Source organism: Artibeus jamaicensis, unplaced genomic scaffold (assembly GCF_021234435.1).
Source record: "Artibeus jamaicensis isolate MK-2021 breed Jamaican fruit bat unplaced genomic scaffold, CSHL_Jam_final contig_452, whole genome shotgun sequence".
Lineage (NCBI taxonomy): Eukaryota > Metazoa > Chordata > Mammalia > Chiroptera > Phyllostomidae > Artibeus > Artibeus jamaicensis.
The window spans coordinates 14,697,728-14,819,623 of record NW_026521837.1 but is presented as its reverse complement, the minus strand read 5'-3'; the positions used below and the strand labels follow the sequence as shown (position 1 = coordinate 14,819,623).

Sequence of the window (121,896 nt, the reverse complement as noted above, 5' to 3'; positions counted from 1 at the left end):
GCCATTTAACATATTTATAACCTTTAACTGGTTTCATAGATATGTTAAATAGCTGTGGCCAAGTTTTTGAGCCAGGGAGAAGGGAGTGGTTTCTACCCCAGGATGTAACTAGGGGCTGCGCCCTTGAGTGGGACTGGCTGCTTGAGAGCTTGGAAAAGATGGGCTCCAGGACATGAGGGGATAACTGCCCGGGTGAAAGGGAAAACCACGCAGCTTTGCCAGAATGGAGATCCCTGCAGCCAGGTGAAGAAGAAAACCACATGCTTTTGGTGGACTGAGAACCCCTGCAGCTTTGGTAGAAGAGGCCCACATGGCTTTGGGATGCTTCCTTTGGCCTCGTGGCCTGGAAAGCAGGAGAGATTTTGACTGGAACTGGGTACAAAGAACTCTTGCCAGTGGACCGTGAGAAAGTACCACAGTACTTTGGATTAACTAGAGAGAGATCCTGTCTGCACGGTGATACAGCTGACGGTGCCAGCGGCCTGAAACACAGACTTGTGCTCTTTTCCTGATTTACGCTACCCGGAGTTGGGACAGTGGGAGAAGGGAGCACTGTGTGGGTGTAGGTGTATACCCTAAAGGACTTTGATATTTTAGTAGAGGCGTTAGACCTGAATAGCATTAAATAAACATTTCGTTTCCTTTTCACAAATCTCTGGCATTGAGAGATGTCTTTCCAATTGGCAGCGGACGGAAGAGCCCAGTAGATATTAGTATTCTGTCCTTGGGAGGGGCCCCTTATTCTACGGCAGTTTTTGGCATCCCTAGGTGGGCCAAATATTGCCCCCTCTCAGACCTCTTATTCGGTAACAAAGTGAATAAAATGAAAATGTTCCTATGTATTTTATTTATTTTCCTGTGTATTGCTACCTCGGGCCTTAAGACAAATAGCAAAAACCTTAACACATTAAATCAGGTTCCCCTGAAGCAGATACTGAGATAAGAACCTACTTACAAGGGATTCTTAAGGAAGTACTTTAATGAGAAACTGACAAAGGATTGTTAGAAAGAACAATAGGCAGGGCTAGAAGTCCCTGAGGCAAGTTTCAAAGAAGGTAGTGCAGCTTCAGCTTGACCTCACAGTGGATCCCTGCACTGTAAACTATACCTGAAAGTTGTTCTATATCAAAGGAAAAATGCTGAAGCTTTCTTACTCATATATTTATGATTGATTAAGGACTTCTCTGGGGGCACATAAATTCCCATACATATCTGAATCTCTGTGCTTATAGGCAAATTGAGCTCCCAGCAGCATTTCTCCAAAAAAGGAACTGTAGGTGCTGACTGTTGGAAAGAAAAACCACACGATAGCTGGAGGCGTGCAAAACGGATAAAGAAATTCAAGAAATCTGGGTTCAGCAATGAAATCATCAACTAAATTTAAAGTTAGGATTCAACAAAAATATCGTCCTACTCTGGCCATCCGCTGTGCAGGATATAATCATTTTGTAAACATAAAAGGAAACTCAGTTTAATCAAATATTTGTAAAATGGGTCAATCAATAATTTCTTCTAAGGATTTTCAAAAGTGTATGTTAAAAAGTCTTAAATTAATAACAAGAATAGTGACTACTAGAATAATTCATTGACAAAATTAAGGACTCATAACTGGAAAGATTCACATTTTTAGTTCTAATTACTTAATGTGATTCATTCATTAATGTATTCACTTATTCATTCATTCAGCAAATATAATAAGCAGCTAATTTGTACCAGGAAGTACCTAATTTCTGAAAGTAAATAGAAAAACGAGATAGTTTCTGCATTAATGAAGTTTAAAATAAATATTTAAAAAGTGAACATGGGATTTTGTTTTCTGTATAATATTTTACAGTTTTGTAAATTTAAATTTTACTTACCATCAGTTTTGAAATTCTTGGGCTACTTTTTTTCTATTCATTAAAATATAAGTAAAATATTTTCTGAAAATATCTTAATATTAACTAAAAATACACAGTGGTACTTACCATAAAAGATAAAATATATTGGTTAAAAACATCAATAATGTTTTGTTTTCCAGAGGGGCTACTACATCCTGTTTTTGATTTGTGGTCTCATATTTGACATTTAATTGTGTAAGTATATGGAGTTCTTTATCAAGCACATTACTTTTTATTGAAAGCAACTTGATTACTGGGATAAAGATGGACTCTGGATTCCAAAAGAATGTGTTCAAATGGGCTTATTTATGAACTATATTATCCTAAACACATATCCTATTTTCTAGAGCCATAGTTTCCAAACCCATAAAAGGAAATAATTGATGTCTATTTCATAAAGATGTAAACTTTATATTAAAATGTATTTAAAGCCCCTAGTAGACTGTCTGTAACACAGTATATGCTCAATAAATGTCAATTTTTTTCTCTTCAACTCTTTTGTACTGTTTTTACTTTGCACAGTTATACAGTGTTTATTCAAGAAAAGTAGCTGTTGATAGGATACAGGGGGTTTAACTGAACGGTGGGAGGCAGAGAGGAAGTTAGTGCAGGAAAGATAGGATGGTAGCTTAGAAAAAGGAGGTAGTGACGAAAGGATTAAGAGAGGGATGTATTTGAAGGTAGAGGTAACGGAATTGATAACAGATTATATATGAAGACAAGGGAAAGATGACTCCACAGTTTTTGACTTGAGTAAACATTGGGGAGGATTTGTTAGGGATAACGTGGAATCGGGAATACAATCTGTTTTGGACATGTGACATGTAACAGTCTATTTGAATTTTAACTTGAAATTTTGATATATGGATTACAAACTTTAGATAATAATCAAGTATAGATGACACTAAATCCATGAGACTATAGGAGATCTAGGAAATCTGCAGGACTGAGCTCTTGAGCATCACAACTTTCAGTGGTTCCTATCAGGAGGAAGGGTTAATAAAGACTAGATGTATAATTTGTTGTATAGTTTTCCTTTTAAAGCTTTTTTCAAACTGTCAAAATCAAATCAATTAATGTTTTAGTGAACTGGAAAATGCACGTAGTCCATCATGTTCAGCTTACTTATTCCAAATCATTGCACAAAATAAATATGAGAAACCACTTAGACACACTGAGTTAAAATTACTTTTGTGATTTTCAATTTTACAAATAATAGTAGAACAGACTATACACATGATTTAACTTATCAAAAAATATTTCTAGTTATTTGAAGGAAATATTTAGGGAATAGTTTTAAGTCTGTCTAGAAACTAGTATGAAATATTCAAGTTAGTAATAAAAGACTTGAAATTATGACAGAATGTAACAGATCATCAGTAATTCTTTGAATTTAGGTCATATGAAAGATGATTTAAGATTTTTTTGCATTCTTAATAATTGCCACTGTGTTATGGTTAAAAAGATTAATTAGCATCTTTTATTTATCTTTTAACAGTGTAAGTATTTAGGAATGTGGTATTTGCTGGCATTGTCTTTTTTCAACCTTGATTAATTTTTCAGTTTATTTATATTTACATTTTGTTGGTTCCTAAAAAGAAAATGTCATAAGAAGAGAAAAAATCAATATATAAGTTGATATTGTTATAACACTTGTGTTTAGGAAAAACCAAGATTTTTACACTACTTTTTAATATAGTTTTTGAAATATACTGGTGATTCATAGGTGTTGTTTAATGATTTTTAAATACTTGTTTTTTTCTTTTTTTTTTCTGGCCGTAAAACTGCTTTCTTTTCCTGTAATAATTTTTATAAAGACCAGTTTTCTGGAATATTTTACATAAATGTAGAATAATGGCATAATATTCAAATTATGGCATTTATCACCGTGTATTGTCATTATGGGATGCGTGTCTGCTTTCCTGTTACACTTTGTTTAGAATTCATTAGTTAACATTTGTTGTGCCAGGTACTGTGCGCAGCTTGAAGGCAAGTCTATATCTGTTCACCTTTGTATCCAGGAGTCTGACACATAGGAAGACGTCGGGAAATATCAGGTGGGTGTACAAGCACATATTCAGATCATTTTTTCCTTCCTATTTCTTTAATAGGAGGATTGTTCTTTTTCTTAATGTAGCCAGTGTAGTACTTACATATGAGCAATAACAAGAGCATCTTTGGATAATTCACAAACTATGACAGACTCTTGTTTAAAAAGTTGTTTACTTATTTAAAAATTGTGTATTTATTCTTTAAAAAAATGACTGTTCAAGTACAGTTATCTCCATTTTCCCCTCCCCCATCTTCACCTCCCACCCTGGGTCCTACCCTGCTTTGGCTTTGTCCATGTGTCCTTTATACATGTTCCTTCCCCTTTCTCCCCCCATAATTCCCTTCTCCCCTTCCCTCTAATTACTGTCAGTTTGTTCTTTATTTCAATGTCTCTGATTATATTTTGCATGGTTGTTTGTTTTGTTGATTAGTTTTTTTTAGTCTTTAGGCTGAACATACAAATAGTTTTTTAAGATATATAATTGTTCATGACATCTTTTGGGTCTAAACATCATAACACCATACTTACTGGTGTATTTGTTTTTTATTTCCAGAAACTCAGGGACTTAAACCAACACCCATGTATTAGCTCACAATTCTGCAGGTCAGATTTGGGCACCTCTGTGAGTTTGTCTGCTCAGATTCTCAAAAGGTTGAAATCAAGGTGCTGATGAATCTGTATTTCTATCTCAAGATTCTAGGGAATAATCTGTTTTCAAGTTCATTGAGGTTGTTGACTGATTTAAATTATTTATGGTTTTAGGGTTGGGGTCCCTGTTTCCTAGCTGGCTCTCAACTGGTGGGCTCCTCTGAGCTCCTAAAGGATTCCTTGGTATATGGTTTCCTCATTCTCAAGCTAGCAGATGTGTATCAAAATTCTCTCATACTTGAAATCTCTGACTCGCTCATGTGTAACCAAAGAAAACTCTTCACTTCGGGTGAAGCCTTTAAAGGATTCACCCCACTGTGTCAGCTTCATCCAAATGATCTCCGTATTTTGAAGATTAGTTGACTGGGACTACTATTACTGAAATCTACAAAAATCCCTTCATCGTAGTAGCTACATTACTGGTTGGTTGGACAGCCAGGAGATGGAAATCTTGGGGCAGCATCTTTAGAATTTTGTTTATCACAATTAGTTTACTCAATTATAGTGAATATATGCTATCATCTGTTACCAAAATTTACTTCTATAGTGGCTTCTTTCTTCTTTCAATTTTATTTACATTTAATAATTTTATTGATGTAATTGAGTTTAAATCTGCTACTTTCTAAGTGTTTTCTATTTCATTCTGCCCACTCAAGTTTTATCTTTTTCTGCCTTTGAGTATTTTTAATATTAAAAAATATTAAGTTATTTCTTTTAATTTGGAAATTATGCTCATTTGTATTATTCTGGGAGCATAGTATCAATTGATATTTTTACTTTATTCCTGCATAATGCAATACTGGAAGATTCTAATTTAATTTATCTTTTTCCTCATTTTTTGCCATTATTTTCATGTATTTTGATTCATTACTACCTTAAACTCAAAGACATTGTTGTTTTAGGTGGGTGATCACTTGTCAAATACTTTAACCCATTTACATATTTATGATTTCATTGCTGTTTTTTTAATTAAAAATGCCATCTATAAGCATTTACTATATGCTTGACATATGCCCTTTTAATTAATATTGCTTTGAGAGTGGATTTGCTGGTGGAGAATTCTCCTTGTTCTTTTTGTGTGCATTTATAATATTTAACATGTCTTTTTAGATTAAAATTTTATGTTGTTCAGCAAAACATAACTGTATTTTGGCTTTCATTAGTTTTGCATAGATTTCAGAAGCATCTAAATATTGTTTTTTGAAGATAATATATATTGTTTTCAATTTACCTTATTTTTGGTTTTTAGTGATTTTACTGTGCTGTACCTAGGTGTGATCATCTGTGTATTCATCCTAGTAGGTTTACATAGTGCTCCTTGAGTTCATGCCTTGATGGCCTTTTTTCCCCCCTGTTTTGGAAAGTTCTCTTATTATATATTCAAACAGTGCCTCTTTTTTACTTTCTTTATTCCCTCTCCTTTTTCTCCTCTTACTTTTTTTCTTCAACTCCATTTAAACATATCCTTTTTTTCCTCTTACAACCTCTTCTTTATTTTCCATCCTTTTATTTCTCCATGAATCTGGTAGGTATTTTATTTAGCATTCTTTGCCGTTTCACTAACCCTTGTATATATAATCTGCTGTTTGAACAATCTAATAAATTAAGTTGGTTATTACATTTTTACTTTTGCTATTTGCAGTATATCTCTAAATGATCAACATATTGAGTCAGATAATTGGGATTATTGCCTACTCATAATGCTTGTCATGTCTAAAAGACTTAAGAATTATATTCCAGATAGGGTTTTGATACACAAAGGAGTAAAACAAATATATTTTTTGCTCCCAAAAGTTTAACAGCTAATGTGGAAAACAGGCAGAGAAAATATTGAAAAGGTATAAGCAAATTTATATATTAATTTTCAAATGAGTCAATAAATATATTAAACAAATTAATGTGATTTGGGAACGAACGTCCAAGATTGGTAAAAATTTGAAATATATATTTTTCCTCAAATTAAACCAATGGTAGAAAATAAAAGCTAAGTAGAGTTTTATCTATATTTTAGAAAGGCATTGGATAAATACATTTTTTATATTATAGACTGTCTAGTAATGATAAAATATATGTGTACATGGATAGAATATATATGTGAATATATACATATATAATGTTTCCCATCTAAGTACTAACCAGGCCCGACCAGGGTTAGCTTCCGAGATCAGATGAGATCGGGCATGTTCAGGGTGGTATGGCCATAGACTATACATATATAATGTTTTTAGTAGCTCACCAGTTTATTTTATAAGGATATAACTCAGGGACAGCAAGAGGGAAGAGACCCACAGAACCAGGGTGTGGGGAAAGGGTGCAGAGCTTCCTTGCCCTCTCCCACTGGGCCCCTCTCCCTGAATCTCTAAATGTTCATCAACCCAGAAGCTCTCCAAACTTTGTTCTTTTGGGTTTTCAAGGTTTCATTACTTAGCTTTGATTGATTATACCATTGCCATTGATGATTGCCCAATCTCTAGCTTCTCTTAGCCCTTCTCATCACTTGCTTGGCCCCACTGGCAAGGACAACCCCTCTCCCACTCCTGTTCCTTAAGTGTGGTCCAAAAGTCACCTCATTAACATAAAGACACCTTTGTTGCTCTTATAGAACATTAGTCATTATACAGAGAAGTAAGTCAATAGAATATTATTTTGATAATGAAAATATATAATTTATTATACTCCAGGGCATTTATCTTTAATGTATTTCATACATTATTTAAGAATAAGACAAAGAAGTCAATGAAAGTCAGATGTGGTCTTGATTCCTATGCAATTGTTTGGATGCAATCCACAGCAAGCTTTCTTATGATAAAACATAGAGACTTAGCAATCCTATGATCTTAGAAAAATATGCTAAAAATGCACAGTTGCACCTTCTTGGTGCTCATGGTCACTGACCTGCTACACTTTTCAACATGTTAAGATTTTGAGGAAGTTAAGATAACAGACAAAGATGTTGTAGACATTTCTCTTTAGAACACCCCTCCCGCACAAAAAATCCTTAATCCATAGTCTTTACCTCAGATCAGATTTTTATTATTGATGAAACTTGTTTGTATTGGGCATGAATGTCCTCAACAATTTAGTGCTTGAGAAATAAAGAAGCATAATTGCTAGAGTTAAAGGCTGCAAAGAATGAGATGATGCCAAGTAGTGATTTCACTGTATGTTTTTAATAGATTGGAAGAGTAACTGTTAGTGCACTGGCTACTAAATTAATTTTTTAATTTTTTAAAATTGTGGTAAAATACACACAACATAAAGTCAATCATCTTAACCATTTTAAGTGTATAACTTGGTGGTATAAAATACATTCATAATCTTCAACCATCACCATTCTTCAGAACTCTTTTCATCTTGTTAAACTAAAACTCTGTCCTCATTCAATAATAATTCCCATTGCTTCTCCTCCGGTCCCTGCAAACAGGAGCATGAAAGGAGGGCCCACCATGCTGTGGAAAAAGTAAAAAGAATGTGAGACAATCTCCATGTTGCCCTCTCCAGTTGATACTAAGGGAAAGTGAAACTATTTTTTTTAGCATCTTCATTTTTATTTATTTTTTCCCATGGATTTTTAAAAAATATATTTTATTAATTATGCCATTACAGTTGTTCTATTTCCCCCCTTCATTCCCCTCCACCCTGAACACCCCTCCCCCACCATTCCCCTCTTTAGTTTATGACCACGTGTCTCAAGTTCTTTAGATTCTATGTTCCCCTACTATTCTTGCCCTCCCCCTATCTATTTTCTACCTACCATCTATGCTACTTATTTTCTGTACCTTCTCCCCCCTTCTCCTCCTCCCACTCCCCTGTTGCTAACCCTCCATGTGATCTTCATTTCTATGGTTCTGCTCTAGATCTAGCGGTCCTCTTAGTTTGCTTTTGTTTTAAGTGTGGTTCTTAATAACTGTGAGTTTTCTGTCTTTTCACTGTTCATCTTTTTTTATCTTCTTTTTCTTAGATAAGTCCCCTTAACATTTCATATAATAAGGACTTGGCGATGATGAACTCCTTGAATTTGTTCTTATCTGGGAAGCACTTTATCTGCCCTTCCATTCTAAATGAAAGCTTTGCTGGATAGATCAGTCTTGGCTGTAGGTCTTTGTATTTCATGACTTGGAATACTTCTTTCCAGCCCCTTCTTGCCTGTAATGTCTCTTTTGAGAAATCTCCTGACAGTCTGATGGGAACTCCTTTGTAGGTGACTGTCCCCTTATCTCTTGCTGCTTCTAGAATTCTCTCCTTCATTTTAATCTTGGCTAATATAATGATGATGTGCCTTGGTGTGTTCCTTCTTGGGTCCAACTTCTTTGGGACTCTCTGAGCTTCCTGGATTTCCTGGAAGTCTATTGCCTTTGCCAGATTGGGGAAGTTCTCCTTTATTATTTGTTCAAATAAGCATTCCACTCGTGACCACTCCTCTTCTCCTTCTGGTACCCCTATAATTTGGATGTTGGAATGTTTAAAGATGTCCTGGAGGTTCCTAAGCCTCTCCTCATTTTTTTGAATTGTTGTTTCTTCATTCTTTTCTGTTTGGTCATTTTTTTCCTCCTTCTGGCCCACTCCTTTGATTTGAGTCCCAGTTTCCTTTCCATCACTATTGGTTTCCTGCGTATTTCCCTTCATTTCAATTAGTTTAGCCTTCATATGTTTCTCTAATTTGTGACTAAAATCAACCAGTTCTGTGAGCATCCTGATCCCCAGGGTTTTGAACTGTGCCTCTGAAAGTTTGGCCATTTCTTCATCACTTAGATTTATCGGCTCGGGGGCTCTGAGTTGTTCTTGAGCCATGTTTTGATCTGTTTGTGCCTCTTACGTATGAGGAGGAGAGCCTCAGTTGTTCACCAGGGCGGGGCCACCGAGGTCGCTGATTTGTGATGCTGTATGTGGGGGTGGGGTCAGAGAGGGACAATGGCGGCTCTCCCTGCCACTTCTCGCTGCTAGGGCCTGCACGGTCGTCTCACCACCGCTAGTTACTTCACTGGTTTATCTGTGCTCAAATGTGTGACCACAGACCGCCCTCTATGGGTTCGCTGCCTTGCACCCTCAGTAGGTCTGCCCACTTCTCCACACCTGGGATCTGCCCGTGGCTGCTGGTACACCTGGGTCATGTGCCCAGGTCGGTCTGGTGGATCTTTCCTGCCTGACCCCACTCTGCTGCTGGCTCTGCCCCTCTTACCAGTTTGGCTGAAGGGTTTGTTGTTGTCAGACTTCCGTGTAGTTCAATTTTCTGTGGTTTGGCTGTGTTTTTGTTGCTAAAACTTTGTTGTTTTTAAACTTGGTTGTGTGAGAAGGCGAAGTGCTTCCACCTAAGCCTCCGTCTTGGTGGAAGTCCAGAAAGTGAAACTTAAAGGAGCAAGAAAGAGCTTCATTCTGTTGTAATTTACATTTTGAATAGCACTCAGCTGTTTCATTGGCCAAACTATTACCCTAGATCACTGGTGGCAAGCACAAGGCCCGCAGGACAAATCCAGCCCTCCACCTTGTTTTATCTGGCCTGACAATCTTTTTCTACCTGGCGTCAGCCCCGAGCTCCTTGCCCCAGTTGAGGAGTAGTTACATTTATACAGTCCTAAAATTACATTCCGCTGTTTGAAGGCAACCACAGGGCTGATGTGGCCCCTAATGAAAATGAGTTTGACACCCATGCCTTAGATTCATGCCTGGTTTAGATATTCATCATAGCCCCCATACTGTTTGTGGAGAGAAATCTAAATGTGCCATGCACAAGTTGTGTTAGTCCTTGCAATATTACTATAAAATACTATTCCAATATTTGTTGAGAATGATGTGATGTTAGCATTAGTGTTAGGGGAGAGGTGTAGAAAGAAGAAGGAAGGGAAAGAGGAAAATAGATGTTCTTGACATGGTTGAATGTTAGCAAAGTATAAAATGTGTGTTTGTGGCGGGAGAAGATATTCTCTCTGAGTCCAGGAAATATAATCATAGATTTAGAAGACTCTAAGGATGAAATGTCATTAATTAAATACCAAGAGGTTAAGGTTAAAAAATTGGGGGAGATACGAAAACTAAAGATTGTGATTATTTTTGAAGTGTTTTTTTCTTTTTCTGTGTAATTATTATAAGTTTTGTGGCCAGGAATTCTGATTTCACAACTCTTAACTTAATACACTAGCACTCTCTCTTTTTCTCTCTTTTTTCTTATGTTCCGAGGCCATGTGTGGGCACAGTAAAAAAAAAAACCCACCAGGAATTAGAAAAACTAGTTTTTAATTTAATCATTTCCATGTAGGATAGAGTTATAGCTGAATACATAAAAATATATTTTAGTCAGATACAGCATTCTTTTCAAGCAAGCCGTGTCTAATTTTTTAGATCAGATGCTCTTTGGAAATGCTACACTATTGTTCTAAAATTGAATTAAAAGTCAAACACTTGGAACTCTGAAAAAGAACTTTTATATTAGAAGATATAATAAAGGTTTAAAATAGTTTAGTGTAGGATAATTTTTCATAAAGTGTATTTAGACAATGCTGCAAATTTATTAAAACTCAGCACTGTATTTATAGTAGTTTTATATGGTAGCTTTACAGAAAGCGCAGGGTATGCAATTTGTTATACTTATTGGAACTGCATTTCAATTAACACACTTAGCAATTTCCTTATTCTTTTTGAAATATTTTGAAACCCATTAGTGTGTCAGTGACTTGGCATTGCTCTCTAATTGCAATAGATTTCAGGTGATAAAAATTGATTTTTTTGTAGCATACTTTGTGGAGTCAGCATTGGTTACCTGAATACATTACATTACAGGTTTCTTAAAACATTATTCTATGTTGTAAGAAGGTTTTATTGTTTGAACCTGAGATTATATATGTGCAGTGTATTCTTCTCTACAGAATGATTTGCATTTTGAGGAAATGTGATGAAATGTGGAATTCTAAGAAATGTTAGGACATTGGAGAATATATTTTAAAAGCATTTTTAAAACATAAAGCTTTGTTATACCAACAGGTTAAATGTATTCAGCTCTTAGCATTTTGGGAATCATATATGTAACTTTTTTATTATAAATTTATCACAATGCAATAATAGAAATACCAAATTTATATTTCCAGGAAACTGTGAAGCCTTGTGGATTTGCCTACTAATTATCATCAACGCTTTCAAAACCATACACTTTTTAAAATAAAAAAAACCAATTATTATCATGAAGAGGCTGGGGCATAGTAAAGAGTAAAGTGGGTCAAATATATGCTGATGGATGAAGATGTGACATTGGATGGTGGGCTCACCATGCAATATACAGATGATGTATCATCATATTGTACACTGGAAACCTATATAATTTTATTAACTAAAGTTGCTACAATTAATTTATTAAAAATAGTACAGAAAAGTACACAAATTTTTAGTTTGTATCTCAACTCATCTTTATAAAGTGAACTACCCATGTGACCATTGTTAAGTGAAGAAATAAAATGTTACAAACATCCTCAATCTCTCCTTTTATTCTCTCCTGGTAACTGGCAACTCCCCAAAGAACCCATATTTTAGGTTCTGTCACCACTGGTTTATTTTTATTGCTTCTCAACTTATGTATAAATTGAATAATACATGGTATGGACTGTTTAGTGTCTGTCTGCTTTCAATCAACCTTATAGTTTCTGGACTACAATCTGTGCTGGTGCAGGTAGCAATAGTTTGTTCCTTCTCAATAAAAAAATATATTACAATTTCTTTATGCATTTTACTATGATGAATTTTTTTCCAGTTTAGTGCTTTTATGAATACTGTTTCAGTGAACATTCCTGTAGCTATTTTTTTTGGTGCACATAAATATACATTTCTCTTGATTATAAATGTAAGAGTGGAATTTTTAGGTTGTAGGGTTGGTGAATGTTCAGTTTTAACAAATCTTGCCTAACAGTTTTTTCAAGTAGGTGTAGTAATTTATATTTCCACCAGGAATGTATGAGAGTTAGAATTGATCTGTCATCTCATCAACGCTTGGTATTGTCATTCTTTTTCATTTTAGCCATTTTGGTTTAGTAGTATTTCATGGAAGCTTTAATGTGCATATTCTTGAAAGTTTAATATTTTTCCATGTTTTTTGACCATTTGGATATCATCTTGTAAAATGCCTTTTTATGTTTCTTGCTTATTCAATTATCTAAGTTCCTAAATACTTTTTATAGAAATTTTACTGTTTTTGTTTTCACAATTAGATTGATAATATTATCTCAAATAATTTGGCACATACAAGGTTTGTCCAAAAAGCCCAGCCATTATTAATATAACAAGAACAGTTTGAGTGACAACAATGTAACCTGGCAACCAAGTAGAGCAGACTGAAATGTGCATGTATGAACAATGAGGACTTCACTGTCCTAATCAGTGGGGGTGGTAGACACTTGAGTGATCGTGTGTACTGTGTGGTTGTCCCATTCAAAATGACTCAGCAAGTGAGCAATAAATCTGCATCAAAGTTTGCATTAAGCTTGAACATTCCTTTGCGAACACTATTTAGTTGATTGAGAATGCTTTAGGGAACTTTGCATTGAGTGCAGCACAAATAAAAATGTGTCACAGATGCTTCAAAGACGGTTGAGAAACTGTTGAAAGTGATCCACATTCTGGAAAGCTTGTATCAAACACCTGAGAATGTTGAATGTGTTTGGGCTGCAATCAACAAAGATCAACACGTGACAGTGTGAGAACTAGAAGCTGATCTGGGGATTCCAAAAACTACTGTGTTCAAGATTCTGATACAGGATCATGGCATGAAATTTGTTTCACGGCTCCTACTGCCAGAGCAGAAGGCACATTGTGCTGCAGTTGCTAATGACTTGATTCAACTACTACCAACGAGCCAGATTTGATGACCTGTGACTTCTGGCTTTTCCAAAAACTAAAACCTTCTTTGAAAAGGTAGAGATTTCAGAGCACTGATGAGATTCTGGAAAATATGATGGGGCAGCTGATGTCAATTCCAGCAAAGGATTTTGCAGTGTTTTGAATAGTGGAAGACATGCTAGAAAAACTGTGTGAGGTCCCAAGGTCCCTACTTTGAAGGGGACTGAGGCATCATTGTCCTATGTACAATATTTTTTGAATCTTATACCTTCTTCAATAAATGTCTGTATTTTTCATAGCACATGGCTTGATACTTTCAGGACAAACCTCATATGTTTATGAATAAGGTTAGCCTGATCTACCTACTGCCTATTTTTTGAAATCTCTGAAGACTTGATTTATAGCCTAATGCTTAGTATTTTTGTAAATGGTCCATCTGTATTTGAAAATAATGTATATTTGCCAGTAGTTGGCAATGGTCTATAGGTGTTAGCTAGATTAAACTTATTAGTTGAATTTTTCATATCTTCTATATCTTGCTTATATATCACTTTGAGTGGGTTTCAAACACTCCCCCTACAATGATGCATTTTACAATTATTCCTCATGGTCTGTTTAATTTTTACTTAATAATTTTTGAATCAATAGTACTAGGTGATGACAAATTATAGCTTTCTGTTGAGAAAGCCCAGGGAGAGAGCCCAGAAATAAACCCAAGTCTCTATGGTCAATTAATATTCAACAAAGGGTACAGAAGCATAAAATGGAGTAAAAATATTCTCTTCAACAAATGATGGTGAGAGATCTGGACAGCTACATGCAAAAAAAATGAAACTGAAGCACCAACTTACACCATATACAAAAATGAATTCAAGGTGGATAAAAGACTTAAAATAGGTTGTGACACCATAAAAGTCCTAGAGGACAACATAAGCAGGAAAATCTCAGATATTTCATGAAACAATATTTTCACTGATATGTCCCCTTAAAGCAAGGGACAAAAAGGAAAGATAAACAAATGGGACCTAATCAAAATAAAAAGCTTCTGCATAGCTAAAGAAAATAACATTAAAATGAAAAGAGAACCAATTATATGGGAAAACATATTTGCAAATGATACCTCGGACAAGGGTTTGATCTCTACAATATATAAAGAACTCACAGGAATCCACTTCAGGAAGACGAACAACCAGATAAAAAAAAAATAGGCAAAGGATTTGAGCAAACACTACTCCAAGGAGGACATACAGAGGGCCCAGAAACATATGAAAAGATGCTCAGCATCACTAGCCATCAGAGAGATGCAAATGAAAACGACAATGAGATACCACTTTATGCCAGTCAGAATGGCTATCATAAACAAATCAACAAACAACAAGTGTTGGAGAGGATGTGCAGAAAAGGGAACCCTGGTGAACTGTTGGTGGGAATGCAGACTGGTGCAGCCACTGTGGAAAAGAGTATAGAATTTCCTCCGAAAAGTAAAAATGGAACTGCCTTTGATCTGGCAATTCCACTATGGAAATTATATCCTAAGAATCCTGAAACATCATTTCAAAAGAATCTATAATACCACAATGTTCATAGCAGCACAATTTACAATAGCCGAGAGCTGGAAGCAACCTAAGTGCCCATCGGTAAATGAGTGGATCAGAAAACTGTGGTACATATACATAATGGAATATTATGCAGCAGAAAGAAAGAAGAAGCTCCTACCCTTCACGACAGCATGGATGGAAGTGGAGAGCATTATGCCAAGTGAAATAAGCCAGGCTGTGAAAGACAAGTACCATATGATCTCACCTACACATGGAACATAATCGACAAAATGAAAAAGCAAGCAAAATACAACCAGAGACATTCAAATAAAGAACAAATGACAGTAACCACAGAGGAGGGAGGAGAGGGATAATGGGTGATAATAGGGGAAGGGCCATCAAGTAACATGTATAAAGGATATATGGACAAAGCCAAAGCGGGTAAGTTCAAGAGCGGGAGTTGGGGATGTGTGGGATGGGTGGGTGTGGTGGGGTAAAATGGAGAAAACTGTACTTGAACAACAATAAAAAAATTAAAAAACTTTATTTTTATTCATGCTTTTAGCTATATCAGCCTTTTTTGTGGCGGTGGTTCTGGTCAATCATTCTTTGTCCTTTTATTTTCAATTATACTCTGACTATATGCGTTTAGTGGGGCCCTTTTATTCCTAACACATTCAGAAAATAGGTTGATTTTGTTTTGATTACCAGGTTACAAGGTCTCTTTTTTCTGTTGTTTTCCACTCCTATTTCTTTGTTTTCTTTTTTTTCTTTTTGTGTCTTTTTGGGAAATGATTTAGTACCTTTCCAATGTCATTCACTCCTCCCCCTTTTCATCAGTTTACTTGCTTGGAATCTACTCTATTTTTGTCTTTTTAGTAAATATCATTGGTGTTGCTATGACGTGTGTACTGGCCTGCAGTGCCGGTTGTGGTTTGGATGGAAAATCAAGACAAATTCACACAGACTACCAAGTCCTGTGGAGTAAAAGGACCAGCATGGCTACTCCCTCAAAGAGGAGTGCCTCAGAATGTCCTGGCCACCCTCTCAGGAGGAGAGCACCTCAACCCTTGCCTAGACAGGCTTTTATTGTTTTTTTTTTTTTTTTGCACAGGAGTTCAGATAGAACTTATTAATTATTGTCAGGCAGTATACAGTAGATAGCATACAAAGAACTATTAGGGCTTCTTCTAAGTCAGGGTCTATCAACTAAAAGGCTACAAAACTTTGGGAAAACAAACTCATTTTCTGCCCAGGCCTTTATCATTTAACTAAGAGCATCTTAGCAAAGCAGGCTTCACAGGATTTTACACATCCTTTCTCAGGCCTAATCACCCAGAGAACCCACCATTCCCAGCACAGGGCTGTACAACCCTTGGTCATTGTTTTCAGGCTTAAGTCAGGCAGAGGAGGCAGATAGCCAAGGAATTCTCGGAGACTTCTCACAGACAGACAAAGAGGACTCAGGCTTTGTCAAAGCTGGGGGGGGAGGGTCCATCACCCCCTTTCTCCATAGCCCCCCAAGTCCTTCCCTGGAGCCTTCAAGTGATCATGCCTGTCTTAGGTGGTTCCCCCCGTGGGGAATCTTACCCTTCATTGGCTAACTGATCAAGCATTGGAGGCCAGTTATGGAAAAAGGAGAAGTGGCTCTCCTGCCAGGGAGATAAGGTGTGTCTCCTTAGTGGTTTAAGGTCCGAAGGCCGCTCACTCAGCCTTAGCTATGGGGGGGGGGGGTTACATCTCCTAAAACCAGGCAGGGTGGTTCCCAACATTGCTACATACACACTTACTTAATAAGGCTTGTATTTTGTCAAGATCTTTGCTCTCCTGAACAATGCCTTAGGCTGTTTACTTTTTTCAACCTTATAAATTGTTGCAATCAATTGCTGTTTAGATTAAACTGTATTTATTAGTTTCTTTATTTCCTTCTTACATCTCCACATTCCTTATAGAATTGTTGTCCTTTGTGAAGTGTACCTTTTAGAAATCCCTTTAGTGACCGACTTTTAGTGATAAATGTTCTTTTTTATTCACTTATTCAAATTAGTGCATATCTTATGCTTTGCATAAGGGAATACATATAAAAATCTCTGGGACAAAGGAAGATGGCGATAGAGTAGGACGGAGCGGATTCTAGCTCCCGTACTCGTGGGTGAAAATCCTGGCAGATCTATAGAAAAGCAGTGCACTAATCCATCGGTTATCCAGCATTTGTGAAATTAAAAGAACAGAGATTGTGACGGACGCTGAGACACCAGAAAGTGGCAGGTCAGTGGGGTCTCGGGGACCGAAGTAAAGACAAAGCAGCCGTCGGGGCCGGCACCCCTGGCCAGGTGGCCCCGGTGCTGCCTCTATGGCCAGGGACCAGAGCCATTGGTCTGAGACCAACACCAGAGGCGTCTGCCACAGGAGCCTGGGTACCCAGCGGCCCCAGTGGCCACCAGCACGGGCCAGCAGCTCCTCCGCTCTCCATATAAGCAAAACTGGACAATGCCCGGCAGAGACCTGTCTGCTTGCCTGCTTGCATTATCCGGGAGGGTTACAAAGAAAGACACAGGGCCTTGTTCAACTGCAGACTCTGTGATCGCAAGCCTGGGAGGGTTGAGAGACACATTGGCCTCACTGGTCTGGTTGGTGACTGAGCTGTACTGAGAGGCAGGCTATCTGGAGAGTTTTTTTTTTTTTTTAAGTGGACTGAGGTTTTCTCCTGCCAGGGCAGCTTGGCTTGCTTCCCACCCGGCCTTGCAGCGAGCCAGGGGGAAAGTGGAGGCATTTAGGGCTCCACCACAGGACTGGGAATCGTCCCGGAAGGTCAGGCAGGCCGGCATGGGTGCGGAGGCTTCTGGGTCCCTGCCACAGGGCTCGGAGGTACCTTGCTGGTTTCTCGGATCCCAGACAGCTTGGCGGGTGCACATAGGCGCAGAAGCCTCTGAGTCCCCGACACAGGACTGGAAGCACCTTGCCAGTTTCACCTGGCCGGTATGCATTGGCGCAGAAATGGTTGAGTCCCTCCACAGGACTAGGAAGGACCCTACCAGAACCCGTGGGTCCCAAGAAGCTTGGCGAGTGTGTGGGCGCCCACACCCCAGTATGGTAGCCTGGCTGGTACGCGCACTTGCGTGGGCATCCCAGCCCACAGAGAGATCCTGCTGCAACCAGAAAAACCAGTCTGGAGAGTTTGAAACCAACAAGAAACCAAAAAGGGTTTCTCTGTTGTTGTTGTTATTGTTTTTTGTTGTTTGTTTATTTTGGGGGTTCCCCCCTTTTTTTAGTAACTTTTTTGTGCATTTGTTTAGTAATCTTATATATTTTTAAATTTTATTACTGCTTTATCTTTCTATACTTTGTTCCTCTCCTCTCTTTTTCCCTGTTTTAGTCCTTCTTCCTTTCCTCTTAAACTCATCGCTTTCGCCTCCCTTCTCCTGCCTTTTTGTTTGTTTGTTTGCTTGTTGCTTCATTTTCTTTTACCCACAAGAGACACAAACAACAAGGAACTGTGAAAGGACCAGAATGGGACCCATAGAGGGGGCATCTCAACAGTAGAGACAGAGAGACAAATTTCATCTTCCTATAGCAGAGAAGCCACGAGGTGTTGCATATTTTTTTCATTATTCTCACTTTTATATTTTAATAGTATCTCTGTATTCCTCCTCTTTCTGTATATGCTTCTCAGGCTTGAGTAGTTATATTGTATTATTAGACAGGCTCACCCTGTTCTTTCCTCCACAATGCTTTGCTAATCCTCTATACCCCATGACACTTGTTTTCCTTTAGCACACTACCTAAAGCTCTATACCCCCCACTCAAATAGATCACATAGGAGTGCTGCTCTAATATTAGTGTAAATAATAGCTGATCTATACAATAGTAAATACTTCACAACACATCTCCTGGATCTTAGCCCATTGTACAGGTCCCTGAATTATATTACTGTAGTGATTAACTCTATTTACTCACACACTACACCTGTTTACTGTTACTTACACCCACCTTACCTCAAAATCTGACCATCTGCAACCTCACTGCTTTCTAGTTCCAACTAACAAGCCTTCCCTCCCCAACAAGAGGCTTATCTTTTGTCCATCCTTTCGTAAAAGTGGCAAGTTGAGCTGAAGAATACAGTTAACACTATATATAGCCTAAAGATCGTCTATCTCCTCTCTACCAGCTGTGACTGTAAATATCATAAAAACTCTTCTGCTGTCATAAACCGTTTTGCCTCCCCCTCCAACTGATTGCACGTACATGATAAAAAGAGTAGGTGGAAATGGAGAACATCAAGATATCTGAAGGAGTCTGCACCACTGAAATTCACAGGTATTATACCACAGAGGTTCATAACATAAACCCAGGGAGTCAGAACAGATCAATTTTAGAAGCTGAGGCTAACAAGAAGAGTCTCACAAACAATGGGAAGACAAAGAAACAATCCCCAAATGAAAGAAAAAGCAGAAATTTCAGAAAGAATGTTAGATGAAATAGAGGCTAATCAACTATCAGATAGTGAATTCAAAGTACTGGTTATCACGTAGTTCAAAGAGCTCACAATGAGCTACCAGAAACTACAGGGGAGCTACAATGATCTCACCGAAAACTATATCAACATGAAAAAGGAAATAGAAATTATCAGCAAGGGGCAAGAGGAAATGAAGAATACAATTTCCGAATTGAGGAACATGGTAGAAAGTTTCAAAAGTAGCATTGATGAGGTCGAGGATCGGATTAGCGAGTTGGAGGACAAAGTAGAAAGCATCTCACGGAAAGAGCAGGAAAAGGAAAAGAAACTCAGAAAGAATGAAGAGGGATTAAGAGAAATACAAGACAATATGAAACGTAATAATATCCAAATAATAGGGATACCAGAAGGAGAAGAAAAACAAGGGATAGAAAACATATTTGAAAGAGTAATGAGAGAAAATTTCCCTAATTTCATGAGAGAAAGTCACACAAATCCAGGAATCACAGAGAGTGCCAACCAAGAGGAACCCAAGGAGGCCCACTTCAAGACACATCATCATCAAAATGGCAAAATTCCTAGACAAAGAAAGAATCTTAAAGGCAGCAAGGGAGAAAAAAGAAGTAACATAGAAGGGAGCCCCAATAAGGTTATCCACTGACTTCTCAATGGAAACACTCCAAGCAAGAAGAGAATGGCAAGAAATATTCCAAGTAATGAGGAACGGAGGCCTACAACCAAGGCTATTTTACCCAGCAAGGCTCTCAATCAAGATAGAAGGCCAAATAAAGAGCTTCCAAGACAAAAGAAGTCTAAAAGAATAGGCCCCCACCAAACCAGTCCTACAAGAAATACTACAAGGATTGCTTTAAGGAAAGGAAGGAAAAGTGAGAGTCAGAGAAGAACACAGGTACAATAATGGCAATGAATAAGTACCTATCAATAATAACCTTAAATGTAAATGGATTAAATGCTCCAATCAAAAGACACAGAATAGCTGAACGGATAAGAAAGCATGACCCTCACATATGCTGCCTACAAGAGACCCACCTCAGGACAAAAGACGATCACAGACTAAAAGTGAAAGGCTAGAAACAAATTTACCAAGCAAACGGACAAGAAAAAAAAGCTGGGGTAGCAATTCTCATATCAGACAAAATAGACTTCAAAAACAGGGCCATAGAGAGAGACCCGGAAGGTCACTTCATTATACTCAAGGGAAGAATCCACCAAGAAGACATTGTAAATATATATGCACCCAAAATAGAAGCACCCAAATATATCAAGAAAATCTTAGAGGATTTCAAGAAAGATATTGACAGCAACACAATTATAGTAGGGGATTTTAACACCCCACTATCAAAAACGGACAGATCTTCCAGACAAAATATCAACAAAGATATTGCGGCATTAAACAACACCCTTGATGAAATGGACTTAACTGATATATACAGACCCCTTCATCCCAAAGAAGCTAAATACACATTCTTTTCAAATGCACATGGAACATTTTCAAAGACAGACCACATGATAGGGCACAAAACAAGCCTCAACAAATTCAAGAAAATTGAAATCATACCAAGAATTTTCTCTGACCACAAGGGACTGAAATTGGAAATCAACCCCAGAGGAAAAAACCCAAAGCGCCCAAAATCATGGAGACTGAATGGTATGCTATTAAACAATGAATGGGTCAAGAATGAAATTAGGGAAGAAATCAAAAAGTTTCTGGAAACAAATGAAAACAAACTCACAAAAACCCAAAACTTATGGGACACAGCGAAGGCAGTCCCAAGAGGGAAGTTTATAGCAATACAGGCCTACTTAAAGAAGATAGAAACATTTCAAACAAACAACCTAACCCTACACCTGCAAGAACTCAAGGAACAACAACAAAGACAGCCCAGAGCAAGCAGAAGGAAGGACATAACCAAGATTAGAGCAGAACTAAATGACATAGAGATTAAAAGCACAATCCTAAGGATCAATTAATCGAGGAGTTGGTTCTTTGAAAAGATAAACAAAATAGATAAGTTTTTAAGTAGGCTCATCAAGAAAAGAAGAGAGAGGACTCAAATAAACACAATCAGAAATGAAAGAGGAGAGATTACAACTGATACCACAGAAATAGAAGGGACTGTAAGAAATTACTATGAAGAACTGTACACCAAGAAATTTGAAAACCTAGGGGAAACATTTCTAGAAAAATACAATCTTCCAAAACTCAATGAAAAAGAAACAGAAAATCTGAACACACCAATAATAGCAAAAGAAATTGAAGCAGTAATCAAAAACCTCCATCACACAAAAGCCCTGGACCAGATGGTTTCACAGGAGAATTCTACAAAGCATTTAAGGAAGAGCTAACCCCTATTCTTCACAGACTATTCCAAAAAATCCAGAAGGATGGAAAACTCCCAAATTTTTTTTATGAAGCCAGCATCATCCTAATTCCAAAACCAGATAGAGACACAACAAAGAAAGAGAACTTCAGGCCAATATTGCTGATGAACATAGATGCTAAAATTCTCAATAAAATATTGGCAAATCGCATCCAACAATATATCCAAAAGATCATACACCATGACAAGTGGGATTCATCCCAGGGACGTAAGGATGGTTCAACATCCGCAAATCAGTAAATGTAATACATCACACAAACAAAAGCAAAGACAAAAACCACATGATCATATCAATAGACACGGAAAAAGCTTTTGATAAGGTACAACACCCATTTATGATAAAAACACTCAGCAAAGTGGGAATAGAGGGAGCATTCCTCAATACAATAAAGGCCATGTATGAGAGACCTACAGCCAACATCATACTCAATGGGCAAAAACTAAAAGCTTTTCCACTAAGATCAGGAACAAGACAAGCATGTCCACTTTCACCACTTCTATTCAATATAGTTTTGGAAGTTTTGGCCATAGCTGTCAGACAAGAAAAGGAAATAAAAGGCATCCAAATAGGAAAGGAGGAAGCAAAACTGTCACTGCTTGCAGATGACATGATAGTGTACATGGAAAATCCTATAGACTCTACCCAAAAACTGCTCGAACTAATTAATAAATTTGGCAAAACAGCAGGATAGGAAGTCAATATTCAGAAATTAAAGGCGTTTTTGTACACTAACAATGAATCAGCAAAAGTAGAAATCAAGAAAAAAATCCCATTCGATATAGCAAAAAGAAAAATAAAATATCTGGGAATAAACCTAACCAAGGATGTAAAAGACCTGTATGCAGAAAACTACACAGCACTGAAGACAGAAATCAGGGAAGACACAAACAAATGTAAATATATACCTTGTTCATGGATTGGAAGAATTAACATCATCGAAATGTCCATACTACCCAAAGTAATTTGCAGATTCAATGCAATATGTATTAAAGTACCAATGGCATATTTCACAGACATAGAACAAATACTTCAAAAATTTATGTGGAACCATAAGTGACCCCGAATAGCAGCTGCACTTTTGAGAAAGAAGAACAAAGTAGGAGGGACCACAATACCTGATATCAAATTGTATTACAAGGCCACTGTAATCAAAACACCGTGGTACTGGCATAAAAGCAGGCACATAGACCAATGGAACAGAACAGAGAGCCCAGAAATCAACTGAACTCTCTACAGTCAATTAATATTCGACAAAGGGGACAGTAACATAAAATGGAATAAAGATAGCCTCTTCAACAAATGGTGTTGGGAGAACTGGACAGCTACGTGCAAAAAAATGAAACTTGAGCACCAACTTACACCATACACAACAATAAATTCAAGGTGGATAAAAGACTTAAATATAAGCCATGACACCATTAAAGTCCTAGAGGAGAACACTGGCAAGAAAATCTCAGATATTTCACGCAGCAACATTTTTACCGATATGTCCCCTAGAGCAAGGAATGTAAAAGAAAAAATAAACAAATGGGATCTCATCAAAATTAAAACCTTGTGTGTGGCTAAAGAAAACAGTATTAAATTAATAAGACAGCCAACTGTATGGGAAAACATTTGCCAATGATACCTCAGACAAAGGTTTAATCTCCAAAATATACAAAGAACTTACATGACTCCACTCTAAGAAGACATCTAACACAATTAAAAAATGGGAAAAGAACCTGAACAGACAATTCTCCAAGGAGGACATACAGAATATCCAGAGACACATGGAGAGATGCTCAATATCGTTAGCTATCAGAGAGATGCAAATTAAAACCACAATGAGATACTACTTTACACCAGTCAGGATGGCTATCATAAACAAAACAACCAACAACAAATGTTGGAGAGGGTGTGGGGAAAAGGAGTCCTCAGTTCACTGTTGGTGGAATTGCAGACTGGTACAACCATTATGGAAAAAAGTATGAAATTTTCTCAGAAAAATAAAAATCGACCTGCCTTTTGACCCAGCAATTCCACTGCTAGGATTATAGTCCGAGAATCCTAAAACATCAATTTCAAAGAACCTATGCCCCACAATGTTCATAGCAGCACAATTTACAATAGCCAAGAGCTGGAAACAACCTAGGTGCCCATCAGTAAATGAATGGATCCAAAAATTGTGGTACATATACACAATGGAATTCTATGCAGCAGAGAGAAAGAAGGAGCTACTACCCTTTGCAACAACATGGATGGAACTGGAAAGCATTATGCTGAGTGAAATAGGCCAGGTGTTGAAAGACAAATACCATATGATCTCACCTTTAACAGGAAGCTAAACAACAAAACAAACAAGGAAGCAGAATAAAAACAAAGACACTGAATTAGAGAACAGGGGGACAGTGATCAGAGGGGAGAGGGAAGGGAATTTAAGGGGAAAATGGGGAGGGATTTTGAGGAACAAGTATGAAAGACACAGGGACGAGAACTAAGGGGGGTAGAAATGGGAGGGAGGTGGGGAGCATGTGGTGGGGGGCTGGGATGGGAGAAATAGACAAAAAAACTGTACTTGAAAAATAACTAAATAAAATAAAAAAAGAAAAAATATCTCTGCTCAATGGGTCTAAAATTATAGGCGTAAAGACGGGCAATAAATAAGATAAAATAAAATATATTAAGATATTACATTGTGTAGCAGAGAAAATGAAGCATAAATATATGGTATGAGATTTTTAGATAGGTTTGTCAAGGAAGACCTTACTGGGAAGGTGACTTTTGAATCAAGACCTGAAAGAACTGAGAGAATATGAAAGTATCTAATGAAAACACATTACAGATGAATGGAACAGATAAGGGACATGGCATGTTCAAGATATAGCAAGAAAGCCAGTAAGGTTATAGCAGAAAGAATTATTTGGAGACTTGTGGATGTGCCTGAACAGAGGTGTAATGTGTATCCAGAGGATACATGGCTTGCAAGGTCATGCCTTACCGAGAGATGGAAGGTATTACAAGGTTTTGAATCAAGAAGTGATCTGATCTGTCCTAGCAGGTTTACTCTGCACGTTATAGTTTGTAGAGGAGCACAAACAGAAGCTAGTAATAGGCTCTTGTCATATCTGTGAGAAATGATGGTGGCTTGGAGGAGAGTGTTCCGTGTGGGTGAAGAGATGTGTCACAGTCTAGGTATCCTTTGAAGACTTAGCTGATAGGATATGACAATGCTTCCAATATAGACTGTGAGGCAAAAGAGAAGCCAAGGATAACTTAGAGGTTTAAGTCCAAGCAACTATCAGGGGATATTTGCTATTAACTGAGATGGAGACAAATGTGAAAGGTAATGATTTTCGAGAGATTATCAGGGACTTCATTTTGAACAAATTAACTTTAAAAATATTAGAATGTCTTAGTTTTATACTTATGCTTGCTATAAAGATTTGCTGGCTGTATTATTTTATTTGTTATTTAACCTCTGTTAGTTCTTTAAAGAGTCATTCCATTGACTTCAAATTTTTATTGTCACTGATGATGATGCAGCCGTCAAGCTGTTATCCCTTTATATGCAAACTTTCTCTTCTACCTGTTTTTGTGATGCCTGTCTTTTACATTGATTAGTGATCTTGTATCTCACACTGGTATTGAGCATTCTTCTGTCAATGTGTTTTTTTCCTTTTGTTGCAATTATTCAGGAATTATTCTTTTCCCCTAATTTTCATTAATTTGAATAGATATGAGGGTTTTGTTTGTTTGCTCATTTTTTTGTTTTATTTGTTCCACTTGGCTGGGGTCGCATGCTCTCAGTCTGAATTCATATGCCTTTCTTTCATTCTCAAATATTCCCAGAAATTAATTTTTCTCATACTGCTTCCCCAGCTTCCTTTCTTTTCTACACTACTCTGCCCTACTTCTATTCTATTCTATTCTATTCTATTCTATTCTATTCTATTCTATTCTATTCTATTCTATTCTAATTATCTAATGTTGCAAATTCCAGCCTCTGGAACACTTGTTTCTCCAGCATTTTTTAAATTCTTTATGTCTTAAACCTGACAGTCACTAAATTTATTATTATTATTTAGGAGATACAGTATTTCTAGCTGTTTAGTAACTCCATCAGTTTTAGAGTTGATATCATATCTGTACTCATTTTGACAGTATTGCATGCTATCTTTTCATTATTGCTATAATATCTCTGGAGTAGTTGAATATTGTTATACATATTTTGCATAATTAGCAAAACAATCCTCTTTCTAAAATGTGGTATGTGATATGAATTTATTTTAATTAAAAATATATAATCTTTTTTATTTTTTAAGGATTTTATTTATTCATTTTTAGAGAGAAGAAAGGGAGGAAGAAAGAGAGGGAGAGAAACATCAATGTATGGTTGCATCTCACGTGGCCCCCACTGGGGACCTGGCCCACAACCCAGGCATGTACCCTGACTGGGAATCAAACAGGCAACCCCTTGGTTCCCAGCCCATGCTCAGCCCACTGAGCTACACCAGCCAGGGCTATATTCTTTTTTATATTTTTTCCATTGCCATTTAGTCCCCATGGACACCTCTCCCCAGCAACCAACACCTTGTTGTCTATGGCTATGAGTACTTTTTGCTCAATCCCTCCAACCCCTAACCTCCTGCACTCTCTGTAGCTGTCATCTGCTTTCCACCTATGAGTCTGTCTCTTTCTTGTTAGTTCCGTTACTTTGTTAGATTCCACATGTGAGTGAAACCACATGGTATTTGTCTTTCTCTGGCTTATTTCACTTAGTATAATGTCCTCCAGGGCCATCCACATTGTTGCAAAGGGTAAAATTTTCTTATTTTTTATGGCTGACTTGAAGTCCAATATGTAAATATCCCATAGTTGTTTTATCCATTTATCGGTTGATGAACTCTTGGGCTGAATCCATATCTTTTCTATTGTAAATAATGCTGCAATAAACACAAGGGTGCTTATATTCTTTTGAATTAGTGTTTTGGGTTCCTTCAGATATATTCCTAGAAGCGGGATTGCTGGATCAAAAGGCAGATGCATTTTTAATTTTTCAGGCATCTCCATGTTGTTTTCCACTGTGGCTGCACCAATCTGCATTCCCACTGGCAGTGCAAAAGGGTTTCCCTTTCTCCACATCTTTGGCAGCACTTGTTGTTCCCACTTCTCAGTTTGGCTTTGGGGGGATGTTAGTGTAGGTTTCACTTACTCCTCCACCATCTTGGATCCCATCTAGTTTTATTTTTAAAGGTTGTATCAATAACCAAAGCTGTAGCTTTTGTATATATGTGTGTGTGTGTATATATATATATATATATATATATATATATATATATATTTATTTGTATCTATGTATTTTAAAAATAAAATTCACACAATTATTTATAAGGTGCATCATAATATGTATATTTGTAGAGAAGAACAAGCTGCTATATATTCACATCACTATTTGCTAAAATAGTTTTTATATGATTGCTACCTTGATAATTTGATAACACTTCTAATTTGTAGCTTATAATCCTGATCATAGCACAATATTGAAGTTTGCCAAATTTTTCTTAATTGAATATAATAAAAAGTAAGATTACTATTTTTATAAAAGATTTGGACAAGAAACTAATAGCTTGAGACTTTGCTGTGTTAGAAACTATATTTTGTAGAGATTATTTGTATTGTAAAGTATTTTTGACTTTGACAACTTTAAAATTGCATTCAGTACTAGGCAGAAAAATGATGTTACTTAAAATCATAACTCCAGTGTAGTGTATGAAGTAGAGATACTAGCTGTACTCTGAACCATTTTATTTTGCTATAAATGAAAGTCATTGTTGAGCACAGCCTCATGAACTGTGTTTTACAGGCAAGTTATTTTGTAAAGATTAAATTAAATTCATTGCAAGGTACCTGCTTTCAGAGATTGTAACAATTCCTACATATTTGAAGTATACTGTGCATTACTTTAGTGTAAGAAAAAGTCAGAAAGACAGTTTTCCATCCCACTGAACCTTTTCAGAATAGGTCTCATATCTGAACTAAAAAGTTTTATTAAGTACAAATTGAAGTGAACTTATATCAGTATGAAATAATGAAAATACACTTTCAAAGGTCTGCTTTGCTTTTTCAGAGGAGGAATTGAAAGTATACTTCAAGATTACTTACAGAGTGTACAAAGGTTTTGTTGAATTTGAATAACTGCTGTATTTGGAGTATTATGAATGCTGAATAACTGTCATGAATCATAGGTTTTGCAGACAGAGTAATGCCTTCCCATCCCTTACTCTCACCCCTCCAAAATGCCTATATTTCAATCTTAGGGTCTATGAATTAATATCTGTTAATATTTTATGGGAAGGGGCTTTTACACTTGATATTAAAGATTGCTAGTCAGGTGACATTAAATTAGACTCTTAAATAATTTGGGGACGGATTTAATCACAAGGGCCCCTGGGAGAGGAAGGCAAAAGAGTCAGTGAAAGATGAAGTAGAAAGAAGAGGAAGAGGAAAATTAATGAAAGGTTTTCTATCTTTTTTATATTCATTGTATTTGTAACTCTTTTCTTCTTTGTCAGAACAGTGACTATGTGGGAAAAAGGTACACTGTCTAGGATGTACAATATACAGAACATGTATCATAGAAATGTACACTTGAAGCCTATATAATCTCATTAACCTATGTCACCCCAATACATTTAAATAAAAATAAAATAAATAAAAATTTCAAAAAAATTGAAGAAAAAACCATCTAGAAATAAGAAATTAAGAAATAAATCTTCTTTGTAATATCATCCAATAAATTCTTTAATAATTAATTTAACCAAAGAGGTAAATAATTTGTATACCAAAACTGTAAGACATTGGCCAAATATATTGAAGAAGACACAAGTAGAAAGATATGAGTTCTTTGATCAGAAGAATTAATAATATGAAAATGTCCATATTATTCAAAGTGATTTAAAATTCAATGCAATCCCTATCAAAATTTTAATGGCGTGGTCACAGAAGTAGAGAAAACAGTTCTAACATTTGTATGGAACCACAAAAGACCCTTAATAGCCTAAGCAATCTTGAGAAAGAACAAAACTGGAGGCCTCACATTTCTGATATCAAGCTCTTTTACAAAGCTATAGTTATCAAAACAGTGTGATACTAAATAAAGATAGACACATACACCAATGCAACAAAATGGAAAGCCTAGAAGTAAACCTACACATTACAGTTAGTTTATACATGACAAGGGTGCACAGTGGGCAAAGGACAGTCTCTTCAATAAATGGTGCTGGGGAACCAAGAATCACATGCAGGAGAATGAAACTGAACCACTATCATATACCATACACAAAAAACTAACTCAAAAATACATAAAAACTTGAACGTAAAACCTAAAACTATAAATCCTGGAAAAAAATGTAAAGAAAAGCTCCTTGACATTGATCTTGGCAATGATTTTTTTGGATGTGATATCAAAAGTACAAGCAACAATAACAAAAATAAATGGGAGCATATCACACTAAAATGCTTCTGCACAGCAAAAGAAATAGTCAACAAAATGGAAATACAACCTATGAAGTGGGAGGAAATATTTGCAAACCACATATCTGATAGGGGTTTAATATCTAAAATACAGAAGAAATTTCTACAAGTCAATAGCAAAAAACTAATAACCCAATTTAAAAATGGGCAAAAGACCTGAATGAATTTTTTTCTAAATAAAACATACAAAGGGCCAACAGGTACTGAAAAGAGATGTTTAACATCACTAATAATCGGGAAAATGCAAATCAAAACCATAGTGAGATATCACCCTATACCTGTTAGGATTGTTTTTAATAAAACATACAGCAGATAAATGTTGGCATGAGTGTGCGGAAAAAGGAACCCTTGTGCACTGTTGGCCATAATGTAAATTCGTGTAGCCACAGTATGAAGGTTGCTCAAAAAATTAAAAATGGATCTACAATACAATCCAGCAATCCCACTACTGGGTATATATTCAAAGGAAATGAAATCAGTGTCTTGAAGAAATATCTATACTCTAATGGTCATTGGGGGTATAATAGTATTATATTATTCATAATAGCTGGGATATAGAAACAACCTAAGTATCTGTTGACAGATGAATGGTTAAAGAAAATTATGATGATATATATATGTGTATATATATATATATATACACACACACTTATAATATTATTCAGCCATAAAAAGAATCATTATGTGGGCAACAATATAATGATGAGTCAACCTTGAGGATATTGTTCTAAGTGAGATAAGCCAGACAGTGAGAGACAAATACTATACAATGTCACTTACACATGAAATAAATAAAAGTTAAATTCATCAAACCAAATTATAGAATGGTGGTTGTCAGGAAGAGGAGAGAGGGTAGAGGTTGGGCAAAGGGTGAAAACTTTCAGTTAAAAGATGAATAAGTTCTGGGGATCTCATGCATGGCCTGGTGACAATATTTAATAATACTCTATTGTATTAAATAGTACTCTATTGTATGCTTGACTCTAATATCACATGTTCTCATTACACCAGAAGAAGAAAAAGATAACTGTGAGGTGATATATGTGCAAATTACCTGAAAAGATGTGATGGTTAGTGTTTAATGCATGTCTATGCCATTTAATCCAAGATTTTGTGGGGTTCTTAAACTTTTCAAAGAAAAGAATGAATATATTAATTTTAGAATATGTAAAATATGACTACTTTTGCTAACATGTTCTTAATTCCTTTAGAAGAAGATAGCAATTTTAAAATAATTATAATATGAAATATGATTTTTCACATTTAATACTTATAAATATTGTATGAAGTCATAAATTGAATAATACTGGTAATAAAATATATACATTAAAAGGTCTTTTGTGTTGCTATAAGAAAGACCTACATATAAAGGTTGTTTTACTTTCTGAGTAAACTGTGTTCAGTGATAAAATAATGAAATTTGTTTTGCTGTTTTTTGATGAATGTGAATGGAATGGTATGAAGAGTAAAGATTCTGCTTACTGTAGAATATCTTTATCTTTCAAGTTCCACATTCCTATATACTCAAACATTTTTTATAAAATTGAATTTAAATATTGCAATGTATGCTTATGAAAAGATCATTATTTCTATGTCAATGTTAGAAATAACATTAACTAATCTTACTGTTGAATCAAATAAATGCATGATCTGAATGATCTCAATCATAGTTTTGTACTGTGTTTTGTAAAAAGGCAAGTAGGAGACTTTCTTCTGAAAGGATTTTAAAAGTGAGCTTGAAACTAAGAAAGCATGAAACAGAAAAGGCATTTGAAAGATGTATGTTTGTTGAATTTATAAAAGAAGTGACCGTGATACAACCTCATTAACACACAAAACGTAGATTGTTGAATACAGGATCTGGCACAAATAATGCCCTTTTTTCATTACAAAATCATAAGCATGTAATTCCGTAACATAACAAAATGACACTCAACCACACCACATGACATTTTAGGTGAAATATTCAAATTGTTCATCTTGTGCGAGACAACCACACACAAGCAGGCGTTATTTCTGCCGGACTCTATTTTTTCCAAAGCCAATTTACAATTGTTGCTGTTAATGCATGCATCTGCCGCTTCACATAGTAACTTGGAAAAAATGTGTTCAGTCCCTCAACCCTTGGATATAAAAATGCAACAATGAAGCAGAATAATAGACTTCCAAAATAAATTATATATGAATTTTTACCTGTATCTCTAACATTTTATTCTTTTAAAAATACCATATGCTCTCACTTGTAAGTGGAATCTAATAAATCAAACAAACTAATGAACAAAATGGAATCAGAGGCATAGAAACATGGAGCAGATGTACAGCTCTAAGAAGGGAGGGAGAAGGTGGGGACTGGTTGAAAGAAGGTGAAGGGATTAGGCAAAGAACATATACCCACGCACCATGGACGTGGGCAAGGATGTGGGGATTGCCTGTGGGTGGGGGGGGCAGGCTGGAGGGAAAGGGGCAAAGGGGAAAAGTTGGGAGAACTGTAATAGCATAAACAATACAATTTTAAAAGAATAAAACAAAAATATTTTTATATTTCTAGTGATGTTTAGTAGAAAACAATTAACACTAGACATTATGAACCTTGGCCAGGTAACTCAGTTGGTTAGAGCATTGTCTCCATACAACAAGGTTTCAGGTTCGATCTCTGGTACATACAAGAATCAACCAATGAGTGCATAAATAAGTGGAACAACAAATCAATGTTTCTCTCCCTCTAAAATCAATCAATCAATAAAAAAAATAGATGTATTTTTGTTGGGAGATTTTCTTTTTGGTTAAATTTTGAGCTAGCAAAGTTGGTATTCTGTTTCTATTTTATCTTTATAATTTCCAAACAGAACTTTTCTTTTACATCTCATGACCCAATACAATTAAATGAGCACAAAATAAATATATGTTGAAAAATTATTTTATTTAATATTGTGGAGCTAGTACACCAATTTAAAAAATTATAATTATGATGTAAGCTAACACTGAATTTTTAAAATTTATTTTAGTTTCTATAAGCATTTATTGTCAAAAAGAAAGCATTTTTCCTAGTTACCCAGCTGAGCAACTCTCTGGTAAGAAGGGTGTTGACTGTCAGTCTGTCCACTATATATTTAAATAATTGAGAATTATTAATAATTGTTTTTATAACATTAAAAATTACATAGTCATTATTTTCTCTTGCGACAGTAAAAATGCAATTATATTTTTATGAATGATAAAATTTCAGCATATAATGCATGTAGGGAGTTTTACTTAAAGTTACTTCTGGAATGATTACCTATTTTTGAGATTGACTATTCTGATATGAATAGTAAAAATGGCATGTATACAGTTTACAAATTTATTGCCACTTGGCTTCAAATTTACCCTTTAACATATGTAGTGCAAATGAAAGGAATGGAATTCCTTTAAGCATTTCCCCTTCATAATGAGTATAATTCTCAACTTTCTCAGCACCCTCTACTGGGTGCTGAAGGGACATCAGAGGAAGAAAAGGCTCTCCCGCCATTTCTGGCTCCTGAATGGTGGATCGGCAGTGTGGGTAGACAGATGTCTAGTGGTATGCTGTCCACTCACAATGCACAGACCAACCTTTCAGTCCTTGTTGGTCCTGGTGATCTTTCCTGTAACCCTCTCAAGACAGATGCCACAGTCCTAAGCCTTTCTGTTCACACTGTGACCCTCATTCCTGCTTGCTTGTAATGCACCGCAGGTTTGTTTCTCACCATCTTCCTGCCATGGCCCTCCTGCCGAGGACACTGCTCCAGGCTTCCTGGCACACCAGGGCTCCGTGAGCCCAGCCCCTGGCTGTGGTTAGTCTGCACCCCTGCTTCCACTGCCTCTGCTTGCTGGCTATGTGTGGGCAGTGGCTCACCTCACAAACACCATGGGCTCCAAGTCCTCAGCTACACTGGAACCCCCATTCCCTCTTGTGCTCACATGCCTGGCTACGCTCACGTAGGTCCTGCTTGTACCTCCTCTTTTTCCTCATGCACTCAAGAAGGATGCTTGCTGCTTGCCCACCAACTACAGACCAGCTCTGGACTGGGAAAATCAGCACAATTCTTTGTTATCCAGGAGGCAGATTTACACCTTCCCCAAAATGGTTTGAAACCTAACTTTATGAGAGGGGTTCCTTTCCATGTTTGTCCTTTTTTTGTGAACTCTCTCTTAGCTCTAGGGCATGATACAGAGTTTTCTTACATCTTAGAGTTCCTCTTTTATCATCGCTGATAATTCTTTATTCAACTTTCCCTGTTTAAACCACGGTGTGCTTTCAGTCCCTGCTCAGTGGCCTGACCTTGACTCGGCACACTTTGTTTTGTTGTAGCTGTGATGATGGCAGGAACTGATGGTCACATCAGGGTCATATGAACCAGAAATAATGCCGACATTTAGCATATTCACTTTTCTAAAGTTGAAGAACAGGATTTACCTCAAAACCAAAGCTAAAACTGAACTTTATTTAGAGCATTCCTACAATTATTGTTCAACTTTCAAATTTATATATCCAGCCTACATTTCTCCCCTGTACTTCAGACATGTATACTCAAGTGCCTATTCAACATTTCCACTTAGATTGCTAATAGATCTCTCAAAAATAAATCATAACAACAATAAACCAAATTTATCCCACCCCTACCTTCTACATCCTGATCTTTAACTTTCCTCCCCATCCTAATAAATTCAGCTGCATTACTCATGTTTCTTAAACTAGAAACATGAAATGTGTCTAGAAACCATCCTTGATTCTTCTCAAGCTCTCAGTCCCAAATCCAATCCATTAGCAAATCCTGTAAGCTCCATCTTCAAAATATATCTAGATTCCAACAATTTGTGTCTCCTCTATGCTAATACTTGGGTACAAGCTGTTGTCTTAGTTGGGTCTTTGCAAGCATTTTCTAACCAGTCTTCTTGCTTTTTTTCTTGCCACACAGTTTGTTATGTTACTCCTCTGTTCAAAATGTCTAATAGCTTCCAGTCTTAACTAGAGTAGAAAACAAAGTCCTTATGATGACCTACCAGGAACTGCAGGATGTGGCTCCCCCACTGCCTCTCTGAACTCATTTCCTTCTCTCTCTTGTTCGCTGTGCTCTAGGCACACGACATTCCCTTGAATTCCTTGAACTCTTTCCTACAATGTTCTTTCAAACATCCACAGGACTCATTTCTCTACCTTTTTCAGGTTTCTGTTTAGACCTCAACGTACAATGAAGTCTTTTCTGATGATCAGCACTCACAGTCCCCTTTACCTCATTTTATTTTGTCTATGTACTTTTTCATGTCACTTGATACTTATGGGTTCATTTGTTTGCTCTCAGTCTGCTGCCTCTGGAATGCCACCTTCATAAGTCCAGCACCTTGTCTAGAGAGTTCACCGCCATATTCTACAGTGGTGCCTGGCAGGTTAGATGCTCAAGAAATATGTGTTGAATGAATGAATTAAACAATGAATGAATAAATTCATTCAGTCCTCAATATGAATCTTTTGGAATAAAATCAGATTCCAACTTGAAGACAGAAAATTGGAGCACAGAAAGTTTAAATTATTTTCCCACAGCAATGATAAACAGTTAACAATAAATAAATTGTAATAAATAGCAGACGGGATTTGAATTCAAGGCTATATTAAGCAAAGCCCCTGCATGTTTTTTTTTTAAATTTAATTATTGTTCAAGTACAGTTTTCTGTCTTTTACTCAGGTTAACCCATAAGTGTTTTTTAATTGGCAAAGGTGGAAGAGAGCAAGCCTCATTGTCTACATCCACCCATTTCAAGCCTGTGTTTCTATTTTCTCTTTAAAATTATCATTGACCTTCCAAGTCATTTGCCTGAGCCTTGAATCAAAGAATTGCTTCTATATTTTGTTTTCATTAATCGTGATTTTCTCTTCTCATGATTTGACTCTTTCTTAACCTTTTTTGAGTTTTAATCACTTTTTGTTTTCTCTGAAATGACAATCTTTTAGGAAAAGACTGAATTAAACAAACTCTTTTGTAGATGTCATAAGTATAATATGAAAAAATAAGTACAATTATTCAGATGCTCATTATGTAAAGATATCTCCTAACTTTGAAGGCAGAACAGATAACTAATTTTAGGGAAAATTACTTTAAAAATTTAAGTTTTACAAATGCTAAATAAGAATAAAAACTACATGGAAACATAAATTATGTAAGATATATTTCTTTATTTCTTTTTGTAGATGATACCAAATACTATAAAATTTAAATTCTAGTATAAGCTAGAAGTTTATTATTAAAACATGCTGACATGTTTAATTGCAAGAGATATTTAGAATTTTTAAAAACTTTTTCTGCCTTGGCTGTTGTGGCTTAATGGATTAAGTGCTGGCCTGCAAACCGACAGGTCAATGGTTCAATTCCCAGTCAGGGCACATGCCTGGGTTGTGGGCCAGGTCCCCTGTAGGGGTAGCACAAGAGGCAACCACACGTTATTGTTTCTCTCCCTCTCTTTCTTCCTCCCTTCTCCTCTGTCTAAAAATGAAATAAATAAAAAAAATTAAAGTCATTAAAATTTTTCCAACCAAACAAAATGAGAATCATTGAGAATAAATAGTAGAACCTTTAAAAAATTTAACTAGAAGAAAGGAAAAGAAAACCAAGCTTTTCCTGCCGTACTTATTACACTATTTGTGGGTATAAAATGAAAAAACTGATTAAAAGAAGGTATTATACTTGGTATTTAGTCAACATTTTAATAGAGGAAAAAGATAAACCTAGTTAGTAATAGAATAAAAAATTATAAAGCCTTTTTCTCAAATTGTCAACAGCTGAATTTTATTTGCCGTTTAGGTCATAAAATCACTGAGCTTTTAAATTTGAGGCCAAAAGAAAATTTATTATGAGTGTTAAAAAATGTGTTAGAGTTGCTAATGCTGAATATTTTGTGATTTCAAATGTGATAGTGAGAGGTTTTTAACACTTTTAAAACACTTATTTTTGTAGTTACCTTGTATTTATTATTGAAATTTAATAAATATTTACTTATTAAGTGACTGTGTACTAGCTACTTGAAGAAAGTTATAGTGTATGATAAAATTTAACGTTATGCTTAGTGGTGACTAAAATGAAACATAAAATAACAAATCAGAAGATATAAAAGAAACATGCTGGCAGCCACAATTTAACATATTAATTACTTTAGATGATATTGAATTTGCTTATTTGACAAAAACAAGTAGCAAAAGAAAACTTATTTGACAGTTATTTTTCTTGTAATAACAAGTGTGAACAGTTTTCTGAAGATGTACATAACTTATTAATTTTAAGTTAAAAAGTTGGTTTAGTATTTTAGAAATACATAATCTTTATTATATTTCTTTCCATTACCATTTAGTTCACAATGACCTCCTCCTCCCAGCAGAGTTCTTTAAGCAATTTGACAGTGTACGGAAAAATTAAAAATAACGAACTGTCCCTTCAGTTGTGCTAGTGCCGACAAATATGCAGACAAATATACCACGGATTCGCGAACAAAGTAGAATCATGTTCTGATATTCTACATAGGGACAATGGAGAATCATTTTCAAATTTCTGTGTACTCATTAGTACGAGTTTTAATTTTACAGGATATTTTGGAACAAAGAGATTTTTTATATTTAATTTATTGTTTCGATTTAAATTCCAGTTACTTTATTTTAAATATTTATCTTTGTGAGTGGTATTACTCTTCGTATTTGACAGCTACACCCAGTATTAGACTGTTAATTTGGGAAGCATATAAATTATTTAAAAGAAATTCTTCTCTTTACCAATTCATGTTCGTAATGATTGAAAAAGAACAGAGTGAAGAGAAGAAAGTCAACACGTAATAGACAATGAGTCTTTGGAGAAAGGTCTGTATGAGTTGCCTATATTTTGTTATAAATTTTGAATTTTGGTTTTAAAAGAGGCCACATAGTCTATTGAATCAACCAATATTGGGGTTCTTTTAAAAATAAATGTATTGAGCTATTTGAACTCCCCAATATTAGGAAACTTTCCAAGAATCCTAAAACTTCAACTTCATTTTTTACAGCCTCTGCAAGGTAGAAAATTCTAATATTCAGCTAAAATGGGTTATCCTAAAGCTTCCAGTTATTGGTCCTAATTTGACCTAGTAAGAATACAGAGAAAAGTTCTATTACTCAAATATTTGACTACTAATTAAATATTTAGAATTCTACAATATCCCTCTATATTTTCTTTAATAAATAGAACATCCCAGATTCTTCAACTCTTCCTACTATGCAATTGTCTTGAGGTTATTAATTATTCAGATTGTGTGACATTATTAGTCAGCTTTCCCCATGCTTTGCTGTGGTAACAGCTTCATAATTCCAGTGATTAAAACCATAAAGGTTTATTTCTCACAGAATAGGACAGCTGCATAGTTGCTGAAATTCTTCTCCATCTATCTTCCTTTTAGGAATCAGGCTGAAGGAGCAGCCCCTAAGTTATGCCAATCCTTTAGGAGAGGAAAAATTTTAAATTTGCTCAGAGTGGTGGCATATATCTTTTACTCATTTATTTTACTTTTACTGTTTATTTGTGATAGGTAAAGTAAGTGGCACTCAAGTATAATATTAATAGAGTAGAAAAACGTGCAACTTCCAGGGGGCCGCAGTCTAAGTCACATAGCAACGTGCAAGGATCAACAAGCCTCTTACAGGAAGCTCAGCAAACAATTAATAATAATAATACATTCTCAAAGATTCTCAAAATATATTCTGTCTTCATCAGTATATCACTTAAAATTCCCAAGAATAGACCCTACACCAGGAGTGTTCTGAGAAGTTCTGAATAAAATCTTATTATTGTTCTTGTTCTAGATTTTACTTTGTTAAGTCAGTTCAAGGTTGCAATATCTCTTAAGGAATAATATTGAATAGAACTCTATTATTGATCCTGTCTAGTCCTCAGGATCATTCTAAAAATTTCCTGGACTCTGTGCCATGAGAATACATGTTAGTTATATTTTCTTGCTTAGTCATTTGATTATAAATATAGGGAAAAAGCTATGACAGGGTCCTGCACAGTCTTACTATGTGGACAATAAGTGACATTTTAAATTTATCATTTACCACTTATCATCTAGCACCCTTTGGTCTGGATGCAGCTATGTCTATGAAGCAAAGAAAAAGAGAAAGTAAGATAGGTCCAAATATATCTCCAATGCCAGGGCCTTGTTCTTCAGTTAATGAGACTCAATGGAAATTAGATTCTGTCCATCATACCAATCAGCATACTATTTTATTCTCGTGGGAAAGAGCAAGAGAGACAGTAGAAAGAAAAACTAGATATAATTTTTTTACTATATTAGTAAAAATCCCATCATCATTTTTTTACATACATATACTTTTAATTACTCCTACTCTTTTCTTATATAATTGTTTCTTTGGTCCTAAGTACAAGATCTAACCTTTTTTCCTGTTACACTTCATTTGTGATGTAGCTTGCCTTTTTCCAGTCTTCCAAGATTATTTTTGGTACTAATTCTTTCAACTAACATATTTTCTATCTTTCCAACCTTGTATCCTTTAACCTCCAAAAGAACAATTATTTATGGTATATTAGCTTTGTATGAAGGCACTGTAATGAATATGGCAGATACAAGTGTGTGCCAAATTCATGCAGCTGGCCTGATATATTTTATAATCTAGGGGGATGTTATCAGCTATTATATAAATGTTTTATAATTACAAATGAAATACTATGAATAGAAGTAAAGGATACTATGAAAGTATATAAAAAGGAGATCTTTTCTAGTCTTTGGGTTAAGGAGAGCCATGCCTAAATAACTGGCAATTGAGTTGAGATTTACATCTGTGTATTTGTTTCCTTTATGTTTTATTTATTTTAATTTTTAAAGTGTATTTTATTGATTATGATATTACAATTGTCCTATTTTTCTCCTCTTTATTCCCCTCTGCCTTGTACCCCCTTGTACTCCCAGCATTCCTCCCCCTTAGCTCATGTCCATGGGTCGTATATATAAATTTTTTGGCTTCTCCATTTCCTATACTATTCTTAACCCCCTCCTGTTTATTTTGTACTTACCATTTATGCTTCTTGTTCCCTCTACCTTTTTCTCTCATTCTCCCTCCTCCCCATCCCCACTGATAACTCTTCATATGATCTTCATTTAGTGATTCTGTTCCTATTCTAGTAGTTTGCTTATTTTTCCTTTTTTTTGGTTCAGTTGATAATTGTGAGTTTATTGTCATTTTATTGTTCATATTTTTGATCATTTTATTTTTTTTTAGGTAAGTCCCTTTAACATTTCATATAATAAGGGCTGGATGATGATGCACTCCTTTAATCTGACCTCATCGGGGAAGCACTCTATCTGCCCTTCCATTCTAAATGATAGCTTTACTGGGTAGAGTAATCTTGGATGTAGGTCCTTACCTTTCCCAACTTCAAATACTTCTTTCCAGCCCCTTCTTGCCTGCAAGGTTTCTTTTGAGAAATAAGCTAATGGTCTAATGGGTACCATTTCCTAGGTAACTCTCTCCTTTCCTCTTGCTGCTTTTAAGATTTTCTGCTTGTCTTTAATCTTGGGTAACTTAATGATGATGTGCCTTGATGTGTTCCTCTTCAGGTCCAACTTCTTTGGGACTCTCTGGGCTTCCTAGGCTTCCTGAGAGTCTATTTCCTTCACCAGATTGGGGAAGTTCTTTTTTATTGTTTGTTCAAATAAGTTTTCAATTTCTTGCTGTTATTCTTCTTTGTGTGGTACCCCTACAATTCAGATGTTGGAATGTTTGAAGTTATGCTGGAGGTTGCTAAGCCTCTTCTTAATTTTTTGAATTCTTATTTCTTCATTTTGTGCCAGCTGAATGTTTCTTCCTTCTGCTGCAGATCATTGATTTGAGTCCTGGTTTCCTTCCCTTCATGGTTGGTTGCCTGTCGATTTGCCTTTATTTCCCTTTGGGGCCTTGCTTTTTCTTGTATTTTGCAATCATGCACAACCATTTCTATGAGTATCCTGATTACCAGTGTTTTGAACTCTGCATCTGATAGGTTGGCTATTTCTTCATCTCTTAGTTTTATTTTTGAAGCTTTGATCTGTTCTTTCATTAGGGCCATGTTTCTTTGACTTTGCACAACTGTTATGTTATAAGGGGCAGAGCCCTAGGTACTCACCAGGGTGGGGTAACCCACTTCACTGCATTGTGGTTCTGTATGTGGGGAAGGGTCCAAGTGGGAATAATACTCCTCGCTTGGCTTTCCACCAGCCTTTAGTCACTTCACTCACCACCCACAAGCAAATTGGGCCCTTCTGGTGCTGATTCCTAGGTGGGTGGATTTGTGCCTGTTCTAGGACCCTGTGGGTCTCTCCAACGAACTCTCCTGTGAGGCTGGGAGTCTCTCTTGCTGACGTAACCCCCACAGGTTTTTACAGCCTGAGGTTTTCTTTTCCCATGTTGGAACCCTGGTTTTCGAGGTTCGTCTCACTCCCCAGTGGTTCTTCCCATTTTATCTGCACACAATGTGGGACTGCTGGTCCTCCAGCTGCTGTCTTGCCACGGGTCATCTGCATCCCAGTTGACCATCTCTGCCCCTCTTACCAGTCTGGATGAATGTATCTTTTTAAATCCTAGTTGTCAGACTTCCATACAGTTCAATTTTCTGGCAGTTCTGGTTGTTTTTTCTTTTTAAATTTGTTATTGTCCTTCTTTTGGTTGTGTGAAGAAGAAAATTGTAGCTACCTATACCTCCATCTTGGCTGGAAGTTATATATCTGTGTGTTTGTTAATTCTGTTGTGAAGGTTGATTTTAGCAATGATATCTTTTCATAATCTGATGATGATAGCTAAGGAAATGAAAATATTTCACAAATAATTGAAGAGTTCTTGAATGACACATTTTATTTATTTATTTTTTTGTCTTGAGGCATTTTTTGTTTTGTTTTCAATTTGGAATACTGAAAGTACATATTTAGTCTTGGATCTAATGTAAAATATTTTTTAAATAGGAGAGAGGCAATAGTTTTGATTTGATTTTTCATTGCTGTTATAAATCTCTTCACACTTTTTCCCCTGAGGCATTTTAACTACATGCTTCTCATAATTGAAGTGGGTGCATGTTTGTTAATAGTGTGCACATTTATAAGGCAAACAAGATCTTTTTCCATAGAGAAAATGATTTTCATTAGGCCAGAGCTTCATAGTTTTAGGTGTTTCCATTCCCATTATCCAGTCCCTTTTCTTATCAGCTACTGGTTGTGTGGGCAGGAAAGGTCTGAACCTAATGCTGCTATAAAGATTGGTCACTAGAGAACAGCGTAGAATGTGCTGATCTCAAAAGAAAAATCTGTTAATCCTACTACTCTATTAAGAAGGGGAAAGATAAACCTGACAATAATGAGACGTGAAGAGTCATTTTATTTCTGTGGGATTAAAATATATCTGGAAATATACGTTTCTTTCCAAGCAAGAAAAAAGACAGAAATCCTGTTACTCCTAAAAGTATTGTTAGACACTCAGTCTGCTCTGAATACAGATTTAAATTTATCTGTAAAACATCCGAAGCTTCTGCACAGCAAAGAAACAGAATGAAAAGGCAACCTATAAAATGGGACAAAATATTTGTAGACCATATATCTGATAAGGGATTAATCTCCAAAATATATAAGGAACTCCAACAACTCAAAAGCAAAAGAACTAATAATTGGATTAAATGTGGGATAAGGACCTGAATAGACATTGCTTTACTATTCCTATAAAAAGAAGCCTTAGGAATTTAGAAAACTAAGAAATTAGAGTGAATTGGAGTTGTTGTAAAAGGCTTTGCAAAGGATACTCTGAAAGAATTTAACATTTGAGTATCTGAAAAAAGAGAAAATGAAATCTTGGTAAGGGAAAAAGTGACATAAGTCTTGGATTTGTGTGAGTAGCATATTCATTGCCCTATATTTCAGGGTGATAATACAGACTGAGTTTGGGCAGGTGATTGATGTGAAGTGGAATAGGATCAGGACATGTGAAATGGTGTAAAGAGAGCTTTTAAATGGTCTTGAATACTAGGGTGAAGAGTTTGGGTATTTCCCTCTATGCAGTCTGGAGTCAGTCAGTACTGTAAAACAGACGTAGTATGATATAATCATTCTTTTCAGAAGGTAAATGAGCAGCACTATTTGGGGTAGATTAAAGTGAAGTCAGAAAGTGCCAAGTAAGAAATTGGAAGAAATTATTTTTCTCATCTAAATCTAATGTGACTAGTTCTGTGACTTTGAGGATATCACTTAACCACTCTAAGTTTCAGACTTGTCACCTGTAAAATGAAGTGACTGAATGTTTCATTATGATGGAATACTAAAGCCTTTTAAGGACATACTTCTAAAGCACACTTAGGATCTGTTGATAAGATACCTTAAGGAAAATGTTAATTGAAGAAAAAGAGTATATACAAATTTCTTCAGAATATGATCCATCAAAAACTAAAACAAAACAGTGTTAACAATAAATATAATTCACTTTAAAAGGACTGGAAGTAAATGCAGCAAAATCATAGGGGTTTTATACAAGAAGTGATTTTTTTCATTATTTGTAATATTTTCATACTTTATAATCATAATAAGCATATACTACTTTTACTAAAAATGAATAGTAAAAGAGTTTTCGATTCCAGATTAGAACTTGGGTATCTTTGTTGTAGTATAGGGAACCCAGATGGGAAGATGGCAATTCGTATGTATGAAAAGAGATCTGAGAGAAAATCTGAGGGCGATTGGCAGGACTTAGTAATAGGGTGAGAATTAAAACATTCTTTACGATTTGCTTTTTTCCCGTTCAGTTTCTTTACCTAAAGAGGACCTCTGGTACCTGATACCTGACATACCTTCAACTGGTGATCATAAGAGCACACCTGACGTACCTTCAACTGGTGATCATAAGAGCAGTTAGGCCTCTATTACTCTTTAGAATATCAGTTATATTTATATCTGACTCAATTAATACTTTCACAGTAGCTGTTCCAAACTCTTGAGTCTCCTTTTAAAATATCTAATTCTCTGTTTTTACTTACAGTAGAAATTTCTTAATAGAAATGTGTTCAATTTGACCCTTACCCTCTCTCTGTGCTAGGTGTAACTATTAACAGTGCTTCATCTAACCCAGTAAGTATATGCACTTGGAAAATGAGTTGTGTGATTATAATAACTTTAGAAAACATATGAAACTATTTTGTAGTTGTGTTAGGGGTTCCCAAAATCACTCACAAGGTGCATGGCTCACTAGAAGAATTCCCAGGAATCAGAAAAAATGGTTACACTTACAATGACTATTTATTATGATAAGTAATACCAATTAAAATCAGCAATGGGAAAAGGTCCTTGAGACAGAGTCTAGGAGAAACTAGGTGCAAGGTTACAGGAATCCCCTTCCAGGGAAGTTACATGGATGCACCTGATTTCCCAGCAATCATGCACGATAGCATGTGAGAAATGTTGTCAAGCAATGAAGCTCAACTGAGCTACAGTATTCGGAGTTTTGGGAGCATTCTGTCACATAAGACAGGCCTTACTGGAAATTCGCAGTGTGAGCAACCCTTCTGAGTTAACCCTTTCCTAACAGTAGTTTATAACTGAGAATTCTACTTTCCGAAGCCCTTGACTTATAGCTTCTTATATTCTTTGCATTATTTTTGCAGGGAAGAAAAGAAGGGACTAGAGACAATAATTATGAATATTAAGAGTCTACAGAGCATCATGGTTAGGATTAATACGAATTATTTTATTTAATCTATACAGTGATCTCTTTAATGAAGTGTGTTATATCTTAAGAGACTCTCCTGTGTCTATATTTTCAACTAATTTCTTTAAATAAATAAGGTTTACATTTTTCAGGTGTCACCACCTGAAATACTGCTTTGAAATTACCTTCTTATGTTTCTAACAGTTTTTTTTTATATAAAGTGAGTTATTTTTCTCATAATGTATCTTTCTTATTGTTGCTCTATCAGTTGGTTGACTAGGTAGATTTTCTTAAACGATTTTATTTATTTATTTTTAGAGAGAGTGTAGGGGAGGGAGAAAGAGAGAGAGAGAGAGAAACATCAATATGTAGTTACTTTTCACATGCCCTCTACTGGGGACCTGGCCAAACTCCTTTGAAATACAGAGCTGAGTTTTTAAGAAATCAAGAGCTTTAAGAGGTATCATCTCCTGAGTAATGGGCAGTTGCTAATACTTTGTCTGCCTTCTGAAAGGTGGCAGATGGCATTGTGATTACCATCAAAATGTTAGTTTTGGATCTAGAGATACATAATACAGAAACTGATACCTACACACAAAGCCAGGATTTTCTAGGTGCTGTACTATATCCAATACACCAGCAAAAAGAAAACAAACAAACAAAAAACCTGCTAGAGGGCATTTTGTTTTTGCCCAAATTTTTAAAACAGTTTTTTTTCCTGAAAATTAATATTGGCAAATCTGTTTTCACGTAAGTTTCTCATTTGTATTACACTATCTTTGTATATTTGAAAGCCTTTAATGTATTGGCTGTTGAATAAGAAACCAAGACTACCCATCCCACTTCTAAATTCAGGTTTCTATTTCTGTAAATTTCCATGTGAAATGCATTCTTTGTCTTAAAGTAAAACTAGAGAGTTTATAAAGTAAGAAAATATAGGCTTCGTGAAATCCTAAAAGATAGAATACCTCATGAGGAAAGAGGTACTTTGAGAAAAATACAAGCATGAATTTCAAAGTGATCCCAATAAGAAGAGGAAAAGTCATTTGAACATGTCAGCATGGCCACAGAATTGGCAAAGGATGGTTCTCAAACTTACAAAGAGTTCAAGCATAAAGGATATACAGGAAGGCACACTAAGAAACTCAAACAGAATTAAGTTACATGCCTTGTGGTTTAGAGTGTATGGTTAGGAATCAGACAGCTTTGATTAAAACTCTAGCAGTGCCACTCTCAATGGTTGTGGGACCTTGAGCAAGTCACCTAAAAACCTTAACTTATGTTTTACTCACTTGATCAATGGATGTAATAAAAGTATCTACATTTGGTTTTGAAGCCTAGCTGGGAGATTACAGTGCATGGGGGAGTCTGTCAATGACCTAACGTAATGTTAGGCCCATTTCTCCGGCCCCCTTATCCCTTTCTCTGTCCACAGCAGAGGCAGGAAAAGCTGAACGTCCTTTTCTATCTTCTCTTCCAGCTAGGGTTGATTATGTAATCTTGTTTTGTCAGAAATCTTTTGGGGTATTTGTATAAAAGGTTTGGCTTTTTGTACAAAAAAACAGAGATGGTTCATGCTATCTTTCCCCCATTTTTCCTAACTTAAAAATAGATTTATGTATTTAACATGTATTTGTTAAGTGTCTGCCTATTAAGAGAAGAGACTGTTCTAGGCACAAAATACATAGTGAATAAAACAGACAAAAAGCCCTGATCTCATGGCGCTTGCTAGGAAGACATAAAATATAACCCCTGAGAAGGTGATAAATGTATGGAAAGTAAGAAAAGGCTAATGGCATTGAGAATGCTGGGAAGGGGTGGACACCAATGACAACTGTGTGATCAGGATAGGCTTTCCTGTAAGTCGCTTTGGGACAGAAGTCTGAGGGAAGTGAAGGTGTAATTATGTGAATAACTAGGGAAAGAGTATTCCCGCAGATGGGAGGCCAGTGCAAAGGCCCTGATATAGAACTATGGTGGGTAAAGAAGTCACTCTGACTGAGATAAGAGAGGGCAAAAGAAGTGAAGGGTGAAATTAGAGACAATGTGTGAGAACGAGGCTCTGGCAGCTATCTTGCCAACATGAGAGAACTGAGAATCACGTAGATACCTACGTTGTCAAGCAGTTGGACCATCACTAGAAGCCATCTAACTCAACATTTCTTGTTATTGAGAGAAATAATTACCCATTTGTTTAAGCCACTAGGTGAGTTTTCAGTTACTTGTGTATAAAATCATTTCTAATGGACAAAAGTGTTTAGTTTAATGGCTGACATAGGTAAGTGCTCAAAGCATGTAGGCAAAAAATGGTTATGTGTGCGTCTCCGGACTAAGCCATCCAGTATGGAGGACAACAGACCTTTAAAAAAAATAACAGTAAAAGTTCCAATAGCCATAGTAATCAGAAGATGAAATATGGTATTTAAGGAGTTTATGAGTTCCCTATTACTGTGATAATTTGTGAGATATCTTAAATGTTCACAGAGTTGAGTCTGCTGTGCCTTTTGCCATACTTGGTAAACAAAAGTTAATTAAAAGATGGCAACAATGCTGTCAGTATGATTTGTTTAAGCCCTTTCTATGTATGTATGTGTGTATGTGTGTATGTATATGTATGTATGTATTTATTGTTGTTGTTGTTGTATTACAGTTGTCCCAATTTTCCCCCATTATTCTTCTCTGCCCCTCACCATTCTCACAGTCAGTCCCCACTGTTGTCCAAGTCTGTGGGTTATTTATACTTGTTCTTTAACCAGGCCCTTATTGTCCTTTCCTCCCTTATCCTCCTTTCCCCTCCCCTCTTGTCCTTGTCAGTTTGTTCATTGTTTCCATGCCTCTGGTTCTATTTTGCTCATTTGTTTGTTGTGTTTATTATCCCTTTTAAAATCCTACTTTTTTTATCTCACTAATTGTCATTGATAGCTTTATCATCTAGATGACTAGATTTTGGATATGAAGTTATTTCACATCTAGTAAATCCTGACATAACTGTGACCAAGGACTTTGGTCTTTTGTGTGTGGTATATGGCTGAAATAAATCTATTTCTCGATATTTTTCTTTGTGGATAAATTTTTACCCCCACTGTTTCTGCCAATTAGAGAAGTTACTGGAGATGTTTAACTATTATGTTACACAATCACTTTGTAAGCATTTTGCTGAGGGGATCTAATTAGGTAAAGCCTAGAACATAGACTGGATATAGTTAAAATTTCATAGTAATTTTAGCTATAAAATCTATGGATTTATTTATGTATTTATTTCAGCCAAGTTGTTACACATAGTTTTGTTTTTTAAAAATGTTTATGGTGTCCTTTAATTTAGTATGATAAAGATACAAGTTGATACTGTTTGTATCAACTGATGTGTGACAATGTAAAAAATATATTAAAGGTACTGTATAATTTTGATGAGTATGTCCATTTCCTAATATTTTATTCAGTCACGCTTCACATATCATTATCTAATGACCATCTGTACAAAGAAAACTAAACATGTAAAGGTTATAATTTTGTAAAGGCTGTAATTTTACTAATGATGTAAAGGTTATAATTTTACATAGAAATGGCTAATTGGAACATCCAAGAACTTTTGGAGAAAAAGAATAGATTCTTAAGCTCACAAGATAAATCAGCTCAAATGACTATCATAGTTTTATAGTACATATTAGATTAGAAATCCAGATGAGAAGATTAACTCTTTATATTTTCAAACTAGTATTGAATTGTAATGTTATTTTGAGAATGTTCATTTTGTTACTCAACAGCTGTTTAATTGAGTCAGAGAAATATTTTGTAAAGATAAAATCACATGCACAGATAATATGAGCTTCCCCAAGTTTTCGTAACTGATTTTAATTTAGGTTAATTAAACAATACAGTCTCATATAAATTAGTATAAGGCTGACTTATTCATTCAAGATTTTATAAATTCTAAGAGAACACGTGTTTTCCATAGATATTAAGCTAACAGCTTTTCTGACATTTTATTATGACAATATTCATTTTACTAAAGATCTTTCATTAAAAATGTTTAACAAGATGTAACAAGCTATAATATTTTATAATTGGAGCATAATTTAACAGACTTTTGAATTTATGAGATGATTTCGTGAAATCAATAGAGTAAAAGGAAAAATGAAGAAGAAAAAATAGTTTCAGTGTTTAAAGATATTTTTTGTACAGAGATTAATACATACTTTTATGGATTGATTTAAAATGGAATACAATTAAATATGCCATAATTCCTTTTTGATTTTGAATTTGATTTATTTGACTAATTAAGGACATTCTTTCTGTACAATTTTACTATTTTCTGCAATGGGCTCTGAAAGAACAGCCGCAACTACTCCAGGAAGAGTGGCTGACCGAGCAGACCAAGGCAGCTCCTCTGCCGCCTGTTCCCGCAGGGTCGGCAGCCCGCGCGCCAGGGCGCCGCCCCACTGCAGCCTGCGGAAGTGGGACAGGACTTCGCTTCCACACTGCCAACAGCAAAGCGCCCCGCCACCCTCCGGCCAAGTGGGTGTTGGGTGAGGGGGCCCCTAGACGAGTTTCCCTTTCCCCCAGGCACCTGGCCTGGGTCAGTCAAGACAGTGCGCTCTTGTATTCCGACTCCAAGGATCCATCCACAGAGAGCTACTCTGGGGGCCTGCTCTGTGTGCCCTGGGCCCCTGACAGGGGCTACTTCTTGATGGGTGGTAAGGATGACCTGATCACAGTGTGGTCCTTCACCAAGGGCTGTAAAGTGGCCCGTGGCCATGACCCCTAGTCCTGGGTCAAAGCTATGGCCTTTGACCTCTACACCAAGGTGGCCGTGGAGGCCGCAGCAGCCTGGGTGAGGGGGCACGCAGTGTCAGGAGGAGGAGGAGGAAGAGGAGCCCGAGGCAGCTGGCCTAGGCTCGAACACCAGAACCCTGATCTTTGGGGTGCCCAAGGCTGGCTCCATTACCTATCGCTTCTGCTCCTCTTCCTTCAGGACACACAGTTCTGCTTGTGGGACCTCACTGAAGGTGTGCCTTTGCCCTTCTTGTTCCTGGCCCACAGTCCACGCTCCCTGGCAAGCCCAGCGTTGAGCCACCTGCCACCAGCAGCTCTCGGGGTGGCGAGCCAGGCCCTGGGCCCGAGCCCTGCTCGCTGTCCAACAGCCTCCCACACCGGGTGGGCAGTGGCAAAGCGCGGGGCCCGGGCATGGAGTTGGAGCCAGGCAGGCCATTTAGATTATGATTCAGATGCAGGGGGACAGGGAAGCATAGGGGCACAGGGCGCGGAGAAGGAGCACAAGTGCTACAGCAGCTTGGGCAACATCAGCCAGGATGAGGCAGGGACAAGCCCAGTGTCCCGTTCCCTGCAGCAGGCTGGACCTAGCCAAGGTGCGAGGGATAGTGCTGTGCCCACGCATCCACCACGTGCCGTTACTCAAGCCCTTGGTGTGCAAGGTTACCCAGGAAGCAGCTGACTGTCCTCTTCTTGGAGGGCCTCATTCGCACCTGGGCGCGGCTGCGCAAGGCGTTCACAGACGAGGAGGTGGAGGGCCAGGCGGGAGAAGGAAGCTAGCCCAGGTTACCTGGCCAGTCAGTGGTGGGAGGAATCTCCTCCCAACCAGGAAACTCCCCAAGGGACACAGTAAGGTGAAGACCTGGATGTCGGGCTCCCCACCCCCACGCTGCCTCCGGCCATCGCCCTCCCACCAACTTCACAGATCAACGAATTAACAAGCCTCACCACAGTTGGATGGACTGCTCTGGGCTTCTCACCCCTTGGACAAATTTGGGGGACAGGGGGTCCCTCCAGACTGACTCTGGAGGGAGGCAGTGGTTCACGGAGAAGAATGAATTCTTCTCCCCACTCACTGTCAAGTACAATAACCCCTTCTGCTGGAGCTTCCGTGTTAGTCTCATCCCTGTGTCCAACGCGTCCTCACCCCCACAAGCCCCAGTTAGGCCCAACGCTGCGGGATCTTCCTTCTGTTTCTGGCACGGCAGCTTGCTCCAAAATCAGACCGGCAGCGGTGCAGTCCCAGAGCAGGCAGGGCCTGAGCAGCAGCGGCAGCAGCAGCGGCTGGACACGCAGGCCACCCGCTCCCTCTGACCTGGGGCGGTGAAGCAGCACAGAATGCACAGATGATGCGTTTCAGAATGGAACACCTGAACGCTATATAACTTTATTAATGAATGTCAGCCCAAGATATTACATAAAAGAAGAAAAAACAAAACACAACGCAGCGCTCTGCCCTCGAGGACTCGAAATTCGAAGCCTTGGAGAACAGACCATTCAGCAGCAAGACAGGCCGTGTCACGTGCTGCCCAACGGAAGCTCCTCCCGCTCCCGCGCGCGCAGCCCAACGGAAGCTCCCGCGTTCCAGGCCGCGATCGGCGGTTGCTCCGGAAACCGTTGGCGGAGGTGCAAGTAGGCGGTCTCGTGCAGCTCGTTCCCTTCCTGCAGGGTCTTTGAGAACGTGGCGTTTCCGCAGGATTGAATCTCAGTCCCTCTGAGACAGCATCAGAGTTGGGGCCCAAGACCGCGGCGCAGATGGAGCCCGAGTCCCTGCGGGAGTTGGAGAAGCCGGCGGGGCCTGATGGGAATCTGGGGGCGGCTCTGAAGGGTGAGCGGGCCCCGGCCTCCGCAGAGAAGTTGTATCCGCTCATAGAGTCAAGTCAGGAGCGGGAAGCAGAGATAAGCTGGGATTCAGCGCAGCGTGCGGAGCCACTAGGAGCGGAGCAGGAGTCACTTTCCTCCTGGGTGTCCATGAAGCCAGATTCAGCTCCAACCACGGCACAGTTCGTAACTGAAGTGTCTCATAAGCGTCGCTGCAAAACCAACTGCCTGGAGGCTCCACTGTCCCGGGCCTTCCGATGGCTGGGAAGGAAGGTGGGCTTGCACCCCTGGGTCTTCCTGCTGGCGCCCATACTGCTGACAGCTCTTCTGGGCACTGGCTTTACTTACCTGCCCAAGGATGCACAAGAGGACCTTGAGGAGCAGTACACTCCAATCGGGAGCCCCGCAAAGGCTGAACGGCACTTTGTGCAAGAACATTTCACAACAGACGACTCAAATCATTTCTCCGTCTACAGGAAGAGCACCGAGGTCAATTTCGCTTCTATCCTAGTGGTCTCCAACACTGCGTCCCTGCTGGAACAAGAAATCTTATCAGAAATTAACAAACTGGACCATATGGTGCAGGCCCTGTATGCGACCCCGAAAAACGGAAACCAGATCCCGTACAGTGAGGTGTGTGCTAAGATCCAGGGCTCCTGTGTACCCTCCAACCCACTCCTGTCTGCCTGGCAAGTGAACAAGCACCTTGACCTGAGGAAAATCACCTTCCCCGTCTACAACCCAAATGGTCAGCCTTTGAGCCTGGCTGGCTCCCTTGGAGAAATCATCTTAGGCCAGAAGATAGGAGCCAACCAGAGACTCGTGGACGCCAAAGCCATGAGGCTGCAATATTACCTGAAGACTGGAGGAGAAGATAACGAGCACAGCAAGATGTGGTTGATCCATTTCCTGAAGCAAATCAGCAACATTGAAAACAGTCTGGCCTCGAAGATGATCCAGGTATGTGGTAGCTGGGGTTAATAGGAAGGCCCGGACAAAGTGGAAAAGATAAGGAGGTTTATCCTAAGGACCATCGATAGCAATAGAGCTCCCTGAGTATTCTGTGGTGTCCTGAGTTGAAGCTGGGTGTACACTAGTGTTTGGGGTACTTAATCCAACTTTCTTAAACTAATACTGTAGGATGCCAAAAGCTTTAGATCATTGGTAATGTTCTGGTGGAAAACACAAATCCTACAACCTCAAGATAGATTTGTTGGGTACAGACATTGAGCTTCAGGTTTAGTCTTAGGGATTGATTTTTCCAACCAAATTACTTGGAAATTCTTACTTTTAGTTAAAGTCTTTGATGTTATTGAAAAAGATAACTAGGTTAATATATTTCAAGTAAATTATAGCATAGTGCCAGGCACATGTTAATTGTTTAATGTTGTTGGGTCAACTAACCTAATACTTCTGAAAGATCTGGTGAAAGTGAGATACCCACTGGAAAAAGCCTTTGAATACCAGGCCTTTCTGAAGTGATATTAGTGCATTGAAAATAGTGAAAGGTAGCAACCTAAAAAAAATTAGGAAAAGCCACAATTTCTTTATTATTTCACAGTTTCATATAAAATTTAGGTTTTATATATTCAGAAGTTTTAAATGTTGGATTTTTTAAAAAACTTTGGACATCATGCCAGAGATTTGTGGGAAGAAGCATATCTATATTCTTTTTTTTCTAAAAACATAATTCATGTATTTTGATCTTTTAATGAATTTGGACAATATTTTCATCAATAAGCTACAGTGTTTCAATAGTGTTTATAATACAAATATTGATATTAAAGTTATTTGAGTGTATTTTTGTGGCAGGTGGTCTACTTTACATCACTTTCTAGACAATTGGAATTTGAGGCAACTTCTACAACAGTGATTCCTTTGTTTTATGTGGCGTACCTTCTAATCATATTATTTTCCATTTCATCATGCTACAGGTAAAACACTTTCATTAATTTTTTAAACTTTATTTTAAAAAATTATTGTGCTAAAACATATGATAACATGAAATGTCATTTTAACCATTTTAAGTGTATGATTCTGTAATGTTAATGACGTTCACACTATTATACAATTATCACAATTATGTTTCCAAATATTTTCATCACCCCACACAAATGCTATAACCATTAAGCACTAACACCCCAGTGCCTCCTCCCAGCCCTGGTAAACCTTTAATCTACTTTCTGTCTCTATTAACTTATCTATTCTAGAGATTTAATATAAGTGGTTTCATATAATATTTGTCCTTCTGTCTTGCTTCACTTAGCACAATGTCTTTAAGGTTCACCCATGTTGTAGCATGTATGATAACTTCATTCCTTTTTATGGCTGACTAATAATATTCCATTGTATGTCACACCATATTTTATGTATCCATTTATCTATTGATAGGCACTTGGAATGTTTCCACTTTTTGACTACTGTGAATAATGCTTCAATGAACATTAGTGTACAAATAATTGCTTGAGCCCATTTTCAGTTCTTTTTCAATACATACCTAGAAGTGGGATTGTTGGGTGGTTTAATAATTCTATGTTAGGTGTTGTAGAACTGCCCAGCTCTTTTCCACAGAAGGTTACACTATTTTGTATCCCACCAGCAGTGTCTTCACTTCCTCACCAATGCTTGTTATTTTCTGCTTTATTGATTATAGTCATTCAGGTAGGTGCAGAGTAGTATCTCACTGTGGTTTTGACTCACATTTCCCGATTTGCAAATGATAAGTAACTTTCGATATGTTTATTGACCATTTGTATATCTTCTTTGGAAAAATGTCTATTAAATCTTTGCACATATTTTATTGGGTTGTTCTTTAGTTGTTGAGTCTTGTTGACGAGCCCTTTATATATTATAGATGTTAATCCCCTAGCAGACAGATATATATGACTTGTAAATAATCTCCCACTCTGTGGATAATCTCTTCAGTTTCTTGATAATGTCCACTAATGCATAAAAGTTTTATTTTGATGAAATTCAATTTATCTATTTTTTCTTTTGCTAATTGTGCTTTTGGTGCTATAGCTAAGAATCCACTGACAAGTTCAAAGTAATGCACATTTACCTTATGTTTTCCTCTAAGAGTTTATGGTTTTAGCTCTTATATTTAGGTTGTTGATTAATTTTTAGTTATTTTTATTAATGGTGCATAGTAGTGATCCAGTTTCATTCTCGTATTGTACATGGAGAATCAGTGGCTCCATTTCCATAGTTGACTTTCCTAGTCTTCAATCCAAATGTAGTTTCTCTCTTCTACTAGAGATATCTAGAGGCAGGTATCATTTATTTGTCTTGAAGCAGTTAACAAGCAAGGAAAATATAAAACCAGAAGTTGTTGTCAATATATTAAAAGACACTGTTGTGGTTGTTGGGGAGATAAAGTATTTAACCCATACCTTAAAATACTGTATGTATTCCCATTTATGTTTGTCTGACAAAAACAGGTATAGGTTGTGTTATTCAAAATGGGCTATAGTTCAGTTTTGGTGTTTTTTTTTTGCATCTAATAGGAACTTTTCTAGAGCCCACTTTACCAGTAGAGGAGATATTTTTTAAAATGTTTTAGAAGGAGGCTTTCATACTTTTTTGTTAATCACAATACATATTGACCTAGCTTTGAAATACAGGAGATGTTTAGGATTTTATTTTTGGCTAGTTGGAGTTAGGGGTTCAGAGTCAGTACCTGTGTACAGGTAGTCTCTGTGCTGGAGCTCTCCCTCCACATCTGTTTTATTCCATTCACATCCTTTTGAAGATCCAAGTGAAGTTAACCATCTGCAGTGCTTTAATGAAACTTTCTCACTTTCTCCTTCTGAAGTGCCAGCCTGTGGATTAGTATTTGGCTAGTTATATATAAATCACCCAGGGAAGTTTGGTAAAAGTACAGATTCCTAATTTTTCTGTTTCCTCTTTTTTTGAATGGGGGGGCTTGCATATTTCCTGGGAATTAAAGCTCTCTAGCAATAAGGTATGGGAATCATTGCAGAAGAGGTTCCTGAATATGTATCCCAGTCAAGAATTTTATGCATTGATGGAATTTCAGTATGGAAGCCACCACCAAAAATTCCATAATTTTTCTCTTCAAATTTATAGGTGTGACTGTGTACGAAACAAAATGTGCGTTGCAACCTTTGGAGTAATTTCTGTTGCCTTGGCAGTGGTGAGCGGCTTTGGCTTCATGTTGTATACTGGGGTACCATTTGTGACCATAGTTAAAAATTCACCATTTCTTATTCTAGGTGAGTAAAACAAAATGTGAGGCTATGTACTGTGTATGTGGGTGTGTAGGATAGATAAGGGAAGGGGCTTGTGTTAGATTAAGCAAATTAACTATGTTTAGGTGGCTTTTAAACTTTTAAGATCAGCATTTCAGTTCCAAGTATTGACCATATCAGCACACACAGAAACAATGGTGTTCATGAGTGAAAGTAGTATCCGCTCTAAGCAGAAAGCCTGAGGAGATAAAATTTATCTGCAACATGCTCTTGCTGCTCTTGCTGTTGTCCTTCTTTCCCAGTGTTTAATGATAATTTCAAAGTCTGCTTTGTTCCAAACCAAGCATGAAATGCCATTATGGAAAAGAATTAACTACTTAGTAGGCGTTAATATGTAAAGGATCCTTGAGATTTACTTTAGTACACATTTCTGCTATCAAGAGTACTTTCATTTTAATGATATAAAGCCTTATATTGGACAAGTGAAGTTTGAATGATAACATTCTGGCTATCCAAAACATACCAGAGGAAAACTACATTTTGTGTGTGTGTGTGTGTGTTTATAAGCTATTAGTGTCTCTCAAATTATACCACATTGATAGCTACATGTTAAATACAGAACGTATAACTCCAGCTTATATTTTAAACAATAGAATGTTGACTCAATGTGTTTGTGCATTAGTATAAAATGACTTATGAGAGAAAATGGTCTCTGAAGTAATCTAGTAGAATCAAAGGTGCATGGTAATTTTGCTTTGACTAACAACCAGTCAATCAGATTTCCTGACGCATCATTGAAACACCCTAAATGAAGACTAGGAGTAGAATATACTGTGCTGTGTGCAAAGAACAGGAATTATGTACAAAGTGCAGAGTTATTACAGAAGAAGTGATGAACTATGTTGTGGATTCAGAGGCAACCAGAGAAAGAATGAGAGAAAGTAGTATCAAAGCACAGATTGGGAAAGGTAAATAAGACCTTAAGTGATGGAAAAAGAAAATGGTTTAAATTGATCTGTTTAATTTTATAATGGATATTAATACTTATGAAGATTCTGTTTCTTTTCTTAACAGGTGTTGGGGTTGATGACATGTTTATCATGATTTCTGCCTGGCAGAAGACCAACCTCACAGATAGCATAAAACACCGTATGGCCAATGTCTATTCAAAAGTGGCAGTGTCTATTACAATCACCACCATCACCAACATCCTGGCCTTCTATACAGGGATTATGACCTCTTTCAGGTCTGTACAGTATTTTTGCATTTATACAGGAACAACCCTGTTCTTTTGTTATTTTTACAACATCACCTGTTTTGGAGCATTTATGGCCCTGGATGGTAAAAGAGAAGGAGTCTGTTTACGTTGGTTAAAAAAGACAGATAGGCCTGACCAAAAATGTTCCTTCTTAAAACGATGCTGCTGTCTCCCATTTGGTTCTCTTCCAGATGAACAGGGAGCAGATATCCATCCAATGAATTTGTTCTTTAAAGACTATTTTGGACCTGTTCTCACAAGCAGTAAGACCAAGATTTTTGTAGTGCTTCTATACATTTTGTACCTCATAAGTAGTATATATGGGTGTTTCCAAGTGAAGGAAGGTTTAGACCTTCGAAATTTGGCGAGTGATGATTCTTACATTACACCATATTTTAATGTAGAGGAAAGGTATTTTTCACATTATGGTCCCAGAGTTATGGTTATTGTTACCGAACCTCTTGACTACTGGGATAAATATGCTAGGCAAAAATTGGAAAAATGTCTGAGAGATTTTGAAAACAATGGCTATATAGATGAAAGTCTTACAGAGTTTTGGTTACAAGAATATGTGCAATACATGGAAGATAACAAACGAGACATAAATGATAAGAATACTTTTATAAACAGTATTTCAAGTTTTGTTATGAAATTTCCACTTTTTATGTACGATATTAATATTTCATCATTACATGAAATCAGTTGTTCCCGGGCCTTCATTCAGACTACAGGTATTTCTTCTTCAACCAACAAGAAAAAGATGTTAATCCAGTTACGAGAGTTGGCTGAAGGGTGTGAAATTCCTTTAATGGTGTATAACCAGGCATTCATATATTTTGATCAGTATACTGCAATAATAGAAAACACTGTTCGAAATGTCATTGTTGCATCAACAATTATGTTTGTTGTTTCTCTATTGTTAATTCCTCATCCACTGTGTTCTTTGTGGGTAACGTTTGCTATTGCTTCTGTGATTGTAGGAGTAACAGGTTTCATGGCGTTCTGGAATGTCAATCTTGATTCCATATCCATGATTAATCTTGTCATTTGTATAGGGTTTTCTTTTGATTTTTCTGCACACATTACCTATGCATTTGTTTCCAGTTCTGAGCCCTCAGTAAACCAAAAAACAATTGAAGCATTGTATATGCTAGGCTACCCTGTGTTACAAAGTGCAATTTCAACAGTTATAGGGGTGTGTGTTTTAGCTGCAGCTAAAGCATACATCTTCAGGACATTTTTTAAGATTATGCTTCTTGTTATGTTATTTGGGGCTGCTCATGGTCTAATTTTTATTCCAGTATTCTTAACCTTTTTTTGAAGTCTTGTTTACAATATCCACTAGCAAATCGAAGGTCAGTTGTAGAATTCCTGATTGTCCCAACTCAAACTGATAAAAATGCACTATTAACAATAGTCATCGATAAACTAAAAATAAAGGCATGTTTCCTTGACTTGGAAATCCCATTTAAAATGTTATTGAGCATATCCTGAGAAAAATTAGTCTTATTTTAAAATATCTATATTACTCAGCCCATATCTTACCTTCTTTTAATAACTTAAGAATGAGTAAACCCACATTACAACTCCAGGACCTTTTTTCTATTGACTAACAAATTTTTAAAACAAATGTATCTCTTTACAACCCTTAAAAAAAATAAAAGATCTTTACTAAATTAGAATGTGTTGTCATCTTTATTAAGGTCTATATAATCAAGAATAAAGTATAAATTTCCAGTTATTTTTCTCTTATTTAATCACTAGAAGTTCATGCCTAGAATTCAAGTATTTAATATGTTATACCATAAGCGCAATCTTTTCAATGTACTTCCTGTATGTATTTTATAAAAGTTCACCTATTTTTTAAACATCCACAAGTGAGACTAAAAAACCTGGAATTGTGAAAACACCAGTTAAACCCAAAGAGGGGGCATCCCAACCGTAGAGACAGAGAGACAGATTTCACTTTGGTATTGGAGAGAAACTGCAACTTACTGCATGTTTGTATTATTATTTTTTTCATCGTTCTTACATTTTTTATTTTAATAGTATTTTTGTATTCCTCTTCTTTCTGTATAGTCTTCTTTGCTTGGCTGGTTATATTGTATCATGTAACAGGTTTACCCTGTTCTCTCTTTCATAGTATATTGCTATTTTACTGTCCTTCACTTCACCTGTGTTCCTTTAGCACACTGTTCAAGGTCCTATACCCCCTGTTCTTGTTATCCGGATCACATAGATTCTGTCATATGATTGTTGCTCTAATATTATTATTAAAAATAGCTGTTCCATACAATTGTAAATACTTCACAACACCCCTCCCAGATCTTAGCCCACTTCACAAATTCCTGAACTCTATTACTATAGTGGTTAACTCTGTTCTCTCACACACCACACCTATTTACTATCCTTTACTCTCAGCTTACCTCAGAATCTGACCTCCCACAACCTCACTGCTTTATAGATCTAACTCACGAGCCTTCCCTCCCCAACAGGAGTCTTATCTTCTTTCTATCCTTTTTTAAAAGTTGCTAGTTGGGTGGAAGATCATGGTTAACACTATACATAGCCAAAGGATCTCCTATTTCTTCTCAACTGGCTGTTACTGTAAATATCATAGAATACACTCCTGCTGTCTTAAACCATCTTGCCTCCCCCCCCAACTTATCACAAAAAAGAGTGGGTGGAAGCAGTGAACACCAGGATACCCACTGGAAGAGGCAGCCCAACAACAAAAGAACCACCAACAGATAACAACAGAAGAAGGTGAAGGAGGGAGTGCAAACCACATAAACCTCAATCCAGGACCTATCTGGAAATACAGCTAAACAGTGGAGAAACTACCCAGGACAAAAAACTGAACAAGAGCAAAAGAGAATCCTCAAAACCCTGTACACACGGAAAAACAAGCTTCAAAGCAACTTGCCCTCACCAGCACAACCAAATACAAGAGGTGGTGGACAGACTGACCCTCAGCCAGCTGGTGGGAAGGCCCAACAACAGTCAAAACCCAAAGAGAAACACAGAGCCAACTTAAACAGCCCAAGACCAGTGAGCTCAGGAGATCAAGGAGACTACACCACTGAATCTCACAGGTATTCTACCACAGAAGTTCACACCATAAACCCAGAGAGCCAGAACAGATCAATTTACGAAGCTGAGGCTAATAAGAAGAATCTCACAAACAATGGGAAGGCAAAGAAACAATCCCCAAGTGAAAGGAAAAGAGGAAGCCTGAAAAAAAAATGCTAAATGAAGTACAGGAAACTCAGCTATCAGATATTGAGTTCAACACAATGGTTATCAGGAAGCTCAATGAGTTAACAGAAAATTACCAGGAACTACAGGGAAACTGCAAACTATATCAACATGAAAAAGGAAATAGAGACTATCAACAAGGGCCAAGAGGAAATGAAGAATACAATTTCTGAACTGAAGAACACAGTAGAAGGAATCAAAAGCAGGATCGAAGAAGCAGAAGATTGGATCAGTGAGCTGGAGGACAAAGTAGAAAAATACACCCAGAAAGTACAAGACAAGGCAAAGAGGCTCAGAAAGGATGAAGAGGGATTAAGAGAAATGCAATACAATGAAACAATAATATCTGTATAATAGGCATACCAGAAGGAGAAGAACATGAGCAAGGGATAGAAAACCAATTTGAAAAAGTAATGATAGAAAACTTCCCTAATTTGATGAGAGGAAAAGTCACACAAACCAGGAAACACAGAGAGTTCCAAACTTCAAGACACATCATCATTAAAATGGCAAAATTCTAAGACAGAGAGAATCTTAAAGGCATCAGGGTAGAAACAGGAAGTAACATACAAGGGAGCACCAGTCAGGTTAGCTACTGACTTCCCAATGGAAACACTGCAAGCAAGAAGAGAATGGCAAGAAATATTCCAAGTAATGACAACCAGAGGCCTTCAACCAAGGCTACTTAACCCAGCAAGGCTCTCAATCAAGATAGAAAGCCAAATAAGGAGCTTCCAAGACAAAAGAAGTCTAAAAGAATATACCTGCACCAAACCAGCTTTGCAAGAGATGCTAAAGGTACCGCTTTAAGGAAAGGAAGAGAGAGAGAGAGAGAGAGGAACACAAGTATGAAAATGCCAATGAATAAGTACCTATCAATAATAACCTTAAATGTAAATGGATTAAATGCTCCAATCAAAAGACATAGAGTAGCTAAATGGATAAGAAAGTATGACCCACATGTATGCTGCCTATAAGAGACCCACCTCACAACAAAAGACCTGCACAGACTGAAAGTGAAGGGCTAGAAACAAATATTCCAAGCAAGTGGACAGGGAAAAAAAGCCATGGTAGCATTACTCATCTTAGGCAAAATAGACTTCAGAAAAAGAGCCATAAAAAGAGACCCAGAAGGTCACTTCATAATACTCAGGGGAAGAATCAATCAGGAAGACATAAATATTGTAAATATATATGCACCCGACAAAGGAGCACCCAAATATATAAAGAAAACCTTGGAGAATTTCAAGAAAGATATTGACAGCAATGCGATTATAGTAGGGGATTTTAACACCCCACTGTCAAAAATGGACAGATTTTTCAAACAAAATATCAACAAAGATATTATGGCATTGATCAAAGTCCTAGATGAAATGGATTTAACTGATATATATATAGAGCCCTTCATTCCAAAGAAGCTGGATACACATTCTTCTCAAATGCACATTGAACATTTTCAAAGATAGACCATATGATAGGACACAAAATGAACCTCAACAAATTCAAGAAAATTGAAATCATACCAAGCATTTTCTCTGAGCACAAGGGACTAAAACTAGAAACCAACCCCAAGGGGAAAAACACTCAAAATCATGGAGATCGAATAGCATGTTATTAAACAATGAATGAATGGGTCAAGAGTGAAATTAAGGAAGAAATCAAAAAAGTTTCTGGAAACAAATGAAAATGAACTCACAACATTCTAAAATTTATGGGACACAGCGAAGGCAGTTCAGAGAGGGAAGTGTATAGCAATACAGGCCCACCTAAAGAAGATAGAAACATTTCAAACAAACAACCTAACCCTACGCCTGCAAGAACTTGAAGAACAACAACAAAGACAGCCCAGAACAAGTAGAAGAAAGGAAATAACCAAGATCAGAGCAGAATTAAATGACATAGAGACTAAAAACACAATTCTGGGGGTCAGTGAATCCAGGAGCTGGTTCTTTGAAAAGATAAACAAAATAGACAAACCTTTAAGTAGGCTCATCAAGAAAAGAAGTGAGAGGACTCAAATGAACAGAATCAGAAATGAAAGAGGAGAGATTACAACTGATACCACAAAAATAGAAGGGATTGTAAGAAATTACTATGAAGAACTGTATGCCAAGAAATTTGGAAAACTAGATGAAATGGACAAATTTCTAGAAAAATATAATCTTCCAAAACTCAATGAAGAAACAGCAGAAAGCCTGAACAGACCAATAGCAGCTGATGTAATTGAAGCAGTAATCAAAAAACTCTTGACATACAAAAGCCCTGGACCAGAAGCTTTCACAGGAGAATTCTACAAAGCACTTACTGAAGAGCTAACCCCTATCCTTCACAGACTATTCCAAAAAATCCAAAATGATGGAAAATTCCCAAGCTCTCTTTATGAAGCCAGCATCACCCCAATCCCCAAACCACATAAAGATACAAGAAAGAAAGAAAATTTTAGGCCAATATCGCTGATGAACATGGATGATAAAATCCTCAACAAAATATTGGCAAATCGCACCCAACAATCTATCCAAAAGATCATACACCATGACCAAGTGGGATTCATCCCAGGGATGCAAGGATGGTTCAATATTCACAAATCAGTAAATGTAATACATCACATAAACAAAAGCAAAGACAAAAATCACATGATCATATCAATAGACATGGAAAAAGCTTTTGATAAGGTACAACACCCATTTATGATAAAAACACTCAGCAAAGTGGGAATAGAATGAGCATTCCTCAATATAATAAAGGCCATATATGAGAGACCTACAGCCAACATCATAATCAATGGGGAAAAACTAAAATATTTTCCACTAAGATCAGGAACAAGACAAGGTTGTCCACTTTCACCACTTCTATTCAATGTAGTATTGGAAGTTTTAGCCGCAGCAGTCAGACAAGAAAAGGAAATAAATGGAATCCAAATTGGAAAGGTGGAAACAAAACTGTCATTGTTTGCAGATTACATGATAGTATACACAGAAAGTCCTATAGACTTGGCCAAAAAACTGCTTGACCTAATAAATGAATTTGGCAAAACAGCGGAATACAAAGTCAATATCCATAAATCAAAGGCATTTTTGTATACCAATAATGAAACAGCAAAAGCAGAAATCAGGAAAAAAAACATTCAATGTAGCAGAAAGAAAAATAAAATACCTAAGAATAAACCTAACCAAGGAGGTCAAAGACCTGTATGCAGAAAACTACACAACACTGAAGAAAGAAATCAAGAAAGGCACAAACAAGTGGAAACATATATCGTGTTCATGGATTGGAAGAATTAACATCATCAAAATGTCCATACTACCCAAAGTAATTACAGATTCATTGCAATACCTATTAAAGTACTAATGGCATATTTCACAGATATAGAATAAATACTTCAAGAATTTATATGGAACCATAAGCTATGCCAAATAGCTGCTGCAATTTTGAGAAAGAAGAACAAAGTAGGAGCAATCACAATACCTGACACCAAACTGTATTAAAAGGCCACTGTAGTCAAAACAGCATGGTACTGGCATAGAAACAGGCACATGGACCAATGGAACAGAACAGAGAGCCCAGAAATAAACCCATGTCTCTATGGGCAATTAATATTCGACAAAGGGGGCAGTAACATAAAATGGACTAAAAATAGCCTCTTCAGCAAATGATGTTGGGAGAACTGGACAGCTACATGCAAAAAAATGAAACTCGACCATACACAAAAATAAATTTAAGGTGGATAAAAGATTTAAATATAAGTTCTGACACTATTAAAGTCCTAGAGGAGAACATAGGCAGGAAATTTTCAGATATTTCACACAGCAACATTTTCACCGGTATGTCCCCTAGAGCAGGGGACATAAAGGAAAAATAAACAAATGAGATCTCATCAAAATGAAAAGTTTCTGCACAGCCAAAGAAACAGTATTAAAATAAAAAGAGAATCAACTGTATGGGAAAACATGTTTGCCAATGATACCTCAGACAAGGGTTTAATTTCCAAAATATACATAGAACTTACATGACTCCACTCTAAGAAGACAAGCGGTGCAATTAAAAAGTGGGCAAAGGACTTGAACTGACACTTCTTCAAGGAGGACATACAGAGGATCCAGAGACACATGAAAAGATGCTGAATATTGCTAGCTATTAGACGGATGCAAATAAAACACAATGAGATATAACTTCACACCAGTCAGAATAACCATCAACAAAGCAACAAACAACAAGTGTTGGAGAGGTTGTGGAGAAAAGGGGACCCTAGTGCACTGTTGGTGTGACTACAGACTGGTACAACCACTATGGAAAACAGTATGGAATTTTCTCAGAAAACTAAAAATGGATGTGTCTTTTGACCCAACAAATTCCACTGCTAGGATTATATCCTAAGAACCCTGAAGCACCAATCCAAAAGAACCTATGCCCCAATGTTCACAGCAGCACAATTTACAGTAGCCAAGTGCTGGAAGCAACCTAGGTGCCCATCAGTAAATGAATGGATCCAAAAACTATGGTACATATACATTATGGAATTTTATGCAGCAGAAAGAAAGAAGGAACTCCTACCCTTTGCAACAGCATGGATGGAACTGGAAAGCATTATGCTAAGCAAAATAAGCCAGGTGGTAAAATACAAATGCCATATAATCTCACCTTTAACAGGAACCTAAATAGTAAAACAATCAAAGAAGCAAAATATAAACCAAAGACACTGAAATAGAGAACAGGCTGACAGTGACCAGAGGGGAGATGGGAGGGATTTTCAAGGGAAAGGGGGAATGGCTTACAGGGACAAGTATAAAGGACACATGGACAAAAACTAGCGCGGTGGAAATGGGAGGGAGCTGGGGAGGGCTGGTGGGGTGCTGGGATGGGTGTAAAAGACAGAAAACTGCACTTGAATAACAGTTAAAATAAATTTAAAAAAAGACTTTAAGAGACACTTCTCTAAGGAAGACATACAGAAGATCCAGAGCCACATGCAAGGATGCTAGGTATTGCTAGCTATCAGACAGATGGAAAGAAAATACAATGAGATACAACTTCACACTGGTCAGAATAGCCATCATAAACAAAGCAACAAGCAACTAGTGTTGGAGAGGTTGTGGAGAAAAGGAGACCCTAGTGCACTGTTGGTGAGTTTGCAGAGTGGTACAATCATTATGGAAAACAGTAAGGAATTTCCTCAAAAAATTAAAAACAGAACTGTCTTTTGACCCAGTAAGTCCACTCCTGGGATTATATCCTAAGACTACTGAAACACCAAAAGAACCTATGAACACTGAAAATCCAAAACATCAATTTCAAAGAACCTATGCATCTCAATGTTAATAGCAATACAATTTACAATATCTTAGTGCTGGAAGCAACCTAAATGCCCATCAGTAAATGAATGGATCAAAATCTGTGGTAGATTTATACAGTGGAATGCTACACAGCAGAGAGAAAGAAGGAGCTCCTACCCTTTGAGACAGCATGGATGAAACTAGAGAGCATTATGCTTAGTGAAATTAGCCAGGCATGAGGGACAAATATCATATAATCTCACCTTTAACTGGAACATAATCAACAAAAGAAAAAAGCGAACAAAATATAACCAGAGACATTGAAATTAAGAACAGTCTAACAATAGCCAGAGGGGAGTGGGGATGGGACAGTATGGGGAACAGTTTTCAGGAATTACTATAAGGGACACATGGACAAAACCAAGGAGGAGGGTGTAAGCAAGGGAGGGAGGTGAATTTGGCTGGTTTCAGGGGGAAGTGGTGGGAAGAAAATGCAGACGACTGTAGTTGAACAACAATAAAATAATTAAAAAAAATATATCATGGAAATGGAAATGAAGAAAAGGTGGGGTAGCAATATTTATATCAGACAAAATAAACAAAGGCTATAGGAAGAGAGAAAGAAGGATACTACATTGTAATAAAAGGAACAATTCATAAAGGTGATATACCCCTTTTAAAAACTTATGCTCCTAACATAGGAGGACATAAATATATAAAGCAAATCTGGATGGACATAAAGGGAGATATTGACAGTAATATAGTCATTAAGTAGGAGCTTTAACATCCCATTGACATCAATGTATAGATCTTCCAGACAGAAAATCAACAAGAGCAGCCTTAAATGACACACTGATCAGATGCATTTAATTGATATCTTCAGAACATTTCATCCCAAAGCAGCAGAATATTCATTCTTTTCAAGTGCACATGGAACTATTTCTAGGATAGGCCACATATTTGGACATAAGACAAATCTCAATAAATCTAAGAAGACTGAAATCATGTCAAGCATCTCTTCTGGTCATAATGGTATAAAACCAGAAATCAATCACAAGAAAAAACCTGAAAAACAAAGATATGAAAGCTAAATAACATGTTACTAAACAAGAATGGTTAACAATGACACCAAGGGGAAAAAAGTCAAATGATACTTTGAAACAAGTTAAAATGGGAACACAACACAAACTCTCTGGGACACAGTGAACGAAGTCTTAAGAGAGAAATTCATTGCAGTACAGGCCTATCTCAAGAAACAAGAAAAGTCTCAAATAAACAATCTAACTTTACACTGTAAGAAACCAGAAAAATAACAACAAAACAAAGCCCAAAGTGATTAGAAGAAAGGAAGTAATTAACACCAGAGCAGAAATAAACAAAATAGAGTATAAAAGTGATATAAAAGAATGAATCCAAGAGCTAGTTCTTCAATAAGATAAAAAGATTGACAAATCTTTAACCAGACTCATCAAGAAAAAGAGAGAACTCAAATAAATAAAATTGAAATGAAGGAGAAGTAACAAGTGACACCACAGAAATACAAAGAATTGTAAAAAAATATTATGAACAACTATATGCCAATAAATTGGACAATCTGGAAAAAATGGCTAAACTCCTAAAATATACAATCTTCCAAAACTAATCCAAGAAAAAACAGAAAATCTGAGTAGCTCAATTACAAAAAATAAAATTGAAGCTGTAATAAAATATGCTAAATAAAAGTCCTGGACTATATAGCTTTAGAAGTGAATTTTAGCAGGCATTCAAAGAAATAACATATATCCTTCTCAAAGTATTCAAAAAATTTAAAAGCAGGAAAGACTCCTCAGCTCATTTTTGAACACAGCAGTATTCTAATTCCAAAGCCAGATAAAGACACTACAAAGAAAGAAGATTATAAGTCAATATCCCTGATAATATTCCCAATGAACATAGATGTTAAAACTCTAAAAAATATATTAGCAAACTGAAACCATCGATATATTTAAAAGGTCATATGCCATGATCAGGTGGGATTTATTCTGAAGATGCAACTGATCCAATATCCACAAGTCAACAAATGCGGTTCACCACATAAACACAATGAAGGATAAAAATCACATGATCAGGCCCTGGCTGGTGTAGCTCAGTGGATTGAGCATGGGCCTGCGAACCAGACAATCGCGGTTCGATTCCCAGTCAGGGCACATACCAGGGTTGCAAGCTGGTTCCCTGCAGGCCAGTTCCCAGCAGGGGATGCATGAAAGGCAACCATACATTAATGTTTCTCTCCCTCTCTCCTTCCCTTCCCCTCTAAAGATAAATAAATAAAATCTTTAAAAAAAATCACATGATCATATCAATACAGGAAGAAAAACATGATAAAATCCAGTACCCATTTATGATAAAACACTCAGCAAAGTGGGAATAGAAAGACATACTTCAACATAATGACAACAAACACAGTCAACATCATATGCAATGGGGAAAAACTACAATCATTTTCCTTAAGATGAGGAACCAGACAGGGAAGTTTCCTTACATCGGCTCTTACTCAGTATAGTACTGAAAGTCCCAGCGATACTAATCAAGCAAGAGAAATAAAAGGTTTCTAAATTGGAGAGAAAGAAGTACAACTGTCATTATTCGCAGATGGCACGATACTGCATATAGAGAACCTAAATATCCCACAAAAATTACTAGAACTGATAAACAAATTCAGCAAAGTAGCAGGATAACAAATAAGTATTCAGAAACCAGTTGATTTTTTAATTCACCTATAATGAACTGTCACAAAGAAACTAAGAAAACAATCCCATTTCCTGCTGCAACAGTAAAAATAAGATACCTAGGAATAAATTTTAACAAGGAGATAAAAAAACCTGTACTTGGATAATTACAGAATACTGAAGAAAGAAATCAGGGAGATACAAATAAATGGAAACATATACCTTATTCATGGATAGGAAGAATTAACATTATTAAAATAGCTATACTACCTAAAGAAATCTATATAGCATCAATGCAATTCCTGTGAAAATACCAGTGGCATGTCTCACAAATTTAGAACAAATATTCCAACTATTTATATGGAACAACAACAGACCCAGAATAGCTAGAGAAATATTGAGAAAGAACAAATTTGGAGGTATCATACTAACAGATATCAAATTATACTACAGGGACATAGGAATCAAAATAGCAAAGTACTGGCATAAAAACAGACATGTAGACCAATGGAACAGAATAGAGAGCCCAGACCTTTACCCACACCTTTATGATTAATCAATATGACAAAGGAGGCAAGAGTGTGTAATGAGGTAAAGATGTCCATTCAATACCTACAGTGTTGGGAGAATTGGACAGATATGTGCAAAACAATTAAACTAGACCAACTCCTTACACCACACACAAAAATAAACTCAAAATGGATTGAAGACTTAAATGTAATACTCAAAACCATAAACATCCTAAAAGCATAAGAGGTATAATCTCAAGCATTTTTCTTAGTAATACTTTTTCTGATATATCTTCTCAGGCAAGTTAAACAAAAGATAAAATAAACAAATGATACTACATCGAACTAAAAAGCTTTTGCACAAAAAAGAAATCATTAACAAAATGAAAACAATCCAGTCAATGGGAGAACATATTCAGCAATGATACGTCTGATAAGGGGTTAATTCCAAAATATATAAAAATGAATATAACTCAACACTAAGAAAACAATCTGCCCTGGCTGGTGTGACTCAGTGGACTGAGTGTCAGCTGGTGAACCAAAGGGTTGCCAGTTCAATTCGCAGTCTAGGCCACTTGCCCGTGTTGTGGGCCAGGTCCCCAGTGTGGGGCTCATGAGAGACAACCACACACTGATGTTTCTCTCCCCCTCTTTCTCCCTCCCTTCCCCTCTCTCTAAAAATAAATAAATGAAATCTTTTAAAAAGAAAAAGAAACAATCCATTTAAAAAAATGGTCAAATGACCTGAATAGACACCTGTCCAAAGATGTCATACAACAGCCAAGACATATGAAAAGATGTTCATTGTTACCAGCTTTCATAGAGAGGCAAATTTAAACTACAATGAGGTATCAACCTCACACCTGTCAGAATAGCTACCACAAATAAGTCAACTAACAAGGGTTCATGAGAATGTGGAGAAAAGGCAACCCTTGTGCACTGTTGGTGCAGTGAGCTGTGTAAAACAGTATGGAGCTTCCTCAAAAAAATTAAACATGAAATTGCTTTATGACCTAGAGGTTCCACTTCTGGGACTATATCAAAAAAAAACCCCAAGATACTAATTTTAAAGAATATATGCACCTTATGTTCCTTGTAGCATGATTATAAGAGCCAAGATTTGGAAGCAGCCTAAATGCCCATCATTAGATGAGTAGACACAAGATCTGTGGTACGTTTACACAATGGAGTACTACTTGGCGGTAAAAAAGATGCAAATCTTAACTTTTGCGACAGCACTGATGGACGTAGAGAGTATTATCCTAAGTTTAATTATCCAGTCAGAGAAAGACAAATACTATATGATTTTGCTTAAATATGAAAGCTAATGAACAAAATAAACTAATAAACAAAGTATGAACAGACTGATAGTTATATGGAATAGACTGGCAGCTCTCTGGTGGGGAGGGGGATTTGGGAGCTGGGTGAAAAATGTGAAAGGCTTAAGCAAAAAAAAAAGTTATAGACACAGACTGCATGTGGTGATTCCCCCAGGGAAAGGGGCATTGAGGGAGGTGGAAGAGAGTACATGGGACATAAATGGTGATGGAAGGAGACTTCACTTTGTGTGGTGATGACACAATACAGCATACAGACAATGTGTTGTAGCATTGAACACTTGTAACCTATATAATTTTATTGACCACTGTCACCTCAATAAACTCAATAAAGATTACAACAAAATAATTATACCTATCTATTCAACAGTTCCATTGTCAGCTGTGGATCAGGCTGGTTTGGTTCACGTGCAATGGCAAAAAACAGTATGTAAAGACTGGGTACCAGTATTAAAATATAAATCCAAGGTTAGCAAACTCAAATTTTATAAATATTTATACTAACAAACATGAAAAATAATTTTTTGTAAGTATGACTCCATTTCCATTCTCCCCAACAATTGCCTTTAGTATTGAATTCAGTCTAAGTTGTCTTTTAAAAACTTTAAAGAAATACATTTAATAACAATGATTCTTTTTGGCAGGCAAGATGATATTTTTAGTATTTTGTTCAGTTCTAAATATTCTGAAGTGATTATATATTTTAAAAATTTAAGTAAAACAAGTCTATAGCAAATTAACCAATTATAAAACTATTTTTTGCTCATCCTTTACTTAACATAAAATATTCCAAAGTTATTTAATACAAATTTTTTCACCTATAGAACATTACATATATCAATATCTGGTTCATTAAAAGTACAATTTAATATTTATGTAAATACATTTTTAAAACTTTTACCCTTACCAAGTTTAGCCTTATTTCCATCCACTGAAATTGTTTTAATTTTCAAGTCAATACCTTTAAAAAAATGAAAATTTTAGTAAGAATCCTAGTAAAATATATATTTAAAATAAATCACCAGTAAAACCAGAAAACAGAAAAGCCACCTTTCTAAATGCCCAAATTCATATTCCAAATTTGTAGTTATGAATATGAAGAAAAAAGAAAAAGTGTTATTAAAGTTTAGCATGTTAGTGTGTAGTCAGGATAAATGAAAAACAGATGCTTGTAGAATTCAAATACTCTCCTACCTACACTTCTTGAAAAACTAAAATTCAGTGTAAGGTGGGGATTGAATATAAACATTAAAAGCCTAGAGTTAGAGTTCACTGTGCTAATGTAGAAAAAGACTGTTTATGGCTGTTTCTGGATTCAAGCAATTTTCAAGGGCTCCCTAAGAATCTACACCCCATGTGTGTGTTGCTCACAGATGACCAACTACTTAACTCGGATTTTGACTGTAGGCAACTTGGAAGACTGGTAAAAATATAAAAGATCCACTCACTCCTCATCTTGCAAATTTTTTTGTTTTTATCTTATAAAACAGTATCAGCTTTATATGATGTTATCAATGATCACTTGCTACTGCACCATTTCAAAAAGAGAATTTGCACACAAACACATTTGTGGCCAACCCTCCAAGAATATTTGTATGTGAAAGAAGGGTGCTCAAAGTTCTGTAAAAATATATATTTTAAAGATTTTATTTATTTACTTTTTAGAAAGAGGGGCAGAGAGGGAGAAGAAGAAAAACATCGATGTGCAAGAGGTACATCAATTGTTTGCTTCTCAGTTGCCTCTGGCGCACCCCCAGCTGAGGACCTGGCCCGAAACCCAGGCTCGTGCCCTGAATTTGAATGGAACCAGCTACCTTTCAGTTCTCAGGCCACACTCAGTCCACTAAGCCACAACTTACAGGGCTGTAAATATCTTTTATTATTGCTAATTTATCTAAAGAGAGGAAGGGCTTCATAAAAAAATCACATGTGTTTTTACAACAGCCCCCCCAAACCTCTCCCTTTCCAGGAAAAGGTGTTTACATATGCCATCTAGTGGAAATGAACAGTAACTGCTCACAGGTCTTTGAAATGTGTCAGAAATAATGTGCAGTCTACACCATTGGCCAGAGGGAAAACATTAGCTCAAGAAGATAAGAAAGAAACTTTCAAAAGATCTTATTAGCTTGTCACAATTCAGAAAAGCCACAACTAAGATGAACAACACCTTCATATACTAAATGCTTAATAGGACATCTGTCACTAATAAGGAAATATGTTAGTAATTTTTGGATGATTTCTGATAATCCATTATATATCAACTCAGGTAATAAAAATGCATTTCAAATGTGCATAATGCCAGATATTTCTGTGTGCAAAAGATTAAGGAAAACAAGTTTGGTGTTTGGGTCTAGAGTGATAAAGTCATTCCCAGAATAATGTACAACTGTTGGTTAAAGGATAATGCCAATTGCGTAAGACAAGGAAAACCTAAGTGTAAAATTTCTTTGCAGCCAAACACACATGCACACACACACACACAATCCCATTATCTTGTATTCATCACGTTTAGATAAGAAAGATATGTAACACCATCTACATAAAAAATATGAAGTCACTTACATTATATCCATATCATTTCAAAAAATAAAGGAAAACCTAAGAAACACCAGGTAAGGGAAATGGTTCTGATTTGGTGCAGGTACTAAATGAAGGCCATTGGTAACACTGCAGAGAGAGAGAGCCTGTCATGCATGTGGTACAGTTAAATTCCCAAGCTTTTTCAGAGAGGGAAGTACTTTATTTTTTCCCTTAGCAACCCCCGATAATATGATCTGGGGCAAGCTGGCATTTTTTGCTAGTTACCAGCTAACTAGCTTATCTAAGAAACAAAACTCACTGTTCCCAGAATGTTTGTTTTCCTCCCATCTCCCAATCTCCTTTTTCTTTTATAATTTCCACTTTTTTCCAAGTTTGTGGACAGCCTCATGACTGTCTCTGTCATGTGTAATTTGTGTGTTGGTAATTGTCTCCATCTTCTTCTAACTTATTAGACGTGAAAGTTATGGAGAATAACCTCAGGAATCACTGCTCACTTGAGTCTTACTGTCAAAGTCAACAGACAGGGTCAGCCTGACGGGGCTCCTCATGTGGATCGAGACCCCACAGTTCCCCCATTCATCTCCCATGTCTCTGGTAATTCCCACACGCTGACACGAGGCTCTTTAGCTCTCATACGCTCATATTGTTCCTTCACGAAGCCTGGCTATGTTTCCAAGTGGCTATTAATTTGTCTTCACTGATGGCAACAGTGAAATATTTTTGGTAAATCTGATTTTGCCAACTTCTTATTAGATCTGATTAAACTATCTTTTTAACCTCCTCATGTGGATGACAAAGAGCTCACTAAAGAAGCAGAATGTCTAGGAAAAAACACTGCTGTGTTTCTCTTCCACTACAACACTGAACATTTCCTGTGATCAGATATATGGAGGGTTTTCCCATAAGAACCAATTCTCCAACTCTAGGGACACCAACTGGGTATTCTGCAATTCAGTCCAGCTCTGATACCACCTACCTGAAGTTAAATTACACAGAGTAAGGACTCAGTCCCACAAGATTGCTGCATCTGCCATTTCAGATGCCAATCGCAAATTCAAGGTTGTTAACTTGGGCTTCTGACCAACTTGCTATAAATTAGAGGTTCCCATGATCTTCTCTTTGGAAGTCATAAAATGCAAAATCAGCACACAAAAATTCATTGCATTGCTATATACTAGCAATGAATAATCCAAAAGAAACATTTTTAAAAGTTCATTTATAATAACATCAAAAGAATAAAATAGTAAGGAATAAATTTAACCAAGAGGTTTAAAATTTATTCACTGACAACTATAAACTGCTAAAAAATTAAAGAAGATATAAAAATAAATGGAAAGACATACTGTGTTCATGAGTTGAAAGACTTAACATTGTTAAGATGACAACACTACCCAAAGCAACCTACAGAGTCAACACAATCTCTCTAAAAACTCCAACAGCTTTTTTGCAGATGTTTATGAAGTGGCTTGTAGACTACACCTAAGGATGGGAGCTGGCTGCAGAAGACCCAAACTTGTAATGATAGGATTGGAACTTTCAGTCCCACCCCTGACCTTTGAGGAGAGAAGAGCTGGAGGTTGAATCAATCACCAGTGGCCAATGATTTAGCTGATCCTACCTATGTAATGAAGCCTCCATAAAAAATCCAAAAGGAGAGTGTTCAAAGGGCTTCCACATTGATGAACACACAGAGATTTGGGAAGAATGGTGCACGGAAGCTCTACACCCCTTCCACACATCTTGCCCTATGCATCTGTCCCTTCTGCCTGTGCCTTTTATACTATACCAGTAATCTAGCAAGTAAAATGTTTCTCTGAGTTCTGTGAGCTGCTTTAGCAAATTAATTGAACCTTCAGGAGAGACCTAAAAGAATCTGATTTGTAGCCAGTCAGTCATAAGTACAGGTAACAACTTGAACTGGTGACTGACATAGGAAGTCCAAGGAGGGGATTGTGGGAAACCCCACATATAGCTGGTCAGTCAGAAGCACAGGTGACAACCTGGGGTGTTGACTGGCATCTGAAGTGGGGATGGCAGAAGTGGGCAGTTCTGTAGGACTGAACCCTTAGCCTGTGAAATCTGCCACTACCTGTGGTTAGATAGTACCAGAATTGACCCTGGCATCTCAAGAACTGGTGGCATGGGAAATGCCCCCACCACGTGAATTAGAATTGAGCTTCGGGAACCCAGAGGAAGTGAATAAACAAAATGTGGTGCATCGTAGTCTGGAACATTATTGAGCCATTAAATGGAATGAAACTCTGACACATGCAACAGCATGAATGAATCTGGAGGAGATTATGGTAAGTGAAATAAGCCAGTGACAAAATGACAAATATTGCATGATTCTACTTACATGAGGTACCTAGATTAGGAAAATGAATAAAGACAGAAAATGGAATAATGGTTCCCAGAGGCAGAGGGGAAAGTGGAGTGGGACTTACTGTTTAACTGGTCGAGTTCCTGTTTGAGGCAACAAAAAATCTGGGAAATGGAGAGTAGTGATGGTTGCAAAACTACGTGAGTGGACTTAATGCCACTGAATAGTACACTTAACAATGGCTGAAATGGTAAAGTTTATTATGTGTTCTTTACCACAATAGGAAATAAGTGGGTAACTGCAGAGTCCTCTGTCTGTTAAAGAAATTGAACCCACGGGTAAAAACCTTTTCATGAAAAAACCCTCCAGGCCCAGAGTGAATTGTACTAAATGTTTAAATAATAGTAATCCAATCTAAACAAACTCTTCCAAGAAATTTCAGATAGATGAACACTTCCTCAGTCATTGTTTGAGTTTTACATTACCCTGATACCAAAACCAATGACATTACAATTAAACTACAGACTAATAGTCTTCATGAACGTAGATGAAAACCCAATGCAAAATTTTATAACTTCGTATAAATTTGTATAAAATATTTATAAAAGAGCAGCACACCATAACCAAGGGGGGGTTATCCTGGAAATGAAAGGTTAACAACACAGCAAAAAATCAATGTGATTTTTACTGCTACATTGAGTCAGAAAGAAGCTTCATAAGGTCAACTTAACAGATGAAGAAACCACACTGCACAAAATTCAACATACATTCTTGATAAAATCTTTCAGCAAACTAGGAACAGAAGGGAGCTTCTTCAACTTGGTAAACAGTGCCAAAGAGGAACACACAGTGAACATAACATGTAATGGTAAAAACTGAATATTTTCCACTTAATATCAGGGACAAAAAGGATATCAGCTCTTATTAATTTTATTCAACGTTATCACATCTATTCAGTACTGAAGAATTTTACTGAGGACAATAAGACAAGAAATAAAAAAGCATCTAGATTGGAAAAAAGAATGTAGAATAATAGAAAAATCCAGTGGAATCTACAGAGAATAAAAACAAAAACTCCTAGCACTAATAAGCAAGGTTAGCAAGGTTGGAGATAATAAAATAAACATTTCTTAAAAAAAATCAGTTTTATTTCTATATATTAGCCATGAACAAAGTGAAATTGAAAAATTATTTCAATACCATTTTACATAAAAATCTATGAAATATTTAGGGATGAATTTAACAAAACGTGCAAAAGACCTCAGACAAAACACTTGGGCAAAATTTTAAAAGATGTAAATAAACATAGAAATATAACTTGTTTGGAGACCATAAGACTCGATATTGTTAAGAGGTCAATTCTCCACAAATTGATCTAAAGTTCATCTAAAATGAACCACAGACCTGCTGTAACAAATGAAAGTGTAAAATTTCTAGAAGAAAGCATAGAGGAAAATCATTGCAACCTTCTGTTGGGCAAAGGATACAATAGTGAGATTACTCATAAAAGAAAAAATTTATAAACTGGGTTTTTTCAAAATAAAATATTCTAATAATAATTTTCTACTGTTAAGAAAAAGACAAGAGGAGCCACATACTTGGAGGAAAATATTTGCAAAGCATAAATCACCTAATAAGGGATTTAAAGGCAAACTATATAAAGAACTCTCAGAATTCAACAATGAGAAAAGAAAAAAAACCCAGTGGAGATATGAACAAAAGATTTGAATGAACACTTCATACACACATGTGGGCATGTGGTTAATAATCACTTTAAAAGATGTTCATTAGCCATTAGAGAATGCAAATTAAACCATAAGATACTGATATATACCTATTAGAATGATAAAAATTTAAAAGACTCATCATACTAAGTATAGGGGTGAGGAAACTATTTACAGTTGCGAGTACCCAAAACAGTTTATTTTTTATCTATTAATTATTGTATTACTTTCTTTACAAAAAAGTGTTAACTTACTTTTGCCCACCCCTGTATGTAAAAATGTGAAAGAACAGAAACTTTCATATGATGTTAGTGGAAATAATATTAAATAATACTTTATTTAAAAATGCCCAAATTGTTTTCCAAAGTTAAACCTGCATTTACTATATAATCCAACACTCATACTACTATTTACTCTAAAGAAATAAAAATTAATATTCATATAAAATCCTGCACCTGAAAGTTTATAATTGGTCTGTTCATTATCACCTAAAACTGGAACAACCCAAATGTCCTACAAATTGAGAATGGATAAGCCAACTGTGAAACAACTGTACAATAAAATCAACTCTGCAACAAAAGAGAACAGATGATTGACATGCAACTGGATGTAGCTCAAAGGTATTTTGGAAAAACTCAGTCTGAACAGGTTATATACTATGTTATTCCATTTATGTGACATTCTTAGAAATATAAAACAATATCACTTAGAAGCAACTAGGGGTTGTCAAGGGTTACAACAGGGGAAAACTGTGACCCAAAAGGGACCACCAGGTAGGTTGGGGGATGATACAACTGTATTGCATCCCATTCGTGGTGGTAAAAATATGACCATATAGACTTGTTATGTTAAAATTCATTAGTTGTACACCTCAAATATCAGTTTTATTGTATGTTTTTAAAAATAGTGCTACCAACTCATATGCAGACATAATAGATTGAAAATATTTTCTGAAAGAATAAATTCTCAGATAACATGTATTATAAAATTGCTGCTCTCCAGTTTAAGATTTACTTTGTTGAGGAATCCAAACTTTCTTTGTAAAATTATTCCGTGAGCTTTTAAAGAGTTCTTTATTCAAAATATTTGTTGATTGTGTTATTTTATTCCCTAAGGCCTTGTGTCTTTTGGATCTATCTAATTAAGAAAGAGATATAACAAATGCACTAATATAACTATTTTAGTCAAATTCTTCTCTTATGTATGGACAGATTTTGCATGTATATGTGTGTGTGTATCTTGTATGTTTGGTGCCTAGTTTATGACTATTGTAGCTGCTTTGTTAATTAATTGGATCTTTATTACATAATTACATAATTATGTAATTACATATTACATAATATCTTATTTTATTCTGTCCAGTGCATTACCCTTAAATTCTATCTTATGTTATATTACCATCTCTGCTTTTGGATTGGTCGTATTTGCCTGGCTGATCCCTTTATTTTCAACCTTTCCAAATTTAAGTGCTCTCCAATTCTATCTGACATCAGAATTATTAGGGGAATTGGATTCATTCACATTTAATTAACTGATATGTTTAATTCTGTTGCTGCTTTCTTATATTTAGCATTTTTGACATTCTGTTCGAATCTATGCTTCATCTTTCTTGTTCAGTCTTACTGCTCTGATGTGGTTTTAAAAGAATACCAAGTTAGAAATGAAACAGGTGGGTTTAGTGTCAGCAACTTTACTAAGTTCTACATAGGTAAGAGTTTAACCCCTTTAAGTCAATTTCTCTCTTCTTACCAAGGAAGGTAAAAATTCCTGCTCTATCTTCTTTTTCACTGTGTTTTTGGTGGGGAAAGGGAGACAGAGAAGAGCAGGGAAGAGCATCATTAGAAATACTACAAAAGCTTTAAGGATCCAATGGAGAACAAGATTATGAGGACCTAGGTCCTGAAACCTGAGTTTACAATTTTTAAAGTATTAACAATTAAATGTGAAAAGTGCTCTGATACCCTCCAGGACAGGGTAAAGTATGTTTCAAGAATTGAGAAGGAGTGGGAGCTGGGAATGAGAAAAGATGTACAAAACCTTATAAACATTAGTTTGGGGGATGATGAATAACCTTGGACCCAGGGCTTTTTATGGTGGCTACCTAAACAGGGAAAAACTGTGTGATGCCTGACAGCCTTCTGGCATACAGCAACAGAAGGTGAAACATTCTGGAGAAAGAAGGTGTGGGAAAGGACTTGTCGGGCTGAACTAAGAGACTCCAAATTGACTCCTGATGAAGGATACGAGGCTAATAGACGGGTGGGTGGACTTACTCCAAATGGGAATTACTAGCTATCAGAGAGATGCAAATTAAAACCACAATGAGATACCACTTTACACCAGTCAGGATGTCTATCATAAACAAAGCAACAAACAACAAATGTTGGAGAGGGTGTGGGGAAAAGGGGACCTTAGTTCACTGTTGGTGGGATTCCAGACTGGTACAACCATTATGGAAAACAGTATGGAATTTTCTCAGAAAAATAAAAATCGAGCTGCCTTTTGACCCAGCAATTCCACTGCTAGGATTATATCCCAAGAATCCTAAAACATCAATTTCAAAGAACCTATGTGCCACAATGTTCATAGCAGCACAATTTACAATAGCCAAGAGTTGGAAGCAACCTAGGTGCCTGTCAGTAAATGAATGGATCAAAAAATGTGCTACATATACACAATGGAATTCTATGCAGCAGAGAGAAAGAAGGAGCTACTACCCTTTGCAACAATATGGATGGAACTGGAAAGCATTATGCTGAGTGAACTAGGCCAGGCATTGAAGGACAAATACCATATGATCTCACCTTTAACAGGAAGCTAAACAACAAAACAAACAAGCAAACAGAATAAAAACAAAGACACTGAAATAGAGAACAGGGGGACAGTGACCAGAGGGGAGAAGGAAGGGAATTTAAGGGGAAAAAGGGGAGGGGTTTGGAGGAACAAATAGGAAGGACACAGGGATAAGAACTGGGGGGGGGTAGAAATGGGAGGGAGGTGGGGAGCACGGGGCAGGGGGGGCTGGGACGGGAGAAATAGACAAAAAACTGTACTTAAAAATAACTAAATAAAATTAAAAAAGAAAGAAATAAGAATATTTCTTGCTATAAACAACAAATAAGAAGTAAAGCAACTACGTCAGGGCCTGGAAATTAAGAAACACATTCCTAAGTCCAAGGTTTCAAATGTTCAGGCTCAAAATTCAAAATATCCAAGGAACAATGAGAAAGAAACACATCCTACTACAACCTATGGGACACAGGAAAACTTGTTCTTAGTACACCTTTATTAAAAAGCAAGACTAAAAATAAAGGAAGTTAACACACATCTTAATACACTAACAAATAAGCCAAAAGAAAATTTGGAAGGAAAGGAATTCCTCAAAAATTAAAATAGATACGTTCCTTAGAAGAGGAAAACAAAAATATACCAAAATATACAAGTTTAGATATGAGAGAGGAACATAAGCACAAATAATAGGGAGCTTAAAAAAGTACAATGTGCAACTAACTAAAAAGGTAACTGGGCTTTCCCAGTTACACTCCCAAGACTATCTTAAGAAATACAAAACTTGAAGAGGTTGGATGGTAAAGAAAGGAGCAGGATCAGATAGACTTGCCGGTGAAATGCAACTTTTAAAGAACAGATTGATCTAATAGTATTTAAGTTAGTAAAGACAATTAAAAATATGGAAAGTGACTTCATTTCATAAATCAATGCAACCTTAACACCAAATCCTAATTTTTAAAAATAATACAAAAAAGAAAAGAACATCTCATGTACAAAAATAGATGTAAAAATTCTAAATTCAATATTAGTCAACAAAATAAAAAATATGTCAAACAATATGAGTGAAGATGTATTAAAAAAAACAAGGACATTCCAGTACAAAAGTCTATGAACCATTAGTGAATGCTGACAAGGCAAATGGAAAAACCACAGCCTTTCTTAATCAAGCCTCTAAGTGAATAGAAAAAAGAAACTACCTACATATCATGAAGTGTTTGCCTTTTGACATTATTCTAAATAAAGCAATGCTGGTGCCATTTTTATTGCTTTATTTCAATTAAAATGATTAATTGAATGAAATAATATAAAATAGAATGGCTATATTTTTCTTTGAATTATCTCACATTTCCAAACACTTCAGCAAACTTATGTTATGGCATCAAACAAGCATAAACTCACTACTTTTTAATTTAATTAAATCATCTTTTGTTAAGTAAACCCAAACTGTATGGTAACTTTTGCATTAGACAGCTTTGGTCTCTGCCTTTAGGAGAGACCTAACACAGGTAATAGGAGGGCATAATCCTGGGTATTTTTTTAAAAAGTTTACCAAGGGTATGACAAGAGTCAGTGACATAAGTCAACCAATAATAACCAAAATTTGCCTAACTTTAGTTAAAATGTATCAACCATCAGGAAACATTTGTACGTATCTTAAGAGTTACAAATCTTACAAACAGAGTAAGAACTAGGTTGTGAGCCTGTTTTAAGTAAATAACTGGTTTTAAATTTTGTAATATTTTAATTTGAAAAATGTTCACTTAAGGCATTCTTTTTATGTCCAAAGATGACCTAAAACAAGATAAATTAAAGAAAACTTAAACATGGAGCAAATGTTGCTAATTAACTCAGATTATATGAAATTAGTGCAAGTAATTTCTATAAGGATCTAATCTCCATGCTTAAATTTCCAACAGTTCTATTTATGCAGTTTTTAAGTACCATTCCATGATCTTGCCAGTCATCAAAGAAAATAAAATCTAATACATTTTCCCCAAACACTGCAATGTAACAAAAAAATGGTCAAAATATCCTTGCAAGTTTGTTTATGGTGTGTGTTTATTTTTATGTCAGAAATGTTATCCTGAATTATATCTTTAAATATTTGTTGTGCTTATTTATTTTTCTTCTTCTGAGTCTCAAACATGCATATGTTGGTTCTCTTTTTCTGATTTCTATGTCTATCATTTTTTCTTTAATTTTTTAAAACATTTTTTTCATTTTGGTACATTTTACCCACTTAGTCCATTTCTAGCTTCTATGTCCTTTATATATTTTCCAAGTATGTGTTTGCCTTTGTGACCCTGCCCTCATTTCAGTGAGAGTTTTCTTTTCTTATCTTACTTATTTCCTTTTTGCTAAATAAGCTTATGTTGCATTTGCTCATACAGTCACACTATCTGTTCCCTGGTCTCTTATGTCACTGTCTTGTCCCCTCAGCAATAAATACTTCCACAAAGTTTTAAAATTCATGAAAAAATATTTGGTCATAATATTCATCTATTTACGGCACTACTTTTTCTGGTGAGTATTCCCTATCTGCCCTTGTTTTCTTTCTTTTTTCTTCCTTTTTGACTCCTGAATGGTGGTGGTATCCTTCAGCTGGATTCCTTTTGATTTTTAATATTTGAAGGCAGTGAGGTTTTCTTGGACAAGCTATTTATAGGAGGGTCATGCAGAAAGCCAAAGTGGCTCAGGTTCTGGATCAGCTAGACTTTTCTGTGATTCAGTATTTTACATGGAATTGTTTAATTTTTCACTTTTTACCAGCCAATGAAACTGGTCAGCCTGAGGTTTTCCACAATGCACAGGCACCTCAAAATAGACAAATAAAAATAGCTTATTTGTGCAATTCTTCATTTGCCTTCATGTCTCCAAACTCTTAGAATCAAACCATGTGAAGTGAAACTCCTGTCATTAGCTCAAGAAATCCATTTTGTTTCTGCGAAGAAGAGATATGCTTATTATTATTATTCACTGAGTAGAATTATGTACCTCAGTGGTTTCACTCCTTCAAAAATTCTTTTATAATGCTTTTGCATTCTGTCATAGAGGTTCTTCCTGCTATAGATTCTTAAAATTCAAATGCATAGCTTGTTAATTCTATCTGATATTAAATATATAATTATCATTATGTTGTATTACATTAAGCCAATTTGCAGTCATAGATAATTGAATAATTTATAAATTCAAAAGCTTGAAAAAAAAGAGGTGTGGAGTTTGCATTTCAGGGTGGGACATTCCACTTTATGAAGCATCTCTCACTAGCAGTGAGTTGAGCTCTGTGGCTGAGGCATCTCTCTACTTCTTCCCACGTGACACCTGCTTAACCTCCTTTGCTTGTGACAGCCATCTGTCCTGTTTTGTGGCCTGGGATTTAAGCCATCTTGTACTTTAGTGAAACAGGAAGCTTGTGCTTTAGTTTTTCCCTTTGTTATTAGCAGTTAACTTGCAGAAAACAAATTTCAACTTTATGGTACCATCTTCAAATCCTAAAACCAACAATTATCTTAAAAGAGTATTTTCTACAAGACAGAAACTTAAGTGTCTCACCATATCACTGAAAGATAAAGGTGTGCTTTCTTTATTGTTTTACTGCGATATGAGGTAAAATACAAAATGTCCACAGAACATTAATGTTCACAAGGCCATTAACAATTGAGCTAACTGTTTATTTTACAAACTCACATGTATATTGGTTATAATAAAAGGCAGAAAATAATCTAAAGCTTAACTGTAAAACATACTTGTCAGATCCAGGTTTCATCTGGGGAACCAGTTTATGTATATTCTTATCAATATGCTACAATTTTGATATTTGTTTAAAGCAAAGCCTTTTTAATAATAAAGGCAACACATGATCTGTCATTCTGAAGGTCCCAAGATTCTGTTTCAGTTTGAAATGAAGGTGGGTAGCTTTCTATTATATATAACATCGTTCCCTTACTAAAATTTTAGCTCTAGGCAAGTTTATTTTCCTGCCAGTCATTATTCTTCTGTTTCTTGCTATCCATTATCAGGAATGTTCTGAGCAAAATGAAGTTTTACTACTGATTTTCTAAAAGAGTAAATAATACACCAAAGCCAGATTAAAATGGATTCTGAATTACAATTGTTTTAAATGATTTCCTTTCACACACATAAGAGTAAATGTATAAATGTTTACACGCCATACAAAGCTAAGTAATGCCTGACAATTTATTAAAACATTTAGAGATACTATGAGCTCTTGTCAATACAAACAAAGAAGAGCTCTTCCTCACAAAATTCTGAATAAGACATGTAAACAGAATAACGAATTTGAAAAACCACCACCTGACAACCACCATAGTTGGAATGCCAGGATGACACCCCATGGTAGAGAAACCTGGCATGTATCACCTTAAGTAACCAAAGTCCCATCCCCAGTGATGGTACAAACATTCACCATGGTCTAAGGGCATTTTTATACAATTTCTCCAGAAAATGCATAACCTAAATCTAACCAGGAGGATACAATGGACAGATGCAATTGAAGGATGTGCCACAGAATAAGTGACCTACGTGTACGCTTCAAAAATGTCAAGGCCATTGTAAATTGTGTTGCTATGAACATTGGGGTGCATAGCTTCTTTAACTGGTGTTTCAGGATTCTTAGGGTATAATTCCAGCAGTGGTATTGTTTGGTTAAAAGGCAGTTCCATTTTTAGTTTTCTGAGGAAATTCCATAGTGTTTTCTACAGTGGCTGTACCAGTCTGCATTCTCACCAAGAATGCACTAGGGTTCCCTTTTCTCTACAACCTCACCAGCACTTGTTTGTTGGGTTGTTTATGATGGCCATTCTGACTGGTGTGAAGTGGTATCTCATTGTGGTTTAATTTTCATCTCTCTGATGGTTAGTGATGCTGAGCATCTTTTCATATGACTTGGAACCCTCTGCCTGTCCTCCCTGGAGAAATGTCTGTTCAAATCCTTTGCCCATTCTTTACTTGGATTGTTCCTCTTCCTGGAGTGGAGTTGTGTGAGTTCTTTATATATTTTGGAGATCAAACCCTTATCAGAGGTAACATTGGCCAATGTATTTTCCCATACTACTAGTTGGTTCCTTATTCATTTCGCTCATGTTTTCTTTAGCTGTGCAGAAGCTTTTTATTCTGATGAAGTCCCACTTGTTTATTCTTTTCTTAATATACCTTGCTCTAGGGGACATATCTGTGAATATGATACTGCGTGGAATGTCTGAGATTTTTCTGCCAATGTTTTCCTCTAGGATTTTTATGGTGTTATGACTTATATTTAAGTCTTTTATCCACTTTGAATTTATTTTTCTGTATGGTATAAGTTGGTGATTGAGTTTCATTTTTTTTGCATGTATCTGTCCAGATCTCCTTACAGCGTTTGTTGAAGAGGCTATTTCTGCTTCATTTTATGCTTCCTCTCCCTTTGCCAAATATTAATTGATTGTAGAGACTTGGGTTTATTTCTAGGCTTTCTGTTCTGTTCCATAGGTCTATGTGCCCGTTTTTATGCCAATACCAGGCTGTTTTGATTACAGTGGCCTTGTAATACAATTTGAGATCAGGTACTGTGATTCCCTCCTGCTTTGTTCTTCTTTCTCAAAATTGCAGCTGCAATATAGGGTCATTTATGGTTCCATATAAATTTTTGAAATGTTTGTTCTCTATATATGAAATATGCTATTGGTATTTTAAAAGGGATTACATTGAATTTATAAATTGCTTTGGGTAGTATGGACATTTTGATGATGTTAATTCTTCTAATCCATGAACATGGCACATGTTTCCATTTGTTTGTGTCTTCCCTGATTTCTTTCTTCAGTGCTGTGTAGTTTTCTGAGTACAGGTCTTTTATTCCTAGGTACTTTATTTTTTTGTTGTTATATAAAATGGGATATTTTTCTTATTTGTGTTTCTGATATTTCATTGTTGGTATACAAAAATTCCTGTGATTTCTGAATATGGATTTTGTATCCTGCTGTTATGCCAAATTCACTTATTAAGTTAAGTAGTTTTTTGGTGGAGTCCATAGCATTTTCTATGTACACTATCATGTCATCTGCAAACAATGACAGCTTTGTTTCCTCCTTTCCAATTTGAATGACTTTTATTTATTTTTCTTATATGATTGCTGTGGCTAGGACTTCCAATACTATGTTGATAGAAGTGGTGAAAGCAGACATCCTTGTCTTGTTCCTGATCTTAGTGAGAAAGCTTTTAGTTTTTGCCAAGTGCTGGAAGCAACCTCAGTGCCCATCAGTAAATGAATGGATCAAAGAACTATGGTACATTTACACAATGGCATACTAGGCAGCAGAAAGAAAGAAGGAGCCCCTACCCTTTGTGACAGCATGGATGGATCTGGAGAGCACTATGCTAATAAGCTAGGCAGTGAGAGATAAATACCATTTTATCTCACCTATAAATGGAACCTAATCAACAAAACAGACATGCAAGCAAAATATAACCAGAGACATTAAAATTAAGAACAAACTGACAGTAACCAGAGGGGAGGTGGGAGGAGATAATGGGGGAAAAGGAGGAAAGGTTGTCAGGAAAATGGATAAAGGACTCATGGACAAAGCCAAAGGGGGTTAGAATTGAGGATACAAGATGGGGATGGCTGTGGTGGATGTGAGTGGAGTGGGGAAAAATGGAGACAACTGTACTTGGACAACAATAAAAAATAATAAAATAATGTAAAAAATAAAGTGAAACAGTTAAATATCAAAAAATGTTAAGATCATTTGGTTCATGCTGTGTTTTTTTCTAAAAATCTCTCAAAGGTCCACATCTCACATAAACAATATCTGGCATTGTAGTGCCATCATACCTCTTGCTAAGTGGCCCCAGACCTGGCCACAGTGGTTTGCAGCTTGGCCTCTTCTGGGAACTTGAAGCCCAGCACAAGCAACAGCCAGCTTCGGATCACTTTGTAGCTCATCCTGGGTGGCTCCAGGCCCAACACAGGCAGCAGCTGACATTGCCTGCACCTCCCAGAAGACCCAGAGCAAGCATACCCAGTGGACAACTTTAGACTATGTTAAAGAACCACCCAGCCACCTCTGTAAGTGACACACTCAAGGGATGGACTCAGCCTCAGGGTGCACCAGATCCTACTGAAGTAAGTCCTGATCTTGTACGGTGATTAGAGGTTGTTGACTGGTGGTCACAGTTAATACTTGGAGCTGTTTGGCCCAGGGGCAAATCCCTCCTACTGTTGTGGCAACAGCAATCAAGGGAAAACTACAACAGGAGGGTGTACACAGCCTGTGTGGGGAAAGCACACATAGCATGCACAGCTCAGGTGAACGGGGAGGCTGAGCCAGTGAACACTGCAGGACACCTTTTACATAAATCCACTCAACCAAGCTTTGGAGACAAAACAGCTCTAGCTAATACTTCCAAAATGAGGAGACAAAGAAAAATGTCCCAAATGAAAGAACAGAACAAAACTCCAGAAAAATAACAAAATGGAGACAAGCAATTTACTAGATGCAGAGTTCAAAACATTGATGCTCTCGAAACACTTTATGCTCATAACATTGAACATAAAGATGCTCAATGAACTGAGGGGAAGAGTACATGAACTTGGTGAGAACTTCAACAGCATAAAAAAGGACATAGAAACCATAAAAAAGAACTAGACAGAAATGAAGAATATGCTAACAGAAATGAAAAATAGTTTATATGGAATCAACCGTACGGTGGATGACATTGAAAATCAAATCAATGATTCGGAATATAAGAAAACAAAAAACACTCAATCAGAATAGCAAAAAGAAAAAAAGAATAAAAAAAATGAGGACAGCATAAGGAGTCTCTGGGACAACCTGAAGTGTACCAACATTCACTTCATGGGGGTTCCAGAAGGAGAAGAGAGAGAGGAAAAAAGCGAAAACCTATTTGAAAAAATAATGACAGAAAACTTCCCTAAACTGGTGAAGTAAATAGACATACAAGTCCAGAAAGAACAGAGTCCCAAACAAGATGAACCCAAAGAGGCCCACACTAAGACACATCATAATTAAAATGCAAATGGGTAAAGGCAAAGAGAGAAGCTTAAAAGGAGCAAGAGAAAGCAGTTGGTTACCTACAGGGGAGTTCCCATAAGACTATCGGATGATTTCTCAACAGAAACTTTGCAGGCCAGAGAGACTGACAAAAAAATATTCAAAGTGATAAAAAACAAGGACCTACAACCAAGATTACTCTACCCAGCAAAGTTATCATCTAGAATCAAAGTGCATATAAAGAGCTTCCCAGACCAGAAAAAACTAAAGAAGTTCATCACCATCAAACTGGTTTTACATGACATGTTAAAGATAGAGAAAAAGGAGACAGTGACCAGAGGGGAGAGGGAAGGGAATTTAAGGGGGAAGTGGGGAGGAATTTGGAGGAACAAATGTGAAGGACGCAAGGAGGAGGGGGGGGTGGAGATGGGAGGGAGGTGGGGAGCATGGGATGGGGGGGCTGGGATGGGAGAAATAGACAAAAAACTGTACTTGAAAAATAACTAAATAAAAAAGAAGAAAAAAGATAAAAATATGAACAATAAAATGGCAATAAATACATATATATGAGCAACAGAATCTAAAAAACAAAATAAATGAACAAGCAGAACAGAAACAGATTCATAGGTACAGAAAACATTTTGACAGTTGCTAGATAGGAGTGATGTAGGTGGGATGGGTAAAAAAATGAAGGGATTAAAAAGTATAAATTGGTCCTGGATGGTGTGGCTCAGTGGATTGAATGTTGGCCTGCAAACCAAAGAGTTGCTGGTTCGATTCCCAGTCTGTGCAGATGCCTGGGTTGCAGCGTAAGTCTTCAGTGTGGGGCATGTGAGAGGCAACCACACATTGATGTTTCTCTCCCCCTCTTTCTCCTTCCCTTCCTCTCTCTCAAAATAAATAAATAAATAAAATATTTAAAAAAGGTATAAATTGGTAGTTATGGAATAGCAATGGGATGTAAAGTATACTCAATAATATTCTAATAATTATGTATGGTATCAGATGGATATGAGACTTATCAGAATGATCACTTAGTAAGTTATATAATGTGTATTTCCTGGGATGTACACCTAAAGCTAATAAAATATTGTATGTCAACTGTAATTAAAAATAAAAAAAAATTTAAAAAGAACATGTAAAAATGTGTTAAGAAGGTAACTCTCATGTTAACAATTTTTATTACAAAAAGCAAACAACAGACAACAAGGGACAAAGAAATCTTTTGTAGGTGTCAAATATCTTTATTTCCTTGATTGTGGTGGTGATATAATGGGTATGGGCATGTGTCCAAACTCACCCATCTGTATACATTAAAATGTGAAAATCTTTGTATATTAAGTATACCTTAGTAAAGTTGAACAAAGAACACAGCTAAAAATACACGAGGTATTAGCTGATATTTGAATTAAAAACAGATCTTATCATCAAAACCCCCACTAACCACAGTGGATGAGATAGAAATGTATTTTAAAATAATCTGGAAAGAATGGATGATGACAATGCTAAAATTAGCTAAGTATTAACCAAAAAAAAGAAAAACAGAAAACATTCTAAGAAGAGCTGAGAAGAACAATTCCTTTTCAGAAAGCTTCCGAAAGGGGCCCAAGACAAGCCTATAAATTTTTCCTGTGATAATGTGCCTTTCTTTTTAACCCCTCCCCTTCATTTAGTTTCCACTTGAGAATATTCTTGATAAGAAAGAAGTAATTATTTACATGTTCCTATTAACCATGTAATGACTGAGATTACCCCTACTGAAGTACATTTTTAATTTAATTTCAGCACTTTAAAAGTTGTAGAAAGTCTCTTCATTTTATTGTTTATTTTAGACTTTTTACAGTTTTTTTAAAGTACAAGTGGCAAACAGTAAATTCCTGACACGAATGTCCTAGAGAATGTTTATAACAACATCCAGGGAGTCCACATGTTGGCCAGTACAGTTGAAAAAACTGTACAATCAGTTCATTTCAGTCATTCGGTTAGTGAATTATATTGGATAGAGTACAAAAAACCAACCCATTACCAGAGTTTTCTCTTTGTGAACATCCCTGTGAACTTCATTGGAACCAGAGATGCAATTTCCAAATGACCTTACTAATGACAATAGAGCATTTTAAAGTTTATTCCCTAGGAGAGACGATCAAAATTGAAATTCTGTCGGTGACCCCAGTAGAATGAGTTCATCCAGGTGGACACGCTGAGCTCTCCATTTCTTAGCTTGATGCTGACAGTAGGAAGGGTAGTCTGGCCATACTAGGAACATGAGGGCAACCCAGAAACACAACTGCCATCTAGAAAATAGGTGAGAGGTGGAGGTTTTACTTTTTCCAGCAAACATGGGTTGTATAGTCCTTTATGGTAACTTCAAGGGATGTTACTGCTGCTGATATCAGTTTAAAATGACAATGATATTTGGGACAGAAAACAGATTGAAATCTGTTTAATAAAATACTCGGGATTGATTTAGAAATAAATACAAACCACTTATGGATCATTTTAAATTTAGAAGTCTATAGGAAACAACAGAATACCCTGGATAGATTATTCAAATACATGTTTTGGTTATTCCAGGGAACACTGATTCTGAAGGCCAGGGTTACTGCCCAGCAGGATGCAGCATGAATTTTTATGGCATGAATTCTTTCGGTCTTGCAGCTTCTAACATTTACCTTATCTGTTTGTTTTTTTTAAAACCTCCTGCCTCTTACTCCCAGTCCCCAATAACTGCCACCAACGAAATAAACTTTGGATATGTATCTAGCCTCTTTTGGAAACTAATTTTTTTGTTTATTCTTTATTTCTATGAAGGTAATGTATGACCATGACAACCTAATAAAATAGTACAAAAATAAATACATATGATGAAAAGCAACAGTCTTTCTTTCCACTCCTTGGGATTATTAATTTTTTTTTAAATTTTTATTTTATTTTATTTTTAATTACTTTATTGTTGTTCAATTACAGTTGTCTGCTTTTTCTCCCCCCTTACCCCTCCCTCCCTCCCTTGCTTCCACCCTACCCCTTGGTTTTGTCCATGTGTCCTTTACAGTAGTTCCTGAAAACCCTTCTCTCCACTTTCCCTTCCCTGCTCCCCTCTGGCTATTGTTAGATTGTTCTTAGTTTCAATGCCTCTAGTTATATTTTGTTTGCATTTTCTTTTGTAGATTATATTCCAGTTAAAGGTGAAATTGTATTGCATTTGTTCCTCACTGCCTGGCTTATTTCACTTAGCATAATGCTCTCCAGTTCCATCCATGCTGTTGCAAAAGGTAGTAGCTCCTTCTTTCCTTCTGCTGAACAGAATTCCATTGTGTAAATGTACGATAGTTTTTTGATCCATTTATTTACTGATGGGCATTCAGGTTGCTTTCAGCACTTGGATTTCAATTGAAAAAAAAAACCCTAAAAACCTCAATAGAGATATGCGCTTCTGAAAAGCTCACAAGACTCTCTTCACTATAATTGACCAATTCAATTTAACATGTGTTAAAATTCACATATCCTTTCACAAAATTAAAGGCAGAGATTCTATGAAATAAGCCAGTCAGAGAAAGACAAATACCATATGCTCTCAGTTACATGTGGAACCTAATGAACAAAATAAACTGATAAACAAAATAGAAACAGAGGCATGGGTACATGGAACAGACTGACAGCTGTCAGAGGGGAGGGGTGTGGGGGGAACTGGATGAAAGAAGGTGAGGGGATTAGGCAAAGATCATATGTGCACGGCCCATGGACACAGAGAACAGTGTGGTGATGGCCAGAAGGCAGGAAGGGAAGGCAAAGGGAGGGAGAATGGGGGAATGGGGACATCTATAATAGTGTCAACAATCAAAATAATAAAACAGATGTCTACAAGAATATAGGAGGCAAAGATTCCATGGTTTTAAAAATAGTATAAATTTTATCAACATCTTTGTCTTTCTTTTTTCCCCACTAAAAGTTAAGGATGCAAAATATAGAAGGTAGGGTTTTAAATAAGAGAGCAAAGTTGCATTTGGCCTTTGGAGTTTTCGCTCTCTCTCCTGGGAATGGTGGGTTTGTAAATGTATGGAAAAACCAGGCACTACTGTGGCCTTGAGATAAATAAAAACTGAATGTTCATTTTATTGCCAAGGGTCAAAAGATATTCAGATATGTAGATATTTTGCTTAACTATGGCAGTGCCAAAAAGTGGAATTATGTATTCTCAAAGGAAAGAATTCAATTCATCTAATTAAGTCAAATTAAAAGTATATAATCCACTAAACAAGTAAAAGCAAAAAAAGGGAAAGGAAATGACCTGCATTACTCACATATAAAGGTATTTTTTAAATTGGTTTTTTATGTATAATAAATTGTTAGAGCAGTACTTACAATGATTTGTCACCCTTTTAAAATCTGGTTTTCTTTTTCCAATGTCGTTGCTGTTTCTGTGTCACAGAACGCAGACCTTGCAGCCGGAGGACCCAGCAGTTTTTATTGATGGGGTGTGTTCTGTTGTTGGCGAAGACATGCCCGTTGTTGTTACTAACAAGAGGATGAAGCAGAGTAACGTCAAATATTAACTTTTTATTATGTTAATTTCACACCTATATTCATAGTTTCTCAAGTGAATCAAGTATCATTTCAGTGTTTACTTTGTTATACTTTTGCAACTTCCTTTACTCACCAGTTATTTAGAGGCCATGCCAGGTTTTGTGCTGGATGCTAGGGATGCAATAACGAGTAAAATCAGACATTATTCCTGCCCCCACAGAGGTTACTATCTGGGGAGAGATGCAGGCATTGAGTGAATACTCAAAGCAGTACTAAGAAATCCTGGGAATGAAATACACTATGAAGGAAAAGGTATGTCAAGATGAAGCCATGAGAGTACAGGAGGCTCTTTCAGGGTGGCTGTATGCAGGTGTGTTATAGCCTCTGAACGATGGCTGATGGGGAGCTGGAATACAACCTGTACTCTGCTTAGTAGGAAAACCCGAATCCAGGGGCATCTGGCCAGAGAGGATGCCTTCCTCTGATTCTTATGAACGTGTTACACAGGCCAACTAATTTCGAAGCAGACAACCCTGAACTGAGATCTACAGATCCACACTCTGAGTAGAACATAACTAGGTGAAGAGAGTATCGTTCCAAATGCCCAGGAAGACAGGTGGTCCATGCCAACCCATCTAGCTAACCCCGCGTGCCTGGAAAAACAGCAACCACCACAGGTGGACATCACCTGTGTATTGGTGATAACTGAAGCTGTGGTGTAGACACGAAGCTTAGTGAGTGGTTACAGAGAATATAGACTGAATTTTGGCTATAAAAGTTAACATAAAGGTAGAATAGAATCCGACAGAGATGAATTATTGAGGGTTGCTTTTTTTATTAAAGAGACCTATCATGTTTAAAAACCAATGGGAAAATGCAGGAGAGATGAATTTATAATAATTTTTATATGAAGTTGCTATTAAGATTAATTTATAAATATACAACTATAAAAATCAAATAATTAACATTTCAGTCTTCAAAATAATTTTGCAAACTAAAACCAATAATAGTTTAAGTAGTAGATAGATATAAAGTTAAAATTATGTGTATAAAGATTGCCATCTAATTCATTTGATTAATTTCATATAATTCTTTTATTCCCTTAAATTAAAAATGCCTGATACATATGATTCTCTGAAAATTAGCCATATCAAGAAGATATAGAAGCATTTGTTTGAGATAGGTAATTTAAAATATTACTTAGTCTTAAGCTTATAATATTTATAGAATCGGCAACAGGAAACAAGCAAAGAAAGTGTACATGTGAGAGGAGGGAAGGGGGTCTTTAGCTTTAACCCAGAGAAAATTGGCAGGTTCTACAGACATTGTTCAGAAATTCATTTGTAGATACCATTGGCTTAATATAAGAACAGTCATTTCAGACACAGTCACTTAGATTAATTTATGGCCTAGTCTGACAGTTTTATTCTTTTTGAACTTCTAACAAGACTGTGGGAATATGTGTGAAGTCCCAAAGAATAACTTGGCTTAAGAACTAATATTAAATGTTAGTCTTTTTTATTTTTGTTTTTTAATTTTACAAAGAGGGGAAGGGAGGAAGAAATAGAAAGTGAGAAACATCAATGTGAGGGAAGCATCGATTGGTTATCTTCCATATGTGCTCTGGGTTACTGAACTGGCAATCCAGGCCTTGCTCTGATTGGGAATCAAACCGGTGACCTTTCAGCTCAGCTCCTGGGACAACACCCAACCAACTGAGCCACACTGGCCAGGGCAAATGTTAGTCTATTGAAAGCATTCCTCCATTTACCTCCCAAAGAGCATGAGATCACACTTTTTCCTTGGATGTCCATAATAGATATGGGAAGGCATAAAAACTGTAGTGTAAAATTGTTGGCCATCTTTTGGATTACTGTTCAACTCAATAAAAGCATATTTTAAGACATCCAATAGTGACTTTATGTAGGAGAAATTAACCAAAGTTCTGATCATATTGATGTTGGTGGCCATAGATTCCTTTTTTTTTTTGCTAAAATCCTGGGTCTCACTAACCTAGCTGTTTCCTACTTTCACAATATTAAGCTCTGTGCATACATTTTAGTGTAGAAGGTAAATGATTCAAAGATATTGTAATTTTTTCCTTTATGTAGCTATATTTTACAATCTTTTAAATGATTTATTTTACAACATCTTTATTCTGTAAGAACACAAAAGCCTAATATTTTTTAAAGATTTTATTTATTGTAGGCCAAGATTTGGAAACAGCCTGAGTGCCTGTCAGTAAATGAGTGGATAAAACAGCTCTGGTGCCCAGTGGAATATTATGCAGCAGTAAAAAAGAAGAAAATCTTACATTTGGCAACAGTGTGGTTGGACCTAGAAAAAATTTTGCCAAGTGAATTGAGCCAGTCAGTAAAAGAAAAATAGCACATGATCTCACTTATATGTGGAATCCGATGAACATAATAAACTAAGAACACAACAGTAACAGAAGCTTAGCTACATAAAACAGACTGGCAGCTGCTGAAGAGGAAGGGGCAGGAACAGGATGAAAGCTGGTGAGGGAATTCAGAAAACATTTATGCATAACCCATGGACATGGACAACAATATGGGGATTGGCTGGGGATGGGGAGAAAGTGCAGCTGGGTGGAGGTAGGGAAACGGAGAAAAAGCAGGAACAATTGTAACAACATAAACAATAAAAATAAAACTTAAAAAAAGGAAGAAAGATCTTAGGGGAGGGAGGGAGAAAGAGAAGGAGAGAAAGATTGATGTAAGACAGAAACACCGATATGCTGTCTCACGTACACCCCAATCAAACATACAACCCAGGCATGTGCCCTGACCAGGAATTGAACATGCAGCCCTTCACTTTGTGGGACCCAATCAACTGAGCCACATTGGTCAGGGCACAAAAATTCTACTTAGAATGCCAGAGGAGGCCTTTGTTGTAATGCCAAATATCCTAATAGCAAACCACAACATGACTTTAGAGAATGCACTTAAGCTTTTTGGGTCTCAGTTTCCCCACAAGTAAGAAGTTATAATTTGGCTATCTGGTACCAAAGCTAGATGATATTTCTCCTAAATAGAATGTTTCAGAGTAAAAATGTGATCATATCAATTTTGTCTACAGTGTGTTCACTCTTAGATATATTTACCATTTGCAGGTATAGGGACTTTGTACAGTGAGGGAAGACATAAAATATAAACGGGGACCCCAACAAAACCAAAATTATCTTCTGGAGGGGTGGGCCTTTGTAGTACAGGGTTTCCCTGCTAGGTGAGTATTCTAGGAACCCATCAGTGTACTAGCTGGCATTATAGTAAGAGGCTGCTTTGGATTCCAGTGAATTTTCCTTGAAGACTTTTTTCAACATGTTTGCCCATTTCATGAGGAGTGATTTACAAGTGCACCTGCCTACACTGTGCTGAGTGTTCAGCAGTTTTTGCCCATAAATGGCCTGACCCCTGTGCCCCACCCTCCTATTCACTGGATCTTTCCCCAAATACTTTTTTGTTTGTTTGTTTTTCCTCCAGTTAAAAAATGTCCTCAACGGGAAACATTTTGCCGATGTGGAAGAGGTGAGACACAGAACAGGGGAAGCACTAAAAGGCATCTAAATCAACAAATTCAAAAACTGGTTTGAAGAGTGGAAAAAAAATCTCAATAGGTGTGCTGCATCTAATGGAGATTACTTTGATAGTGGCTGAGGATTAAACATGTAAGAATAAGTAGACAATTTTTAATAAATAAGTATACTTTTATAAATAAATTTTTCAGTCCCCCCTCATATATAGTTAGTTTTGGCTCTTCTATCAGAGTGGAAAGCTCTCTCAGCTGTAACCAGTTTCAACTTGCAGTTCTAGTGGCAAGGAAAAAAATGAGTAACTGTTAAATACAAGCAATTCTATGAACATTTTTACAGGAGTATGTGTTGTTCAATTGTTCAGACTTTCATTCAATTAATATATTAATTTGTTTGAACACAGATCAGCTGGTCACTGCCAATATTGCAGACATCATTGCAAATTACTCATTCAAGGATATTCCAAGGAAACTGGCTTGAGAAAACAGATCAAAGTGGCTCCAGCTTCCTGTGATGATAGTCAGTTACCTTGGTGAGATCCATTGCTCAGGACCCTTTAGTTTCCTTAAAAGATGAACAAAGATGTGGACATATTTAAAAAAATATGACTCTTTATTCTCTTCCTTTAAAAATTTAAAAATATTTTAATTTATTTTTAGAAAGGAAGGGTAGGAGAAAAAAAGGGAAGGAAACATTTATGTATGGTTGCTTCTTGCATGCCCCCTACGGGGGCCCTGGCCTGCAACCCAGGCATGTGCCCTGACTGGGAATCAAATCAGCAATGCTTTGCTTCACGGTGTGGTGCTCAGTCCACTGAGCCATGCCAGTCAGGGACATATTTTATTTCTTATTTATTTGATATTATTTGACATCTAATGCAACTTTTCTTAGTAGGTTAGATGAGCTTTTTCTTTTCTTTTCTTTTGATTCATGATATATAACCTGTATGATCTGATGGCTATTTTAGAGGTCCCATAACAGCCTATTTCTTACACATAAATATTTTGCCGGTGGTGGATGCTATATATTAGTGGGGCTGCCCAGTCCTGCATTGTGGGCAACATGATAGTGGCCTTTCCAGTTTCTAGAGCAACAGCATGATACTTTCTAGATGCTAGAATGTTTACAAATTCATGTGCAAACCACACAACATCATTTAACCACTATTGTTTCCCACTTGTGGTATCCTAATTGGCATTCTGACTGACCATTTTCAAAAATAGCTTTGTTCTGTGATCTAGCCTCGCTTTAGAGCTAAGTGAAATTTGTGAAAGCCTCTATTAAATGAATTAGGAAGTAGGCCTTGTTGGTGATCAGAAACAGTGAAACCTGAGCATTAGAGACACCTTTCAGAGTATCCTGTCTGTTCATAATGAGTCAGTGACTAGAAAATGCAATGGCCATCATTTACACTTTAAGGCGGTTTATGAAGCATTATTGCTTTAAAAAGTGACCCGAGACTCTGTGTTGCCACACTCAAAAATATGCTGCCAGGATTGAGTACAAAAGGGTATTCATATGGATGGGATTAATTTTTCCTTTTATCGAAAGTTAAACTTTTGTGTTACAATATTTGTTGAAATTTCTGTACAAAGCAGTGCTATGGTAGTTCTTTCATGTCTCTAGATAAATAGCACATTTATTTGTAAAGCCTTGTTAATTCATTGTAGAACTTGTGACAAGCGCCACAGGTGACGAGTACCAGACGATGAAGCATTTCTCTTGTGGGGCAGTGTCGCTGTACAAGTTCTAGCAACTGCCCATGAGTCTGGAGCAAGTGCTGAGTGCTGAAACACTTTTCTCCATCAAAATGTGAAGAGTACAGGGTTTGACAAATTCTGAAGCCAATGAGTACTGAGTTATGACTGTAGGATTTTTTCCCCTTTAAAACAGTATATTCAGTTGCTGCTGGGGAATTCACAGAAGATACTAGGCAAGGTGAGAGATATTGTTGAATGTAAGTCATTTATAAAACATGGGAAAGGTCAAAATGACCTACAAAGACCTTTTATAAATATTATTTTTTTTGCTACACAAAATGTATATAAATGGAATGCTAAAATGCATATATTTTGTAGAAAAACAAAAAATACATTTTGAAACATTTTTAAGTCTCATAATTTCATATGAATGAATATCAATCTTTATGCAATCCAGTTAAACAGTAAAAAATTAGTACAGTACTCCTATGTTATGAATAACAAACTACAGATGATTAAATGACTTAGGTGGAAGTCATGCTATCACAGCACATCATATATGAGGAATTGAGATCTTTCATTTTAATTGCTGGGATCTCATATTAGACATATTCAAACAGAGTTCTCCACCCAACAACAACCCAACACACCCACATGATACCCTTTTTCTCTTTGGACATGGCCAAACCCAAAGTCACAGAACAAACTGATGCTTGTGTTCATGCAGCCCCTTCTGTCTTCTAGGTTTCAATCCTCAGATTCTTTGTGTAGCCTCATGTTCCAGTGGCCAAATGCTACTTTTTTTTTTAGGTCAATTCTAAATGTCATCTCCTCCACAAATCCTTTCTTAGCTTTCTTTTTTAAACTCCAATATTACCTCACTTTTCCTTCTACTAAGGCATTTACCATTTGCTCACTCATCAGATATTTTTGAGCATCTACTACATGCCAGACTAGTGTTAAGTCAGAGCACACAGTGGTGAATGAATGGTCCTTGGTCCCGAAGTTTACCACCTAGAGGGGCTGACAGACATTAAACAATGACACAAAATACCTGATTAAAAATTGTAGTTAAGTTCTAAACATAGAACTGATCCCATTCCTGTGGACTATTCTCATGACCCAATCACCTTCCAGAGTACATAATACCATCACATTGGGGGTTAGTTTTCAACATATGAATTTCAGGAGGACACAGAAATATCTATAGAAATATCTATATTATCCATAGAAATATCTATTGTATCATATACAAGACAATAAATGGTAGTGTTTATGTAACTGGTAATATTTATTGAATAACTCAATCATCAATCAATATTTACTATTTTCCATTTTGTTTCATCTGAACATTAAGTGCTTTTCACTAATGTGTTTTAACTAATTCACAAATAATTAAATGAACTAGGGCCATGTTTAAGAATCATCACAGCTATTTTAATAGTTTTATCTTGACAAGACATACAAAGTAGAATTCATGAAGAATGTTTTTGCTATTAGGTAGTGGTTGGAAAGTTATCTTTTTCTTTAAAAGAACATTTTTCTTTTGAATACAAGCTAACTATTAAAGACCCTCTCTTCCCATCATTTTTTCCTTCAAGACTTTAAAAGACAATCCATTGCGTTGGTTAAATGCATGGACTTGTAGACCACTTTGGTGTAAACCCTTACTTTGCCACTTACCAGCTCTAACCTAGTTACCTAACATCTCAGCCCCTGTATTTCTTCATTCCTACAATAGAGATGATGATGATGATAGCATCATCTACATCATAAGATTCTTGTGAAGATTAAAGGAGTTAATCTTACATATTCATAAAACACTATAATATCTGATACACAAAAATACCATTTAAGTATTAACTGTAATAAGAAATAACCCTTTGGTTATGAGCCATCAGAGATGCAGTGAAATAACTATCACTTTTATGAAGTCAGATCTTATAATCGTTTTGTGATTTAGCAAAGAAAACTGCAAAATATGCCAAATGATTTTAAAACATGGCATTAGGGCTCTATTGGAAAGCTCTCCAGAAGAGTATTGAGTTCTGACCAAGGAAATTAATGTTGATGTGTGGCAGCTTATCATAAAGATGACAAAAAATCTTAGCAGTTTTCCATGGGATCTCAGAAGTACCTAGAGAATGGAGCCAAGGTTTAAGTGATGTACCAGTACCTAAAGTAAAGGCATTATCAGAGATCATGAATCACTCATCAGACCATTCAAAATCCAAGGCTGTTCACTGTTTTCTTAATTAGATAAGAAATGGGAATTTTACAAAAAACAATTGTTCTATGGACAGATTCTTCATACTGTATCCTGGAACTCTAGGGGGTACAGGGAAGGACTTCATGGAATTTGAACCCCTAGAAATTACATGCAAAATTTTGTATGTATGTAAGTTTTTCTGGTGAGAAGATCCATAATTTTCAAATGTGTTTATGACTCAAAAAAGGTTAAGACCTTCCATTCTCATTTTAGAGTGAGATGAGGTGAGCCAACACCCCAGAAAGTGATCTGGTTTAACGCATCCTGGGACAGTCATATGATGGGATGGAAAGAATATTGACTTTGCTGCCAGTTCTCGAGTCCTACTACTCATCACCTGTGTTTGCTGACTGAACCTTTCTGAGCCTCAGTTTCCTGATATGCCAAAAGGGGATATGAATGACTACTTTTGAGAGGTTAAATGAAGAGAAATATTATTTAAAAATTCCACATTGCCTAGTGGGTAGAAGACTATCATTAAGTGGTAGCCTCCTTTCTGCTTCTTATTTAGTGGGGTTGACATCCATGTCATGTATTTTGAGGGCAGGGATCTAATTTTTTCTGTACATACTGTTGATATTAAGAGACCTCTGAAAGTTTTGCTAAATTATTCTAAGAATAGTCTTCTATTTTCCCTTCTCCCACTGAGTATTTTGGTAGTTGAGTGACAGTTCTCCTAATTTGCCTCAGATTCCAATTAATTCATTTATTTTTACTTCTCTATCGATTATGCTATTACAGTTGTCCCAATTTTCTGCTTTTGCTCCCCTCCACCCAGCCCCTTCCACTCCTTCAGGCAATCCCCACACACATTGTTCACGCGCATGGGTCATGTGTATAAGTTCTTTGGTTACTCCATTTCTTATACTGTACTTTACATACCCCTGCCTATTCTGTAACTACCTATTTGTACTTCTTTTTTGTTTTATTTTTTAAAATTCTTATTCATTTATTTTTAGAGAGGAAGAGAAGGAGAGGAGAGAAATATCAATGTGTGGTTGCCTCTTGTGCGTCCCCTGCTGGGAACTGGCCTGTAACCCAGGCATGTGCCCTGACTGGGAATTGAACCACAAGTACTCTGGTTCACAGGCCCGTGCTCAATCCACTGAGCTACACCAGCCAGGGCCTATTTGTACTTCTTAATTCCCTCTCCTCTTTACCCATTCCCCCACACACCCCTTGCAATCATTGAAATACTCTCCATACCCATAATTTTGTCTCTATTCCTCTTGTTTGCTTTGTTTTTTAGATTCAATTGTTGACACGTATATATATATTATTGTTCATAGTTTTTATCTCATTTTCTTTCTTTTTAAAATATATTTTATTGATTATGCCATTACAGTTGTCCCATTTGCCCCTTCTTTCCCCTCCAGCCTGCACACCCCTTCCCCCCACTCCCCCCTTTAGTTCAGGTCCATGTGTCACAAGTTCTTTAGTTTCTACATTTTCTATATTATTCTTGCCCTCCCACCTGTCTATTTTCTATCGATGCTATTTATGCTACCATCTATGCTACTTATTCTCTGTACCTTCTCCCCCTTCTCCTGCTCCCACTGCCCTGTTGTTAACCCTCCTTCTTAAATAAATCCTATTAAATTTTATATAATAATGGTTTGGTGATGATGACCTCCTTTAGTTTTTTCTTATCTGGGAAGCTCTTTATCTGCCCTTTGATTCTAAATGATAGCTTTGCTGGGTTGAACAATCTTGGCTGTAGATCCCTGATTTTCATGACTTTGAATATTTCTTGCCAGTCTCTTCTAGACCACAAAGTTTTTTTGAGAAATCAGCTGACAGCCTTATGGAAACTCTCCTGTAGATGACTGACTGCTTTTCTCTTGCTGCTTTTAAGATTCTCTCTCTTTCTTTAACCTTTGGCATTTTAGTTATGGTGTGTCTTGGTGTGATCTTCTTGCATGCATCTTATGCATGACTCTGGAAGGCAGGGGTTGGGTCAGTGGTCACAGTCCATCCTTGTAACTGACTGGCCTGGGTAAATTCCTCACATTGACCTGCCAACAGCAATGAGGCTCTGTTGCAGACTGCTCTGCCTAGTTTTAGGAATTGTATCTCCATCCCTTATGGCTAAGGGCGAGAGGGACAACCTCTGGAATGTGAGCCGCAGGGGACAAAGCCTGTCTCTGGTAGCAAACGCTGCCTCAGTTCCTCTCCCTGCCCCCAAAACTTGGTCGGAAGTCAATGACGGATAAGACCCCTCACAGCAGGAGGCAACCTAAGCCAGACTCAACTACTTGGGAGGCCTTCATGGAAGGACTTGGGGGGCTAAAACAAAGAGCAATGGACTTTCACCTCCCGGCTTTGACAAAGTCCAAATCCCCATGTTCTCTGGGAGAAGTGCTTCCTGGCTCTAATCCCCTTAAGCCTGAATACCTGTTGGGGAGAGGTGCAGCTCCTTACCTTGCTAGAGCATGTCCTGGTGGAAAATCTGGCATCACATAGACTTGCTGATAAACCTGTGACATCTGCTTTGCTAAGAGTGCTTTCATTCATATGATAAGGGTCCGAGAGGAAATGAGTATGTCTCCCAAAGTTTCTGCAACTCTCTTCCTGACAGACACTGACTCAGACTCTGAAGCCCTCAGATCTCTTTGTAATGTTATCTACTGTTGATCCTTGCCTCCCTGTATTCCTGTGTATTACAACCCAATAAAAGGCTATGGAAGAGGGCGCTCCGGGCCTTTTTCTCCTCAGAGAAACTGGCTGTTGCTGGCCTTTGTCTCCCCAGAGAAACTGGCCATAGCCCACTCCTCCTCCACTAAGCAGATTACATCATGTCTCTGTCATGTTCATTCTCATCTGTGGCACTTGGGGGAGCTTACGGAAGTCACCTCCACATATCTTAATAGGTATCTTAAAATAAACTTAAACTTAAACTTGGGCTGATAACCAAACTCCTGACTTTCTCCACTGACACATGCTCTACCCTCCATTATCTCCATTTCAGTGAGTGGCATTGCTAAGCACCTGGGTGCTCAAACCAAACACCATGAAGTCAGCCTTGCACTGTGTTCCTTTTCTCATACCTCATCCATATCTTACCCATGAACAAATCCTGCTAATTAATTAAACTCTCAAAATAAGGCCAGAATCTGACCACTTTCACCTCCTTAAAGCATCTACTCTCATCCAAGTCCCCACAGACATTATTGCAATAGCTTCCTAGCTTGCCCCTGTGTTTATTATTGTCCTCCTGTAGTCTACCTTGAACCCAGCAGACAAAGTGATTCTTTAGAAATAGAAATTAGATCGTATAATCTCTTTGCCCACAATGATATTCCAACTCATTCAGGCCAAAATCCAAATCTCGAGGACTCGGGGGGAGGAGGTCGGAGGGAGGTGGGGAGCATTGGTGGGGTGGGGTGCTGGGATGGGAGAAATAGACAGAAAACTGTACTTGAAAAATAACTAAATAAAAATTTAAAAATCCAAATCTCCACAATAATGTAAAAAATTCTATTCATGAAACCACTAATTGCTTTGATCTCACCTCTTACTCCTTTACCCTTCACTCCCTCTACTCCAACCACCATGGCCTGCTTGCTTTCCTTTGAATACTCTAGAAACACTTGTACCTCAGGACCTTTGACCTTCTTAGTCCACAATATTCACTTTCTTACTTTCTTCAGCCTTTGCTCAAGTGTCACCTTCTCTCTAAGTCATTCCCCGATGACCCTAAAACATCACAAGTCCTTCCTCATTCCAACTACAGCACTCTGTTCTTTGCACTGCTTAGTTTTCTCCGCTATACTTATCTGCTTCTGGCATCCATTTAATTAACTCTATTTTTTAATTGATAGTCTCTTTCAACTAGAGTATTAGATCCATGAAAGCAGGGAATTTTGTCTGTCTTGTTCACTGTGTATCCTGTGTGTGGCTATAAATATTTGTTGACTGAGTTAATTTACTAAATTAAAAGTCTAACATCTACTTTACTAAATTGAAAAATCTAACATCTAGGCCTGAAATAGTCTTCTCTGACTATGAATGCTAACAGCATGACCGCTCAATTTTGCTAATGCTCAGCACACCAGATAGAGCTAAAGCTGGAATTTGTGCCAGGGGCAGGACTGGGCAAAGGGGAATTTGAATAGAAAAGAACTGTTTTCCAGGCCCTTCTTTCTGAAGTTAAACTAAATTTTTAATTCCAATGAATCAAACAATAGTTTGATTTACAGAAATGAGAATTGGAAAGACCTTTGATAATCAGATATTGCAATTCCCACATACTGCAGGCAACTGAAGAGGAATTAGGTTCAACGACTCACCCCAGGTATACAGCAGTACAAAGGATCCACACCGCTACTTTGTGAATCTGGAACCAGATCTCTGCCTTGGAACAACTGCCCTCTTTCCACCACAGTTGTTTCCTGCGTCTTTGTCATTGAAGCTTCCTTTCTTGGTTGCCAGGTTGCCCCCTAATTCTGTCAACAAACAGTTCTGAGGTGCAGACACATATCACCTGTGATATGTGGTTTTCCTTAGATAACCAAAATTGTTTTAACATCTTAGTGTGACAGGAGCTATTAAGTTTTTATACTAGTACAAAAATATCACCACAACAAAAGCTGGAGAAATTAGGGTAAGAGATTTAATCTGCAAACCACACACGGACCTGAGAAGCCAGGATAATAGTCTAGAGTCAGAAACACATGAAGATTGTTGACCAAGACAGGTAAATCTCAAAGTGCACCTTCAGGTCTTCTGCCTCCTATTTTCTGTAGCAGAAGCAAAAATCCAATGCACGCAAAACCATGACTTCAAACTTCCAGCTCTTTATATGATGTATTCATTGAAAAAATACTTGATTTTTTAATTGATTAAAAAATTTAATTGGTTTTTATAGCTGTAAAGTATTTATATATAGTAATTCACCTTCTGAATAACTATTTGCATCACCTGAATTGGTTTCTGGAATTCTGAAAGGAGCACAGAATTTTGGATAGGGGAATGCTAAGAATGCATTACAAGATATTTTCTTATGTATGCACAGAAATGTTTTGTTTCGTACGACTTGAAAATTTTTAAAAGTGCCCTTTCATAGCAAGCTCCTACTGATCCATGCTCGTCTACTTAGTAAAAAGGAGGCCAGCTCCTTTTTTCTGATCCGTGTGCGGGATCAGCAATATAATTGGTGAGACCCGGTGCAAGAAAATGCCCCTTGTCCAAAATTGGTAAGAATTTCAGGACAGCGATAGCTGGATATTAAAGCAAGAGTGGGGCCCCGTGAGACTGCATGGGTCACACACCCGTGAAGCCAGCCCAATCCTTATGCATAGTCTAGGAGTAACTGCAGAGAGCCCCATTGTTGATATGATCAACATTTTAATATGTCTCTAATGATACGATCAATTGTTACTTCACTAGTGCACTAGTTTTCTTGGGCTGCCATCACAAATGACCACAAACTGGGTGGCTTAAAACAACAAAAAATTTACTCTCTCCGGAGGCCTGAAACCTGAAACCGAAGTGTCTGTGGGGTCACACTCCCTCTGGTGCACCAGGGGGAGGATTATTCCCGCCTCTTCACACTTCCGGTGGCGCCTGACGCACCTGGGCAAGTGGTGGCTTAAGTCCAACCTCTGTTCTGTCTTCATATAACTTTCTTCCATCTTTATCTATGGGTGTCCACTTCTTTTTTATATATAAAGACATCAGTCATTAGATATAGGGCCTATTCTAAATCCAGGGTGATTTTTATCTCAAGATCCTTAATTTATTTCATCTGCAAAGACCCTCCTTCCAAATAGCAGCACAGATTTTAGAGGGATACTGTTCAAATCCATTACAACCAGTTACTACCAACTTAAGAATAGGCGATACACAGATAGACCTTATGAAAAGAAACGTCTTTTAAATAAAAATATTTAAATGTTTATTTTTTAAAGTCTAGTAAACTTGTTAAACGGTGATTAGAACTAATCTACATTTCTTAATTTACAAATGAAATTAGCCAAAAAGAAAAGGGATAGAACAGACGTAGGAGGGACAGCAAGTTCGATGATGGAAAAATCTCTAGAATCCCTTCCAGTTTCTACAACACTTTTCCACTTCTCTATATCACCCTGGATAGCCATAGAATTAAAAAAATCTTAGTGATGTTTAACATTAAATATGGTTTGAAAGATTTCTATTACAACATAATTTTTCAAATGGAGAAATAAAAGCCTAGCGTGTTCAAGCGTCACACACAGGTCAGGCCAGGTGGCAGCACTATTTTCATAATGATCTCCTGGCTGCTAACGTACTTGCTCATCACACTTCAAGAGTCTGACGTAAACTGGAAAAATAACCCACTGACTTGAACTAGTTAATATATCCTTTGTTGCTCAGTGATTTCTCAGCAACACAAGTGATATCTCACAAACCCTAACTCTAGACAGCGACACCGGAGCGGAGAGTGCCCCGCGGTCCTGCCCCTAGTGACGTCCCGCAGAACCACCTCCTCTAGACTGGCCCACACTCCTCTATCCCAGGCTGAGGATCTTCGGGCTGGTCAGTACGCCCTCATCCAAATGCGCACGGTTCCCCTGCAGCCACCTGCTTTTTACAGCGGGTGTTGAGATTGATGAAGCCCCAGTTTCCAACTAGAGCTGGTTCTGTTTCTGTGAAAGTTATAGCCTGGGCAGCTTTCCTATCCTGCACAAGCGCAGATGGGAAGCGCAGAAGCCAAGTTTGATTTCACTGATTTAGCAGACTCTTCCTCTTCTCTAATCCTGACCTAACCCTGCTTTGTGGTGTACTTGGAAAACCGCTGAGCTGAAAGAGTTTTTAAAATTTCAGCAGCTGCTCCTAACAGTTGCATCGCAGTAGAAAAAGCTTTGTGGTTGAAGGCAGATTATTTTCAATTTATGTTCCAACTCCTTCACATAACTACTTTATATTACCTAGTCTTCTCGGCTGGTTTCTTGTTTCACAGTCTCTTGTTTCTTATTCTACGAGGTATTATTATAATAATACCTCGTAGAATAATACCTGTTTCTTATAATTGTTATGAAGAATAAATAATTTGTGAAATCACTGTAAATTCAAGTGCCGTATAAAAGGTGTAATTGGGTATTATTCACTTCGTGGCTTATCCTCTTGTTAAATTGAAGAGCGCTCTTCGTCTTGAAAGGGAGATGTACACGTGAGGTAGAGCAGATGCATACAAACCTCTGATGGTGCAACTTGGAAACAAATACTACTCGTTATAAGAACTGCTTGCTGCACTACGACCGCAGGGATTTATGTATGTGCTTTGTCTCCTTCACCAAGTTGTAAACCTTAGCGAAGGTATGAACCCCCTTACGTAACATCTAGCAAAATGTCTGGTAACATAACAGACACTAAATAAAAGTTAATTCTTGGGGTTTATCTTCTTATACTTGCAGCTACTTTCAGGTACAATCAATATTTGATTAAGGAATACATATTAACAAAAATCAGAATAAATTTAAGAATTATTTTTTAAATACCTAGAAAAGCTCTTTTATGGATGTCCAACTGGCTCCTTCGCCTCCTTCAGGTCTTTTGCTCAAACTCTGCCTTCTTAATGAGGACTTCCCTGTCCCTACTGCTGACATTTGCAAATCCTTCCGATATTCCCTCTACCTCTTTTTATTATTTTTCTGCCTAGCACTTACCACCCTCCAATACACTAGACATTGTACTACTTTACCCACTGTTTAATATTCCCCAGGGAGAAGGGAAAATTCATGAGAACAAGGATTTTTATCTGTTTGGGTTGTTATAGCCTCTGTGTCTGGAGTAGTTCCTGGCATATAATATGTGCTGAATGGGTATTTTTTGAATTAACTGAATAAATGTTTTAGAGTCCATTCCTAACTTTGAAGGGTGACGTCAACCTGACAACTGCAACCTCTCATAAAATAATTCTTGAAACCTCAGTCAAGTCTATCCTGGCTGTGGCATCAAGAGCGAAGTTCAAGGTATTGTCATGCTCTTCCACTCTAGGGCGGTATTTCTAAAAGTGTAGTGCCCAGCTCCCTTGCAGGGACTCCCCACGATCGAACTATTTTCATAATTTTTAAAGATGTTACATACTTTTTTCACTCTTGTTCTCTGCTGTTTCAGTGGAATTTTCCACAAATCAAAACAGATGGAAAGAAGAATCAGATACGACAATTCAACTAATTTCAAATAAGCCAGCTCTTAAAGAGATTTGAAAAAGTGTACCACCTATCTCACTAATTTTTTGTTTTAGAACTTATTTTGATAAATACATAAATTAACTAGCAATAGGTTTATTTTTAAATGAATAAATATACATATTTAAATTTCTCTGTTTTGATTTTTGAGTAAGTATTAATAGTATGGCCATATAATCTGCTCTTTTGAGTCCACAATAATTTTCATAAGAGTATACAATAATTTGTATAGCCAAAAAGTTTGAGAACTGTTGTGTGGTACTATTCACAAGATTAAAAATTAAAAATAAAATGTAAAAAACAGGCCTGGATTTACTGATGCTGCATGGAACATCATCGACCTACTTCAGCAACACTATTTCCTATTAGAGTTTTCTCCTACTTCCTGGCCGTTTCTCAGGGTTTTTGGTGTTTTTTTTGGTGAGATCCTCTTGCTGACTTTTAAAACATTTTTGTTCTTTGGGTTTTGGGTTTTAGCCTTCTTTTTCTCTTACTCTGCACACACATTGTCTAATTGATGTCCTGTTCGTTGTTCTATATGGCTTCCTCATCCCGCGTACTTGGAGGAGTCCCAAAGTTATATTCCTGGTGGCAATTTCTGTGTTGGAAGTTCAGGCCAACATACATAACTGCCAGGACAACCTCACACAGGTATGCCAGATGGAGAATGCCAAGTGAAACATGATTGACCCTGAACTTATTATCTTCCCTTCCACACTAGCTTTCCTTCCCTTGATTTCCTTTTTTTTTTAAAAAAAATATTGATTATGCCATTACAGTTGTCCCCGTCCCCCCTTCATTCCCCTCCACCCTGCACACCCCTCCCCCACTCCCCCCTTTCATTCATGTCCATGTGTCACAAGTTATTTAGCTTCTGTATTTCCCATACTATTCTTGCACTCCCCTTGTCTATTTTCTGCCTACCATCTATGCTACTTATTCTCTGTACCTTCTTTCCCCTTCTCCTCCCCCCTCCCCTGTTGCTAACCCTTCATATGATCTCCATTTCTGTGGCTCCGCTCCTGATTTAGCTGTCCTCTTAGTTTGCTTTTGTTTTAGGTGTGGTTCTTAATAACTGTGAGTTTGCTGTCCTTTCACTGTTGATATTTTTTATCTTCTTTTTCTTAGATAAGTTCCTTTTTCATATAATAAGGGCTTGGTGATGATGAACTCTTTAACACCCAGTTTATTCCTCTCCCTCACTTCCCATACCCAAACAGTTAGTTCTCACAATTCTACTTCTTAAGAATCCTCGAAATTTATCCATCTCTACCACCACTGCTATGGTGAGGTCCTGAAAATCTGATGGGGTCATCCCACCTTCCATATGCTGCTTACTGCCCTTATGAGTCTTTATTTTATCATTAATCTCTGATTATCTCTCCAACCTCATCTCTTGATGTCCCATGCCTTGCACTGAGTTCTAGCCAAATTGAACTTCTTTCATTATTTTCAGTGAATCATGTTTTGCTTGTCTTAGGACATTGCATGTGTAGTTCCTTCTGCCTGAAGAACTCTTGTCCTCCACCCTCACCCGATCCATGCACAGACTCACACACTTTTGCTTGGGCAACTCCCACTCACGCTCCATGGTCCAACTTTTGGATCCCCCTCTCTGGGATGACTTCCCTGGCCTCCCAGGGCAGCATTACACATTCCTCTGGTGAGTTCTGATAGTGTCCTGCACATCTACTATGGTATGTACTCCACAGTATTATAACTGTATGTTTAATTGTTTGTTTTTCTACCAGAATGTGCTTTTTTTTTAAAGCAAAATTTATTGATGTCCTGTTCATTGTTCTGCCTCTAGCACCTAGTACAATACCTAGAGTAGTTGCTCAAAACATATTAATATAAAAATCCCAAGTCAATTTCAGGAGTTTGGAACAGTACCCTGATTATTTGTGTGTTGTTTACGTAGGTCAGGATGTCTTTTGAATCTCTATATTGAACATTAGGGGGATAAAAACCCTCATAGCTCTTAATGCACAACCATCAACAGATACTGCTAGGAAAGAATTGAGCATTCCTGCATAGATAAGACAAAATAGTATTTTTTGTGTGTGCTAAATGAGTGATACAGACAGTAAATGTTCCAGAAATTCAAACAAGAGCAATCAGTACCAAATTTAGAACAACCAGAAAAAGCTTCATGAAGGAAGCAGGACTGGAAAGAAGGGCACAGTTTAGACTAGTACAAGAAAGGGGGCAACTCTTCAGGAAGAATGAATTTAGTATACACATAGGCATTGGATCATTTTTAACGGATATCACTACACATACTTATGTGTAATGGATGATATCTTAGGTGGATAAATCTGGCTCTGTATAGCCAGAGTTTACTCTTACCCACTCTGTAAGAAGTAAGTAGGGAGTGGCTAAGAGTAAAGGCATGGAGACCTCACAGGAAACTATTGTAAGGCCTGAGCGTGGTGGTGGCAGGGGGAGGTGGAAAATGGAGGGACGACAAAAAGGCACAAGGAATAAGTGCCCCAGTGGAGGACAAGGGAGAAGGAAAGGGGAGAAAATATCAAGCCTTTTTGTGATGTTTTAAGCCTCATTGCTATGTACAAGAAGCAAAAATAATAACAGAAATGAAGAGGAATATTATTAGGTTTTAATCATAATGAATTTTATGTGAAGGTTGGCCTCAGAGGCAAATTTTTTTAGAACTCTTTTAGGGCAGAACTCTAAGGTTTGGGGCAGATAACAAGACACCCACACAGAAGAATCTGGAAGACTTGACCTAGGTGCTCTGTTCCACATATACGCAATTATTCTTATATCCCTGGGAAAAAAGACCCATCTGTTCTCAGGCTTCAGACATAACTTACTGTCTTTAAAAAAAAAGGGATTCATCTTCCAGTGTTAATTCTTTCTGCCACATTCAAAAGATATGATCATCTCATTAGGGAATAGCTAAGACAAGATTCTTAAGACCTGAAGTTTGAGATGACCTCTGAGCAAGCCCAGTATAGAAAAAGATTATAATTAAGAAACACTTGGAGGTGTGATGAGGAAGGCTTCCTGAGTCTGTGCTATTCACAACATGCCCACAGTAACAGCCTCAGAAAAAAGAACCACAGGGGAGAAGATGGATCAAACTTGAACCATTGACTTTTCTGTGTCTTCCCGCTGCTCCTCTCAGCATCCATGAAGGAGAATAAAAATGCTGCTTGCAGGACTCACATGCTCTGGATAGGTACCCACATGAGCAGTCTGACTCATGCCTTGTGAGGGCTGCTATGTGCAAGTGTAACAGGCCTTTGTTGCTGGAGTTCATGTGCTCCTTGGAGGGAAGAATCTTAGGGCATTCCTCACCACATCCTACTCACCCCTTGATAGAGGTTCCAGAACCATACCTACCTTTCCAGGTGTCTCCTTGCCTCTGTTGTTAAGCACAGAAGCTTTGATTTGCAGTCAAAGGTGAGTTCATTTTATTATTTAGTTGTTTTGATAAAGCCCTGGGGACTTGGGAGAGATAGTTGAGAGAGAAAGTTCCTGGAAGAGGTAGCTGGTATGCCCTTTTGGTCTCTGGGGTGGGATTTCAGCCCTAAAAGGAGAGGGGTCAGGGTCAAGAACTTGATGAGGTTTCGTAGTTCGACACGAGCAGTGCTGTCTTCAGGGTCCATGGGACCATTTATTCCAGAGTGATTAGAGGTCAGTTGTGCTGTTATTCTTCATTTGACTGATCAATTATACACATACAATTTCTCTTCATACCAAAGAATTCATTTTGCAGCAAACAAAGTGTGGCAGAGGGCTCATGCATGCCCTTGGACTTCATAGGTGTTATCACTACATCTCACCAGCCAGAAGGAGCTGGTCTGGTAGACTGGAATGGCCTAAGGAAGGCTCAGTTAAACTGCCAGCAATGTGACAATACCCTGAAAGGTAGGGTTGCTGTCTTACTGATGAAGTGAAAACTTTAAATCTGCAAACTACAAATAATTCTGCTTTTCTAATAGAATTCATAGCCAGCAGAGAGCATCTGACTTCCCAGGTGTGTATGAGATGTGCCTGCTACATGGCTCCTACCACAACCCCAGTTCTCATGGGGTTCTGCTAACGATGTTCTCTGCTGTTTCTCCTTCACATCTGGAGTAGAAAAGGCTTCCCCCTAAGTTAATCTATGAGTTCCTACCTTGTTGGTTGTCTTATCCTGACCATGCTGCTGTAAGTAGTCTCTTTATTATAGTCTCTTGAAATACCTGAGTTAGAGCGACTCTCTTTGTGGAGCACTGACAGGTACCGCCATCCCTTCATTGAACTGAGAACCATGTATTATTCTCATTTTATAATTAACAAAATTAAGTCACATAGTGTTGAAGTGATTTGCCCTAAGTCAGAAGGCCAGGGAATGAGAACTGAAGCCAGCTCTCCTGATAGACTTCCATGGCTCCACAGCATCACCATATTTGTCCTCACTTTACTTTAGCTGGACCCGTTCAAGTTTGTTTCTCCAACAACCAGCAGCCAGTTGTAGGAAGAGGAGTCCTAAAGGATCCAGTTCTTTCCTAGTTTCATCTCTTAACCACCAAGAAGCCACAAAAAAAGAAACATTAACCTCAGAGAACACTGAATAAACGGATGTGAGTTCTGTGATATTCAAATGCTTGCATTTTTCTCATTTTCACTGCTGACTAGAACTTAGATATTTCATGTTGATGCTGACACTTACAGATCCAAAGACCATGTGAACAATCTGCTATCTGACCATGGCAACAGATGGGCCTCCATTTAAGGCAGGCAGTAGATTTTCCTGAAGATGTATTAAGTGGTTAGTTGAAATTGAAGTGAATGATAAGAAAATCTTGGTGCCAATAGCCAACCACTTGGATTATTAAAAGCCAGCAAGAGATTAGTTGATAAAGAATGTCAATAGAATATATAATGTTAGAGGCAAGTTTGGTTTTTATTGTAAAGTTAATTGGGAATATTAGTCAATGCAGTATTAGAATCTAAAACAGATATAAACCTTGCATGGATGTACCTGGAAGTCAGAGTCATTGAGTGACAAAATTACTGTCCTATAAAGACACTTGAGTGCTAGTCCTGGTTTTACCACATGTTTACGCTGTAACCTTTGAGAAGTCACTTAGTTTTTCTGACATGTATCCTCATGTGAAATGAAAGATTTAGGAATGTAACATAATAAATTTATTTTGGTCTTTGTTCCACTTCCACCAGTTCCTGACACAGGGCTCTTTAAGCCCTAGTAATTTCCTGAGTGATGGGAGTGATTTTAGGGTGAGTTCCTAAATCTTTTGGGATTTTCTGTATGAAAAGAGCATCTTTTGTCCTAACGAGACAACTTTTGGTGGGCTCCTAGATAGTTATAGGGTGGGGCTGATTACCACAAATACTATTTGAATTTATTTTTTAAAAAATTTATTTAATTATTTTTCAAGTACAGTTTTTCGTCTATTTCTCCCGTCCCAGCACCCCCGCCCCATCTCCCCACCTCCCTCCCATTTCCTCCCCTCCAGTCCTCATCTCTGTGTCTTTCATACTTGTTCCTCAAAATCCCTCCGCTTTTTTTCTCCTTAAATTCCCTTTCCTCTCCCCTCTGGTCACTGCCTACTTGTTCTCTATTTCAGTGTCTTTGTTTTTATTCTGTTTGCTTGTTTGTTTTGTTGTTTAGCTTCCTGTTAAAGGTGAGATCATATGGTATTTGTCTTTCAACGCCTGGCCTATTTCACTCAGCATAATGCTTTCCAGTTCCATCCATGTTGTTGCAAAGGGTAGTAGCTCCTTCTTTCTCTCTGCTGCATAGAATTCCATTGTGTATTATGTAGCACAATTTTTGATCCATTCATTTACTGACGGGCACCTAGGTTGCTTCCAACTCTTGGCTATTGTAAATTGTGCTGCTATGAACATTGTGCTGCATAGGTTCTTTGAAATTGATGCTCAATATCGTTAGCTATCAGAGAGATGCAAATTAAAACCACAATGAGATACCACTTTACACCAGTCAGGATGGCTGTCATAAACAAAGCAACAAACAACAAATGTTGGAGAGGTTGTGGGGAAAAGGGGACCTTAGTTCACTGTTGGTGGGATTGCAGACTGGTACAACCATTATGGAAAACAGTATGGAATTTTCTCAGAAAAATAAAAATCGACCTGCCTTTTGACCCAGCAATTCCACTGCTAGGATTATATCCCAAGAATCCTAATACTATTTGAATTTCTGATTAAAAGATTCCCAAGATCAATCCAGGAAGTTGATGCACATAGGGACAGTCCACATAAATGCCATATCAGAAGAGAAGATTCAATGCAAAGCCAAAAAAAGGAGGGAGGTCAAGGACAAAAGGTATATGCAAGCAACACAGATGGGTTAGAAGGAGCAGAACTCCAAATGGTGAGATAAAGAACAGATCAGAGAGCTGGCAGAGATGAGAAAAAGGGCAAGGGCTGAGGAGGGGCAGATTCAGATTTAATCTCACCAGTACCAAGCGGTGATCATTGCAGTTCTTTGTTTCCAGGGTCTTAAAGTGGTACATTGTTACAAACTCATGTTTTTTATCCCTCGAACCTAGCCTCTAAAGAACCAATAGCTTGCATAAAGTTATCTCTCAGGTTTCTTCCAACTCAGCATTTTATTAATCTTTAAATTTTTTTAATGTTGTTCAATTACAGTTGTCCTCATTTATTAATCTTAATAACTGAATTGGAAAGCAAAACGTAATAAGCACCTGCAGCTTGAAGAATCCATAGATTATGTTAGGAATGTTGAAGTAGGAGGAGGGACTACGTTACTGGAATACAGAGACCTCCGAATACAGTAGTTTAAATAAGAAAGGTGCTTCCCTCTTAATAGTTAAAAGATACATGATCAGTGCAGGGTGGGCAGATGGCTGTATTCCAGGCGGCCATCTGGATGCACCATAGAATTGGCCAAACTCAAGTTGAAACTTTCATTTCTGGATCCAAGGTAGCTGATTCTGTTGTTGCTTCCCATCCAGTGGGAAGGGCAAGAAATGAAGCCCAGGGGAGAGCAACTTAACCTTGTTGGTTACCAAGGTGATTGAAGTTTAAATATGTAAGAATTAATACACACTTTTAAAATAAATAAGTTCTGTGACTTTTTGGATCCCCTATATATGTGTGTGGGTATATGTTTGTATTAGTTACAAAGTGTCTAGGAATAGGCTTCCTTAGGTTTATCTTGTTGTTAAGAGTTTGCTGATTTTCTTAAATCTGTAGGTTTACATCTTTTGCCAAATTTCAAAATGGTTAGCCATTTTTTCCTTCAGATCCCGTTTTTCAACATCCCTTTTTCTGCTGTCCTTTTAAGACTTTAATGACATGAATGTTATTGTCCCATTGGTTCTAACGAATGTTAGAATTTTACTATTGGCCCCAGTCTATGCTTTAGTTTTTTTTTTCCGATTTTTTCTCCCTGTTATTCAGATGAGATAATTTCTATTAATCCTGTGACACTTCTATTCTGCTATTCATTCCATCTAGGGAAGTGTTTTTTTAAATTTTTGTTACTGTATTTTTGGTTTCAAAATTTCTATCCGCTTCATTATATTATTTTTTCTGAAATTGTTTTTTCATTCAAGAGTGTTGTTGCTTACTAGAGCATTTTAAAATACTTGCTTTAACATCTTTGTCAAATAATTTCAAGGTCCATGTCATCTCAGTATTGGAACCTCTTCATTGACTTTCTGAGTTGAAATTCTACCGATTCTTTGTAAACTAAAAGAAAATTGGATTATATTCTGGATATATTAAATATTGTATTGAGACTTTGAGTCTTGATTAAAAGGTATAAAGAATGTTGATATTTTGTTTTAGCAAGGAGCCTACCTGACTAGGCTGAAAGGGAAAGTTTCAACTCACCTTCTGTCACCTGTGGTTCTCATGTTGCTTTGGTGGTCAGAGCCTTTACAGAGCCATTTGGACCTCTCCAGTGTGCGGGCCGCCATCAGGTGCATGGGCAGTGGTGTATCTCTGACTTGATTGGTTTCTTGAATAGGATCAGGACCAATTATATTATCTGGAGAGTTAGCCCAAGAACTTATAAACAAATGTACAGTGTCATTTCCCTGAGCTCCACCCCTTTGGTAATCTGCCTAACACTTTCTGATTCCCCACAGATCCTCTTCTCAGCCCTCCAGCCAGAAGTTAGGGCTCTAGTTACTCTGGTATGCTATGCACATTTTAAAAAAGATTTTATTTTTATTTATGTTTAGAGAGAGGGAAAAGAAGGGAGAAAGACAGGGAGAGAAACATCGATGTGAGGGAGAAACATCAATTGGTTGCCTGTCACACATCCCCAACTGGGGACCTGCCCTGCAAACCAGGCATGTGTCCCGACTGGGAATCAAACTGATGACCTTTTGGCACACAGGTCAGTGCTCAATCCACTGAGCCACACCAGCCAGGGTGCTGTGCACTTTATAACTGATTAGTATCTGGTCAAATTGTGGGAGAACCGAAGGAGGAAAAAAAGCAATGCCAGTTGGTCCTGATATCTCCCTATCTCCACTAAATAGAGAGAAAGGTTTTTTTTCTCTGAGTTTTGCCTGCGATTGCCAGTGGCTGTTTTTGCTGTTGCAGAATTGCCTGGAGGCCAGGGCACAAAAGAACAAAGAAAAGAAAAAGAGGGACCTAAACTTCCACACTCTCTGAATTTAGAGGTTACATTTTCCAATCCGCAAGTCACCGCCAGAGGACTTCTGGAGCTCTGTCTTTTTGTGCTCTGTTGCTCACTTCCAGTGCCTTGAGTTGAGGCCAGGAGACACAAGAGGAGAAAAAATGTTAAACTCACTGCCAGTTTTGTGGTATTTCAAATTTTGGCCTTCTTCCCCAAGCCATATGCTACTATTTTCTTTTCATAATCTTCAAATGGCTGATCCATGCATTCTTTCCAGGTTTCAGAGCTTTATTCGACAGGAGAGAAAGGATGGATGGAGTATGCTTATTCCCTCCTACCTGAAACTGGACCCTTTGACAAATGGCTCTTGAGTTTTGGAATCTGGCCCCTTGGTTTACCCACAGAGCTAGATATACTGAGAATCAAAGGTAATCTACCATATCAAAAGCTCAAACTTCAACAGAATGTCTTTCATTAATGTATTTAAAACATAATGATTTATTTCATGAGATGCAACTCACAATCCTTGGTATACATACATGGAGGGAATTACAAGGGTTTGTCCCTACTGTTCTCAACCCAGGTACAACATATCGTCAAAGAAGTATCCATTTAGGAATAGGCTTTCTACCTTCTCCCACCCCTGGACCAAGGACCAGCCAACCCAGCACCACATAAAATCTCTTGCCCGCTGCTCTCACCTAAGCGTGCTTACATTAGGTATTTGTACAGTCCCAGTACCAACAGGTGGCGACAGACACACAGGATGGCAAGTCTGGGCCATTACCTGTCTCTCTTTTACCTAGGGCACTTCCAGCTTCCAGATTCATTCCTGTCAGTCCCTCTGCCTGTGGACTGGGGCTCGTTCTTCTTTTCCTGTAGTTCCGAGCTTATTCTTAGAAAAATCTGGAAGTAACACTCCCCTGTCCTTGTTCCAAGCAGGTCTGTGTCCTCATCCTTTAGATCAGGTTCTCCTTGTTGATAAACTAGAGTGAATCTGTCTACTCTTTCTAATTTTGGTCTCTTATTGATAAGCAATTCTCTCACTTTCTATTTATGATACTTTTAATATCCATTTTGTACCTTAGTGCATTAACCAGTCTTTTAAGAAAAAAATTAAATAATGATGATAATAATAAGCACCATTTTTATAGTTCTTAATTGTAATGGAACTATCTATAGTTTCACCTATTGTTTGTTATTTCTCATAACTTATTAATGTAATATATTAACGTTTCATTATATTATTCCATCCTAAGATAGCTCTTGATTGATTTTGGTAAATTATTTCTTCATATACTTAAATTATATTTTCTAACATTTCATACATAAGTTTGCACATGTGAATATATTCCTAAGTGAGACCAATTTATATTTTCCTATAAGTCACTTTTCCTTAGAGATAGAGCTCAGCGAGCATTATCGTATAAGATAATCATGGATGGAGCATACAGGCAATTTTTTTGGTGGAAGTGCTCATTGTGGTAGTTCTCTGTTGTTTCTTGTTACCCTGAACCTACTTCCTCTTCTTCTTAGCACTTCCCTAATTTCTTTGAGAAACACCTTCCAATGTCATTTGGGAAAAACTGATACCTTGTCACACAGACTTCAGCAGGTGTCACGTTATCATGGCCTATCTAACCAGCTCACTCTCTCAGTTAAAATGATTTAATTCATGAATGGGCACATCATTCAATGGGGTGAAATTACAGGACTCTTACTAAAACTGTCAAGGAAAGTACTTTTTATAAGAGATGCTGAGAGTTTAGGACATGGAGCTGTTGGGAGCTCTCTAGCCATCACAAATAAAGAACCTGAATAAAAACAGAAGCCAGAGAGAAGAAAGTTGAGCCAAGATATGGAGAAAGAGAGCTCCTGACAAATTGATGCTCTGGATAGAGTTAGGTACTTTCAGAGTTTTATGTTCCATGAACCAGTAAATTCCCTTTTGAAGAAAACTGAAATATTTTAAATGTACAGATCAGAGTAGAGAATAATATGATGAACACCTGGTTTTATCAAACATGTTAAGCATCACACTTTATACGTTTTTAACCTGAAGAATTGAGCATTAAAGACAGATTCGAGAGACGGTGTGTGCTCCTGCCAGACCCCTCCTCTCACACCAATTACTGTCAGAATTCAGTGTCTCCCATGCCCATACATGACATTATAGTTTTTACTGTTTACTTCTGTAACCTTGAACTTCTTTTACAGATTTTTAAACTTTATAATTTTATAAAAATAAATGGATACTTCTGTCACTTGACATTTTTATTCAGTGTTATGTTTTGGGACTTGAACTATATTGTGAGATATAGCTATAGTTTATTTAAAGTGCTCTATTCTAACTTTATGAAAGTTAGATGCATCATTCTCTCTCTGATGTTTCCCATATTTTCCTTCTTTTCCCTGAAGCCAGGCTGCATTTGAGTTTCCTGCACTTGCCTATTGAAGACTCCTGGTTGAGCCATTCAGGAAACTTCAAAAAGTACTCCATGTATCTCTCTCTCTCTGCAAGGTGTCTACAATCCTAATCATCAGAATCAGTCATGGGTAAGTCATCGCTTTTGTATATCTCTCATTAAATACAGGTAGTACCTAGAAAGGGCCAAAGACAAACTCATCACATCCTTTGGATAGCTATCACCTAAAAGAAAACAGGGTCCTGGGTGGAGAGCAATAGGTAGCTTTCTTCACGTGAGATTTTGAAGAACTGGCCTCAGTTGGGCTGTAACTGAGATTTCCCAGGAGACCCTGAGAATCCAATATTGACCTAAGAGCACTAGACACCCGAGAAGGGTTAACAGCTTGCCTTAGAGTGGCAAGATCAAATCTGTTTATGAAAGGCAGCAGGGTCTAACTAGATAGACCTGGTTTCAAAGGTTCATTCAGTCATTAATTGTCTTTATGACCATTGGCAAGCCATTTGAGTTCCAGAGCCCCCACTGCTTCATTTGTAAAATTAAATAAGTTATCCAGGCTTTAAATGTCGATTATATTATGTAATGTAACAAATATACAGTGTCTGGTGAAGAGCAGATCTTCAATGATGAAGGCTACTATTATTATTATTGTTGATTCAGTCCGTCCCATCAGTCAGGTCTGCCGTAAACCTGGTGATTCCCTAGGGATTTTACTATGCAACCACGCCTCAAGAGTGGTTCGCCTTGGGCTCAATTTCAGTGCTGGGGTTTAAAGAGAAGTTTATCAGAGGGTTACTTTTTCTTCCAGCAAAGACATCTCTTGGAAGCCCAGTGATTTAGACTAATTACCTAGTCTGATATCCATTCTCCTGGCTGTTATCATAGGAAATTATTAGGTTAAAAGGAACTTGAAGAGCAGCTAAGAGGACAGGGATGGGGGGCTTAGAATGAAGAGAAGGGGAGGAAGGAAAAGGTGGAATTTCCCAATTGTTTTTGAAACTTGGGCAAAAGGTGTTGCAGGGGTCAGATATATTGGGGGCTAATTTCATTTCTGTGCATGAGCCCCAGGCCAGGTGGCATGCCAAATTATCACCCATCCTTTAGGTTCTGCATCGTGCAGGTGCTGAAGGCAGGGGGCAGTTCCAAGGAAGATCTCTTGGAACACAGTGCTTCCAAATGGTAGAGAAACCCAGAGAAAGCAAGCACATAATGGCATGAAAGGAAACAGGGACTGCTTTTCATTGTAAGAAGTCCTCCACAGACCTGCCAATACCAGCGCCTCTCTCTAGACTCATTCTGAGCCTAACCTCTGGGATGCCCTCTTCCCCTGCTGCCACCTTGAGCAGCCCCAGTCTTCTCACCTCACCTCACTGCCCCCTTCTCATCACCGCCGCTGCTCACAAGCTACCAAAACATACCTGGTGACTGACTGATGACTGTTGACAGTGATACTGTCTTCAGGGACAAGAGAGTGCTTGTTTCTGTGGCTCTGTTTAGGCAACCTGCATTGTCCTGAAATCAGCACAGCCAGGTGAAGGCACACTTTAGTGCTGATGGAGGACTGACTGACACTGAAAGTGGACTCTAGTGACCACGTATTCATCTCAGAGATCTCAGGTGGTCTCACCACTCCTGCCCAGTGCTCATAGGAAGGGAATTGGGAGATAATGGGAGTATTTTGCCAGTTTGTGACAACTTAATGATGATCCCTTTGTTGGAAAAAAACGATGTCCTACTCTATGTTTGAAACGTAGTGAAGCAATCAAGTTTGGGCTAAATTTTCAGTCACCTCAAGAATGCAATCAAAGTTCCTGATGTGCTAACAGTTGAAATGGAAGGGAGCTCCCAGAAAAGGCTGGAAGTTGCAGTGCTGTTCAACCCTTTAGAAATACCTGAGACTTTAAAACCATGAAGGCTGGATACCCCTCAGAAGATTGTGAGGCCATTGGTTGAGGGTGGGCATAAGCTTCTTTTCTGTTGTAATTTTTCAGATGGTTACAATGTGCTGCCAGGGATAAGACCCACTGGGGTAGAGAATTCTACTACTGCAGGTTCTCATGTGTGTTGAGACAGTCACAGTGTCAAACGTTAATGTTGGTGATTCTGGGAGCTGAGTTTCACATTCAGTTAGTGTGAGCTTCCCTGGGAGAGCTGTGATCATTTAGAGTAGTTTATACCCATAGAATCCAAGGGAAACTGGGACTCTTGGGTGACTAGGAGAGAGCACCACCTAGGAAAGACTGATGGGCTGTGAGGAATCTCAGGAACAGGACCTGGGAGGGTTCTCTCCCTCTTAAACCTCTAAACCCCACCATCTTCCATGATATGTGCACAAATAATATAAGCAATTGTGCACTAACTGCATTGCTCTTGGTTAGAGAATACGTGCTGGCCTACACAAACTCCTTTGTCATTAGAACACATTACACCAATGGAAGAAGGAACAAAGAGGCTCCTGGAATGCTTGCAATGTTCTTTCTTGTTCTAGATACTGGTTACACAGGTGTGTTCAGTTTATAGAAATTGATAGAGTTATACACTTACGAATTTGAAATAAAAACTGACCAACCATTGCTTCCTTTTAAGATGTATATGAGGGTGTGGCTAGACAATTCATATAAGGGGAAAATAGATGTCTAGGATGAACTCTTCCACTTATAGAGCTTGGGCAGAGGAAAACGTGGGTGGGGTGGGGGCTGAGGAAAAACAGAAATTGCAAAGCCTGTGGGTTCTTCAGTGTTGCCCAGGAATGAGCTCCTGAAGAGATGCCTTTCCTTTAGTAAAGTGACAAATGTATTTTTGAAGATGCAGAGGTGAACCTCGGCCCGGGAGGGAGTGCAGAGCTAATGGCTCTGCTGGAAATGCCGGGGCGGTACCCGAGGGAGAATCCACCACGAAGGGGGTTATCTGAGGGATAGGATGATCATTCTGTGTGATGGCAGGTTGGAGCCTGGAGAAGGGATGGCTGGGAAGTGGTGGAAGGACTTTAAGAACAGGGATTTCAAACTGTTTATGTTCTGCAATGAATACCTGCTCCATTGCTCCAAATTCTGGACAACATCTGCAATTCTAGTGACTCTGCTACCCACCTGTGATATGTTACAAATCATCCAGATGGAAGGTAATGTAACTTAATAACCCAGAGACAACGTGGGTCAGTTTGGATATTTTGACTAGCTTGTTGCAGAAAATTGGATTAAAAATTTTTTTTGATGATGATACATGCCTGCAACTTGGTCCCTCAAACTGTAAAATGGAAAACTGTGCAAACTGACATTGGGCCCCTTGTGAGACAGCTTAATTTCACCATGTAGATTTTAATGGCTATTTTCATGTTCAAGTACAGTCAGTGTCGCACTGACAACTGTCATGTGGGACAGAGCAGCTATACCTGAACCCAGAGGGTCATCTACATGTCTTGGGAAACCTACTTAATATCTCTATTTACTTCCTCATCTATAAAATGGAGGAAAGTAACTCCCAAATAGAGATATGCCAAGACCTAAATAGAAGAATGTATTTGAAATTCTGTAGAAAGTGGCGTGTAGTGAATAATAAACATTAATGCTTTTCCCCTTTTACTTATATAATGTTGCATGTAGAAGTATTTTGTAAATTGCAAAGCAGCAAAATAATTGTTAATAAAATTAGTGAGAAAAATTTGTTGATTATTTGAAAAGTGTTTTCTTCCTAAGAGCAAATTTCTAGAAACAGGAAAAATATTTTGTGCAGCAAATTAAACGAAGGGTTTTAGTGCAGGGATTTTCAACTGTGATTGATTTTTGTCCCCTAGGAGACATTTGGCAAAATCTGGAGACATTTTTGGTTGTCACAAAGGGGAGAATGTGACTGGCTTCGAATGGGCAGAATCCACGTGTGCTGCTGAACAGCATGCAGGGCAAAGAACTACCCCCTACACTACAGAAGTACCCAGCTCTCAGTGTCCATGGCACTGGTGATGAGAATCTGGCAGTAAGGTGAAATTTTCTGGTTAGTCTTGGTTCCCAACTTTGTTGATACCTTTGCGCACATTTACCTTTCTTAACTTTAAAGTATTCATCTGTTAGCCTGTCAATTCTCATAAATAATGGGAAATTTTCATTCT

General features: G+C 37.2%; 1 protein-coding gene and 1 pseudogene across 1 annotated transcript; both read left to right on the top strand.

Annotated features, from left to right (window-relative positions):
- Positions 1–17,762: 17,762 nt before the first annotated feature.
- Positions 17,763–49,558, top strand: LOC119055442 (dystrophia myotonica WD repeat-containing protein-like; annotated as a pseudogene).
- A 975-nt stretch (positions 49,559–50,533) lies between these two features.
- LOC119055443 (patched domain-containing protein 3) lies at positions 50,534–57,389 on the top strand. Its single transcript, XM_037153650.2, has 4 exons — positions 50,534–51,559; positions 52,412–52,533; positions 54,689–54,834; positions 55,885–57,389. Exons 1-4 carry the CDS (start codon positions 50,534–50,536, stop codon positions 57,387–57,389), a joined length of 2,799 nt encoding a protein of 932 aa, XP_037009545.2.
- Positions 57,390–121,896: the final 64,507 nt, after the last annotated feature.

What these genes read in the sequence shown, in the direction of transcription:
- LOC119055443 (XM_037153650.2), top strand. Translation starts at nt 50,534, where the DNA reads ATGGAGCCCGAGTCCCTGCGGGAGTTGGAGAAGCCGGCGGGGCCTGAT. An exon ending in TGGCCTCGAAGATGATCCAG is followed by an intron (nt 51,560 to 52,411) that starts GTATGTGGTAGC and finishes TTTTTGTGGCAG; the next exon opens with GTGGTCTACTTTACATCACT. An exon ending in TTCACCATTTCTTATTCTAG is followed by an intron (nt 54,835 to 55,884) that starts GTGAGTAAAACA and finishes TTTTCTTAACAG; the next exon opens with GTGTTGGGGTTGATGACATG.